The following is a 142506-nucleotide window of genomic DNA, read 5'->3' on the forward strand; positions in this document are numbered from 1 at the left end:
AGTGGGCTTGCGACTGCTTCAACCAGTAGGTGGCACAGAGTTGGCATTGCTGACTCCTGAGGCTGCGGCACTGGGACACTGGCACTGGGAACCCTGAGCCTCTAAAAAGTCCAACTACCTAGATGCTGCCATGCTGTGAAGAAGCCCAAGGCATAGAAGGGCCATGAGTGGACACGCCAGTGGGTGGTCCTCCTCTTGAAGTCATCCAGCCCTGCTTCCAGAACACGCCTTCAGATGATTCCAGCTCCTAGCCATCAAATCTTTCCAGCTGAGGCTCCAGACATTGTGGTGCAGAGACAAGCTGTCCCTTCTGTTTCCAGTCTGGATTCCTGACCCGCAAATTCCAGGAGTATAATCAATGGGTGCTTTTCAGGTGCAAGGTTCTGGAGTAAATTGTTATGCAGCAATAATAATAGGAACAATAGATTATTAAGTGATAATTATACACTTTAAGTACTTTGCATGTATTAGCTCACTGTTAACCCTCACAACTGCTTCATGAGATGGTAACTATTACCATTTGCTCCTGTTTTATGAATGAGGAAACTGAGCCAAAGGGAGGTGAAGTAAGGGGCTTGCATAATAAGATCTGTTGTGCTCAAGGACACACACCAGGATGTAGCTGGGCGGGGAGTCAAGCCCACTTATGAGGAAATCGGGCTCTTCTCCATCCCACTCTGTTGCCTTTCCGGGATGGAGAAGAGTCCAAGGAGGCCTCGTGGCCATTGTCACATGACAATTCCTCCTCCATCTGTGAGTATCCAGAATTGTCACCTGGATGTCTGTGAGTCCTTACTCAGCTATAGACCCCAAGAGTTCAAGCCAGAAATAGATAAGATGCCTTAATTCATGCTCTAACTGAAACCCATTGTTCTTATTCCTCATTGCACTTTCTTGTACTGATGAAGATGTTTTGCAATGACAGGAACATTCCAATCGCCAGGCCAGAAAAGCTCCAATAGCAAAGGAGTGTCTAGAAGACCACATCCCCTTCTCTGCCCATGATCATGTACTGAACACATACCAACCCCCACTCGTGATCACACACTCCCTGTCAGGTGTCTTGCAGTAGCCCCCTGGTCCTCTCCTTATAAAACCCAGGTGTCTGTCTTGTGGGAGGAGAGGTCAGGTGTTAAGGTTTGAACCTGTCACCAACCATCCCACCGGCTGCCTGCATCCCAAATAAATTTCTCCCTTTCTCTTTCCCAAACCCTGGCCTCTTTGAGTTACCGGCTCTCTCTCTCTCTCGAGGAGGAGTTAATCTGCATTCATTTGACAACAGTGTTGGCAGACATAGCCAGGAGCTATGTTTCTGATCTGTCCAGCCCCTAGAGGATCCCAGGTTGGAACAGTGGGTCAGGGCAGTTGCTTACCCCTCGGTTTCCTGAGTTAGTGTGGCTAAGACAGATTGGTGATATGGGGGCCTAGTACACCAAGGCCTGGGCTGTTCCATTTCCATGAGATAACCTACAGAAGCTGTATGTTAGAAAGGGCACGAAGTCCCTAGATGTTCTCGATCTCTGTGGCTCACTTTAAATTCATGAGGATATGCAGGATTGCTATTGGGCTCTGTCCCTTCTAGAGAATAGAGCATCCCTCTTCACAAGTGAGAATGGAAATGATCTAATGGGTCCTTTCAGTAAGCGTTTTCAAAAATGGCTTCCCAAGAAGGTGGGCAGGACTGACCAACTTGTTTCTAATACAGCAAAAGTGAAGGATGTCATCTCAGAGATTAGGTTATAAAAGATGGTGATTTCCATCTCGCCCACCCTCTTCTGATCTGTCACTCACCCTCTCTGGCAAAGCCACCTGCCACGTTGTGTGCTGCCCCATGGAGAGACCCAAAAGGCAAGAACAGAGTGTGGCCTTCAGGAAGTGCCACTCTTTAAATGGTCATACAAACATACAAAAAAGGAAAGTCCGTGACGATGCCAAAAAGAGATGTCAGAACTCATCAAAGTTGGGTTTCTCTCCTCTGAGAAGTCAAGGATGGCCTCCCTGAGGAAGTGACCCTTGAGCTGAGCCTGCAAAAATGTCTGGATGGGTCGAGGCAACAAAGGGAGGGAAGAGCACTTCTCTTTTGGGAAATAGCAGATGCAAAGGCCCTAACAAAAGAAGGAACCTGGTAAGAATGAGAGACTATGAGAAGGCAAAGGTGTTTGAAGATCAGAGAGCAAATGGGAGCTTGGCCAGAGATGAGCCTAGAAGAGAGACAGAAGGAGGACCTGTAGGACCTCGTGGGTCTTTAATTCTAAGCGCAATGGGGAGCCATTGAAAGGTTTTAAACTAGGTTTTCCTATGATAGAAGCAAGAACCACTCTGGCCACAGCGAGCCTGGGACTTGTAAATATGTTTGCACAGAGGATTTTCCAAAGGAGGGGTTCAGACAAATTTGGTAACCACGGAGATGGCTATGTGGTCACTAACAATTATGATAATGAAGGCACAAACTTGGGAAAGTAGGTGTTGTAAATAGAACTGGTTCTGGGTGAGCTCTGAGTAGTCTGGGCTGAGGAAAGCTGCTGGAAACCACATTGTGCCCACACAAAGGGTCTGATGCCTGAGAAGGTGGGATGGCCTGGGTATGAATGGAATGCAGAGGCTGCAGAGCTGAGGGCTGGTGTCATAGCAACCCCTGGACGAAAGGGCCTTTCTTCAGTATTTCAAACAGGGTCCCAATGACGGGTTGGGGGGGGGGGGTGGCGGAATGAGCATATGAAGAGTGCCATCCATCCCCCAGGCACCCTCACAAGCAACATCTTAATATTTCACCTTACTAAACAATTCTAACGGTAAAACTAAAATCTGAACCTTAAAGATATGATGCTCGTTTCTCCATCACACAGTGCATCAGGGACTTGAGGCTGCCTCCCCAGTGGCGACGCCTGGCTTCCTTCCTCCTTGCTTCCAGAGCAGGTGTCTGTCTGTACAGGCCCAAAATGCCAGATTCTCACTTTTCCAGCTGCCTCGGCGGCTAAAGCAAAGACGCATGGACCATTTGTGGCCAATGTCCTGTGGAGGAAGCCTGGTGGGTGGGAGACGAGGGACTTCCAGCAAGGGGTTTTCTCCCAAATCAAGAGAAGTGTATAGGATGTAGCCCCCTCCTCTTTGGCCAGATGATTTTGTGTTCTCCTTACACGTGTGGAACTTTGGTGGCCGTCTTGCGACCATAAGATGACAAGCGTAGGGGCCAAAGCTGAGGCTGATGAAGGGGATGAATACAGACATAAAGATAAAAAGACGGAAAGACCTTGGGTCCTGAAAATCATAAAGTGACTGAAGAACACTCGGGACCCCTTACTTCTTATAGTTTTGTTCTGTTGGATAATAAATGAGATTATTATTTATCCTAAATAAGCTTTTTAATTGACAAAACTGCTATTTGCCGCTTAAAATATCAAAACCGTGGCAGTCCACTAATTGTCCTATTATAATTCCTCCACTATTTCCTTTTAGTGATATTTTCCCGAAGCTGTAGCTGAGTTCATGACTGCCCTGCTAAAGAATAGGTTTTCCAGGGGCGCCTGGGTGGCTCAGTGTGTTAAAACCTCTGCCTTGGCTCAGGTTATGATCTCAGGGTCCTGGGATCAAGCCCACATTGGGCTCTTTGCTCAGCACGGAGCCTGCTTCCCCCTCTCTCTCTGCCTGCCTCTCTGCCTACTTGGGATCTCTCTGTCAAACAAATAAGTCATTAAATCTTAAAAAAAAAGAAAAAAAAAAAAAAAAGACTTAAAAAAAAAAAGAATAGGGTTTCCAGCTTCCTTCTTAGCTTCATGGGCCGTGTGACTGAGTTCCGGCCAATACGATGTGAGTGGAAGTGACCTGTGGAACTCTGGATCGAGTTCTTAGCCGACTGTCGCAAATCTCATCCCTCTTCTTGCCAGCGAGGGGGCGGGGGCAACTGGACTAGATTCCGAGAAGGGAACAACCAAGTTGAGGATGCCAAGTCCATACTTTTACGTAAGAAAGAAAGATCTCTCATAATTAAGCCACTATCTGAGGTCACTTTTCATAGCAGCTTATCCTGCAGCCTAACTAATGCGGTTCAGTGGTGGTACAAGTCAGGGTTCTTGCTGTAAGCCACACAAACCGCCTCGCTCCTGTCTCTGAGCACTGGCAGCCAAGAATGGGGGAAGGGTGGGTCATCTACAGTGCGTTGTGGCTCTGGTGTCCCCTGGGGCACCGCCCTGTAGGGAGGCCCGTCCCCCTGAAGACTGGTTGGATGCTGGGAGCCTACTTTTAATGGCTGTTGTATTAAGCCCTCCATAAAGAATAACAGCGTTCATCTATGGAATACTTCTCATATGCCTGGCGTAGTTCTATGTGTTTTACCCCTGGTTCCTCATTTAATCCTCACAAAACCTCCCTGATGGATATTAATTACAATCTTATTTTTAGATGAGAAACTAAAGCACAGAGACGTGCTCTTCCCCAAACATGTCAGGCACACTTCTCCCCAGGGCCTTTGCACTTGCTAGACCTTCTGCCTGGAATACTCTTCTTCCAGGCACCCACTCACCCACCCAACCACGCTCAAACGTCACCTGTCCACAGAAGCCTTCTCTTTTCGCAGAAGCCTTCTTAACCACCTCATGTAAGACTGTACCACTACCCACACCCCGCCGCCACTCTAACACCCATAGGGTGACCATATAATTTACCCCCCAAACTAGCACGCTCTTTAGAGTCCATTAGTAAACTATTTCCAGAAGGAGACAAAGAACTGGGAGGCGAGGCCCCCAAGGCCAACCATCAGACTCAACCCTGCAGGAGAGAGCCCAGGAGGGCCAAGAAGTGTTTCTGACCGAGAGTTGCCGAGGACTTACGGAGATAGCCGAGGATGTGGGAGGCGGGGCCATTTCCACAGGCGGAAGTGCCGGCATTGGAGTGGCCGAAGAGGTCCGAAGGCTTACGGAGCGAACCGAACATCGCCGGGAGTTTCCGGGGAGAGCCGAGGGGCCCCGAGCGGCGGCGCCGGGGCTCCGTCATGGCGGCCGCCGGGGGTGCTGCTCTCGGGAAGAACGAGGACCCGGCGCCGGAGGCCGAGGCGCTGGCCGCAGCTCGGGAGCGGAGCAGCCGGTTCTTGAGCGGCCTGGAGCTGGTGAAGCAGGGCGCCGAGGCGCGCGTGTTCCGCGGCCACTTCCAAGGCCGCGCGGCCGTGGTGAAGCACCGCTTCCCCAAGGGCTACCGGCATCCGGCGCTGGAGGCGCGGCTCGGCCGGCGGCGAACCGTGCAGGAGGCCCGGGCGCTGCTCCGCTGCCGCCGCGCAGGTGAGGCGGCCCGGCCCGGAGGCCTGGGGGGCCTGGAGGCCTGGGGGCCCCGGGGACACGGGCGAGGGTCTCCCCCGAGCGCCGCGCCCCGTTTTGCCTCAGTTTCCTTTTTTATCCTCTGCGTGAACTTCTGCTGCGAAATGCCGTCCTTTCATCTCTCTCGTTAGTCATTCGTTCGTTCTTGAGGACCTGCGTTTCCTAGCAGGGGGAACCGTTTGTGCTGGAGCCGTGGCTCCTGGTTCAGTTCCTAGGTCTGCTGCCCCTGACGGGGGGGGGAGCATGCCCCGAGCCTTGGTTTCCCCGTTTGTACCCTCTCAGGGTTCGAGCATTATCTCCCCATTCAGGATTATTTTTTAAGAGATTTTATTTGACAGAGAGAGAGAGAGAGAGAGAAGAGCACAAGCAGGCAGAGGGAGAGGGAGAGGCAGGCTCTCCGCCGAGCAGGGAACCCCACGCGGGACTCGATCTTGAGATCCTGGGATCCCCAGCCCGTGGGAAGGCAGCTGCTTAACCGACTGAGCCACCCAGGCGCCCTCATTCATTACTTCTTAGATGTAATTACAGATTCTTGCGGTGGAGCGAGGCTCTCTGCGTTCAGATACCGACAGCACTGCTTCTTGCAGGTTTTCAACAAATTATTTAACCTCGCCCTCGGTTTCCTCAGCTGTACATGGGAGTCACAGTATGTTTGGATGTATGGCTGGTACCTAGAGCTCGGCCCTTTTTAGGTTTCATTAAATCGTTTGTTACTGTTTCGTTAAAACCGTTGTACTCCGTCACAGTACGCCTTGTTCTCAGATGGGAAACTGAGGCTCAGAGAGGGAAGGTAACTGCCCAAGGTTACACAGCTCGTGAGTGACCCAGTCAGGCTGTCAGGCTCTCAGCCCATAAGCTCTGACTCAGAAACACTGGCTTTTGACTTTTACATATCCTTTCTTTCTTTCATTAATATTCTTGAGGCCGCTGCTTTACACCAGAACATTGTTAGGTAGTGGGAGAGCTGGAGGAAATTCGGTAAGGACAAACAGACATATCTCTGCCCTTGGGTGGATTGAATGAAGTTATTTGTGTGTTCCTGTTTTCTGTGTTCACCCTCTCTAGAATGATCCCTCCATTAAGGAGGGATCATAGCTGCTTTGGTTCCTGCTGTATCCTCACTGATAAGTCTTCAGTATCTAGAATAGTGTGCTGGGCCTGATTGTCAAATAAATACTGAATCTTTGAATGTGATGAATTCTTTGAATTCTTGGAAGGATCATTCTCATGTTCTAGAATCAGAAATAAGCTAAGAGAATTGCTGTGACTTTTAGGTTATACAACTAATCAGGAAGGGAGGCAGGATTTGAACCCATCCTTTCTAACTGCAAAGGTGAATCTTTCAGCCAACATTGTTTGGCCCGTTTGTGTCCTTTTGAGGTAGAACGCACTCTGACTAAGCTTACCCTTCTGGCTCTTTGTTTTATTTTGTTTTGTTTTGTTTGGGGGATAAGTATGACAGATGAAATCCAATCATAAAGAGTGGAAAGGAGGAAGGCACTTTGGCACCACTAAACTAAGCTGTGGGGTGGCTTAAGGCACAATCCTGCAGGGCACGAACAGGGGAAACTTCTTACTTACGTTGTACTGTTCTGCAGCTTTCCTAAATCTTTTGTTTGTTTGTTTGTTTTTCCTGAAATAAGCAAATGTGCACGGTAAAAGTCTGGCTCAATCCTTGAAAATTAAACTTAACATTAAGAAAGAATCTAATCCAATAACCATTTCTGTCTTGACTGCAGGGATATGTGCTCCCGTTGTCTTTTTCGTAGACTATGCATCCAACTGCTTATACATGGAAGAAATCGAAGGCTCAGTGACTGTTCGAGATTATATTCAGTCTACTATGGAGACTGAAAAAACTCCTCAAAGCCTCCTTGGCTTAGCCAGGACAGTCGGGCAGGTTTTGGCTCGAATGCACGATGAAGACCTCATTCATGGTGATCTCACCACTTCGAACATGCTCCTGAAACCCCCCGTGGAGCAGCTGAACATCGTGCTTATAGACTTTGGACTCAGTTTCGTTTCAGCCCTTCCTGAAGATAAGGGGGTTGATCTCTACGTGCTAGAGAAAGCCTTCCTCAGTACCCACCCCAATACGGAGACTGTGTTTGAAGCCTTTCTGAAGAGCTACTCCACCTTCTCCAAAAAGTCCAGGCCAGTGCTAAAAAAATTAGATGAAGTGCGCCTGAGAGGAAGAAAGAGGTCCATGGTCGGGTAGAAGAGCCTGCTTGACAAGTGTGGACACTTGGGCCATTTATGTCAAAGTGAACTTGAAGGAGTGCTCTGAGTATGATGAGATTAGACTTAAATAAAGCTGTTGAGATGTTTTTAAGCGTTGTCTGTGATCATGCTTGTTAAGTGTCATTATCATCGGCAGTTGACTGTTCTCAACAGCTTACTGTGTACAGAAGACATGCTCTAGGCAGAATTGGGTATCTGGAAGAGATCTAGGACAGGCTTCCTCCAGCGGTGCCACGTGTATGCTGGGTACGTAGGCATGGCATTGCAGAACATCCAACCACACAGGGACAACGTTATTTGCTTTTCAGTCCTTCGGGTGGGATGAGGACAAAGCCCCAGCTGGTGATGGATGTCTCTCTCAGCCCTCCAATCCAGCATTTTCTGTTGAGTACATGGGATAGTCCTCTGGAAACCAATGTAGTGGGATGCCGCCCGCATTTTAAAAATGAAATAGATTCATAGACTAGAGAGTATCAGAGTGCATGACGTGTAAGTACTGTTTTAAAAAATTTGTTTCACAAGATGATACTGGAGAGGGAGACAGACCTAAGAGACTAAGTCTCAGGAAGCAAACTGAGGGTTGCTGGAGGGGAGCAGGGGTAGGAGGGATGGGGTGGCAGGTGATGCACACTGGGGGGGGCATGTGCTATGGTGAGTGCTGTGCATTGTGTAAGACTGATGAATCACAGACCTGTATCCCTGAAACAAATACTACTTTAGGTGTTAATTAAAATTATTTCAAAGGTATATAGACAAGGTATATAATGACTTTTGATGTAAATATGTTTCTTTTTTGAGGGTCATAGTACAGAAAGAGGAAAAATACTGCTTAACTTGTCAGTCTTGTTAAAAAAAGGCAGGTTCATAGCTTTCAGGCAGCTGAAATTTATGTAACTATACAGCATTGTTTTTAGTTTCGTTCTGTATTTTTATGGTTACCTCCTAATGAAGACCAGTGATCGATATAAAGTTCCTTTTAGTTTATATAGGGAAAGAAGCGAGTTGATTTATATCACAGGTAATAGGTACACAGAACAAAAGATGTGGCGTGGCTTGGGAAGGACTGAAGTTTGGTACAGCCTGGTTCAAGGGAAGCGGCAGGAAAACTGAGCGAAGATGCAAAATGCCACCAACTAGCTGATGCTTAAAACCCTGGCAGGTAGGGGGCGCCTGGGTGGCTCAGTGGGGTAAGCCTCTGCCTTTGGCTCAGGTCATGATCCCAGGGTCCTGGGATGGAGCCCTGCATCGGGCTCTCTGCTCAGCAGGGAGCCTGCTTCCCCCTCTATCTCTGCCTGCCTCTCTGCCTACTTGTGATCTCTATCTTATAAATAAGATCTTAAAAAAAACAAAAAACAACCCTGCCAGGTCTCTGTTTCTTCCCCAAGGTGTGTGGCTGTGGGGAAGTCCAGTAAAATACCTTTCCTCCTTGTCAACTCTTGCTAGCAAATAGACTTTGAGTGCCTTCTGCGGGGCCAGTGTCCTGTGGGATTCTGGGGTGCGCAGGGAGTGAGCATTCCCATGGGTCCTGGACTGTGTTTCCTTCACCTTGGTAGCCCTGTGCTGAGGAAGATACCCAGGGGTGAGTGAAAACTTCCCTTCCTGGGTAGTGGTGACTAGTAGAGACGAGCGTTCATGTCACTGCCTGTTTACTGCTCATCAATACTGTGCCAGGAGTGTTCATACTGGATCTCAAACAACTCTTAAGTCGGGTATTATCCCCAGTGTGTGGATGAAGAGATGGGCTCAGGAAGGGGAGAACTTGTCTAAGACGTCACAGTAGCAGAGAGTACTTGGGCCCATGTGCTCTTCACTGATAATTTAAGAAATGAAATGCTGGAGATGATATTATTACGATTTTTATATTATATGTTATATTTATTGCTTATATTTTTATCTTTATATTATAATAGGCACTATATATCTAATATATAATAATTGGCACTATGTAACATTTTCATTATACAACATAACATTATATAACATTTTCAACAAACTTAAGGGGCCCTCGGGGCTGGGAGTAATTTTTTCGATTATTTCAGTCAATGCGAGGGCTCATTCCCTTTGCCTCACGAGTACTGTAAGGCTAATAAGCCTCATATCTGCTCCGGGAGGAGAACACATGTGCAGCTGTAATTGGCCCACACGTTCCTAGGGCTCAGTGTGTGCCAGGCCCTGGAGCTACAGAGGGGACATGCAGCTGGCTTTTACTCCCCTAGGGAACAAACTGATGTCGGAAGGGTGGCCGTTTTGCAGCGAGCAGAGCAGAGGAGGAACAGGAAGTGAGATCGGAGACGTGGGGAAGACCAGAACGCGCAGGGCCTGGTAAGCAGCGTGGGTTTTATTCTCAGGGCAACCTGGAGGATTTAAAAGGGAGACATCTCACTTATGTTTTGAAAGGATTACATTGATAGGAAAAGGGCTTAGGGGGCAAAAGGGGAATCGAGAAACGAGGGAGAAGGCTTCACAGCTAGCTGGCCAGGTCAGTGACATCGGTGGTCTGGGGTGGATGCCTCAGAGCGTGGGCTGCAAACTGCTTGGCCCCCTTGGCGCATGTGACGTTGTGGCCAGTGGCCGTGGAGGCAGCCTGAGCAGTAGAGGAGTTAAAGTGATCTTTGCAAGCACTGAGGGAAAGGGGGCTACTGGAGAAATCATACATGTTCTGGGAGAAGGTCTGTCTGTGTTCTCAGCCCAGGCCCATGATGGGAAATAAGGAATTATCAGTCATTCCGAGGTGAGCAGTGGATTCTGTCCCTGGTTTAGGATCTCACAAAGGGCCCAGCAACCCTCAGCAATTCCAGATTCCTCAAAGTCCTCATGCAGACAGCCGGCACTTTGTGCCCTGCACCGGCAGGCATGTTCTTGCTGGTTCGAGGATCCGGGAGCAGCACCAGTGAAGGCACGTGGGTATCATCTCGGCCGTGACCGAGAAAGTGAGTCCTGATCCTGATCCTGGTTCCAAGGCAGTTTCTTTACAAAACCAGGCAACCGGCTTGTGGGCCACAGTTAGCTGAGTTGTTCTTTTAAATATTACATTAAAATATATGTCTTGATGACTGAGTTTTTAGGTGCCCCCTTAAATGTGTGCCCTAGTGAGAGCCTCACTTATCTCATCCTGGTCCTAACCTGGCTGCCCCTGGCTGTGAGAACCCAGCTGACAAGGGCACTAGAACTTTCCACCTGTGTCCTGAATTCAGGGCGCTGCCCCCTCCAAAGGACGGCATTGGCCTTCTTCGAGCCCAGAGGAGTGTCTCTGTTTGCCAGCAGAGGTCGCCAGGGACCGTCATGGTTGGTGGGAAGAAGCTTCCCTCCGCTTCCATCCTCGGGAGGGAGGGAGGAGAGAGAAAGAGGGACCGAGAAGGGAGGGGACAGGAGCGGGGACGGAGCAGGATGGAAGGGGAGGGAAGCTTCTCCACAGCGACAAGGTCAGTCACTGGCTTCCCCTTCCTCTCCTGTGCTCTCCTCCTCTCTCCCTACCTGGAACTTGGCTCATTTACCCACTCAGCACCTTAGCTGGGAAGCCCTAGACAGCGGGCCGCGTGCCAATCACTCAGGCTGCTTGCGGGTGTCTAGTTCCGTTCGGCCTTAATTTTGGTATCCATTCTCTCGCTTCTCCACTCACTCATTCACTGGGTACATACAGAGCACCTTGGCTGCGTCCGGCTCTGTGCTGGATCCTGAAGAAGCTACAGTGATGAGGAAGCCCAGCTCCCCTCCGGAGCCCCTTCCCCTCTCCGGGTGCTGCTGTCATCCGTGGTCTCCCCGCTGCTCCCCCTGCTTCTGCCCTGCCCCCCTCCCATATTCTTCGCCACTCAGCAGCCAGAAGCACCTTTGCAAAGCTGGTTTATGCCACTTCCCTAAGCAGAGACCCGATGGCTTCCGATCCCATGCCTCCATGGGAGCCCCGCACCGCACCTCTCGGAGCCTCAGTGTTCTCATCTGTAAGAAGGGCTGACAGTGATGCCTGCCCATGGAGTGAGCGTTGTCACGGGTCTGAATGCCCAGGAAGCAGCCTCTGAGATGCAGTGTAGCCCTTGGGAGGTTTACTAAGGTGTGCGCTTGGGGGTCATCCTTCACAGAAGGGAAGGGAAGAAGGTCTAGGAGGGCAGGGGGAGAAGGGCCACCAGGAAACGGACCCAATCACGGCCTCAGCTGAGCCCACGGGGAGCTCCTGGCCTACAGTGGCCGTGCAGAGATGCCCCAAATTGTGCTGAGATGAACGGGCCCTCCTAATCTCCCATTACACAGTCATTGGCGGGCCAGCCCTGGAAGGACAGGAGTGTGGGTGAGGCCATTCTCTGCCTGGCACATCGCAACCACTAGCAATTGTTGTTATTATTATAGAACCTATTAACGCTATTTTTAGAACCAACAAACAGGCAGTGATAATAAAGCATCATTTGCTCCCCACTTAGAAGCCCAAGATACTCATGTGCCCTTCCCCCACACTGCCCGCCCCAACCCCAGTATTTCCAAAGCCAAAGGCCTGGGCCTGAGCTGAGCATCTGCGTTTCTGACCAGTCCCAGGTGATGCTGTTCCGACAGCCCTAATGAAAATCAAGGTGTCCTTGAGAAGGAGGGGATAGAGGCTGAGAGGGCGGAAATAGCAGTTACTGTACCCATTTTATGGATGAGGAAGTTGAGTCTCAGAGAGGCTGAGCGACTTGCCCAGTCATCAGCTTATAAATGATAGAGATTGTGCCAGACAGTGCCAGGCTCTAGTGGCTTTTGCTAGGCAACCCTCTTTATTCCCTTCGGACAGAGCCTCTGTCCAGGCGTTTATTTGATGCGAATGGCCTCATCGCAGGGAAGGTTGGACTGGTCCCTGTGTAGAACGGCGCCTGGAAGGTAGGAGGTGCTCTGTAAACATTGGCTGAGTTGAACTGAATCCCCTCGCACATGCGAGCAACAGCCTGCTTGTGAAAGAAAATCATGGAGCCCTCCTCCCACTACCGCAAACACACACACACACACACACACCACCTACCCACAGTCTTCCCTGCTGGAGGCAAAGCGGACTATGGTCCTGGCCTGTAGCTTGGAACAAAAAACATTGAGAACCCTGGGGGTTTGGTGCCGATCAAAGGCCTCCTCATGTTTGTAAACCTCCATTCTCCTGCCTGGGTTACAGAAGGTTAGAGGATGGCCCAGAACCCACAGTTAGATGCAATCCCTGGTCAGGGGACTCTGGGCCTGCCCCCTCCCCCATAGAGAGGAAAGGCCCTGAGAGGCTGAGTGACTCAAACCCAGCCAGGGAACTAAAAGGGGTAACTAATCCCAACCCCAGCCTGAGGCCCACCTGCCAGGACTGGCTTCAAATCCAATATTGCTCTTGGAGCTCTAGTGGCCTGACCAAAATGTCACACTGAGAGATGCTGACAGTGGTACAGGGCTCAGCCCGGGGGGCAGGACGGAAGGCACTGAGTTCTCCCCTTCTGTGCAGGGGGAGTGGAAAACTACTCTCCCCTTCCCAGGCTTTATTTTTCTTCCTAGCACTAAGCCCTATGGGATATGGGATATATCCCACTCATTTATCTTATTATAGAGCTAATAAAATGAAAGCTCTACGAGACCCGAGACTTTTGTCTTGGTTGGTCACTGCGAAAGCCCTAGCACCCAGAATGATACCAGATAATGGTAGGTGCTCAATTAATACTCATGAATGAGTGATATGATTTTGGTTGATGTTCATAATAAAGTCCAATGATTTAAGGCATGTTCCATCTTTCAGGACTGATTGGATGTCTGCTATGTTCCCAGTACTGTTCCAGGCCCTGGGAGTATGGCAGGGAATAGTTGGGACTCCTTGTTCTCATGGAGTTTAATCAAGTGGGGAATCACTTCAAACAATGACCCACGCTGCGAAGGAAAGCCCTCGGGGGATTTTATACAGAGTGCGTGATGCCGAGTTGAGGAAGGTCATGTTCCAGTGGATTAGGTAGTTGGGGAGGGTCCTTGAAAGAGGTGATGTTTGAGTTGAGACTTGAGTGAGAGAAGGAAGAGGCAGGCCACTGAGATGGGATGGTGGGCGGGTGTGTGTGTTGGGGGTGGGGGTGGGAAGAACATCCAGGCAGAGGGAGTGGTCCATGCCAAGAACTCAGCGTGTTCAGGGAGCAGGAAGAAAGTCACAAAGAGGGAGGGATACGGCAATCGAGGGGAAATCAGCTAGGACTTAGGGTCAAAGAACTAGGCAGGGCTTGGTCATTCACATAAGTGCTCGGCACAGTGCTTGGCACATAGAAAGCCCTTAAAACCTGGGCCGGTAGGGGCGCCTGGGTGTCTCAGTCAGTGAAACATCTGCCTTTGGCTCCGGTCGTGATCTCGGGGTCCTGGGGTCGAGCCCCACATCAGGCCCCCTGCTCAGCGGCGAGTCTGCTTCTCCCTCTGTCCCTCTACCCCTCGTGCTCTCTCTCGCTGTCTCTCAAATAAATAAATAAATCTTTAGAAAGGAAAACCTGGGCTGGTGACTATAATCAGTATCATATAACCAGTATGTATGCACACTTTACATAAGTTGTTATTTTGCTTTAAAAATAGGGAGGGGCACCTGGGTGGCTCAGTCAGTTAAGCGTTCAACTCTTGGTTTTGGCTCAGGACGTGATCTCAGGGTTGTGAAATCAAGCCCTGTTTCAGGTTCCATACTCAGCACGGAGTCTGCTTTAGAGTCTTGTCTTCCTCTGCCTCTCACCCTTCCCCTGCTCGCGCATGCTCTCTCTCTCAAGTAATAAATAAAATGTTTAAAAATAATAGTGATTATAAAAATGGGGAAGAGGAAGGGTGGTGTGTATCACGGGAATTTTAGCTCCATCGTGCACTAGCTGTGTGACCTTGGGCAAATTGTCTTAATCTCCCTGAGCTTCAGTTTTCTCATCTGTCTAACAGGCAAGCCTAGGAGTGTATGAAAATAAATAGCCAAACCATCCATCAACTATGGAAGTTCTTTAAGAATTCCTTCCCACATCCTACTTCTCTCTCAGTGTGAAGGGGGAAGAAACAAAGAAAGGGAGTTAATGGGTCCAGCCTGGGTGGCACCAGCTTCCTGTAGGACGCAAAGATGCTAAGTCATCCAACTAGGGGCCTCGTGTTGTGTGGACAGCCCTTCCTATAAGGAGCTCTTCTTGAAAGATTCAGCCCATGCAAGTCCTGGCTGATCTCCACCACTGACTTCCTCTGAGTTTGACTCCTTCTCCTACTTCACCCCTAAGTGCTCACTCTGGGTGAGAAAAATAATAGTGGTGGTCATAGTTCTCCATTGCCATGTAACAAATTGCTCCAAAGCTTAATGACATATAACAACTATTTGTTATGCTCACGATCCTGTGGGTCAGACATTTGGACCGGGCAGCTTGGGGCTGTTTGGTTTCTGTTCCACCATGTCTGGGACATCAGCTAGAGGACCCAAAGGCTAGGGGCTGGAATCATCTGAAGGCTCATTTGCTCTTAGGCTGGTTAGTTGTTGCCGGTGGCTTGTTAAAAGCCTTGCTTTCTGTGGGTTTTGTGCCTGGTTTAGTCTGAAATTCAAATATGGTGGTTGGGTTCCACAGATGAGAGTCCCAAGAGTGAGGGAACCAAGCAGAAGGCGTACCGCCTTTATGGCTGAGCCCTCGAGATCCCAGAACATCAGGAGTCCTGCAGTGTTCTGTTGGTTGGTACGGCACAAGCCCTCCCTCGCTTTTAAGAGGTGGGAACAGGCCTCCCCCCCCCCCAAACCCGCTCTCTGCGGGAAGAGTGTCAGTCCACATTTAAGAGGAGCATATGGAAGCCTATGTATGATGGAAGGTAGATATTGATCCTATCCTGGGAAAATAAAATCTGCCACGAGTGGAATGACCATAATTGTTGTCAATTGCTTAGCACTTAACTATGTGCAAGTACTGGGCTCCGGCCTCACTCATGAATTCTCCCAGCATCCCTGTGAGCTACATGCTCTTCTTGTGTCCATTTCAGATAAGGAAACAGGCCCATTGGAGTTCAAGGTCTTGTCTACAGTTGCACAAGAAGTCAAGCGGTCTGGCCAGAATTGGATTGTGGCTTTGTCTGTGCAGGGTGACAGACTCAAAAAGGTAATGAAAACAGATTATTGTACAAATTAAATGAGTTAAAACATGTAAAGTGCTGAAGACAGTGCCTCCCACATTGGAGTGCAGTATATGTGCTTGTTATTTTATTATTACTAACCCATTTGAGCCACAGGACTGAAATTTCTGCTCCAATACTAAATACTACCCTCTCAATCTCTTAGCTCCTTCCAGAACAAGGAAGCCAGTCCAGGGGCCCTGGGTGCAATATACCCTGATCCCAACTGCCTCCGCTCATGCTTTGGGGAATCTGTGCTTCTCTGATGTCAGTTGGCCCAAATCCCCAGGAATACCTTCTCCGGTTTGGAAAACTATCCACCCACACCCAGGCTTCGACTGTCCAAAGTGCTCCCTGCAGGGCCTCACTCTCCATCGGAGGTCACCCACCACTAACCTGGCTGGAACCTTTGATGAAGCCGGTTATTGGTCTGGCTCAAGGTCAGGTGCCCAGATTGAAAGGACGCTGGATAAAGTTTCATCACAGCTTATTTCCCATTGGGAAATAACTTGCCCTAGGGGTTTAAGGGAATCATGGCCAGCACGACCCACATGGGAAATCATAAAATAAGAACAGAGGGGCTTCCACCTCTGGATAGATGGAGTAGACATAATTTTCTCTATACTTCTTGCTGAGGCCAACTGAAAATCCTGTACAGTACTCATCGAACAGACTCTAGAAAGGGAAGAGATGACTTGGGACCCAAGGAACAACCCACTGATGAGTTTATTGGGTTTTCTTTTCGCCTACTGTATCTTTGACATGAAAGAAGCAGGCAACCGGAAATGCCAACAAGAGGCTCCAGAAAACCCTGACATAAGCCTGCACTCTACAGCAGAAGCACCAGGAAAAATCAGCCTAGCGAGACCATTTTCAGACAAGCCTTCTCTACTCCAGCTGAACACCACAGAAGAAAACTGTGACCTTGCCCCCATCAGCAGAGGCTGAGTGGGGAGACTTGACTTCTATCCTCACCAGGCTGTCACAGTGTGTCCCAGCTTCCTTCCAGGGGTGATGATAGCGCAAGTGCTGGATAGGGCTGGGACTTCTGTCCTCCTAGGCTAATATGAGGATCCTTGTCTCCTGTCACCCCTTACCAAGTTTGCTCTGCGAAAGGCTTTGTTGAAAGGATGAAAAGACAAACTATAGCCTGGGGGAAAATATTTGCAATCCACATCTTGTGTCTAGAATATAAAAATCACTCTCAAAACTCAACAGCGTAGAACAAACAGTCCAATTAGAAAGCGAGCAAACAGCAGGAAAAGATGATTCCGGAAGAGGATATGCAGATGGCAAATAAGCACATGAAAAACGTTCAACATCATCAGTCACCAGGAAAATAAATATTCAAGCCGCAGTGAGATACTGCTACACCTCTATCAGGATGGCTAAAATCAAAAATAGGGAGAACCCTAAATGCTGGCAAAGACGTGGAAAAATTGGATCACTTATTCGTTTTTAATGGAAATGTAAAACGTACAGACACTCTGGAGAACAGTTTGGCAGTTTCTTTAAAAACTAAGGATGCAACTACCCCATCTATCACTCAGCAGCTGTACTCCTGTGCTTTCACCCAGGAGGAAGCAATAAATAGATGCCTCCAGGCTCCTGCCTGCGGGTGACTCACCCACCCTGGAAGGAAGGAGGAACAAAATCAACAGCAAGGGCGACTCCCAGTGAGGGCTCGCTCAGTGCCAGGCGCTGTGCTGGGCATAAGTGCGCCATTCCAATGAAACTGCCCAACAGACCCCTGGTCTGGTAGAGCCCATCATCATCACCCCCACTTTGTGGATGAGTAAACTGACGCTCCAAGGCCTTCGCTCAAGGCCAGAACGTCGCTCAAGGCTAGAAGGCGCAGAGTCAGGTGATTCTAACAATCGCAGACCCAGGTGATTCTAACAATCCTCCCATTGTCATTACACATCCTTCCCCGGGGCAAGTCAGGAGCAGCGAGGAAAGGTTCAGCGGGTGGCCGCGGGTTAAACCCAAGGACTGGAGTCCGTTCCTCGTTCTTGTGCCTGACGCTCCCTAACTCTCCCGGCCTTCTCCACCCCCGCCCCCCAATCCCGGGGGCGTAGGCACCACCCTTTTCCTCCGGGAGGAGCAGGGAGAGGGCGGGTTCCCGAGCGCAGTCCCCTCCCCGGACCCTCCCCCTGGCTTTAAGCCGGCGCGGGGAACCAGGCGCGGGCAGTCCCGGGCCGGCCCGCTCCGCCGGCCGATCGCGCAGATGGCAGCGCTGGCGACAGTGGCCAAGAAGGTGTGGAGCGCGCGGCGGCTGCTGGTGCTGCTGTTCGCGCCGCTCGCGCTGCTGCCGGTGGTCTTCGCCCTCCCGCCCAAGGTAACGCCTCCTCCTCCCGGGAGCCCCCCCCCCCCACCGTTCTCCCACCTGAAGGGCCGCGCTGAGAGCAGGACCCTCTCTTCCCCCGCCTCCAAAGCGGGAAGCTGCTGAGGTCCCAGACCGCCCCTCGACCCTCAACCTTCTCCCCTGCACCCTGCCCCCTCTAACCCTTTCCCAGCGGCGTCTTGGAGCCCGGGATGTTCTCACTTAGTCTTGGAGGGACTTTATCCTCTTTGATGAGCTCTAACCCTGCGCTGGGCGCTGCGGGCAACATTTCACTTGATAATCACAAGCAACGCGTAACGAACGCCCACCGGGGCAAGTCACAGAACTCTGAACTTCATTTCGCTTAAATGTGAAAATGGTGGAAACGGGACTGTCAGCCCATTGGGCTGTGGTAGATATTAAATGAGGCAATATATGCAAATCGTTTAGAACTAAGCTGTACACGGTTAGTGCCTACGACACACTGGCTGGACGACACACTGGCCGGTTTTATTCCAGGCCCTCGGTCTAATGGGAACAGCCACGGTTTGAGGAACCGTCACCAGGAGCCAGGCCCGTGAAGCTTTGCCCTGTGGACATAATTTTATTCCATCCTTTCCAGGCTCCAGGATGGGGGAGGGGTGAGGGGGTGAAGGTTATTCATCTCATTTTCCAGAGAAGACAAGGGAGGCTCAGAGAGATGAAGTGACTTGCCCAGAATCACACAGCAAGCAGCTGAGTAGGGATGCAGTTCCTGGCTTGTCGGAATCCAGAATTTGAGCAGTTTCTACACTCTCAAAGTAAATCCCTCGACCAAAGGCTGCAGATCGAGGTCAGGAGTGTCCTGGTGAAAGTCAACACCAAAGGGGGCTGGGAGAAGATGGTGTCACGGGTCCCTATTGGGTCCCTCACGGGTGCCCAGTCCACCTGGGGCATCATGGGAGGGCATAGGACAAGGCTTCCACCTCCAGGAAGTTGCTCTACTACTTATCAACGTGATAGTCAATGTTCATAAAAAAGAAAAGCAGAGAGAGGGTGTAATGTAGCGGTACGTTATCCAGCACCCACCAGCAGAGACCAGGGGAACTGGGATCCAGAGAGGGCTGCCTGGAGGAAGGGTCCCTCGTTGGGCACAGGGAGTAAGAAGGTGATACCAGCTGGTGCCAAAGAGACCCAGGGCTAACGTACAAACAGGTTTTCTGGTGTGGAATGATCCAGGCTCTTAGACTTTTTTGACTTTGAAGAGAGAAACAAGAAATGCCAGAATAAGGGTAAGGTCACTTTTCAAAACCATCCCATCCCCAGCCGGGTGCTGACCTCAGGACCTTGGACCAACCTCCTTTCTTCTTTGGGTCTCACTTTCCTTGTCTGTGGTGTGGGCCATCATGGTGCTGGTGTTTGAGAATCGAGGTGAAGGGTTGAGCGAGGGAGTTGCCTTATTTTGTGGAGCATCACGGGTGGAGGCTGGGTGAGTTTGTGAGGTCCTGAGTGGAGCAAGAAAAGACAGAACTTACTGCGTCTCTCTCCTCAGCAGGGCCCTTCTCAAGCTTCTCTCTGCTCACCCTCTAGCAAGATCTGCTAGATCAGGGGCAGATCCAAGTGTTAGAGGGCCTGAAGCGTGTAGTATTTGAGGGGTGCTTTTCAAGAAAAAGTACACAGATTTACAAATAGAAAATTTATTTCAGGGCTTGGGAGGGGCTCTGAAGCTTAAGTTTCGTTAGTGTTACTGTGAATCCACTTCCACCCGAAACCCAGCGGGCCCCGGAAACGTGCCTCAAGCTTTCTGCGATGGTGGTGAGCCTGATGAATAAGCGGTTTTACTGAATGCTTAACTCTTACTATGTGCCAGGCACCATGTGAAGAACCTTGGCCTCATCCTGTATAATGTGCACAGAACCAGGGAGACAGCTGCCATGAGCCTTCCTACTGACCAGGGGAGGAAATGGATGTCAGGGAGGTTATGTGACTTGCCCAGGGTCACATAGCCGGTACGGAGTCAGGATGCAGGGATCCAACTTAGAATCATTGCACTTGATACTCTTTTCTTGGTTTTAACTAAGAACCTCTCCTGGTTCCCTGCAGATCCCCGTGCGGACCCTTTGTGTGGCCTTGGATGTCACTACCTTATTTAAGTGGCTGATGAGTATGGGCTCCCTCAGGTCTGGCTTCTTGGGGGATTTTTTTTTTTAAGATTTTATTTATTCATTTGACAAACAGGTCACAAGTAGGCAGAGAGAGAGGAGGAAGCAGGCTCCCCACTAAGCAGAGAGCCAGATGTGGGGCTTGATCCCAGGACCCTGGGATCATGACCCGAGCTGAAGGCAGAGGCTTTAACCCACTGAGCCACCCAGGTGCCCCCTTGGGGGATTTTTTTAAAAAGATTTTATTTATTTATTTGACAGAGAGATCATAAGTAGGCAGAGAGGGAGCCTGATTCGGGGCTCAATCCCAGGACCCTGAGATCATGACCTGAGCCAAAGGCAGAGGCTTAACCACTGAGCCACCCAGGTGCCCCTTCTTGGGGGATCTTAAACCTCCCTCAGAAATCTCTATCAGCATACTCAAAGCCTCACCCTGTGTTTTATTTATACACAAATTATATATAGATATATAATTATTATATTCTCGGATATTAACAATGGACATGTTTCTAAATCTGATTTACGATATGAATCACGGCATCCTTAGAGAACATTGAACAGAAAACGTTGCTGTTTTTATTGATCTGGGACATACATTTAAAGCAAGGAGTGGGTGTGCTCTGCAAATGAAGCTTCCAATTTTTTTGGTAATCTTAACCAGTATCAATCCTGTGATAACCTCCCAAACAAAGCCCGGTGAGCTAACAAAAATTTATGTTTGCCGTGCAAATGTAGCTTCAAGGCAGGTATCCTCAGTGTCCACTCCCACCCACAATATCAAATTGTCACTTCGAAGCCTCTCTCATACAGAAATTCTGGAACCACCGATTGAAGTTATTTCGTACGTATGGGTTCCCCAAAGCTTTCCAGGTGTCAGATCAGGAAAGACAATGGAGCTGCCTGGGCATTTGCCTTTTGTCCCTCACTGGGTCCTGGCTTTCCAGCTTGGTGATGTCTCTGATGTTCTAGGAATCTGTGTGATCAGCAGGGTTGGCCCTCGTGCACCTGTCCCCTGGCGACTGGTGAGCCAGTCTGTGGGGAGATCGGGGTTAATTCGAAGAGCAGATAGAAGTGGTGGAGGTGGGTGGAGGAGGACAATTCTTACATTATGTCCTCCTGGCTTGGAACAGAATGCTATCAGCAGAGATGAAAAGGAGTGGGATGTATTTCTAGAATGCAGTGATTGCAATTTCCAGTGCCACTGGAGATTCCAGCTCTTGCTACGAGGGTGCTGGACACCAGTAGGAAGTCCAGATGCTGCTGGAGGGATCATCTCCAAGTTTTCCAAGAATAGCCATCCTGGGAGATGGAAGTTAGGGGACTGGCCTTAGGCAGCTGGTAGAGATAGTGAGACTGTCAAAGCAGCTTGTAAATGAGCACCAGCTCCCTAACTGTTGGCAGGGAAGTCTTGCCCCCTTTCCCACCTTGCACCCACACCCACTGAAAGCAAATGTAACCAGACTGACCATGGGGCCAAGATGGGTACTTATAGATGACTCTAAGGATGCTTTGAAGAAGAGGGATTGGGGGGATAGTCTAGGTGGGAATGCTACAGGGTGTTGCACAGGCTGTGGACTGCACAAGGCGGCTTGAGTTGGGAAGAGGAGATTGAACCAAACTGCACGCCATCTGCCCAACTGTGTATCCTGTTGCAGTGCTGGATCTGCCTGAGAAAGAGCCCCTTTCCTGATTTGCTGCTAGCAGCAGACTGGTTCTGGGGTAGTGGATCTTTTAAGGGGACGGTAGTATACCTAGATGGTCAGAGGCCCACTTTTTTGCTTTTGCTTAATTCTTGGGTGGGTGGGATTTAGGTGGGTGATGAGGAAATTGATCATTTCATTCCTAGTTTTTAGTCTTTGGAATCAGAACTGGATTCTCATTTCACATACTTGCTCTGGGACCTTGGGTAAGGCATTTTACTTCTCTGATCTCCAGTTGCTTCACTGATAACATGATCATCTTTTTCCCTGGTTATCATTTGGGCCCTGTGAAATCATATATAGTGCCTGTGCCATAACTTCCTACTTTTAAATTCAGTGCCAAAGGTGTGCTTCACCTCTCTTGTGCTGTACCTGGGCGACGGAGACCCAGAGAAATCAAAGGATGGGTAGAGCATGGGCCATAGCACTGAGAAGGCCTGCATTTGGGTTTTGGCTCTGAAACTTTGAGATGGGCAGCTTTGCATTTCTGAGCCTCTGTTCCTTCATTTGTGAAGCGAGGACTCACACCTTTCCCAAGGGCTTTATGAGACTTAATTAGGAAAACATATGGAAATTGTCCTGTATGGTGCCAAACGTAGTGTGAGTTTATAATAATAATAATAATTCCTGTTAAAAATTGTTTTCCCATTTAGCCTATGTTGTCTTACATGGTTTTCAAATTTTAGTTTATTTACTTTTCACATCAGCCTTAGGAAAAGGGAATAATGATTATCCCCATTAATACAGATGAGGAGAAAAAAGCACAGAGAAGTTAGGTAATGTTCCTGAAGTCACACAGCTACTAAACATTGTGTTGGTCACTTCTTCTTGTCCTGGGTTTTGGAAGACAGGGTGGCCAGCGTTCTTGGAGACCCTGAGTCTTCCCTTAAAAGGGGCATCCCAGAAACCCCCCCAGATCCAGCCTTGTAGATCGAGTACCTTCCTAGTGTTTTAAACGTGTATTATCTCATTGAACCCAAAGAGCTCAGACAGGGAACCCCTAAAATGGACTGCAGTCTGTTTATTTTCCATCATCCAAATACTGCCCACAGCATTTTTACCAGATCCCCTTACTCTGCTCAATATTACTTAATTATATTCCTATCATGCCCTCCCCCCCCTTTTTTTTTTACATCATTATTGCCTTGCTACCCTCCCCTCCTTTTCAAAACACTTAAATACAATGACTTAATAAGAAAATTTAATACAAAGACCATGTATGAAAACCAGGATCACAAATGACTAATAGAAGAAAAGCAGCAATAAACAAATATCCAATGTTGGTTGATTCTGGCCACACACTGCTGCCTGCTTGAAGCCAAGGGCCTGAGGTCTTCCCTTTCTGTGTTGTCTAGGGAGGCAAATGCTCAAGAGAGGTGTAAAAGACAAGTTACTATCAAACTGAGGCTTTGATCTGGAAGGAATGGGGGGGGGTGGGGAAAGAACCCACAGTGTCTTCATGAAGCTCTCTGAAACGGTCCCCCGTCTGATAAAAAGGATTTATTCATAGACCTTTCCTTGTGGGATTTTGTGATCAAGAACAGGTTTATTGCAAAAATTGGCAAAAGCTACGTCTTAGATGCACATAAATTTTGTTTCTTTTGCAGTCTATCCTTTACACATTTTCTTTTTTTCCCTGGAGGGATCTTTGAAGCTAGCTGTGGGTGGAAAGGAGAGTTGCTTGTGGTGTTTGGTGGAATGAGCTACATTGAAATGGCCAATCCTAAGCCTCAGTTTACTCATCTGGAGATTGGTTCTAATCCTACTGAAGTGCGTTCGTATGCCTAAGGCACTTTGCCAAGTGCTGTCCTGTAGTAAGCACTCAGTAAATGTCAGCTGCTACTATTGGAGCCTGTCACAGTGCTTAGAACTGGAGGCTCATTCTAGATCAACTTCCATGAAGAGGGAACCAAGGTCCAGAGAAGGAAGTGAGTTGCCTGAGGCATGAGGGAGTGGCAGAGTGGGCAGGAGAGCGCCTTCACCCCTCTATCTTTGTCCACCGATACCCCATTTCAGGCTTCCAGCCATCGTGTTTTACCTAGTGATTTTTAATCCCTGAGCCTAACTTCTAGATAAAGGGTAAGGGAAATCCGAAGTCAAGCTCCCTTGCTTCTGCTCAGATCCCAGTTGGCCCTCATTGAAGATTATTAGCAGCAAATATTTATTGATCACTTACTGGGAGCTCTGCCCCCTTGCTCCCTCTGCTCTCATACTGACCTTGCCTCTTTCTTATGTATCTCAAATTTGCTCTCACCCCAGGATCTTTGCACTTGCTGTTCCCTCTGTCTGAACTGCTGTTTCCCCAGATATCTGCCAGGCTTGCTTTCTCACTTCATTCATCAATGCTTAAAGACCACCGTCCTCAAAGGCCTCCCTGACCACCCTATCTAACAGAGAGGTAAAAAAAATCTTTTACACTCTGTTCCCTTCCCTGCTTTACCTTTTGTCATGGTCTTTATCACTATCTGGCAGGTCAGGGTAAGCAGTCATAGGGTTGGCTGGTGCAAATAATTTCCATGAGCTCTAGGACAGAGGCTGTCCCTAGGTGTCTGGTACCTGGCTCTCAGTGATTGAGGCAGGAGGATGGATTGTGGCCTGGAGTGAAAGAGCCCAACAAAAGAGGTGGTTGGGGGTGTGGGCTCTGGATTGGTGGTTTACATTGGAAAAATACCTTGAGTTGTTTACTATCTCTAGGAACTAGCTAGCCCGGGTAGCGGCTGACCTTCCAGAGTTATCAAGGTCCCAGGATGTCAGAGTATCAAATTCAGAAATTAGAACACACGCTTGATTCGGTCTTCCATATTCTTCTCTCACCGTGATCGAGCCTCACAGGTCTTCTTTTGGTCCTTCAAGTCTACCAACCTTCTTCCGGCCTCAGGGCCTTTGCATTTGCTGTTCTCTCTGCCTGGGCTGCTCTTGCTGCTGATCTTCCACAGCTGGATCCTTCTGGTCATTGAAGTCTTAGCCCTAATTGTACCTCTTCTGAGGAGTCCTCCCTGACTACCCTTTCTTAAGAATACTTGTCCTCCTTACCCCACCAAATACTCTCTAAACCAGCCTCCTGTTTTATTTCCTTCATGGAATTCATCCCAATCTGAAATGGCCATTATTTGTTCACTGTCTGCCTCCCCAAGTAGGCAGTGGGCAATGTCGGGGCATCGCTTGCTCCCCACAGCCTCCTCCCTTCCTGTGCCTAGGACAGCGTCTGACACGTGATTGGTACTCAGTAAACAAGTGAGTGAATGAATTTGGACTTGAACTCGGCTGGCCCTGATTTAGAAGACACGCGCTTTCAAAAGCCCAGACTGCTTCCCCGTTGTGGAAGGTTTGAGCTGGAATCGTACTTCCAGCTCCCTCTTTTCCAGTTGGGAGGACTGAGGCCCAGAGAGGGCCTGGAGAGACTCCCCCAGACTCTCCCAGCCAGACGGTCCCAGAACCTTCATCTGTGCCCCTACATGCTCTCTGGCCAGGTCTGACCCATTGCCCACACAGGCCCCTTGGCCTCGGCGCCGCTCCTCTGAGGCCCAGCCAACTTTCCGCTTGCCTGGAGCTCCTGCCAGGTGTGTAAACAGGCCGATGTGATTCCTGGTGATGCAGCAGGGAGCGAGATCGTTTCCTGACCAGACTCAACAGGACAGCGCCCTCTGGCCCTCTGGACCGATGAGCAGGATTCCCCCCCCCCCTCCCCGCCCTGGCCAGACCTTGAACACACAAAGTCAGCACCTTAGCAAAGCCAGACCTGGCTGGGGCCTGGAACGAGTTGCACACATGCTCCCGAGCCCCTCTCTCCAGCTGAGATGCATTGGAGAAGAGACACACAAGGCCACAGCTCAAAGCACGTCCTGGCAAGTCACTTCCCTCCCCTGAGCCTTGATTTTCTCACCTGCAAAGTGGGCATCCTGAAACCTATCTGCTGGGAAGACTTGAAAGGGTCTGACTCATGGGAGATGCTCGATCAAGGAGCCTGGCTGTTGCTCTTATCTGCATACTGGGGGTACAAGGCTCTTGGCTCTGCTACTTGTCCCTGAAATTTACAGGTGAGGGGCAACCAGTGGGGAGGAGCCTGTGTTGTTGGGTGGAGGGAAGCACTGACACATGGGACAGAACAGCGATCCCCAGCTGATAAAGAAGTAGGAAAAAGCCCGAGGGGGCCACAGGCCCAGCGTCTGTCTTGTCCCTCTGTCCCTTTTGCTCCACTCTCCTGCGTGGGTCCTTACAAGCCGTCAGGGGCAAGATGGGGATTTGATTTCAAGCATATTAAGCTGTCTTACGGGAATGTGCTGGAGTCCCTGGGAGGCTGTAGGAAGTGAATTCAAGATTGTTGATGTCCTGGGCCACATGCCTTATTCATGCCCCCTTCTCTGCTCCCCGAGAGGCTCCTAAGAGCCATAGCCAACACCTCCCAGTGCGTATGATGTGCCAGGCACCATTCAAAGCACTCAGGCTTGCTAGCTCATTTTGCTCATCATGGCTCTGCGGGGCAGGTGCTGTTATTGTCCACATTCACAGATGGGAACACTGAGGCACAGAATGGTTTAGTCACTTGTCCGAATGCCCAAGGCTTGGAAGGGGCAGAGCTGGGATTCAGACCCTGGCGTTCTAGCTCTGGAGTCTGTGTTCTTAGCCACAGCGTGTGATGCAGGGGTGATAGATCTGTTCTATAGATGGAAAGGTCCAGGCTGGGAAGGGAAGCCACTTGCCCAGCACCTCAAGGTCATTGAATGAGTAGTGGGGCTGGCATTTGACCCTTGGTCTGCCTTATTGAAGGCGCGGCGCACACTCCTTCATGGTTCAGTGGAGGTGAAGGGGGAAGGAAGTGATGAGGTTGGGTATTGTCAGAGGCATCAGGAAAACCTGCCTAAAAGAGAGATAATGTCATCCTGACCCGAGTAGGAGTTTGGAAATCTCAGGGAGCTCGCTGAAGACAGGAACTAATGTGGGTGGTCAAGCATGATAGATGGGAGCTGGGGTTTGGCTGTCTGGGTTCAAATCCTGGCTTTTTAATATGCTGTGTCATCTTAGGCCAGTTACTTAACCTCTCTGTGCCTCTGTTTTCTCATCTATAAACAGATGTGCTAATAACTGATGATATTGGTAAAGGTCTTGATGTTGCCTAACTTCAGGGACAGATCACCTACTATGTTCTAGGCTCTGGGAAATGCTTTAAATCAGTGATTTTCGAGCATTTTGCTCCCCAGGAGACAATTGGCAAAGTCTGGACACATTACTGGTTGTCACGGGGCAATGGAGGTGGTGGGTGGAGGCCAAGGGTACTGCAAAGCACCCTACCGTGCAGGGGACAGTCCCCCGCGACAAAGACCTCAGGCCCCAAATGGTGGCTGTGCGGAGTTCCAGAAGCCTGCCTTGAACGAGTTCGATGTTTTGATCTCCCAACCAGCCTGGGAGGCAGGCACAGTCAAATCCGGTTTTCTGCCAGGGAAACAAACGGTCCATAAGAGGAGGTGTTTGCCTGTGGCCCAGGCCCTGGCTGGAGGGGCCCTCACGGGCTGGGGGGATTCGGAAATGGAGGGCCTGTCAGTCAAGACAGAATACCCTGGTCACCCAGCCCGGCTCAGAGGGCGGCTCCTGGCTGCCCTGGGTGGAGCTGACCCTTTGTCCCCTCTGGCCCTGGGGCTTGCAGCAGGCGACACCTTTCCCTTGGTTGGGAGAAACAAGAGAAGTCCTTGTTTGCTGCCACCCACAGCCCCGATTGTCCCCATGTCCCCATAAGTTCACAGGCTGCCTGCACCTTTCTCTCCTGCTCTCCCCCGCAGCTGGCTCCGGAGGCCTGGGTGGGCAGGGGAGAGTGAAGGAACATTCTGCCTGCCCCTCGCTCTCTGCGACCCCTTTTCTGTGAAGGGCTGGAACTTGGCAAAACTCCGTGGTGCCCGAGCGGGGTATTTGCCAGCAGAACCCAAACCTAGACTTGAAGGCAGTTTGCTGGGAAATGAGTCTGAGGGGCGCTGGTGTCTGGGACGAGAACATGGGGTGTCTTAGGCCCAGGGAGCCTGGCAGAGGCCTGGTGCGGCACCTGGCTCACGGGGCATCTCCCCACTCTTGTTGGGGGCTGGGGACTGAGACCTTTCTGAGAGTGCCTTCTCACCCCTGCTAAACCCACCTGTGTCCTCATCCTGGGAGGCCTGGCTCCATTTCCTGCTCCCGGCCTTTGGCCTCCAGACCTTGGCTTTCTGCTTCTGGAAAAGTGGTCTGTCCAGAATCCCTGGGCTGTTGTGCCCCTCCCCGAATCATTTTCTGAATTAGGAGGGAGCATCGTGAGAGTGGGAACGCAGACACCAGACTTCCTGGACTCATCTTGCTCTCCCCCTCTTCCTGGTTGTGTGATCTTGGGCAAGTGACTTAGCCTCTCTGTGCCTCAGTTCCTCCTCTGTAAAATGAGGACACTGATAGGACCTTCCTCATAAGGGTCTTGTGAAGATCGGCTCGTACCTTAAGCTGTGCCTGGAACATAAAAGGTGCTAGGGAAATGGTTGCTATTAGTGTTATTTTATTATAAGTAGTAGTAATATTTGCATTACAAATGAGCCTGCAGATCCAGGGGTCTGGAAATGCTTTACGGAGGATGAGGCTTGCTCCTGGGTCCTCTTGATCTTCTCCCCACTCACTATGTGGGTTTTCGGGTCTTCTAAGCCTCTGTTTCCTCCCTTATAGAACAGAATAAGCTCTTCTCCTAGGGGCTGCTGAGAAGATTAAATGAGATAATGCTTATCAGAGAAAGACCCCTTATTCTTGGCCCGAAGCCTGGAACCCCAGAGGCCTGAGAAGGGAGAGATGTGAGCAGCAGACGGTTGGAAGGGGCTTGGAAACCTCCCAGGTCAGCCTCAGCAGCAGGGGCCAGCTTCCCCCAACATGTGTCACAGGGGCTCGCAGGATGTCCAGAGCAGGGCCAGCAGGATCAGAGTGCGGGTGAGGTGATGGGAAACAGTCGAGAATTGAACATGGGAGGGGCAGGGAAGACTCCCAGTGCCTGAGGGAGATTAGGCAGAGCAGTGGGTGCATAGGATATGGCCTCAGCTGACCTAGGGTAGATGCCAGCCTGGCCAAGAACTTGCTCCGTGAGTGGGAGCAGAGCGTGTGCCCGACTCAGTTTCCTCAGTCTGATGGGTCTGCCTACCTCAGGGGGCCGTGGTCAGGAGCCAAGGAAGCCAAGGGCTTTATAAACAGTAAAGTGCCCTACAGATAGCGAAGTACAAGTAGGGACCCTGACCATCTTGTTCGTTCACCAATGTATCTTCTGACACCTGGCACACAGTAGGTGCTTCATAAATATGTCCAGAATGAATGTGGAATAAAAACGGCTATTTCCTGTGTGCCAGGTGCTGTCCGCAAGTGATTAGTACATTCAGTCCGAAACTATTAACTGAGCACCTACTCAACGCCAGCTACTATTCCAAAGATATATGGCAGTGAACCAAATAGTCACAAATCCTTATACTTATGGAACTGATATTCTAGAGAGGGAGACATTGGAAAAAACAAAAACAAAAACAGAACCCAACAGATAAACAAGTGAGGCCTATGGCAAATGATGATGGGAATAAAAGGGAAGGGGAGTGGGGAGCTGATAATGGAGGTAGTGCAACTGTAGCGTCAGGAGGTTTCATTGAGGAGGGAACACTTGAACAAATTCCTAAAGGAGAAGATAGCTGATCAAAGCTGAGCACATATAAAAGAAGAGCAAGGGAAGAGCAGGTGCAAAGGTACTGAGGTAGGTGAGTGGCAAGTGTTCATCAAATGATCTTCCCAGGGCCTTAAGACAACCCTTCCCAGGAGACAAACCGCTGGCCCCCTAATCATGGAGAAACTAAGTTCAAGGGCCTAGCTGGGATTTAGAGTCACACCCTCTCCCCAGTGCCTTTAAGGCCTGATTTCACATTCAGCCAGAGAAAGGGCTCCTGTTGGTACAGGCCCCCAAAGACATGGGAGGGGCTCTGAGGAGCAGGAGGAGGTAGAGAAGCCCTGAGGGGGGCTTTAGGTGTACCCCTGCCCCATGTTGGGAACTGAAGGGCCCTCTGGACAGATGGGGAGACTGAGGCCTGGGGAAGAAAAGGTCCTGTCCTGGGTTACACAGTGGGGAGTGGGTGGCTCTCTCTTTTCAGAACAACGTGTTCTGTCCTCCTTGGGCTGAGTCAGTCCGCTGGGGCCTCATGGGTCCAGCGGGGCTTGCACCCACCCCACCCGCCTGTCCTGGCTCATGAATGATTAGTGAGGCTTGGACAGCCGTAATGTGTGAGCTGCCCCAGGAACACTTTTAATGAATGGCTCTGAGAACTTGAACTTGTTAGAACATCTGCTAATGAGTCCAGGGGTCGAACCAATCCAGTCCCGAGGGATAGTAGGAGGATGAGGTGGCCTCAGAGATCTCCTGAGGAGAGCCCCCCGCCTCCACTTTTTCCTCTTTTACCCCTTGAGTCATGAGCCCAGATGGACACAGGTGACTCTTAACTGCTTCCTCAGGTATTTTCAGGCACTGGAGAAGGTAGGGAGGAGCCCTGGTAGGAAATCAAGAGACCGGACTTCTGGGCTGCCTCCACTGTTTCCCTCTGGGTCACCCTGGGCTAGTTTCCGGTTTAACTTTCTATGTCTCAGTCTCCTCCTCCAGAAAATGGGCACCTGCCCCTCAGCTCTGCTGCCCCTCAAGACTGAGCTGACCCATAGGGGATGTGAGAGGGCTTGTAAAGTACTGTTCTGTGGAGGGTCCTTTCATTTTCTTTAATAGAACCTTCCAGAGCATGTGTGTGGAGCAAAAGTCACAATCTGTGTAGGGAGCTCCGCCCCGCACCCGCCCAGGTGAGCACTCAGTACGGGCTGGATGTTACTTACGGTCATGGTTATTCTCATTGCCGAGCCCGGCCCAGGGCCCTGGGCTCAGACCACACAGTGGGAATCACACTTTATCCCTGGCTAGAAGCGTACGCATGGACGAAAGAGCCGCAGACCCTCTCTTTGTCTGTTTTCTCCTTTCTTGATGGGGTCATGTGCTAAGCAGGTGCATTACCACATGTCCGAGGCATACCTGGTCGCTGGCCGGGCGAGGGCCTCAGGAAAGGGTCACTTTATCTTTCCCATCCACCGCTCACACCAAGGCCACGTGACCTGGGACAAGTCCGTCGAGCTCTCTGAGCCTCGGCAGATGGGGGACAGCTGCAGTGCGGTCTCCTGGAGCTGTGGGTGGGGTTGAACCAGGGAATCCATGGGCAGCCACCTGGCCTGTCGCAGGGCTCCGTGCATATAGCCACGTTGAGTAGCTGTGGTGTCGCTCTGAGGCAATAAGGGAGAATTGATGGAGAGAGTGGGGACGGGAGGGGAGAGCGGGGACATGCCCCGAGCCTACAGGCTTTCACGGAAGGGCCGTGGCCACGTTCCCTTTGATGTCCCTCCCAGTTCTCACAGGCTGGCGTAACATGCCTCCTGGTGTGCTGGGGACCCAGCAGCTCAGAGGGATGCCTATCAGTCTGGAGCTCCCAGCTTGTTGGAGGGTAGCCCAGGATTTTCTGCTAGGACCGTGGCCTTCCCGGTAGCCCCGTGCCCCGGAGCGTCGGCTGGCTCTATTGGAAACCCCCCCCCTTTTTTTTTTTTTTGACAGACAGAGATCACAAGAAGGCAGAGATGCAGGCAGAGAGAGAGGGAGAAGCAGGCTCCCTGCTGAGCAGAGAGCCCGATGTAGGGCTCTATCCCAAGACCCTGGGATCATGACCTGAGCTGAAGGCAGAGGCTTTCACTGAGCCACCCAGGTGCCCCTGGACCCCTCTTTTTAAGTGGAGGCCTCATGCCCAGGTGCCTATGGGCATCTCAGGTTCTCTCCCCTCTTGCTTGGCCAGGCCCTTTCCTGGGCCCTGTCGTATGTGTGCACCACACTCCCTTCCCTTTGGGGTCCATATCCGTGTGCCCCCTAGAATCACGGCCTTCATCCTTACGTGGCAGACCTGAAGTACCTCACAGGTCCTCAGGATGAAATGTTCCATTTCAAAGGCCAAGAAAGTAAAAAGAAAAGCAAAGAGGGCATGGAAGCGTCTTGAAGCACAGAGCTTGTAGGTAGTGGGTAACGCTCCGTAAATCGCTGACTCCGCTGGGCATCGCTCCCGGCACTCTGGCTGCGTGAATGTACTTAATCCTTGTAGCAGTAACTCAGGGGTTGAAATTCTTGTCATCAGCATCAGCCCCATTTTCCAAATGAGACCGAGGTGTGGTGTTAAGTCACCCCCTCTAGGAAGCAGTGGAGGCAGGATTTGAACCCAGGCCCTCCGGCTCAGGATGCCAGCAGCATAACTCAGAGGGTCTTCTGGTTTTGGGGGTCAGGCCCAGATTTCAGCCCCCGTGTCCTAGCTCCCTGGCCACTGCTCGTTCTGCTGATCCCAACTGCTTCTGCCTCCCGGGGACTGGCCATCTTCCACATGTTGTCCCACCCTGGTGACAGTGACATCATTCCTCTCCTGTTATGGGTGAGAAAAACGGGGCTCTGAGAGGGGAGGCGGTCTGCTTGAGGTCTTTCCCACTAGCAGCGAGCGCCTGAGCCACGAAGCTTCCGGGCCCTGGTGGCTCCGGGGTTTCTGTTCGAGGCTTAGGCGCTGGACTGGAGGTCATGAGAGAATACAGAGAGGTTTAAGGCACAGCTTCTGCCTGGCTAGTGTTCAGGGCTTCCCACAGTCAGCCCTGCACAACCCTGGGTGGGGGGGCTTTCGTGGGCAGCTGGAGGGCACCGCCGTGGGCAGCTGGCCCCAGGCCTGCTCCCTGAAGGGCCGGCCAACCCCCTTTCTGCCTGGCATGGAGCCACCACCAGTGCCCGCTGAGAGCCTGGCCATGCCGCAGTGTCCCGACGAAAATGTCTGCTGTGACTCAGTGGGGAGATGGGGTAGAGAGGGGAAGGGGGCAGGGGAGGAGAGGACACAGTTTCTGCACAGCTCCTGCCCCTGGCCTCAGAGGACATTTGCTGAGTGAAGGGGGCAAGCGAGGGGGCAGTGGAAAAAAGTGGCCTTGTGTCTGTCTGGAAATCATTCCCCAGCTCAAAAATTAACCGCCTGACATGGCATTTTCTTCTTTCTCCCCCCTCATCTCTGTGCATTTTGTCTGCAGACTTTACTCCCTGTAGTAACAGACGAGCTAACCTGAGAAGCTGGAATTTCCTTGGTGGGAGGGATTATAAGCCTTCCTGTAAGAAATGCCTAGGTTAGAAATGCCTGTTTGAAATGCCTACTCATTGGCAGGAGGAGGTCAGGGTCAAGGACTGTGGTGACCAACCCTGACACCCCCGGTCTCACCCAGGGCCAGGACTAGCGGAAGCCTGGAGAGGCAGCCAGGGAGCAGAGTTGAAGCTGGGCTCACTGTCAGCGAGGGATACTTGCCTCACCCCTGTCCAACCCTGCTCCCATCTCCTCTGCCTGGTAAAGCTCCAGGCACAACAGTCTTTCAATGAAACAAGGTAAGTCAAGTCCTTACCTCTTACTCACTATGTGACCCCAGGCAAGCCACTTTCCTTCTCTGGACAACCCATTGTGTGAGGGGTTAGCATAGACTAGGGTTTCTATGGACGTTAATGCTACTGGGAACAAATAATCCTTTGTCGTGGGGCCGTCCTGTACACTGTGAGTGGTTTAGCAGCGTCCTGGCCTCTACCCACTAGACAACAGTAGTGGCCTTCCCATCATGACAACCCCAGGTGTCCCCAGACAACTGTTCTCCAGGGGACAAAATCACCCCCTGTGGAGAACCACTGGATTAAATTATCTCAGGTTCATTGTAGCTTTCGTATTTTGTTTTGTTTTGTTTTGTTTTAAAGAATTAAGAACAATCTTTTTGAAGCCTAACTTCCAGAAATTGAACTTGCATAAAACATAACGACAGCTCATAATTAATGGCGTATTCTCACATAACTCTCCCTGGGACACTGGTTACCGCACACGAGAAACATCACTCTGCAAGGCAAGTGCTGTGATGACGTGCCTCCTGCAGATGAGGAAACCAAGCCCAAGGCTAGCTGAATACCGGGATCACACAGCCTGGGTGTGGAAGGATTGCATTTCTAATTCAGGCCCTCCTTGTTCCAGCACCCAGGCTACTGCTCCTGTGCGTGCAAACACAGGCAAGCAAAAGGCAAGATAGCCCTTTCTGATACAAAATCCCTAGGTGGAAGGCACTCGTGGTTTAAGTTGATGAGATCCAGACTTCTCTATTCCATTCACCTTTCTGAAGCAGTCTGGAAACAGCGACAGAGAGCAGCAACAGGAGAGGCACGTGCCATCCTGAGGAAAGATGCCAGACCACAACGCCTCCCCAGGGGTGTGCAGATGGCGCAGACGCTGGTGGTGGGGTTTAGACCACATGACATGAGACCAGGAGTGACACAAGCCTCTGCCATTCCTGGGCTGGGCACAGATTCTCCCAAAGTATTTTTCTACTCTCTGAGCCCTTTGGAATGCTGGCCAAGCCCAAGGCGTGAGAGTCCCCGAGACACATGTGACAATACTGAGTTCGGATGAGCTGGATGAGGAGGCTCGAAGCCCCTTGGCCCAAAGCAGGTGTTCAGGTGGCAGGCAGAAGGGCAAGGAGGGATAATGACCCACTGTATGGTTGGACTGGTTCTTGGTCTCAGCCAAAGAGATGCAAAGCTCAAAGAGACACCAAAGCACTGTGATGTTCTTGTGTCTTCACACTTAGTCTCCATACTGAGCCCACTGGTTAGAGTGGAGACATAGTGAGACAGGGTTCTAGGAAAATCAGCCGTGCTGATGCTTAGACCTCTCTGCTGCCTCAACTTCCCCTCCCGTCCCTCTCCCTGCACTGGCCTTTCACAAAGAACTCGCCTGAGAAGGAAGGCCACTGTTCTGTGGTGAGGCGCCTGCATGGGACCTGTGAAAAGGCAGTATGAGAAATAAGAAGTCAGAGAACATCAACTACAAAGTAGACAAAGAATAAATACTGGAAGATCTGTGTTATCAACTAGGAGAAACTATTGGACAGACATTTCTCTGTGAAATATGAAAAAAATTCAAGAAATGATGGCCTTCCTAAAATAAATCTCAAGATGTGAAATAAAAGGGCCAAAGAAGAGACTGTGGAAAGCAGAAGGACATGAAAAAAAAAAAAAAACAAACAAACAAACAAAAAAACAGTGTTCTGGAAGCAGGTGGAAGAAACAAAGCTGCTCTATTAGAGAAGCCACATTAGAAGCAGCAAGATGGAGAAAGATAAAAAATATAATCAGAAAAAAACCATAAAATATAAAATAAAAACATAATCAGGGATGTTGTCTAGGACATGCCGTACAGGCTGACGGAGATAGAACAAAATGAGATGGGAAAGAAAGTAAGAAAGGATGAGGGGGAAATGATCAGCATGGATGGCAAAGGAGATCCAATTTCTGTATAATTGGTGTTGCTCAAGATGACATGAAGGAACAGAACAAATAGAACAGAAAACAGTACAGCTCTTCTTCCACTTCTGACAGGGTTACATCCCAACAAACCCAGGGTGAGCTGGAAATTTCGTGAGTCACCAGTGCATTTATGGCACCTAACCTACCGAACGTCACAGCTCAGCCTCACCGGCCTTAAACAGTGCTTGGGACGCTCACATTAGCCAGCAGTGGGGCGGAGTCCTCTAGCGCAGTGTTGCGGTGGAAAGCAGAATGGTTGCACGGGGTCACGATGGTTGCGTGTGCACGTGTGGTTGTGGGGCTGACAGCAAGTTGTGCCCGAGGCTGCTGCCCAGTATGGAGAGAGGGCATGAGAGGGCATCACACCGAATATCTCTAGCCTGGGAAAAGATCAAAATTCAAAATTCAAAGCACGGTTTCTGCCGTGTTGCTTTTGCGCCATTCTCATGGAGAAAAATCATTAAGTCAAACCATTGAAAGTTGGGGACTCTCTCCATTCAAATCTTTAATAGCAGAAGACTTCTTTGAAACTAAAGCAGAACATATGCAGATTTTCTGTCTCCCAGAAAAAAACTTACAGAGACCCATGAACACTGATATATATATATATATATATATATATATATATAGAATGTGGCATTAATAGACTGGAGGGTTAAACAATCCGTAAGCGGATTACATATCCAAAAGCAGATATGGAGGCAAAAACTTCAGGTGAGCCATGAGGAGGAAGAAAGCAGGCTGACCTCAAATGTCTGCTCTATGACCATGAACTATCTAGTAATCCTCAGAGAAGGAAAGTGCAATCCCGGAGTTGTACAGATAGATTGCTTGTATATTCAGAGAATGTCTTCGTTAAGGAAAAAATATTGTATTTGTAGTTGAAATTTGGAAAGTAGGGCATAATAATGAAGAAATCGATGTGTATTCATAATCTCGCTCCCGCAACAGCCTGCCTGTCAAGTGCGTGTTCCAAGCGCTCTTGAGCACACTTGTTCTAATGGGGTCCTTGGTGAGGTATCATCCCAGGGTCACTGTGTTCTTTTCCTTTTTTTTTTTTTTTAAAGATATTTTAGTTATTTATTTGACAGAGAGAGAGAGACACACACACACAGTGGGAGAGGGAGCACAAGTATGGGGAGCGGGAGAAGGAGAAGCAGGCTTCCCGCCGAGCAGGGAGCCCAATGCGGGGCTCGATCCCAGGACCCTGGGATCATGACCTTAGTGGAAGGCAGAGGCTTAACAACTGAGCCACCCGGATTCCCCTCATTCTCTTCTTCTCAGTTTGCAAGTGAACGGATCTCATGCTCAGAGGGTTCAGTCAGTGGCCTGCCTTCAGATTCTGAAACAGAGCCACCACACCCCGACTTCTGGGCCCTTAAGCCAAATGAGCAGTTCCATCCACCAGAACATTCTGTGATGATGAAGTGTTGTATCTGCTCTATCCAGAGACGGTAGACACTAGTCTCAAGGAGCTACTGAGCACTTGAAATGTGGCTCTCTTGACTGAGGACCTGGAATTCCAAATTTCATTCCATTTTAATGAATTTGCACATATATGGCTGTGTGTGACTGGGAGCTCTGTATGCGGACAGCCCAGTCCTGGAGATACCCTTGGTACTTTTTTTCTTCCCATTTCAGCATTGCTCAACCCCCTCCATATCAAGTTCATCCCAAATCTGGCCTCTGTGTCAACCTTGATAGGACAAGCAAGAGCTTCCAACACCTGTCTCCTTGGGCAGTAGCCTCCTTTAGGCTCATCCACTCCTGGAGGTTTCAGCCGAATGGTACCAGCTTCCAGTGGCAGAGGTGAGGGCCTGGGCAGCTGCGAGAAATTTCACTGGAAGCTCTGATTCCGTCGACCCTGGGTCCTCTCAGCAAGATCCCATCTCCTGAAGTGGAGCCTCGAGACAGAAGCAAGTGGCAAAGAGGCAAATTGCTGACTCTGAGATGATCTAGAAAATGAGTCTCGGCAGGACGAGACACCTGCCCTGACCTCTAAACTCACAAGTTAAAATTCAAAGGAACAGGGCCCTGGGATCATGTGACTCCATGCTTCTACCCTAATCTGCCCTTGAGAGATCAAGGGAAGTCTCCATTTGCTGACAGGCAGACTGACCCTCCTCCACAGGGCCAGGTGGCTGGTCTGAGTTCACCCAGGAGGCAGAGGTGAGTGAGGCAGATGTGCTGGGGGTTGGGGTCAAATCGTGGGTCCCCCCCAACCCTACCCCCTGGCCCACCATTTAAATGGTAACCAGGCCTGAGTGCAGGGAGATCTCAGCTCTCATGCTCTGTGTTGTCCTCAAGACATCACTGCCCCTCTGCAGACCTCAGTTTCTATACCTGTAAAATAAGAATTTAAAAATGGAGCAAAGATTTAAATAGAGCATCCCACAATCCCTAGTAATCTGTGAACAACCTGAATTAGATTCAGAATTGTGTATGTGTGAGCACTTTTCTGGACTTTTACACCGATTAAAACCATCATAACCCAATGACCATGGGTTTGGTAATGTTTGACGATGTGGGTTTTTTGCCGACTACTTTCTTCTTAATGAGCGAATCTTTCAAAACTGTGAGATGTTCCAATAAAAACACAGTGTCAAGATGCTTTTGAAAAATCAGAAATCAGGCATTATGGGGCTCATGTTCTCATGGCAACAACTAGAAGCTGAGCAGGAGTTGCTGTTCTTAGAGGGACCAATACCCTCCCCTTGTTCGCTGCAGTCCCCACTCCTCCCTATTGCATTCCTGACTCGGAGGCCCAGTCCCAACTGTGATTTATTATCAAGCCTAGGCATTTTCCTGCTACTAAAATAATGGCACTGCCCCAAGTGCCAATCAGATGGGAGATAGCGATGTGATCTTTTTCTTCAGCCAACCCGCTTCACTCATTAAATGGTCCCCTGTACTTGAGTTTGTGCTGCCTGATTTACATCATGTATTTATTCATTCAACAAATATCCACTGAGGCCCTGGAGACAGAGGTGAACAAATAAAGACAAGGGTCGTGTTTGTATGGAGCTTATGGTCTGGTAGGGGGAAGGAAATAATAAAGCAACAAACAAGAAATACTTGAGCTATTGAGAACTGCTTGACAAAAACAAGGCCAGACAATGGAAATCAGACCACAATTGATCGCACGGTCAGATCACATGGTCAGGTCACTCCCCAAAGAGGCGACCTTTGAGATGAGAGCCAAACAGCAAGCAGGAGCCAGCTGGACCAAGATCAGGGTCGAGGGGCAGGCAGAGGGGACAGCAGGTGCAAAGGCCTGGAGGTGGGAACTGGCTCAGCCTGCTCAATCTCTGAGACCCCACCACTTAGTGTACATGGGCCCCAGTTCCTTGCCTCCAAGCCTCCCAAGAGACTTTAGATCTCTGGGGGTCAGTTCTGTTCTCAAGGCCTGGCAGGGTTGGGGGGTGAGGGGCAGTAATACTTATTAATTCCCCACCAGATGTCTGGCATCCAGCTGGCAGTTCTGGATCCATTTGTCCACAGGAAGCCCAGCCAGGGCAGGGAAGCTATTTGGGGTCACCTTGGCCTGGCTCCCATCCCTAACTAACCCAGCAAGGTAATGAAACACACTCTTGACCCACTTACTGGCAAAGCCCCCCTGCCAGCCAAGGATCAACTTCCCAATTACTGCCATTTCCCTCGGGTCACCTCCCCAGCTGACATGGGCCATACGTGGAGTTTTCCCTCCTCAAAGGACTGATGTTGACATCTTGGCAAGAACACCAAGGGAGGGAAGAGAGAGAGAGAGTGGGAGTGAGTAGAGGGAAGAGAGAGTGAAACAGAGAGAGAACAGGGGAGGGAAGGAGAGGAAGAGGGAGAGTGAGAAAACAGGCCAAGGACTCAGAGCCTTTGAAAGTCAACCCCTTACAGCCAGAATTTATCAGTAACATCTTTCTCCCACCCCCATTATATATTGTGTCATACAAGGCACAAAAGGACTTATAGGGCATTACCCCCAAAGCAGAGACATTTGAATGTTCACAGCAGCTTTAGTCATAATTGCTCCAAACTGGAAACAATCCAAATGTCCATCAGCAGGAAGAGGCACAGACAAATGGTGGTACAGTCACAGGAGGGAATACTACTCAGCACAAACAAAGAACAAACTGTAGATATACACAACCACATGCATGAGTCTCGCAGGCATTGTCCCAAACAAAAAAGTACAAAAGTACATCTTGTATGCTTCCATTTAAGTTCAAAGACAGGCAAAACAAATTTCTAGTGATGGAAATCATAGCAATGTTTTAGAAGGGGCCTGAGATTTGACCTGGAAGGGGCAAAAGGGAACTTTCTGGGGTGATGTTCTCTTTCTTGATTGGGATGTGACATTGGTGGTATATTTGTCAAACCTCAAACCGTGTACTTATCAATGGATGCAACTGATTATATGTAAATTATAGCTCATAAAGCTAGTTTTTTGAAAGGTCATGTTTATTTTTCTCTCCTGCTGTTGCTCTAACATGTATTTAATGGGGGACATCCTTCCTCTATAACTTAGATGAAGTAGTGATAGTACCTGTCACTGAATGAGTTAATACACGAGAAACTGGTGGTTTGGGCTGTCATTGTGCCTGTATTTCTTTTGCATAGAGATGCGAGGCAGGAGAGACAAGGAAACTGGTTTTCCAGATGACTTTGCATGTCCCAGCAATGCTCAACCATTATTATTCCTTTTGATGCCCTCATCAGGATAAGCCAGTCACAGGGTTACCCTGACCTCATGAATGAATTGGGAAGTATTCCCTCTTTCTCCGTTCTCTGAAAGAGCTTGTGTAGAATATGTATTATTTATTCCTTAAATGTTTGGTAGAATTACCATTGAAGTTAGCAGGCCTTAGAGGTTCTTTTTTTGCAGGATGGTTTTTGATGATTGATTCTATTTCTTTTTTTTTTTTTTTAAGATTTTATTTGTTTATTTAAGAGAGAGACAGTGAGAGAGAGCACGAAAGGGAAGAAGGTCAGAGGGAGAAGCAGACTGCCCATGGAGCTGGGAGCCTGATGTGGGACTTGGTCCCAGGACTCCAGGAACATGACCTGAGCCGAAGGCAGTTGCTTAACCAACAGAGCCATCCAGGCACCCTGATTCTGTTTCTTTAATAGATACTGAAATATTCAGCTTTTCTTTATTTTTCTGATAGTTGAATAAGTTATGTTTTCCGAGGAGTCTTTCTGTTTCCTCTAAGTCATCAAATTTATTGGTGTCAAGTTGTTTGTACAGCCTCTTTACTGTCCTTTTGAAACTGTAAGATTAGATCAGTTTACGAGGGTGGGACCCCATGATGAGAGTATAGCCTTTGGAGAAAGCAAGCTTTCCCCATGTATCCACTGAGGAAGGACCAGGTGAGAAGGACATAGTGAGAAGATGGGATTTGTAAGCTGGGAAGAGAGCTGTCACCAGAACCCAAATCTGCTGGTACCTTGATCTTCAATTTCCCAGTTTCTGGGATTATGGGGAGTAAATGTCTGTTGTTTCAACTACTAAGCCCACGGTTTTTGGTGATAGCAGCCTAAGCTAAGACAGACCTCTATCTTCTAAACCAGGATAACTGTTGGTCTGGCAGGTAGTATATAGAAAACAAGATAGATGTGGCATATCTTCCTGAACCAGCAGCAAGATTTGGCAGAAAATAATTGTGTATTTTTAGAAGAAAGTTGCATTATGGAACATGATACACAAGCATGAGTTGAAGAATATCAAGTTTACAACAGAATGTGACCCAGATTCTTTGGGGGGGGGGATGTTTTGCATGGATGTTCTGTCCGGATGCTTGCAACAGGGTACTGGAGTGTGTATCCTAGCTCTCAAGATCTGATTATCAAGTTTTCATAAATTTTGCTAGCCAGTTGTAAACAGAGATGTTTAAAATGAAATTATACAAATGTTCAATATATTAAAACAAAGGTAATAGATACTCAGAGTTTACCAGTTGCTTATTATTTTATGACTATCTAGGATCTTGAGATTATCTGTATCTGCTCTATTTACTTCAGTATGTATGGAGGAAATGCTGTGCAGGGGTGTGTACTGCCCATCTCGTGCCAACTCTGTGTTCAGTGATGCCACCCGATAGCTTGAAATCAACCACGTGGAGGTATTTACACCTAGTTGGCAAGGTTGGCAAACACTGCAAATCAGGGCTTAGCTTATTGTTTGGTTGCTTGTCTAGATTTTTTTTTTTTTTTTTTGAGATAAAGGGTTGAGGAAGGGGCAGAGGGAGAAAGACAATCTTAAGCAGGCTCCACATCCAGTGCGATCCCGATGTGGGACTCCGTCTTGCAACCCTGAGATCATAACCTGAGTCAAAATCAAGAGTTGGACACTTAACCGACTGAGCCACCCAGGAGCCCCTTGCTTGTTTAAATTTAAGAAAGTGATAGAAAATGTTAACAGTGCAGATTAAACATAAAATGTGTTGTGTCTACAGCAGTTACATTGTGAATAGCCCCCCAAAATGAGGGCATATTTTTCCAGTATTTGAAAACTATCATTTGATTCAGTAAAGAAGTCGCTCACATCATTGGTGAACAAGTGAATTTCTGACATACTTTCCTTGCTTCCTTCTTGTCTTAGTCATTAATGTAAATAAAAATATAAACTGGCATTCATAGTAAAACTAAATTCATTTGTCAATGGACATGAGTGATTTCTTAGCTAAACAAAATACTCATCAAGAATTTCTACACACAGGGGCACTTGGGTGGCTCAGTCAGTTAAGAGGTTAAGCTTATCTTTGCCTTTGGCGCAGGTCACGATCCGGGGTTCCTGGGATCAAGTTCCACATCGAGCTCCCTGCTCAGCAGGGAGCCTGCTTCTCCTTCTACCCCTCCCCCTGCTTTTGCTCTCTCTCTAACAAATAAATAAAATCTTAAAAAAAAAAAGAATTTCTACACATACACACACACACATACACAGAGCTTTCCAGTTGTTAAACATTCACCAACATACTCTGCTTGCGGGAGACTTGGTAGGCAGAGTCTGCGAGGGTCACTTGAGTTTGGGAAGAACTAGCCACAGAGGACTGTTCTATTATTGGCATGGTCAGATTTCCTGGCTAAAGGGCAGTGGCTACGTCTCACTCATTTTCCTGGTCTCAACTCCCAGCCAGGTTGTTGAGAAAACAGGATGTGTTTTTGGGCTACACAGATCTGTGTGGGTATATCCCACAATCCCACAGTCGCCCGGCTCAGTAACTGGCAACCTCATTCTTCCCCCCTCCTGAGACCAACACTTGGAATCCCTCCTGGTTGCTCTCTCTGCCTTACACGTCCCAACAGATCCTCAGCAAAGCCATCAGGCTCTCCTTTGGAAATAGACCCCGAATTAGACCACCTCTCACTACCTCCACCACTCCCTCGGACCCTAGTCACTGGTAATCTCTGCTTAGATTGTTGCCAAAGTCATCGGTCCCCCGATCCTGCCCTTATCCCTCTGTTAAATCGATTAACTCTTCCTAGTGTCTGCATGTAGCTAATGCCTGACAGTGTAGCTGAGGGTGTGTTGTATTAGGACGGTGCTTGTTAGGATGGAATTCAGTTCAATGTCCTGCGCACACTAAGTCAACCAAACCTACTAAAGTCAGATTCAAGGAACAGTCTGTGTCTCCTGGAACATGCAAGGTCATGGCCTTGAGAGAACATAAGAAAACAAGGTCAGGACAGTAAGTATTTTATTCTAACAGTGACCATATGATTAATAATAAGATGTTATTGATGATGGATCCAATGAAACACCGTTGTATCAGAAATGAAGGCATCATCATCGCTGTACTCTTGTTTCTAGAACATTTCCATCATCCCAAAACGTTCCCTTGAACTCCTTTGCAGCTCCTCTTCCCCAACACACACACACCTCCTGCTCGAGCCCTGGAAAACACTGAGCTGTTCTGTTCTGGATCTTTACATTGCATTGTCAATGTATCATAGGTTCTGGTATTCTGCTGGTGACAGCTGGGTGGGGTTCGATGAAGAGCGATGGTTCTGGAGGCAGATTGACTTGTTCTGCACAGTCATTGTCTTTCTAGTGACCTCCTTGCATCTCAGCTGACTACTCCATAAAATGGGGACACTCACTCCTCTGGGATTTTGTGAGGATTACACAGTTCCCGGTATTTAATAGCCCCATACATACCACTTTTTATCATTAGTGTCTACACAGCGTGCGCTCTGTGTTGAACATTGTGTTAAGTGCTGCATACGGATGTGGCAGCCGCTGCTGGTGGTCTCCCCGTGTCTCCATTGGCACTCATCATCCTACACCTGCCAGTAGTCTCCTGCAGAACCTCAGATGCTCAGCACCAGGATGTTGGCTCACTGTACTCGGGGCAGGCCAGAAGTTCGGAGGGGGGGTTAATGCTCCCAGGAGCAGCCTTCAGCCAGTAATGGCCAAGAGTTGGCAGGTAAAAAGCTAGCTTCCTTGTTTCCCAGGAGATCAATTCTAGAGTCCCCCATCAGGATTGAGCCCCAACTGCCCACAAGGATAAACTCATGAATACACTGTCTGTATTGGCTTCCTTCTGTTTTCCTTCTCAGCTGCCCTTCCAGAACTTTCTGCAATCCTCTATCAAGTAAACTATTTTCCATCTCGTGCTCATCGCAGGGTCTACTTGTAAACCAAGGGCACATTTCATGTAGTCCTCAAACAGTCCTATAAAATGGTCAGTGTCGCTTCGCCATTGCAGAGTCGAGCAAAATGCGGGTCAGACAGGTGAATGTCATCTCAAGGTCAAAGCTTTGGGCACTCACCCTTTCCCCAGCTTCCTTGTGGAACATGCCTTGAAGAGCGCTGCCCCAGGATCTCTTCTCCCACTGTCACCCAGAGCTCCACTGACCCTTCTGAGCTGCATCTCCCCCCCCTCCTCCCACAGGAAGGCCGCTGCCTATTTGTCATCCTGCTAATGGCCATATATTGGTGCACTGAGGCCCTGCCTCTCTCGGTGACAGCCCTGCTGCCCATCATCCTCTTTCCCTTCTTCGGCATCCTGCCCTCCAACAAGGTCTGCCCCCAGTACTTCCTGGACACCAACTTCCTCTTCCTCAGCGGGCTGATCATGGCCAGCGCCATTGAGGAGTGGAACCTGCACCGAAGGATCGCCCTCAAGGTCCTCATGCTCGTTGGGGTCCAGCCAGCCAGGTAAGGCCAGGTCATGGGTCCAGCCCAAAGGTGAGGAGACAGAGGGGATGCATCTCTTGGAGCCCAAACTCACTCTTCCTGGTCCTGTCCCCCAGGCCCACAAGCTCATCATGTCCCTCCTTCCATTTACTCATTCTTTCCCTGGATATGTTGTGAGCCCCTTCTGTGTGCCAGACACAGTGCCAGCCTCTTGGGCAGTTATCAAAAGTGCATAAGAATCACCTGGGGAGCCAGGTACAATTCTTATCCCAGGCCTAGTCCCCAGGAACTAGTGTCCAGTAGTTCTAGAGAGGGCCACTTCACACGGTGACTCAGACTGCTGGGGCCAAACCCCACCTTTCCTGCTGGGAGAAATGACTTAACTTCTCTCTCTTTGCCTATAAAATGAAGCTGTTATAGCTTGGACCTGTAAAGTGCGAGAAATCCTGGTCGTTATTATTCTAGTTTGCTATTTAATATCCCAGGCGGGTGGGGAGTGGGTGGCAAGATGGCCCTGAAGAGATAGGGAGGCTGGGGCCATTCCTGCAGGGCCTCGGGCTCCCTGAGGATTTGAACTTTCATTCTAAGAGGATTAAGTGGCCTTTAAAATAGGGTTTCACTTAATCCTTTTAGAACGAAAGTTCAAATCCTCAGGGAGCCCGAGGCCCTGCAGAGGATTAAGTGGCCTTTAAAATAGGGTTTCACAGGGATGCCTGGGTGGCTCAGTTGGTTGGACGACTGCCTTCGGCTCAGGTCATGATCCCAGAGTCCTGGGATCAGGTCCCGCATCGGGCTCCCAGCTCCATGCGGAGTCTGCTTCTCCCTCTGATCTTCTCCTTGCTCATGTTCTCTCTCACTGTCTCTCTCTTAAGTAAATAAAATCTTTAAAAAAAAAAAAATAGGGTTTCACTGTTCTTTACATCTCTCTCTTTTTTTTTTTCTTTGCCATTTGTTGCCATCAAGGACTTGGGGTGGAGGGCAAGGGAGAGAAAATTTCAGGGTTGGGGTATCTTTGGACTATTTTACCTTGGGTACCTGTGGCCAGTTCACTTAAATGTGTGGGATCTGTTTCCTTAGACCTGAAATAAGACCAGTGAGTGAATCTGGTCTCCACTAGGTCACTGGCTTATCCTCTTTTGTCTGTGAAACCAGTGGGCTGGATTCCCCAGGGGTGGCAAAGTGGGACCAGAGGACCTTCTGGGCCCCCGTTCTGGATGCACCTCTAACTCCCTCTGTTCCCAGGCTCATTCTGGGGATGATGGTGACCACCTCCTTCTTGTCCATGTGGCTGAGCAACACAGCTTCCACTGCCATGATGCTGCCCATTGCCAGCGCCATCCTGAAAAGCCTCTTCAGCCAGAATGAGGCTGAGAAGGACCTCAACTGGCAGAGTGACGAGAGCTCAGGTAATGCTGTGCAAAGGGACTGGGGCAGCCCCACCAATGTGGAGCAGTGGGAGCAGGACGTCCAAAGGATTCAGAAGAGGTGAAGGGAATACACATTAGCATCTCCCATGTGCCTAGTGCTTAAATAATAATAACTGAGAATTAGTTAAGTCAAATCTTGATACCTTGGTTTTTAAAAGATTTGCGTTTATTGAGTGTTGACTATGTACTGAGTGATGAGTTCAACACTTTGCCTGCATTATCTCTTTGACCTCTCAGAACAGCCTTATGAAGTAGATATTATACTTTCACTGGGTTTTAGAGCATTTGAAGAGATGTTCAATGTCACTAATACCAGAGAAAGGCAAATTGAAACGAGATTTACTTCAGTGAGCTTGGCAAAGATAAGAAAACTGGACAATGCCATATGTCGGCAGGCGTGGGGCCACGGGAACCCTTGTGTTCTGCCAGAGAGCGATGTACTGGGTCAGCCTTTTTTAAGGGAAATCTGCAAATATTTAATCAAATTAAATGTATGCATGCCCTAAAAAAAAAAAAAAATGTACACATCCACTGTAATTCAGCAGTTTGGCTCCTGGATACAAATGCCAAAGGCATTCTGACAGAGGTCCACGAGGGGATGGATGTGAAAGTGTTCACATGTATTCTCTGTGGTGTGGTAAGTAGCTGCATGAGAGCCACCACCAGCCAAGGGGAAGGTCAAGTGTGCACTGTTGAGCACCGTGCTGCTTTAGGAGCAAAGAATTAGAGGAACATAGTTCTAGAAATGGGTCTCACAAAACATAGTCATGATTGGGGGAAAAAATCCAGAGTGAGATCTAGAAGACAATACCATGATGTGAACTCAAAATTCACGCAAGTGACCATTTTGCAAGAACGTAAGCCAACGAAAATCTACAGATTAAACGCATGAGTGTGGTTGCTCTGCGAAGGATGGGAGTGGGAATGGGCACTAAAGGGACTAAAGAAAGAAAGAAAGGAAACAAAAGAGGGGCCTCGTACAAGTACAACGACAATGTGCGATCGGCTGAAGGATTTGCTTCTCCCGAGCCTCGGAAACTGTTCTAAACCAAACAAAATACAACTAACGTGCTTGGATGACTAAGCAAGGGCTCAGAGAGGGGAAGTGACTTCCCCAAGTCACACAGCAGACGAATGGCTGAGCCCAACTTTGCAGCATGTTCTCGTACCCATGGAACTGGCTGCGTCCATGGAAATGTAGACAAAAGAAGGAGGGTCTGTCTGCAGGTGGCTTGAAAAGTAAGGGTTCGTTTTCCTCAAACATCAAGAAGGCAGAGAAAGGCATTCCAGGATTGATTCAGAGGCAAGAAGATATCAGGACTTTTCACTGGCATCTCTGTGATTCCCCAACTTTACCTTGTGGTGGCAGAGCAGAGGCTGCCACATTCTGTCTGCTTTAAAACGTCTTTTTATTTATATAAATGCATTTACGTATGTAGGTTTGAGAAAGAGTGAGTGTTCACACATGTGAACCGGAGGAGGGACAGAGACAGGGAGGCAGAGTGTCAAGCAGGCTCTACCTCAACACGGAGCCCAAGTGGGACTCGATCTCATGACCCTGAGGATCACCACTTGAGCCAAAACCAAGAGTAGGAGATTTAACTGACTGAGCCACCCAGGCACCCCTATTTACATAAATGTATTTTAAAAGGAAGCTTTCGGTTGGTTCCTATGTGGGCAGAAATCTCTAGTTTATTCCCAATATTGAGTCTTTCTTTGTCCTTTTAGTAACAGAACCCCCACATGGGCGCATGGCTTTGGCAAGGAAAAGCTGAATTTCCCTGCTTCCCTTGCAATTAGATGTGGTCCTGTGACGAGGTGTGGTCAGTGGTATATGAGTAGGAGTCGGACTGGTGTGTGCCGCTTCTGGGTCCTGCCCTTCCTGCTGCCCTCTATGTGGGAGCCAGAGATGCTACCTTGGAAGCCACATGTTGAGGGATAGATGGCAGATCTGCCCCCAGGAGCTCTGGATCATTTATCCCAAATAACACAACAAACATGCTTTATGAAACCACGGGCTTTGAATGCAAGTTCTGCTTTTTTGAATATGTGTTAAAATGAGCATATATGTTAAAAAAAATCTAAATATCAATCCACGTACCGTCTAAGTTACTCTTGCATATTGGGGTACGCGTATTTGCCTACCATGCAGTCAGGGATCTTGCTGATTTTATTTTCATATCAGTCCTGAAAGCTAGACATGATGATAAGTACTTTACAGGTGAGGTTCAACGAGGAAAAGTGATATCACCAGAATCATTTACATCATTGGTAAAGCAGCAGAGCCAGGACCTATGCAAGGCCAAAGTCTTTCACATGGGAGGGAAGAGATGTTCTTTTTTGGGGGGTGGGGGTGGGGAAGAGATGTTCTAAAGCCGGGGTCAGAAAACGGTTTCTGTAAGTGACCAGACGGGAAATATTTTAGACTTTGTTGGCCACACCATCACCTCTGCTCAAACTGTGCCCTTGCAGAGAGAAAGCACGCACAAGGAGTTGTAAGTAACTGGGCACAGCTGTGCGCCTATGAGATGTAATTCATAGGTTCTGGAATTAAAATTGCATTTTTATATCATGAAGTATTCTGCCTCTACTGACCTTCTCCAGCCATTTAAAACCATAAAAACCATTCTCGGTTGGGTGGCCGTAGGCCAGATTGAGCCCACAGGCCAGAGTTGGCTTTGGTTGTTTTCCGACTGTTTCTCCAGAGTCTTGGGGCTTCCAGAGAACCCTGTCACTGTCCCTCTGGAGCGGTGACAAGCCACGAAGAATCTGCGCCTTCTCCCATGTCTACCCCAGCTTCCCCACCTGCCCCGTTTTATCCACTGGGCTTCCGTGTGGTCATCACAGATGTTTGCTGAGCACGTCCTTCACGCGGGCCTCGTCACAGGACCTTACATCCACAGGAGGAGCCAGCATTGACCTCACTAAGAAGACTGGAAACTGAGGAAGAAATTAGAAAAGGAAAAAAAAAAAAAGAGGATCAAGTAGCCGCCAAGGTCACTCCAAGGTCACAGTTTGAAAATAGCGGCTCTGGTGTGTTGAATCTAGCCTGGCTGAATTCAGAGCCCAACTTTTAACCTCTGGGATTCTGTGTTGTACCTAAGAGTCTTTTTCAAAGAGTCTAGAGGCCAAAAAAAAAAAAAAAAAAAAGGAAAAAAAAAACGTTTGAAGCCATTTCCCTCATTATAAAGATGAAAAATCTGAGCCCAGGAAGGGGAAGGGACTTGGCTATGGTCACACTCAGTATTGGGTGCACGGTGAAGTCCAGGGTCTTCTCCCAAATGCTGCGGAGTGTCAGGAGGTAGGAGGGCCTGGGAAGTTGGGGCAGACACCTACTTTTGCAAGCGGCGGGATCAGAGAGCAGGGATTGATCAATGATCAGCCCTAAGACCTAAAAACAAGGCTAATCCCAGTGCAAAAGAGAGATGTGTCCTTGCATGCAGTCTCTGTGCTCCGTCCTGATGGGAGGACGTGAAGACAGGTGTGGGGAGAGTGGGGACTGTTAGTGGGGAGGCTCCTGAGGGCTCTGAGTCCATAAGGGACAGCCACTTCAACAGTGATGACAATGTGAGCTCTCAGTCCCGAAGACCCACCGAATGCCAGGTGCAGTGCTCTATTTTTCACATCTGTCAGTTCATTTGATCTTCATAACGTGCTAGGAAGTAGGTGATCCCCATTTTACAGATGAGGACACTGAGGCTCTGGGAGGCAAAAGGATTTGCCCAAAGCAACGTGGTTAGTTGCTGAGCTCTGTCAGAGTCTAGAATCCAGGCTTGCAAGCACCATGCTAGAGCAGGACAGAGCCTGGGGCAGGGTAGGGCTCGCGGACAAGACCCAGACGGAGGTAGGGGAGGGCCCTCCGTCTTGGAGAGCAGTCCTGATGTTTCCCTTCGGTCTCTTCACCCAGCGGGGCTCCCTGCACTGCCTGAGGGACCGAGGGGCCATGGGTGGTGGCTTCTCCAACACCCCATGTGTGTTCTCGTTAAATCCTCCTACTGCAGCCCTGCAGGGGTGGCCTTGTCATCGTGCCCATTTTACAGAGGAGGAAACTGAGCCGTGCAGGTGCCCCCTCCCCTCATTTTATGTACAAGGAAGCGGAGTTTTAGAACAGTGGCATAACTGATGCATTCACTCATTGATTCATTAATTCCACATGTTGATTCAACACCTACCATGTGCCGGACAGTGTTCTGAGTGAACAAGACTCCCCACCCAGTGGAGGTTGTTCAAGGCTAGGGAATGATTGATGCAACCCCCGTGGAGGTGGGAGTCCATCGGGAAGACAGGTCATAAACAAATCCTCCTCGACTCGGGCTTGAAGGAAACTTAAGCTACACCAACATGTAGGGTGTTATCACCAGTGGGAGCTCCTCCAACCTCTGCAGGTGGTCAGCGGCCCAGAGGGCAACCATGGCTCCCGCTCCCTCTAGGTACTAACAGGGAAGGAGCAGCCCAGAGTGGAGAGGGGACAGGACTTCCTCCCCAAGGCACCTGCTGAGACAGGGAAAGAGCGGTGGCTGGTGTCCGGACCCTTCCTCCCAAACACACACCTGGGGTTACACAGGTGGGGTTTCTTATTATTTGCCCAGAGAGAGGACACGTGCCCCTGGTGGCCACGATGACCTCAGTCAGATGTTAGAAAGGACCTCTCACGGGCTTTGGGCTGCGGCTGAGGCATTTGTAGGGGACTGAGGAAGTTCGCTCTAGGTTGAATGATGTCAGAAATCAGGGGCAATTCTATGAGTAAAGAGGTAGCAGCCATTCAACTGGCAAGAGAGGGGGACATTTGGCAATTTATGGGTGGCGAGTGGCTTTGGGCTAAGACAAGATTATGATGTGTCCTTGCTATGTCTCAACTTTTCAGTCTCTCGCAGAGCAGCTCTGTCTGATGTTGGTGACGTGTAAAATCATATAGGTCCAGCAAGAGAATAACACAGCCTCTCAGGGTCCCACCGGTTCCAGATGTCACGGGGCTGCTTTCTTCTTTCTCAAGAGGAACCCACATTGACTAAATCCTTGCCACTGTTCAGAGGCCTGTTTAATTCTTTCAGTGGCGATTCTGGCAAATGTTGGCCCACCAAATCTAGCCGGCTGCCTGCTTTTTGTGCAGCCTGTGAGCTAAGCATAGTTTTTATATTTTTAAATGGTTGAATAAATCAAAAGAAGGATATGTTGTGACATGTGAAAATTATATGAATTCAGATCTCAGTGTCCAAGAATAAAGACTTAGCCACATGTATTCATTTCTCTATTGGCTCTGGCTGTTTTCATGGCAGAGTTGAGTAGGATGGAGACCCTAGGCCCCCAAAACTAAAATATTTACTATCTGGTCTCTTACAGAAGAAACTTGCCAGTCCCTGCTTTAAATGGTGTCTTAATGCATTCAGTCTGCTGTAACAAACATAGCATAGATTGGGCATTTGTATTTCATAGTTCTGGAGTGTGGGAAGTCCAAGATCAAGGTGCCAGCAAATTTGCTGTCTGGTGAGGAACTGTTCTCGGCTCATAGATGCCTTCTTGCTGTGTCCACCTATGTTAGGCAGGGTAAGGAAGCTTTGTGAGGCTTTTTATTTTTTTTTTTTTGGTAATACACATTTTTAAAAATTAACATATAAAGTATTATTAGCCCCAGGGGTACAGATCCGTGAATCTCCAGATTTAAACACTTCACAGCACTCACTATAGCACATACCCTCCCCAATATCCATAGCCCACCACCCTCTCCCCACCCCCTACCCCCGGCAACCCTCAGTTTGTTTTGTGAGATTAAGAGTCTCTTATGGTTTGTCTCCCTCCCGATCCCATCTTGTTTCATTTATTCTTCTCCTACCCCCCAAACCCCCCACGTTGCCTCTCAACTTCCTCATATCAGAGAGATCATATGATAATTGTCTTTCTCTGATTGACTTATTTCGCTCAGCATAATACCCTCTAGTTCCATCCACATCGTTGGAAATGGCAAGATTTCATTTCTTTTGATGGCTGCATAGTATTCCATTGGATATATATACCACATCTTCTTTATCCATTCATCCGTTGATGCACATCTAGGTTCTTTCCATAGTTTGGCTATTGTGGACGTTGCTGCTATTAACATTTGGGTGCACGTGCCCCTTCAGATCACTATGTTTGTATCTTTAGGGTGAATACCCAATAGTGCGATTGCTGGGTCGTAGGGTAGCTCTACTGTCAACTTTCTTCTGACTCCATGCTGTTTTCCAGAGTGGTTGCACCAGCTTGCATTCCCATCAACAGTGTAGGAGGGTTCCCCTTTCTCTGCGTCCTCGCCAGCATCTGTCCTTTCCTGACTTGTTAATTTTAGCCATTCTGACTGGCGTGAGGTGGTATCTCATTGTGGTTTTGATTTGTATTTCCCTGATGTGTGAGGCATCTTTTTATATAAGGGCACAAATCCCATTCATGAGGGACCTGCACTTCTGATCGATTCACCTCCCAAATTGCCCCACCTCCTAATACCATCACACTGGGGATTAAGTTTCCACATACAAGTTTTGGTTGGTGGGGGGGTGGGGGGTGGGGGAACGCCAGCATTCCTTCAGTAGCAAATGGGTTAACCCCTTGATCCTCCTGAAAACCCTAGGAGAATTGTTACTTCCATTTTCTGAATGAAGGAGCTGAGGTGCAACGAAATGAAGGGATTTATCTAACCCTGAGATTAGGAACACTTCCCTCCATCCCGTTACGTTACACTAAAGACATTATGCTCTTTCTTCCTAGCTGCTGTGCGCAGGAATGGCCTGCACCCTGTGCCCACGGAGATGCAATTTCTGGCCAGCCCAGAAGAGTGAGTTCCTGGTATCACTGATGGAGGAGTCAGTGCTTGTCCCAAGGAGATGACGAACAAGAATCCAGTGCTGCAAGCAATCCTCCCCCACCCCCAGATTTTTTTCTCCAAATGACCTAATGCCCAGGTGTCTACCACCCATCCCTTTGGCTTGGGCATGGACATACCCAGCCTCCTTAAAAAATGCACATGTGGATGGCAAGGGCAGGAGAGAGCATGAAGTCCCTCTGGTAAGGGACCTGAAAGGAGGGTCCAGAGGAACAGGAGTGCTCAAACTACACGACAGTCAGGGGGAGAAGGCGCGCAGACAGGCATCCAGAGCCTCTAAAGACAAAAGCATCCTAAGGGGACCATCACAGCCCTTCACACTTGAGTGGCTTAGGAAGAATCTTCACACTGATGCCTCGTTTAGTGGACGGTGTCCTTTGTATTTGGCAGCGTAGTTAAGATCTTGGGATTTGGGGGGGAGGGGAAAGATCTTGGGGTTTGGAACCGTGCAGACCTGACTTTGAACCTGGCTCTACCGCTTAGCAGCCGTGCGATTTGGACAAGTCACTTGATGTCTCTGAGCCTCTATTAGTTTCCCCCACTAACTGGACACGATATCGGAATCCACCACAGAGGGTGATTTTGAGGTGTGATGAGATGATGTTGAGCATTATGGGTCATGCCGGGCCCTACCTGCCCAGGTGGGAGTGCTTGTTACTTTGGGTGATGAAACAGCAAGTAAAGTCACCTGTCAAGGCATTGCTGGGCATCAGTTCTGTTTTATTCATTCAGCAAATACTTACACATAGCTTGCGATGAGCCAGGCACTGCCACGGGTGCAGCAACCCACAAAAATCCAGCCCTTGTGGAGTTTACGTCTCAGTGACAAGAAACAAACACAGAGTAAAATTCACTGCGTGTCCGATGGTTGGTGAGAACTATGCAGGAGAACAGAGCAGGAAAGAAGGCTGAGGAAGGGGCCTGTAGGGTGTGAGAAGGCAGTTTTAAAATGAGAGGTCAGGAAAGGCCTCTCTAAGAAGGTCCCCCTTAAGCAAACACCTGTAGGAGGTGAAGGGCCCGGGGGGATCTTTGGGAAGGATGTTTTCTGCACAGGATCCAGCAGGTGCAAAGGTCCTGAGAGTCCAGAGCAGCCAGGAAGCTGGTATGGCTGGAGTTGGGTGAATGGATGGGAGGAATCGGGGTCAGAGAAATTGCTTGTGTGGTACGAGGTGGTGGTGGAGGGACAGAGCACGAGGGACCTCAGAGGCCAATGAGGTAGCCTTGACTTTGAATGACATGGGATCCTGTGAAGGCTTTTAGCAGAGGAGGGACATGATCTTATGTCTGATTGTCTTATTCCACAGTCTTTGCTCCTTCCTGGCACTCTGTCTGGGTGCTTTTAGTCTGGTTTTGAGATATGGTGTCTGGGATTGGCTTAGCCACTCACTACTGCACAACACAGGACTCTATTTGGGCCATCTGGCCACACAGAGCTTGTGCTGAATCTAGCGGAAAAGACCCAGTCCTCGTTCTCTAGGAATCCATGTCCACTGAATGCAAACCCCAGCCATCGGGTGGAGATTCTATGTCCATTGGAATGAAAGTCTCCTCTCTGGGCCTCAACTAAACAAAGAGGGGCTTGCACTAGATGAGCCCTCAGGCCCCTTCTGCTCTCTCATCCTCATTGTGATGCTCAGTCTGGTTGGGGCCTCGGGTCTGGGGGAGCCCACATTTCCTGCCAGAGAAGTCAGGCAGTGACTTTCAGTCCTTCTCTTCCTTTTAGACTCCAAATCGTATCCCAGTTGCCTTCCAGATAAGGGGCTGCTCATGGAGCGATTAAGGCCAGAAGATATTTGAAGTATCTTTGATTCCCTAAAAAAATAAATAAAATAAAATAAAATAAAATAAAATAAAATAAAATAAAAAATTAATTAATTTGTTATACAGGGCCAATTCTTTATTTCATTCACTTACAAAAATTTTATAATTGCACAGTTTAAAAGAATACTCTTAAACAAAAAGAAAAATGTACCCAGCATCTCACTCCCAAAACAGTTAAGTCAATGCTATTCTAGACAGTTTCCGGATACCTCTCTGTGTACATAAATTCATTTGTAAAATAAAAACTTTGATAATGCTGTATATGCTCTTCTGTAACCTGCTGTCTCTCTTAATGGAATGTAGGGAACATTTTTTTCACCTCAGTAACTTTACAGCAATGTCATTAGCTTTTAATTATAGACTTAATTCTTAATTTCATTCTTCCCCCACACTCTTTAAACTGTCCCAGAAAGACCCAGAAAATACAAAGAAAAAAAAATCCATATTTCCACCCCCAAGAAAGGCACCAAAACAACTATGTGTGTACCATTCTGTTTTTCTTCATACTCATCTGTTCATAAAATATGTGAAAATTTTTTAAATAAAAATTTAGGTAGCACAGTTACTGACCCTTTTTCCCTTTACCTAATGGGCCTCTCTCATCTTAATGAACATCTGTCCAGATCATCATTTTGTTTTGTTTTGTTTTGTTTTTTTAAGATTTTATTTATTTATTTGATAGAGATCACAAGCAGACAGAGAGGCAGGGAGAGAGAGAGAGGAGGAAGCAGGCTCCCTGGATCCCAAGACCCTGGAATCATGACCTGAGCCGAAGGCAGAGGCTTTAACCCACTGAGCCACCCAGGTGCCCCTAGATCATCGTTTTTTAATAGCCATGTTGGTGTTCCCTCTAAAAAGAGGATCATTTTTATCCAGCCAAACCCTTTTTGATGGGATTCAGGTTGTTTTCGATATAAACCATAGTCAGTTGGATGCAAACTCACACACACGCCCGAGGCACCTGCCCAGAGTCCCTGAACTGAAAGTTTGCACATCTTTAGAGGCTTTCGATGCTGGCGCTGAGCTGCCTTCTAGGAAGACCCCTTAGTTCTCCCAACCCACCTGGTGTGTTTCCCCACGAGGCCAGGAATTCTGAATGTGTTCTGAACGGCTTCTCTCTGGGTTTATTTAAAGCAAAGACTGCCCTGAGGCCGAGGCTCCATTGGACCTTCTAGCAGACTGCGAGAAGGAGGAGGAATATCGCAGAAACATCTGGAAGGGCTTCCTCATCTCCATCCCCTACTCGGCCAGCATTGGGGGCACTGCCACCCTCACGGGCACGGCCCCCAACCTCATCCTGCTAGGCCAGCTCAAAAGGTAAAAGCAGGTGTGCTCCACCCAGCCCTGGGGTTCCTCCTCCTCCCACCCCTCCCCCTCTCCCTTGCACGCTGGGGAAACCTGTACTGGATACCTTCTCTTGGCCAGGCTCTGGGGCCCCAGCAGGGTACAAACCTAGCAAAGTTCCTGCCCCGGTGAAGTTCCATTTTGGTGGGGGAGACAAGCCATAAAGGAAAAGGGATATATAATATGTTGGTGTGATAAGTTACCAAATGAAACAAAACAGCGTCATGTGGAAAGGACAGGAGTGGGTGCTATTTTATATAGGCTGGTCAAGGATGTGGGACCTCTCTAATAGGGTGGCATCTGAGACCTAGAAGCTGTGCGAGCACAGGAGGGAAGAGCATTCCGGACAGGGGATAGCCTGTTCAACGGTGAGCAGCACAGAGACCAGAGAGGCTGGGGTGCCGAAGGCAAAGGGAAGTGTGGGAGGAGATAAGGTAAGGTGTCAGGACCCCAGCTCTCCCTGCCAGTGCGGAGAGATGGGGAGGCAGTAGAGAGCTGGGAGCAGAGGATGCCATGATGTGACATCTTCTCTAAAAACGAACCCCAGATAGCGGCTTTGGTCTGTGGCTGTGAGGTCCCTGGAGAAGCTTTGCAACCAGGTGCCTAGGCCAGCTGTGGGGTGGGCTCTGCCAGGAGCTCCAGTCTCCCCAGTGTTGACGCTGTTCAAACAGTGTCTGAGAGTCTGTCCATCGGGGCGGGAGAATAAAAGGGAAAGATTCTCGGACAGCATGACTTGTCCATTCCATTATCCCAAACCTCATAGTTTGGAGATATAAACAATTCCAGTATTTCAAGATTCTGTTCCTAAGATGTTCAGTTGACAGGATTCTGAGAGGTGGGGATTCTAAGATTCCTTTGCAGTGAAAACGCACCATACGTGCACTTAGTCCACATGAACGTGGATGTAAGCACTGGGCAAACAAATGCAACAGAAGTATTTACTATGCAACATGGCCCCAGGTGCTGGCCAACTTCTTTACCTGTTAGTCAACTGAAGAATGGAGGACTTCCTAGGATGATGGAGGAAATCTGGTCATCCCCAGGGCTGGTTCACTATCACTTTTAATCAAAGTGATTTTCATGAGAAATTCTAAGTACACCTGAGTCTTATCTGCTGAGCCGATTTTGAAACCTTAACCTCCCACTGTATTCTCAGGTTCTAAAGTCTTTTGATTTTCCAAGTTAATGCAAAAAGCCAGTGATCCTCAGTTATGGGAGCATGTTAGAGTCAGCTGGGAGGGTGAAAAATCTGCCTGGGTTTCTGGGGCAGAGATCCTGATTCAGGAGACACGGATGGGGGCCAGGCATCAGTATTTCCCCAACTGACTTAAGCCCACTGCACACCTTTGCTGTTCTTTCATCTTTGTTGTGTTTTTTGCTGAAAGACTGAAAAACCAGAACCCCAGATGGTCCTGCTTGAGACGTGGGGACAACCTGGGTTTGGCCCCTTAGTGTCCTCCGTTAGAAGGCAGTGCCAGTAAAGGGCCAGTCGGCCAGGAGGGTGAAGCTGGAGCAGGGCTGAACAGGAAAGATGTGGACTCTGGGGCTTTCCGGGCAGATGCCAAGTTGGGGGAGGGATGGGGAGGAATGGGGCAGAGAGAGGGGTGGGCGCTGTTAGAGGGTTTTCAGGCTGTCTGCCCACCCTGATGCGAGCAGGACTTTGTTCCAACTCGAAAAGAAATTAAGGAAAAAATGCTCGAGGTGTAAGTAAAAATATCAGATGCAAAGGATTTTGAATCAATTACATGCAAATCATATGCAAATCACACGCAATATGTAATTCCCCAAGCTTGGACCTTCTGGTCTAGAAAGAGGGGGATTTAAAATGAATGCCAAGTAATATGGGGTTCTGATTCTCTCACCAGGAGTGTGGGAAGGTGGGGGGACGGCTGTCCTGAGTGCCTCCCTTGGCCTTCACTCCCCAAATACATTTTATTACTTTACTCTGATTATGTAGGGACATTGCAGAACATTCAGAAAAATGTAGGCAAAAAACTTGAAATGCCTTCAATCCTGCTAATATTCAGTACACACTAGTTTCTGTATATAAACCTCACCTCCGTGTTCTAGCTAAGAAATAGCTCCCCGTCTGTATACAGTATACATGGGCGTGGCTGACCTTGACTGGCTCTCATCTCCGCCCCCCACCCCCCACCCCTTCTCCAGTTTCTTCCCACAGTGTGATGTGGTGAATTTCGGCTCCTGGTTCATTTTCGCCTTCCCTCTCATGGTGCTGTTCCTGTTGGTGGGCTGGCTGTGGATCTCCTTCCTGTACGGGGGAATGACCCTGAGGTACCCCTCATGCTTACTTTGAGCTTTGAGCCTGACTAGAATTTTCTTCTCCAATGGAGTTTCCTCCTACTGAACCCAAGGATTGCCCTGATAATTTCATGTTACCTTCTCATGCGGTGACTAGAGTCGAGTTACCTCCCAGGGATGTGAGGGTTATGGGTGGTGGGACCTCCCTGCGATCGGTTATGGGAGGTGGGCCCTCCGTTAATATCACCCATCACCGGTAATTACGGACAGCCCTGTCCTTTGAGTAAGATAAACATTCCTACCAGAGGAGAGGGAAACACTGTCTCCCATTGGATGGGGTGCTGCTACAGGAGATAACTGGGGGTGGCAGTGAGGACAAGCTATTAAATAACATCGATGCAGAGAGGGAGAAAAAGAATCCTTTATCAGCTCTCATAGAATGCAGCAAGTCTCAGTTGGGTGTAGAAGAGCCGTACTACCCCTCCAACTTTCCCAAATCAGCTGTTTAAACACCGAGCAAGCGTCAGTTCCAGAGATGTGAGCCCACAATGGTGTCTAATCAGAGTGTGATAATTACTTTGCTTCTCTGTTTTTATTTTTACGATTCGTTTTTTTTATGGCAAGTGATTCTTGTTTTCCATTTATGGGGCGATATGAAGTTTTCTGTTTACATACATTTCTTAAATTGAAATGATGCATCTATTTGGAGGAAAGTATGAAGCAAATATGAGCCAGGTATGTGGATATGGGGGTGTTTGTGAAGGTAGGTTACAAACACCTGGACTCGGGGACATCCTAACACAAGAGTGACAGCCCAGGGCTGTCATCCCCTCACCTCTCTCTGGGCCTTAATTTGCTCATCTGTAAAATGAAACCAGTCAGAGTTACTCTGGACCAAAGAGATGTGAAAATGTTTGAGACTAGAAAGGCTCTGATCATGGTGTTCCTTGATTCACATGCTTTCCAGAACTCCTCAGAGCAGAAACTCAGGGTTCAAAGCCCACATTCGCCCAGAGAAGCAAGTCCTGACCTTGGACTCAGACGGACCAGAATTCAAATCACGCTTCCACGTGATCTTGAGCAATTTGGTAACCTCCCTGAGGCTTCATGTCCTCCCTTGTAGGTTGGGGCTAAAAAGTAGCTACAGCTAAAGTAAATGCTGAACAAGACACGGTGTGTCAACTGCCCAGGACTGAGCCAGAAATGGAGCCTGTCTTTCCAGTCTACCTGTTTCAATCTAATAAGCTTCCGCAGAACTCAGCCACAAGAGGATGGAGGAAATGCAGGTGGAGGGAAGTTCAGTGACAGACGGGTTTCTGGGTAACAGAGACATTTCAGGCCAATGCTACGGCCCCGTCTTCACTCAGCAAATATCCGATGAGTACCCACCGTGTGCCTGCCACGGTTACGGGGGTTGAGCATGTACCAGTGGGCAAGGCAGAGACCGTCCCTGCCCTTGGGGAGCTCACACTCAAGGTGGGGAAGACAGACAGGGAGCAGCCAAGTGCAGCAGGAAAGCCTTCACAGCACAGTCACAAGTGCTGTGAAGGAAAAGACAGTGAGATTTGATACTGTACCTTGGAGGGCTCCCACCTAAAAGGGAGGTCAGGAGAGCTTCCTTGGGGAAGGGACTTTTGCAGTCAAATGCTCTACCACTGAGCTATACCCCCGGGAAGGGACTTTTGAACTGGGATCTGAAGAGTGAATAGACTTAAGTCAGTAAAGAGAGCAGAGGAAATGGATATGATGAAGAGCATTCTAAGCAGATAGAACAGTAAGTGCAAAGGTCCTGAGGCTGGAGGTAGCAAGGGTTGTTCTGCAACTGAAAGTTTCAAGTGACTGAGTTCAGGGGATAAGGGAGATTTGTGGGAGATGAGGCCAGGGAATGAGGCAGGAGTTTTCACTTGGGAATGATTTTGTCCCAGAGGACATTCAGCAGTATCTGTAGACATTGTGGTTGTCACAACCGAGGAACTACTACTGGCATCTAAAGAGTGAATGTCAGGGATGCTTCTAAACATTCTGTGATACACATTCAGCCTCCTGCAGCAAGGAATGATCCCAGCCCACAGCAGAGAAAGATCTGCCCCAATAGGTTAATAGTTCCAAGGTTGAAAAACCCTGGGCTAGATCACTGAGGGTCTTAGTGGAATTTCATCTTTATATACAAGAGTTATTGGGAGGATTTTTTAAAAAATATATTCTTTTGTTGTTGTCGTTCTTTTATTTTGGATAAGCAACACATACACTTGATTTAAAAATCAAAATGATGCAAAGAGGTACACAGTGAGAATTCTTCTTCCCAACCGTGCTTTCATTTACCCATTCACTCACTACTTCCCCCAAAACAGGTTTCCTAGGTAATCTTCCGGAGTTCCCTTAAATAAATACAGGCAGGTAGAGTATACTTTCTGGTGACTGGCCTCCCAGACAGATATGATTTCATATATTCACACATATTTTTGTAAGGTAAATTTCCACTGGGGGCAGAGAATAAACCCCTTTTCCTTTTAATAGATATTTGATAATCCTCCCTAGGACTTGTACGAATTTATTCTCCCATTTATAATGGATCTGAGTGTCTGCTTCCCTGCAGCAGTGGATTTTTGCCAATCTGCGAAAAGAAAAATAATTTGCATTTATTTTACTAAAAGTCACTTGGAGCAACTTTTCATACTGAGGGGCAAAATGAAATCTTCCCTATCTTCATAAAAGCCACTGGTGTTTTCTTTCTTATGGCTTGTTAAACTGTGTTTATATCCTTTGTACATTTTTCAAATGGAGTATTGATCTTAGTCTTATTGATTTCTAGTACTCTTTATATATATAAGATTAGTGCTTATTATCAATCCTTCTCATGGGGCTTCTGAATTTTCAAGTAGACTTAAAAAGATTTTCCCATTACAGGAGTTGTAAAAAAAAAAAAAAAAACAAATCACATATTTTTATCTAGGGTTTTTTTTGTTTTGTTTTGTTTTTCCACTGAGATCTTTTACCTGTTTGGAGTTTATCCTTAGGATATGATGTGAGGTTTGGATCCAGCTTCATTTTTTTGGTTCCCAATGGCTACATAGCTATCCAGTGCTATTTATGGACACACAAAAGTTTTAAAATGTGACAAGGTTTGATTTATCTGCTTGAGATTTTGATTCTAAGAAATAGTTGTCTAATCCAAGGTCAGAAAAATTCACCCCTGTGTTTTCTTCTAAGAATTTTATACCTCAAGCCCTTATATTTAGGTCTGATCCATTTTGAGTTAAAAAAAAAAAAATTATATGGTTTGAGGTAGGGGTTCCCATTCCTTCATTTGCATATAGCTATCCAGTTGACATAGCATCCTAGGTTAAAAGACTGTTCTTTCCTGCTTTGAATGATCTTGGTACCCTTGCCAAACCCCAACTGAACAGGGAAGTCTGGATTTATTTCTGGATTCCGAACTCCATCCTATTGATCTATATGTTCGACATACCGACTGAATAGCTCATCTTTTCCACACTAGTCTGAGACACCGACTTGATCATAGACTAAGTCTCCAGTCTATTTCTGGACCTCCTATTTTGTTCTATTAGTTTATTCAGGTACCTGTTTCACCCTCTAAAGAATTATAAGCCTGGGAGTCTTAGGATCAGACTCACATTTTTAAAATACCACCAAGGCGATTGGTGGGAAGAACAGATTTTCGAAAGGGAAGACAGAGTGAGGGAGACACTCAGCAGCAGACTGTAGAAGTCTCCAGAACAGAGATAATGAGGCTTGGCCAGTGGGTGGGGGTCTGGGGAAGGAGTTCAGGAGTTAGTCATATTTGTGGCCACCCCTCCTCACCTCCCTACTGTCTGTTTCAGGGGCTGGAGGAAGAAGAAATCTGAGATCAAAAGTGACGCAGAAGACAGGGCTCGCGCCGTGATTCGGGAGGAATTCCAGAACCTGGGGCCCATCAAGTGCGTGGTACAGGGGTTCCTGGAGTGGAGAGAGAGCCCAGCATAGATTTTCAGGAGATCTATCTCCTGGTCTGACCCCTGGACCCCTGGAGGCTGATGTCAGGGGGAATTTCAGGATGGTGGCCTAGAAGCCTGGAGATGGAGGGTAGGGGGGTAACTTACACAGTCAGTCTCTTGGCCTGGTGCTGGGGGAAACACCCTGAGGACCAGGAAGCCCCTTAGGGTAGAGTTGGTGGGGGAGGAACCTCCTGTCCTTCCAGCTAATGCACTCTTTCCCCCTTGGCACATGGGATACCCAGCACTACCTCGGGCAGCTCGCGGGACTTTTTCAGTGTACTGTTCCCATTTGGTGAAAATACTAGGAGTCAGGAGGTCTGCACCCAAGAGCTGGCCCTGCCACTAACTCCTCTATCTATGTAGACCTGGGCAAAGCACTAACCCTCTCTGGGCTCTGCTCCCCAGTCTGTGGAATGGGCACGTTGGGTAGATATTTACTCCAACATTTGGGGATTCTGTCTGTCTTCCCCCTCTCCCTGTCTGTCTGCCCCCTCTGTGCACCATCTTCCTCTGCATGTACAACTCTTCCCCTCTCTCTCGCCTACCTCTGTTTCTGCCTGGCTGCTTCCTTTTTTACCTGCTTTTCTGACTGCGCCTCTGCTTTGCTTTTTTCTTTCTCTCTGGTGATTCTCCTTAAGACCTTGGGAAATTCCAGGTGGGCATGATATAAATAACCTGGGGGGAAGGTGGTTACTGATGCTCCAGAAGGAGCCTGGGGGAGTGTGGCAACCCTTGGACAGGAATCCCTTACACCCCAGGATCCCCTTCCCTTCACTCTGGGGAGTGGATTACTTCTCGAAGCTTCTCAGAGGCAGGCCCCGGGGAAGGGTCACAGCCAGCAGGCAACTGCCCCAGGCCTTCTCATGCTGTGGCCCACCCAGAACCCACCATCAGCACAGCGCCTGCCTGTCTGTGCCACAGGTTTGCTGAACAGGCCGTGTTCACCCTTTTCTGCATGTTCGCCATCCTCCTCTTCTCCCGGGATCCGAAGTTCATCCCTGGCTGGGCCAGCTTCTTCACCCCTGGGTGAGACTCGAGGGACCAGTGGTGGGGGCGGTGTGTGTGGAGCCCAATAGGGAATATTTTGGGATGGGCCGTCTGGAGCTGGAGAGGCCGTGCAGCTGGAGGGGCTGGGTTGGGTATACACCCTTGGTCCCTATAAAGAGCTCCTTCCTTTACTCTCAAAAACGTTTAGGTTCAGATGATAAAACATTTTGGGTTCTCATGTGTTAGGAGCTTTGTGTTTGGGATCAGGCAAAACTAGGTTCATGCCAGCTCTTGCACTTGTAAATGGTGCACCCCTGAGCACATCATTCATTCATTCATCCATCTATCCATTCATTCATTCATTCATTCACTATTAGTTTTATCGTTCAATCGGTCAACATTTACTGAGCTCCTCTTATGTGCTCCACATTGTACTTGATGCTGGGGACACAGACAGAAGCCATTGGTTCAACAACAAAACCCTGCAGATTGGTAATGAGTGCAAAGAAAGAGCGAGCAAGAGGGATATAATAGGGAAGAACGGGCAGGGGCATACACTTCGGGTGATTCTGGGAGGAAGTAAAGCTGAGAACAGTAGAGAGAAGAACTGGAGATCTGCTCCAAGGTCTCCCGAGAGCAGGAAGCAGGAACTCAATTTAGCACCTTTGGAGAACCGAAAGAAGCCCAGTGTGACCGAGACTCTGCAGGGAGGGAGGAGAGTCAGCAAGACGTGGCCGAAAGGGCAGGAGAGACCCAGATCGTGGAGAGTCTTGTTGGACACGTAAAACATTTGCTCTTTTCTGTGTGGGAGGTTCGGTGCCTCTGTTTTCTCATCTGTTAAATGGTATTGTCTTTGGATTAGTCCAAGGATCAGCGGGTTAGTTCATGTCAAGTGATTAGAAGAGCACATGGGAAGAACTCAATAAAATATTAGCTCTACTTATTAAGGGATGGATTGGGGGAAATAGGTAGGAGCTCTAACACCATCTAGATGGCCCCCTGTCATCTAGGACAGGGCTGGTAACCTAAGACTCCTGGGCCAAATCTGGCCCAGCACTTGTTTTTGAACGGCTTTGACCTTTTTAAATGGCTAAAAATCAAAAGACAATATTTGTGACATGTGAAAATTATATGAAATTCACAAGTCCGTGTCTGCAAATAAAGTTTCATGGGAACTCAGCCACACCTGTTCATTTACGAATCATCCACAGCTGCTTTCCTATTGCAACATCAAAGTTGAGTCAGGACAGAGACCATAGGGCCTGTAAAGTCAAGAGCGTTCTCTGAGCCCTGGTCTAGGGGAAAGGCCTTGCTGGCATGCGTCAGACTGGTAGCATTGGACAGGCAGCCGTCAAGGCCTGTTTGAAAGTTAGAAATGATAGCACCTGCTATCCGGTAGATTTGGGGTCACGAGGGTCGGAGCACCTGCATGGATGGTGGTTGGTTGGAGAAGAACATTCTTTAGGAGGTTGGGCTGTGGGTGGTTATCAACAATTCGATTCTGGGCTTGCATTAGACTTGTCAAGTCAAATAGGTCTTTCAAATATTGCAAGGGAGAGTGTAGAAGACTCCCCATCCATCTGGGAGCTGGATAGAGGGGAGAAATGGAAGAAGCAAGCTGTGAGGTAGGCAGAAAACGGGGAGCAACAAGCGAGCAAAGACCCAGATCGGGGAGCCTTTTAAGAAAGAGCGAGTGGGTGACCGTGTCAGATTCTGGTATGCTAGAACATGATTAGATAGGAAATACGTCCTCTGGCTTCAGTGAGATCTGGTGGTCTCCAATAGCTCCATCCGGTAGAAATATAATGGGAGACACATACAGCTCTGTACTCTCAGAGTGTAGTGACTCTTGGAGCCTCAGGCTCCCCCCAGTAAAAGGGACAATGTAAGGTTCTGATCTCATGCAGGTTATTATGAGAAAGAAGCCACGTCATTTCATAGAGCCAAGAGGAGTGGCTCTTACTACCATTGTCTTTTTTTTCCAAAATGAAGATGGCTTTTTTTTTTTTTTTTCAAGTAAAAAGTGAGTGTTGTAAATATTCCAACAAGACAAAGTGAAAATCACCTAGAAATTTGGTCTCCAATTCTGATGACACATCTTTCCTGACTTAAAAATGCCTGTCCAGGAACTGTCCTACATCTCAATCCCACGGGTGGTTACCAGGCCTGTCTACATTAGCCAAAATGTAACCCATATCCTTTAAATGGGTGCATTTTATTGCATGTTAATTATATTTCGATAAAGCTAACTGTAAAAATACATGTCAACTAGCTAAAAAGAAACCTATCTAAACAGAAGATTTTTTAAACAGAAATATGATGACAGTAGACACTATTAATAATCTGCCTTTTTCTTTTTTGTTTAATTAGAAAAGTTATGCATACTCATAAAAAATTCAAATAATGCTGAATTGAAATAGTAAAAGTCACAATTGAAAGTTTGTTGTCTAACAGATTGATAGATACATACACACACACATATATACGTTACAAAAATTAGACAGTATAATAATAATCACGGACAACTTAACTATTCCTGACCTACTTCATTCTTTTTAAATGCTCCATAGTATTCTACAGAATGATAGCATCTTAATCTATTTAATCAATTCCTTTTGGATTGTGTCTGATCCTCCAAATAAAAACTTTTCTTTTGATTTACAAAATATCTTGGTTGTACTTCTATGTCAATGCATAAAGATTGATACTATCTTTTATCTTTAAAAAAACAGATGCAGGGTACCTTCATTCTTGATATACTGTTGTATAGATATTATTGTACACAAATTATTTACACATGTCTGTACTAAAAAGCTCCCCCTTTTTTCCTTCTGATCCGTATGGAATATCCCTACATATAGTCTGTGTACAAGAGCCCGGTTTTCCCGAGGATACCTTCCTAGAAGTACAATAACTGAATCGAGAGGCATTCACGTGTAAAGGATGGTAACATGTGGCCAGCTGCCCTCCAGAGGGTTAAACCAGTTTCTTTTCACACCGCCAGTATGTTTTCCAATGTCCCCATTAAGTACTATCATTGCACTTTCAAGTCTTGCCTGTTAGCAGACAAACGATATTCGGTTAGCCCGGGGTTTCTGTTTCTCTGATACGGTGATACTGACCATCTTTTCCAGTGTCTTGGCCTTTTGAATGCTCTTCTTCCCCAATGTGTGGGCTGAAAGGGCTTTTGTGGACATCTGGCTCTATGCTTCATTGAGCTGGGAGCCAGACAAATCTGGGTTCAGTGCCCGTCTCCTGCATGGGCCGTGGCCTGGCCTTGAGCAAGTTGCTTCTGCTCATTGAGACTCAGAATCCTCATCTGAGACGGAAGCTGCCTGCCCCAGAAGGCTGTTACTGAGACTTCTGTGAGCTTAATGTGTCCACAAGGCACACAGTGGATCTTTGAGAGAAGGTAATTAGATTTTGAGGGACTATGAGGCGGCCTCCATCTGTGTTGTGCTGGTGCAAATGGGCATCTCTGAGTAGTAAGCTGCCCATCCCAGGAGGAAGGCAAGCAGAAGTTGAACAAATGCAGACAGACTCTTAGAGCAGTCCTGGTTCTGGCCAACTGTGGGAGTTCCACAGATCCCATATTTGGTGGCACTCAGAATTCCTCCCTATGTGGTTCCGTGCGTCTTCCGAGGATAAGCCTTTGTCTCCAGTGACCTCAAAGAGCCTCAGGGAGCCGTGGGCCGAGAGGGCTTCAGCATCGGGCCTGTTGGATCCAGGCTGAGTGCTGGCAGGATAATATTCTGGTATTCTTCGGCCTCCAACAATGCCCCCTTCCTAGCAAGCACCTAATTCCCACCCACAAATCCCGCTGCCAAACCTGTGGCCCCGCTGCGATGCCGTGGGTCATGTGCTTTGGGGGCCTTGTCATTATAGGTTTCTTTCTGATGCTGTTACCGGAGTGGCCATTGTCATCATTTTGTTCGTCTTCCCGTCCCAAAGGCCCTCTTTCAAGTGGTGGTTTGACTTTAAAGGTAAGGTGTCAATGCTGGGGTCTCAGTGGGCTCAGTGAGGCTGTGACTCAGGGCCCACGCCTGGGACCCGAACCCCACTGCACTAACCACGTGGTCCCGCTTCTGCCCTTTTCTCTCTGAGGCCTTACCTGCTCTGGGCACTTGGGGCTGCCGGAGGGGACAGTCCAGGGCTGGAGTTAGCAACCAGAGTCGGCCAAATCCAGCTGGCTGTCTCTTGGTACAGCCCGTGAGCAAAGGATAGCTTTTACATTTTTTTTTTAAGATTTTGTTTATTTATTTGACAGAGATCATAAGTAGGCAGAGAGGCAGGCCCAGAGAGAGGGAGAGAAGCAGGCTCCCCGCTGAGCAGAGAGCCCGATGTGGGGCTCGATCCCAGGACCCTGGGATCATGACCTGAGCCGAAGGCAGAGGCTGTAACCCACTAAGCCACCCAGGTGCCCCGCTTTTACATTTTTTAATGGTTGAAAAGAATCAAAAGAAAAATATCTCATGACACAGGAACAGTCCACGAATCTCAGATTTCCATGTCCATAAATAAAGTGTATTTCTTCAATAAGAAATTTGTGGACATTTATTTATTTACATCAGTACCTACACGCTAGCCTCAGTTTTGCCCCTTGGCTCACAAAACCCAAAATATTTACCAGCTGATGCTTTTATAGAAATACCTTGTGGCCCCTGGGCCTGAGACAGGAGTTACAATTCTGACTCCAGTGCCTAAAGGGTCAGACGTGCAAATCTCCAGCCAGGTTGAACCTGATAGGAAGTGGTGGGGACTGAGGCACAAACAGCCTAGGGGCAGCGTCCCAGGTTGGTTTAAAAGGCTTACTGAGCCCTCCCAATCACACCTCTGCAGTCTGGCCTTCAATGGCCAGCTTGTGCCCCCACTGGGCTCCCAGCAGGTGTCTGTCAGGACAAGGCATGACCCCCTACCTCTGGAGACAGAGCCTGTGCTCCAGCTGGGGCGGTGGGATGAGCTCCACACCAGGAGTCAGAAATGGGACCCTCATCTCGAGTCACAGGCAGGTTAGCTCCGCAGTGGAGGAGGGGGTCTGAGCACGGGGCAGAACACGAGGGTCAGCAGAGAGACGGTATCACAGGGCTCCAGGAACGGTTTTCGCCATTGAGCGAATCCTGGGTCCAAGGAGCTGTGGGCAAAGACTCCGTAGCCCGGGCAGGATCTGTTTCTGTTCCTCTGTCTGGCCTCCTGCTGGCCTTCATTTCGCGCACCGGGGACCATGTCCCGGCCTCTCCATACTTTCTACCACTTCTAAGCTTTGGCCTCTTTATAGTTCCTGCTTTTTTTTAAGAACTTGGGCTCCCTTAGCGTGTCCTCTCTGTCGTAATGCCCACCTTCTCCCGGCTCACAGTGGCTGCCCGCTACCCCATCACTTCCGGCCAGCTCACACCCCCCCGTAGCCCACAGCCTTACTTGCCCTCTGTCCCTTGATCTTTCACTATACATCTATGCACCTGCTATCTCTCTGCTTCCCATGGGGACTGCTGAGAGGAAGAATCTGCTTGGTCTGGCGTGGTATTTGGGCAGCCCTCCCACCAGGCCAGCTCGTAGATGCCCGGCCAGCCTGGGGATCGGCTGCCCTTGATCGGGTCCTGTCCGTGGTTCCGTCACCTGGAAAGCCAGGGGCTTCCTCTCTGCCGGGGCTGTGGGGAGGGCCTGTGCTGTCCGTGTCCGGTATCCCAGCCGAGTTACTGACTTGCTGGGTGACCCTGGTGAGTTCCTAGGTTGTCTGTTCCTAGGTTGCTTTCCCACTTCGAGAATAAACATGTCCCTTAGACATTCTTCATTCCTGGCTTGAGTAGTTTCATGGAACTGAAGTTGCAAACTCAAATGCCCGCAGGGAGGGAAGAGTGTTGGGTGCGGCAGACTGGGCGCAGGAAAATGTGTTTTGTGACACACAACCCTCCCCACCCGGCTTTCCTTCTGCCTTGTGGGAACAGAACAATGTCTGTTCAAGGAAAACAGCAGCTGAGAGGGCTCGTGACTGGCCAGACCCTTCGCATCAGGGCAACCCTCTCGCATCGTCGGGTCTGTGGAAAACTTGCAAGCCAAAGCCTGTATAGAAAGGGCATCTGTGACTCAGTTTCCACCGAGTGTCACCATGCAGGAGAGCAAGGCTAGTTTTGCCAGATTTGCTGGTTTTTCAAGAGAAGCAAACAAACAAAAATTGTATGCAATCTCCCTGCTTTTAAGTGTTGGCCACGAATCTGAATTGAGAAACCCTGTGTGGGCCAGCAGCAGAACACGTCTAGGAGCTGGGTCTGGTCTGCCCATGGAGTGCAGCTCGCCACTTCAGCCGAGAGCTCTTTGGGCTAGAGTTTCGGGTGTTGCCTGGTGGATGGGAGAGGGCAGCCTCCGGGAGCATCCCCTGTCCCTTGACCATCTGTGAGCCCGCAGGACGGGGCTGAAATGATGCGTTCTCGTACTCAGCCAGCAGGACTCACACGGAACCTGGGACAGTGGCCAGTTCCCACGGAGAGAAAGTGACTTGATCAAGGTCACACAGCTAGCTAAAGAGAGACAGGGGTAGAACCCAGGCGTCCAGGCCAACCTTGATCTTCTTATTGTACTCTCTGTCTTCCGTTCTTCTCTGGGTAAAGTCACACTTGCATTTCTGTCCCTTTATGTCACTCAGCAAATATCGAGGCAATGCTTCCTCTTTGGTGGGCAGTGTGCCTGTGGTTGATGGTGGGGACGAGGACAGTGATGACTTTCATTTCCTCTCTGTCCACCAAGCTCTTCCTCCAGATGTCCTGTGGCTCACTTCCATCACTGTACACAGACTCCATCCAATGTCACCTCCCCAGAGAAGCCTTCCCTGACTACACTACCCAGAAAAGCATCCCTGCCTTGTCACTCTCCACCCTTCTACCCTATTTTCTTTCCTTCCCAACACATTATATTTCCTGGCATTATATATTTATTGGTTTCTCCCCTGCCTCCCTTATTGGAAACGTAAGTTCTCTAGGAGGAGGGATTGTGTCTGTTTTGGCCACTTCTGAATTCACAGAGCCTAGAGGAGTGCTTGACATGTGGTAGGTCCTCAATACATATTTGTGAAATGAATAACCAAGGGCTTGCTCTGGCCCACACCCAGAGCTGATTCCTTTGCCCCCAGGGGCCCGTGTCCTCTCCCCAGAGGGTCTCTGAGGAGCTACAATTGCTCCCTTTTACAGATAAGGGCACTGAGGCTCAGGGAAGTAGTCACTAGCTCACACCCCACAGCCGAACGGCAGAGCTTGGATTCGAATCTAGTTCAACTTCAGAGCCTGTGCTTTCCAGCCACTGCTTCAGACAGCTCGTTGGCACAAAGCAGGGCTAGAAGTATGAGATTCCCATAGTCAGACGCTCTGCTTTTAGGAAACAGCCGCCAGGGCGTGGTCGGATGGGAACACCGTGAAGACAATCAAGCGAAGGCACAATCCGTGCCTATCATGGGGCAGGTGGCCTCATCAGTGCTCACCACGTCACTCATTTAATCTGCGTGATGTTGAACCCATGCTTGGGGCCTTCTCCTACATGCGGCAAGTCCCTTTATTTTTTCAGAACTTGCCTGCCTTTAATGAATTAATGAAATAATACTTTCTTGCCTAAAGGCGGAGAGCTGAGCCATCCGACGTCTTCCAGCTTTCATCTTAGATAACGAAATTTGGAAAAGGCTGAGAAGGAGAAACAAAGTGTCAGTGGTTGTGTGACCAGGAATTGTCCTGGGGAGGAGGGCGCCCCTGGGCACGAGTTGGACCTGTCCTCTCGGCCTCCCTGATGGCCACCTGTGGGGACGGTTCCTTTTCAGGAACGTTCACCCTGCTGCAGGCATCGGGTGACACATCTTACATCACATTAGCAGTCAAGCGCTTTGGAGTACAGGCCGGGTGCCAGGCAGGGACGCAGGGATCTGGCTATGAGCCGAACAGGACTGTGTCCTCCACCACTAGCTCTCGTCGCCTCATCAGTGGTCCAGGGACCCTCCAGGGGCTGTTTCTGCGCCACACGTCGGCCGAGGATATGGGGGCAAGGTCACATTCAAGGGCAGGTCACGATCAAGGGCATGCAGTGAGCCAACATCCAAGCAGGGTCTGTCTCCAGGCCTATGCTCCCAAACACGGTGTAGCAAACCAGCCCTCGGGCTAAATGCACCCCCACCTTGGTCAGCAGGGTTCCCTGGGAGCCACGCCTGCTCACATGTGTCCTTTCTGTGGATGCTCCCACCCTACGTGGCCTCCAGGTTCCACAGAGGCTGGCAGGGCCTGGAGTGTCCACCCCCTCCCTCTTCATGGACATTTGCCGCATCTCGTTCTAACCCCTGCTCGCAGATACTGCTGCTTTTGAGGAAATAAAATCCTCCCACAATCCCATGAACCGAAGATACGCCGTGTTTCTCTTTTCCTGAATTTCCTTCCACTTTTTCCCTCCTGTCCACATTCAATGACAAAGCGAGCCTTTTCTATGATTAATGAGGATGAAAGCTGCACTGCCCCAGAAGGGGTTTTGGGACATTGAAAGGATGTCCTGCGCGGAGGTGGGGTGCCCGGTTCCAGGAGGTTCTCACGCTCTGGAAGCCATGACAATTATTTTCATTCTGAATGGAGCAGAGGCCCCTCGTGATGCTCGAGGGGTTTTTCCCTGAAGCTCCGACATCAGATGCTAGAGTCAGACTGTGGCTTCCGGGAGACCCACCCCTCAGGTGTCCCCACAAAGATGGGGCTGCAGGGGCTGGTGACCCTTCCCCAGAATGAGTGTCCTGGGTGTGTTTTGGGTCCTGCTCTGCCCCCCGGGGGGTACCCGTGTCCCCTCTTCAGGCTAAGTGTCTTCTCTCCACCCAGCTTCCAACGAAGAGACAGAGCCCTTGCTGACCTGGAAAAAGGTTCAGGACACGGTGCCTTGGAACATCATTCTTCTCCTGGGAGGGGGCTTCGCCATGGCCAAAGGCTGTGAGGTAAGAGCTGCAAGCCCGGGGAGGAGGACGCAGGTCCCCCTGTCCTGGCTGCCCAGGCCAGAGCACACAGACGGCCACCAGATTCCCCAGCTGCCATACTGGGATCATCATGGCTCCAACCTCTGTATCTGGTGCTGTGGACGAAAGGAGCAAGGTCTGATCCAGACGCTCCAGGAGCCCACGATGAGCACACTACTACCAACTACTCCTACTCTCATGGCTGGCAGTGTCCCCTGGGCACAGAGGAATAACCCCACCTTGCTCTCCCCCTGGGGCCAGGCACTGTTCCTCATGTTTTACATGCATTACCTCATTTAAACTTCCCAATAAGCCTATTGCAAGAATGCCACTGTTATCCCCATTCTACAGACTAAGAAACTGAGGCACAGAGAAGTAAAGCGATTTGCCTAAGGTCACACAGCTATGCACTTGAGATTCGAATCCAGGGAGTTTAATGCCATGGCCTATGCTCGTAACCACCATGATATAAATGTTAGAAGTTGTTCATATTAGTTAGTGTGATTATGAATATTGTTCTAGATGGCTCTGTGAGCTCAGAGGCAGGGCTGGTACTAGAGCGAGGGGAACAGAGCACAGAATTTCAGGAGGCTGTGGCTGTCGGCACAGTGCAGGTGCAGGGTCAGAGGGCCCTGCTCAGAGCAGGGGCAGCCTCGCTGTTACCCCTTCAAATGCTCACGCTGACCGTAGGGGCTGGGTAGTATTTGTGTCCCCATTTTACAGATAGGAAAACTGAGGCAAGGAGAAGTTAGTTAAGCAATTCCCTGAAGGTCGTATGATTGCACTCTGCTCAGGAGCTGGGGTTCCAACTCTAGTCGTCAGCTCTCAGAGTCCAGCCTCCTAATGGCTCATTTTCAAGAACTTCCCAAGTGCAGGCATCACGTGAAGCGCTTTGCAAATGGGGGTTCGATTCTTCTTGCCCAGTTGTGCGGTTGCGTCCACACTTCAAAGATGAGGGAACGGAGGTAACTCGAGGCTGAGTAGCTTGCCTATGTTTGTGAAACCAGGAGATTGTCAGAGCCGGGATTTGAACCCCTCCAATTCACGATGCTGGGCTCCACCTCTCCTTGTAAGCCAAGGCATTTAAAACCACAGCCGATTAAGGGCTAATCTGAAACGAAGGTGAAGGAAACCTGAGATTCCCTCTCAGATTGCTTCCTTTCTTTAATTCAGTTCTAATTTTCAGGTTCCAACGTGGATAGGATGTAAGATACCCACAAAGGGTATGCTAGTAAGAGGCCCAGGCTCGAGAGTCTGAGGGTCCGGATTCAAATCCCAGCTCTACCACTCCTCACTGGGGCTCTTGGGGCAAGTTTCTAAACCTCTCTGGGCACCAGCTTTCTCATCTATGAACTGGATCAATGTTTCTACTCTTCAGGCCTATTGAAAGTAATTAGAAGAACGTAAGAGCTGGCGTAACCCCTTGCACATGGGGTGCACGCAGAACTCCCCGCACTCTCTCTAAACACTTGTCCTGTGGCTCTTGGGGGTTCCCCCTCCAGGGAGCAGACTCTGCAATGCAGGCGAGTGAAGAGGGGTGTTAGGTGGTGCCCCTGAGGTTCCCGGCTGTGGACAGGGGGAGGGCAGGGGCGGAAGCACAACCATGAGCAGACTCCACAACACCTCCACCAACCCCACAGGGAGCGTGGAGCTGAGCTGGCCCTTCGGAGATGTCCGGCCTGGGCTGAGATGGCCAGGCCATACCCCAGCATCCCTGCTTGTGGCCACCCCATGAGTGAGTGTGACCTTGGGCAAGACAAGGTCTGAGACAGCCCCTTGGGCTGACAGTGGAGGCCTGCTCCTGTTCACGGGCCCTGGCTCCCTGCGCTGGGACAAGTGGGCCCTCAGAGTTCGGAGTGCTAAGCCGTTACATCAGGTCACCCACAAAGCCTTCACTGAAAGTGATCGGGATGGCACATTCAGGTTCTTGACACAATGACTCCTTTTTAGGACATATATTTTTATTTTACTCATTTTTCCCTCAACAAATAACACAAGTCCAATAGTATAGACTTCAAAGGGAACAAAAGGATGGTTGAGCAACAATACTGTCTTTGTCTCCATTTTAAGAATCCCAAGGACCAGAGAGGTTAATCGACTGATCCTAAGTAACACAGCTCATAGGTAGCAGAGCTGGGATTTGAACTCCTGCCCATCTGACTTGACTTTTCTCACTTTTGCCTTCTACTGGGGATGTATCAGGGAAGGCTTCCCAAGGGAAATGACCTACTATCCAGGTCCTGAAGAGGCCACGCGCGCAATGCAATGGTAAAAATCACGGGCTGTCGAACCAGACTGTCTGGGTTGGAGTTGTGGGTCTTGGACCTCTTTGCTATGTGGTTTGGTTTTCTCATCTGCAAAACAGGAATGCTCATGGTGTCAAGTCATAGACTTGTTACAGTTATGAAATGAGCCAATGCATATGGAGCACTTGGAACTCAGCCGATGTGGTTGGTTATTATAATTGAATCTGGAGGCAATGGGTGGGGGGACGGGAAATCAGAATCAGGGATGACACGGAGAGTCTTGCCTGAGCAGCTCGGTGGAGAAGGTGCCACTTATCCAGGTGGTGTGAACCTTGCCTGTACCTGAGGCAGGGGATAGAGGACATGGTTCTATACCCTATACCCCCAGAGGCTTCTTTGAGTTCAGGATGTGGTGGAAAAAGTCTCAGCTCTCAGTGGAGGCTGGGCAGCAGGACAGCTGGGCATGCTGGGAGGCTGGTCTGGCTCCTGGCCCAGCCCTGCACCGCCGCTGGGGTTTCTGTTCAACAAGGGCTTTGTCGTGCAGCTGCCCTCCTCACCCAACCCCTGCTGGTACCAGTCCCTCCCCAGGCCAGCACAGCCTGCCCCAGGAGGGACCAGAGCGCTCATGGCACACCCTGCTTCCTGGCCTCTGCCCAGTGCCCTCCCCAGGCGACTGCCAGGCCTCCTGGGGCTTCCAGGTCCTTGGATGGGGTCCAGCGTGAGCCTGAATGTGTGGACTCCCCAGTGCTGGTTCGGGAGGGCTGGAAGCTGTTCCCAGGGCTTTCTCTGAGCTTGGCAATTCACTTAAACCCACCTAGTGTCCTCTGTGCATTTTCTCTCCCTATAAAACTTCCCATGACTCCCCACATATTTAGACTTGAGTCTGAAGGCTTCCTTGGCCTATACACAGGGCCCAGCATGGCCTGGACCCTGCCTACCTCCTTGGTATCCGTGCCTACCTCTCTTCCCTCATTGGCTCCCCTCCAATCCTACTGGCCCCTTAATGTCAGCCACACTAAACGCATTTGCACCCCTGGACATTTGCATTTTTTTCCTTTCTGCCTAATGCTCTTTCCCAAGATCTTGAGTCCTGGTCCTTCAGGTCAGCACCAAGGTCACCAACTCAGGGGTCCTCCCTGGCACCATGTCTAAGTAGCTTCCCCTGTAGCCACTCTCCCATTATTTCCTACCTGTTTCCTTCCCCCAAATTTCCTGATCATTTGTTTGCTTCTTCATGTCTCTCTTACCAGAATGTAAGCTCTGTGAGGGCTTACATTACATCTGTCTTAGTCATTCCTATTCCGACATCAAGAAGAGTCCTGGTACGCAACATGCTCAGTGAACATTTGTTGGACATGACCTGTGAGATGGGCTGTTTGGAGTGTTGATGATGTGAGGCATGGAACGTGCCCAGCACAGGGCAGATACACACCAGTGCTAAAACCAGAGCCACCTTCAACCTCACTACTGTTATTGTTATTATAGTTTTCCTATCTCAGGGGTTGAAAAATTGGTCTTCTTCTGCACCTTCACATATATCTCATTTAATCATCCCCCAAATAAACTTATCTATGAATATGTATTCAGATTATAGGAGCTTGAGAGTAAGTGAGAAGGGAGCAAGGCCTGTAGGCAAGTAGAAACATGTCTATTTTCCCCATCTCTCACTTCTTGCTGGAGAGTCACCTCAGAGAGGATGGTGGTGGTGGTAGTGATGATGATGGTGGTGATGGTGGTGGTGGGGGGGGTGATGATGATGGTGATAATGATGGTGGTGGTGATGATGGTGATGGTGATGATGATGATGGTGGTGGTGATGATGGTGATGATGATGGTGGTGGTGGTGGTGGTGGTGATGGTGGTGATGATGGTGGTGGTGGTGGTAGTGGTTGTGATGATGGTGGTGATGGTGATGGTGATGATGGTGATGGTGGTGATCATAGTGGTGATGATGATGAAGGTGGTGATGGTGATGATGATGATGGTGATGATGAAGGTGATGATGGTGGTGATGACGATGATGGTGGTGATGATGATAATGGTGGTGGTGATGATGATGAGGCTGATGGTGATGGCCATGATGATGATGATTGCCATTTATTGGAAAGGTAGCCTAATGAAGTAAGAGCTAGATTATAAGCTCAAAATTCTAATCCTAGGACAAGTCATTTCATTTATTCCAGCCAGCCATCACCTCTTTTTGCCTCAGTTTCTTCAGCCATAAAATGGGAGATAATTTTACAACTCACCTCATGGAGTTGTTACAGGGATTAAATAAGTTATATTAGCAAAGTCTTTAGAATAGTGCCCAGTGCAGAGTAAACTCTGTATTAAGTGCTTGTCAGATAAGAATAGTGAATCCTATTCTGTGCTTACCATGTTTCGCATGCACTTGTTTCATCCTGACCACAACCCCCTAAAGAAACCAAGGAACAGAGATGTTCCTCAATTTGTCCAAAGTCACACAGCTTATAATCAGTACAGTATACACACAGCCAAGTCTACTGTGTTTGATGAGGCTCTTCAAGTTGTCAAGCCTCTCCCCTCCCATCCTGCAGTGGGGCCTCAGGCATTTCTTGACATCTTTGAGGGCCTTAAGAAACACAGTTTGACAACCAACACACTGGACATTTTCTGAGTGTTTTTCCAACTCTGGCATCTTGTGACTTGTAATGATGGCTGGCACATGTTGGGGGTTCACCACGTACTGGGGTGGTTTCCGACTGCTTTTGTAGACTTGCTCCTTTTCTCCAAATAATAACCTTCTGGAATAGGCACTGTTATATTTGCTTTTACAGATGAGGAAATTGAGGCACAGAGAGGTTAAGTTACTTGTCCAGGACGACACAGCTAGGAAGGATTAACGTGAGGAATAATCCTAAGCTGACTTTGGGGCCCTTTCTCTTCATCCTCTGGCCGCATGGCCTCTCACCTGGCCTGTTGCTGGTTCTAGAGTCCCTGGGACAATGTGGGACCATGTGTTTCCAAGGAAATGGAGCTTCTAATACCTAAGGGAATGGGAAAGGGCAGGGGAAGCCCTTGGGAGTCCCCAAGAGAACCCCAGGCATTGGGGGTTCTTTCCCCTGAAGCTGCCAGACCTCCCTGTGGTTGCAGAAGCTGAGCCAAGGACCCGAGTGTGCTGGGACGTTGGTTGGAAGCCTGCCACCCAGAGTTGGCTTCTCATTCATCCAAGTCATTAATATTCCTTCTCTCCAGCCTCTCTCCCTTAAATCACACACAACTGCCATCAGTCTCTTAGCCAGACCTATGGCCTATGGGAAAAACCAGTGGCCCCATTTTCCCCTTTAAGGGTTCCCTGGTTGGGGAAGGCCTGGGGCATTGACTCTGCCATGTGCCATCATTTCTAGGCTATCAGACAAAAAACAGCATCTAAATTTTACAAAGCATCTTCTAGGGAAAAATATCTTTAAGCATTTATTATTCATTCCTTGGAGATAACATTTAAGTCAATTCTGGAGACAAGTGTAGTATTTTTTTAAAGATTTTATTTATTTATTTGACAGAGAGAGACACAGTGAGAGAGGGAGCATAAGCAGGGGTAGTGGGAGAGGGAGGCAGCCTTCCCGCCGAGCAGGGAGGCTGATGCGAGACTCTATCCCAGGACCCTGGGATCATGACCTGAGGCGAAGGCAGAGGCTTTAACCCACTGAGCCACCCAGGTGCCCCCAAGTGTAGTATTTTATTTATGTAAAAACATAAAAACAGTATGCTGTGTTCTAGAATCCATTATGAAATTTTAAGTTCTAGATAAGCAGTAAATTTTCCATCAAATATAAAAGAAATGTATACAATTTCTTTGAAAAACCCAAGTGTATGATATCAAAGGATACTGGGTTGCTAAAAGCGCTATGGTAAGCACACACTTGATTTAAATACTCCTACACAGAGTAACTCCTGCAGAAGTCAGCGGAGAGGGCACGATGCTAATTCTGCAACACCGAGGGCAGGGGTGGAGTCCGGAGCCAGGGAGGGGACGATCTAACTTGTCCTTTCTCTATCCTGGAGGGTGTTGTCAGCTCTGGCCATCACCATTCTTCATGACAGACTGCTGTGTCCAGAGGATGGTGCCCAAGTGATAGGGAACTTTGCAGGACCATGTTTGCTTACAGAAGTACATAGCAGTGGGGAGCCCGGGTGGCCCAGTCAGTTAAGCGTCTGCCTTCAGCTCAGGTCATGATCCCAGGGCTGGGATCGAGCCCCATGCTGGGCTCCACGCTCAGCGGAGAGTCTGCTTCTCCCTGTGCCTCTCCACCTCCCTCTGCCCCCAACCCATGCTTGCGTTCTCTCTCTCTCTTGCTCGCTTTTTCTCTTTCTCAAATAAATACGTACAATCTTAAAAAAAAAAAAAGAAGAGAGAGAGAGAGAGAAGTACATGCCCTTGAATGTGAAAGACATCTCAGATTATGACTTTTGGGGACCGTAGGCAAGTCACAAGAACTCACCAGGCTCAGTTTCCTCGTCTGTGACACAGAGACAAATGTCTGCCTTCCAGGAAGGCTGGGAGGGGTTGATGAGGAAATGGCGTGCAGGTACCAAGCAAACCGTAAAGCCTCAGGGATGATGATTCTTGTGCTAAAATGAGTAATAATACAATATTATGTTATCATCGTAATGGATTGGCCTTATCATGACTCACATATATCTCTATTGTTGGTGATCATTTTGTTAGGGCTGCATTTAACATATATCTGATACAGGTTTTATAGATGGTAGATGGGATATCTTGTATATATCATTACATAATGATCAGACAACTCATGAATGTTTTTGCATACATGATCATGTTAATATTTTTGTCCTTCATCACCATCCACAGAGGGTCCTGTTTCCCCTCTCACTTCCGTTGGAGCTCAGGGGGGACTAGAGACAAATGGATTATCTGGGGGATCCAGGAGTTAGGTCCTAGAGCTGGAGTAGAAAGCAGCTCAAGAAGCAGAGAGGCTGGTGCCCGTTGGCAGGAAGATGTAGCCTTGGACCTGTCGCTGACCCTCTCTGAGTCTCAGTGGCCCTGGTAGTCACTGTTGTCACCACTTGGGTTCATCCTAACCTCCCTCCCAGACCCAGCCCCTGGGGATGATGGCTGTGGCTGCATGGGGGTGTAAACAGATGCTCCGTGTGCCCCGCAGGAGTCAGGGCTGTCTGCGTGGATCGGTGGGCAGCTGCACCCCCTGGAGAACATGCCCCCAGCCCTGGCTGTGCTGCTCATCACCGTCGTCATCGCCTTCTTCACCGAGTTTGCCAGCAACACGGCCACAATCATCATCTTCCTGCCGGTGCTGGCAGAGCTGGTGAGAGTCCTGGGGCGGGAGTCGGGGGTGGGGAGGGTAACTTCAGAAATCTGTCCCCTGCCACGAGAGCTCCATCCCAGCTACAGAGGCCTTTGTTCTCTTCCAAAATGCATGCAGGTGTCAGACCCTGATTCTTTTTTCTTCTTTAAGAAAGGCTCAGAGTAAATACTTTTGAAGCATACCAACTTTTCTTCTTTAGAGACTTTTCTAGGAAAATAAAATTTTCAAATGTGGGTTAAGACGAAGTAGGAAATCTGAGCAGAAAAATAACCACAGAAGAAATTCTAATGGTAGGCGAAGTTCTAAGCTCCCTCTCAAGAAGGGTTTCTCAGCACTATTGGCACTGGGGGCCAAAGAATGGTCTGTTGTGGAGGGGGGGCTGTCCTGTAGGTGGTGGACGGCTCAGCAGCATGCTTGCCTCTATCCATGAGGTAGCAGTAGCACTGACCTAAATCGTGACAATCAAAAATGTCTCCAGACATTGGCAAATGTCCCCTGGTAGGGGAAACAAAACCATCCCCCGTTGAGAACAGCTGTCCTAAAAATCACCAGCCAGTCCTCGGAAGGTCGGCTAGGAGAGAACTAGCAAGCCTGCAAAGACAGCTAGCTCCCACCTTACTCACAGTACTTCAGAGCACAGAATAATGGAGAAAATCATTCAATCCAGGAATAAGGTGAACAAAACCCAGACACCAAAACCAAAGAAGGACAGCCAAGGCAGTGGGGGAAAGTCACAACCCCATCTCCCACGTAAACAGAGATGCAAATAGCAAAATAAATCCAGGACCATGGGAGAAGAACGATGTGTCGTGATCAAATCGAGTTTGTGTTGGGAATTTCAAAACCGGTGAACGCTACAAGCAATCAGCAGAGTTTTCTATTTAAACAGATTAAAGAAGACCAAGCCATATGATTCTCTTAATAGACTCCAGAACTGATCTCATTAAATCAGTGTGGCAACTACATGCTTCGTGTGTCAACGGTGATAGACCAGGCACACGTCTCTGAGCCACCTTGTTTTGGGTTTTAGTTGGCTTATTTTTGCATGAACTTGTAATGGCACTTCACCCTTTTTCAGTGACTAGAGGATATTCTGGTATGAGTGGATAGCGGTGGGTCTATCGAGGCTCTCTACGGAGGGACACATAGGTCACTTCCAGCCTTTTCTGTGATCCCACAATGGCACCCTTGACCTTTCCTTGTCTGGGAACCTTTGATTCCATCTAGATCCATGCATAGACACGACCCCTGCATTGAAAAGCATGTGCTTCTCTAATTCTATTAGATGTGGGCAAATTGTCCTCCAGAGTGAGCTCGCCATTTCACACCCCCATCCGTAGACCCCCCGGGATCTGAGGGAGCCGATGATTGAGAGAGATGAGGGTGCTGTGGGGTGACGGGGAGGACCCTGCCAGGTCTGTCGAGGCAACTTTTGCTGGAGAAGACACTAGTGAATGACCCGGTGCTCTAAATGGTGCTTATCATCCAAACCAAAAACGTTTTGCACATCAGGGGGTGAATTTAGCCCTTTTTGAGAAAAATGTGTATGCTTTGGGTTATCAAAATTCCCTCGAGGGGCCAAAAAATACCCTATCTTAAATCCGATAGTAGAGAGGAGAGACCAACAGGCATTGTAGATGAAGACGTCCTTTGGGCAAGGTGAGGAGCCAGCCACGGAATGAGGCCAACACACAGACGCATTTGAGTCTTAGAAGTTGGGAAATGCTTATCAGTCGATGCTATCTCGACCTCTCTGTGCTTCCGAAAACTGGTGAGGCCCCCACTAAAGGTGGCCAGGGACTGGCTGTGGGGACTGTTCCACTGAGGGAAGGAGCAGGCAGGGGACTGGGTGTGTTAGAGCCGTGGTTCTTGGCACCAGGCTCAGCTAGAAACTTGTGAGGAATGCAGGCTCCTTGGGCTGTCCCAGACCTGCTGAATCAGAAACTCTAGGGGAAGTGGGGCCAGCAAGCTGGGTCTTAGCAAGTCCTCCCAGTCTGACGATGTGCTCTCAGGGTGGAGAAGGTTCTAGAAAAATCTTCCCCACCCAAGCTTGCAGCCCCCAGAATGTCACTAACCTGGGGGAATATCTTTTCCGTGTGTCCCTTGGTTTGGGTTCTCTTCTTGTCTGTCTCTGCTCTTGTCCGTGGATCTGCGTTTCTGGCTGCATGTCTGTCTGTGTGTGTCTAAACACGTCTCCTTGTCCGCTGTGATTGGTCTCGGCTGCTACGCCTTTGTCGTCACGTCTCTTTCCGTCTCTGTGGCTGTGGCTTTCGACCATCTCCATCTGTTGTGGTGGCTCCTCGCCGCTGCCCTGTCGTGGTCGTCCCCTCCCCCCACCGCACCCGGACCAGGCCATCCGTCTGAGAGTGCACCCCCTGTATTTGATGATCCCCGGCACGGTCGGCTGCTCCTACGCCTTCATGCTCCCAGTCTCGACGCCCCCCAACTCCATTGCCTTCGCCTCTGGACACCTGCTGGTCAAAGACATGGTGAGTCGGGGCTCGTCCTAGCAGAGGCCTGAGAGGGGGGTGGCCAGCAGGGGCTCGACAAGACGCCTTGGCGGGGACCCCGGCTCCCGCTCCTCCATCTGCCCCTCCAGTGTCTGAATAAGTCATCTGGAGTGGGACCAGGAATATCTAGGTTCATTTCAGCAAACACTCTGGGTCGATTCTTATGCTTAGACAATTTCAGGAAACACTGCCTGAATGAGGACTTTCCAGAGTTTGCTTCGGGGACAAGGGACTTCCTTCTCTCTCGGGGCAGTGCTCTCTTTTCTTACTTGTTCAGCCAACTGCTCCGTGCCTGGAATCTGTAGGAGAGAGGGGAAGCAGGCTGCACCCCCAGGGTGGTGGCTTGGCGGGGGTGGTGGGGGGATCCACCAGTGTGTTTCCTCTCCCCTCGCTCCCCTGCTGACCCCACTCCTCCCTCCCTCCCTCCTGCTTCCCGATGCCACTTCCCCTCCACTGGAGGCCTGGGGACACTCAGGGAATGCAAATCCTAAACTGGAAGAAGGGAGGAGGGTGATATGCTTAAACCGGTTCTGGGTCCGGTCTCTCCAGGCGCACAGACTCCGGCAGGACAAACCGGGAGGGGAAGGGAGGAGAGGGGCCAGGCCAGAGTGAGAGACAGAAAGAGGTCACAGAGCAAACAAGAGAGAAGGAGGAGGCTGGGGTGCCTGGAGCCCAGTTGGGAGGATGAGGCCAGAGGGCTGGGAGACGGGAGGGGCGCCGAGGGGCAGGGCACAGACCGAACCTTACACAGCCCACAATGGTGGACTCTAGAGGGATTTGAGCGGGGCCATTGATGCAGGCAGGTTGGGTCCAGGAACCCAGGGGAACGTCCCACAGGACCAGCCAAGGGACCCCTGGCTTCATGCAGGACAGAAATCAAACGTGAGCCAGAGAAAGTGAAAACAGAGTTTATTGAATAGCACAAGTAGCAGACAGAATCACAGACGGAGTGACAGAGAGACTCAGAGACGAGAGAACGAGTCTCATCATTGCTTGGGGTTGGGGTTTATGTTGGAACATCCTTGTGCCTTTAGGAATCCTCGGTTGGCTCCCATCAGAGGGAGAGTCAGGCACCCTAGATGCTCTTCTGCAAATCACTGGAGGTGCGGCCCGGAGGCCAGCATCCGCGGGGGCTTTGCTGGGAGCTGATGTCCTGGCATGTGTCTGGGATCTGGCTCTTCTTGGATGTTATCAGGTGTTTGGGGGCTAGGACAGAACTCAGAGAATGATTCACTTTCTTGCTTCCCCCTTGAAGTGGGAACAGACCTTCTTCAACTAATTCAGAGGCCAAGTATGGAACATGAGTAAACGGGCCCAGCAGGAAAACAGCCATGAGAGAGCCTTTCTAGAATGTTGTCACTTCTCCTTCCTGACTTTGAGGGGACGAGGTTTGACTCCTGCCCTTCTTCTTCTTCTCTTTTTTTTTTTAAAGATTTTATTTATACATTTGTCAGAGACAGAGGGAGAGCGAGCGAGCAAGCACAGGCAGACAGAGAGGCAGGCAGAGGCAGAGGGAGAAGCAGGCTCCCCGCCGAGCAAGGAGCCCAATGCGGGACTCAATCCCAGGACCCTGGGATCATGACCTGAGCTGAAGGCAGCCGCTTAACCAACTGAGCCACCCAGGTGTCCCGTGACTCCTGCCCTTCTGAGGTCATTCTGGCGGCGGGGTGGAGGGGGGCTGAGTGTGAAACAGAGAGGCTTAGGGAAAGCGGCCAGAGGGCAGGGATCAGACATAACAGCCATCCTGAGAACGAGGAGACCATGAGAGAAATGGAGAGACAAGGGGGCACAAAGGGGCGCACCTGTCAGAGCCGCCCACCTGTCTGGAGCCACGTGCCCACCTGCAGGCTCTGCTCCCAAGAGGGATGGCCTAGGCGGTCCACGTGATGAATGCGGGACAGAGCAGGCACTTGGAGCCAGGCTCCCAGGAGCCCAGCCCTCCTCCCAGCCACCCCAAAGATTTGGCCAGTCCCCTTCCAATTCTCCAGTGTTGCCAGGGCTTGAAGACCCTCCAAGAGCAGAGGCAGGACAACATAATGCCATTGACCTTGTCACTGGGTGTATTCCCTTTACCACTGATGCCCTTTCCGTGAGCCATCTGTGCAATATGGAGATAACCGTTCTCCTAAATCAACTTGGGTTTGTTTTTTTTTTTTAAGATTTTTATTTATTTATTTGACAGAGAGCACAAGTAGGGGGAGCAGTGGGCAGAGGGAGAGGGAGAAGCAGGCTCCTTGCTGAGCAGGGAGCCCGATGTGGGGCTCAGTCTCAGGACCCTGGAATCATGACCTGAGCCAAAGGCAGACACTTAACCGACTGAGCCACCCAGGTGCCCCTTAAAAACACTTAAAAACACTTTAAGTAAGACTATTTTAAGAGAAGAGTTTCTGACACACCTGGATATGGAAAACTGGTACTGTACACCATAGAAGGTAAGTCTAAAAATAAAGGCAAAGACAAAAAAGCAAAATAATTACATTCACCCTGAAAACGATTGCCTGGATGCCTTGCTTGCTCAAGAGGGCAATTGGCAAGGAAGAGAGAAGCGTTAAGGGCAGGATAGCACCTAAGGGAGCCTTTCTCTGGAAGGAATAGATTTTAAAGAGGGAGACTAAAAAGAGAGTGAATGACTCCCTCACCGCACAGTTCACAGTTGAGCAATACTAAGGTCGAATGACCGAAAAACCACAGATTTTCAGCGCCGGGTTGGAATGAATGGCAAAAGAGGTTAGCTCGGGGGGAAAAGCAAGCGGGCAGACTTGTTCTAGCTACTTAAAAAGGTCAAAATGTCCTTGAGACAAGTTCTTCCCAACAAAGAAGTATAGCCTTCAGTAGACGTGGAAGGTGGATAGGTGTGAGCATGTATGAGTGTGTGTGTGTGTGTGTGTGTGTGTGTGTGTTGTGTGTGAGTGTGTATGTGTGTTAGTGATCAAACCAGATTATTTTCAAGCTGCGTGATGTGGATTAGCCAACTTCTCTGAGCCCCATGTTCCTCTTCTGTAAAGCGGAAGTAGTAATGATCCCCCTTCAAGGGTGTCATAGGGATGGCCCCTGAGGGGCGGGCTAGGGTAGCGTCAAGGTGGTAGGGTCTTGGGCACCCAGCAGCCTGGATCCCTGTCCTGGCACCATCACTTCCCGGCTGGGAGATCTTGAGTGAATACGTTCCTGACTCTGAGCGTGGGTTTTCCCACCTGTACAATGGGCTCTGAGCTGATCCCTCTCTTCATCGGGGCTCTGTTTCAGGTACGGACAGGCCTCCTGATGAACCTCATGGGTGTCCTGCTGCTCAGCTTGGCCATGAATACTTGGGCACAGACCATCTTCCAGCTGGGCGTCTTCCCAGACTGGGCCGACATCCACTCAGCCAACATCACAGCACTGCCATCCGCCTTGGCCAACGACACATTTCGGACCCTTTGAGTCCCCCTTCAGGACGCTCTTCGAGCTGGGCCCTCTCAGAAGGCTTCTGCCATCACCTGCTGCTAGGACTCTACAAGGACGATCTTGGGCAGTTCTTTTCTGTGATCCAGTATGCAGCAAGCAAGGGTGACCTCCAGTGGTCCACTTGGGCCCACAGGCTCATTATCTAGGACACGGTCTCCTTCTCTTTCATGGAGGTCAGGGCCCAGACATCTCCCAGATCCGCTGCCAGAGAAATAAGCTCCTTTATCTCTGAGCTGTTATATGGCTAGAATGCAAGAGCGCCCTATCCCAGCAACAGGAAGCAAATCTGGAATATGGCATTTGTCTTAAACTGTTGGAATGGAGGGGGGCATTGATTCCTATGGGCACTGCTAACATCCCCCACGGCCTACCTTAGGTTACCCTCCGGAGAGGTCATCTTGCCTTTAAAGGTCACCTTCCTCGGAGAGGAAGGCTTTTGGGGGCGCAGTGTTCCAGGTGTTCACAGCCGTGGTGTGTCCTGCTCAGTTGGTGCCCATTCTGTGCCCGTTGTTTGAACGTGACCCCTGCCAGTACACCACTTTCAATCCTTGGAGACAGGGGAGGGACAGATGACCTCTTGAGGACAGGGAGGCTGCGCCAACCCCCCTCGCTGCGCTTCTGGGGGCCCCGGCACACCAGGGGCATTCTAGAAACCCCCAGCTGACATCTCTACCCAAGCTTTTTAGGATTTTTCTGTCTGAATCAGTTTCACTGTAATTCTGGGGTCAGGCCAAGCCCCGGCCCTACTGTCCTTCCAGAGAGGACTCTCCTACGTGTGGCCCACGGGGGCCTTTGTCGCTGCCCTTTGTCACTGCCCGCTACTCCTGATTCCAGCAGCTGGTCTTTCCTTTCTTATCCATCCCCAGAGGGGTAAAGGTGTTTAATTAGCAAAGGCCACGTTTTTCAGGAATGACAAAAAAAAAAAAAAAAAAAAAAAAGATACACTGGGGCCTCATCAAAGGCCAGGGTAAAATTTCTCAGGCAGGCAATATATCCTACCCTCTTCTGCAGAGAAGGTCAACCGAGATTCTCCTGAGCCAGGGGCTGGCGGGGGCTTTTCTAGATGATTTGATCCCTCCTCGTTTCCAACAGAAGCGCGTGGGTATCCCCAGTGAACGGCACAGTATCAGGCCCAGTGGGTGCTCAAGAAGTGAAGGGATTGGCCCAGCGCTAGCCTGGCACCAGACAGGTGCCCATGGGGCTTCTGGAAGCCTCGTGTCTCCCTTCCTACACATCTGAGGGACCATGATCCCCAAGCAGCAGCCAGAGACTCAGTACGGCACGAGTGAGTCATGGATGTTTCCCTGGGAGCAGCGGGGAGGAGAGAGGAGAGGCCCCCACGTTGGAGGATGGGCTCTACCTCTTCCCATGTGAGTACTTTAGTAATCAAGTCACAGTCGCAGCCCAGAGGGCTTGGGAGATGCACTCCTGGAGAACAGGGGACGGGAGAAGTCCATTTACAGAGAAACCCGTGGGACCTGTACCCAGATGAATCATGATTTCAAATACTTCTGATTGAAAATGTAATAAAATAAAGAGTGTTAATCAACACTGGGCCTATAGATTATTTGCTTTCTAGGCATAAGAGAGCTTTAGGGCCCCAAATTCCTGAGTTGGGGGTTCCATGGAATTGACCTCCCTGACTTTATTTCTTTACTGCTCTCCCCTCTCCACTCCAGCCATGTGCTTAAACCACCTTGCCTCAGGGCCTTTGCACATGCTGTTTCCTCTACCAAGAACACTTCGCTTGCAATTATGTGCTCATTTCCTCACTTTATTCAGGTCTGTGCTCAAATGTCATGTCCCCAGAGGCTCTTCCCTGACCATCTGGTGTAGAATCTTGCCCTCACTTCTCTCCATCTCCTTACTCTGCTCTATTTTTCTTCTAAGTGTTTAGCCAGGCCCCTAGATTATGTATTCTATTCTTTATTAACTTACGCTCCCTCTGGAATACCAGCTTGTCAGAATACAAACTTTATTTTGTTGAGTGCCATAACTCTGATACCTATAATGGTTTCTGGCCCATACCAGGTGGTCAGGAAATATTCGATAAATGAGTCTATACCAGAATTTATAAGAAAGCAATCTTGCCCTCTGATCCAGAGTCTGTCCTATTCATTTCTTTGCTCACTCCTTATTCATTCAACGATATTTATTTAAAACCTGACTGTGTGCTCATTCACTGTCCCCGTCCACATGGAACTTACGTGCTAGCTGAGGAAACAGGCAGCGGGCAGGTAAATGAAATGACTCTGGGTCATGATATGGGTTAAGAAAAAGATGAAACTGGACAATGTGACAAACTGACTCAGAAGCCACTTCAACCAGGGTGGTCAGGGAGGACTTCTCTGAGGAGGTGGCATTAGACTGAGACCAGAAGGAGTCAGTCACGTGCTCATGATGGCTTGGGAGGAAGGTAGGTGGCAGGGGTGGCATTTCATTGGAAATATACATGACATTCTGGTCTGGAATACAAGAGGTCAGAAAGAACAAACACAAAGCAAAACACCTGTTTGAGTTCCTGTGGCTATACAGAACACAGCAACTTATTGGCCTGTTTCTGCATTTTAAAACTTTTTTTTTGAGAGAGAGACTTTGAGCAGGGGATGGGATACAGAGGGAGAGGGAGAGGAGGGAGAGAGGCTCTTTAGCAGGCTCCATGCCCAGCTCAGAGCCCGATGGGGCTCGATCTCACGACCCTGAGATCATGACCTGACCTGAAATTGCGAGTCAGATGCCTTACCCACTGAGCCACCCCAGCGCGCCATGTTTCTGCATTTAGACAGAGCTCTGCAGGGATGGTTTTTTTCTCTGCTCTATGTGGTGTGGCCAGGGCCACTCAGCTGGGAGTTTCGCTGGAGCTTAAATGTCACAATGACCATGGAGCCTCCAGACCAGACCATGGAGCCTGTCAGCCCAGACCTCTGAGCCTGACAGTGGGCTTCTCAGAAGGCAAAAAACAGAAGCTACATGATTCCTGAAGGTCTGGGCTTGGGAGTTTAAGAATTCAACCCTGTCACACTCTATTGATCAAAGCAAGTCAAAAGTTGGCCTGGTCCAAGGGGAGGGAACTAGGTTCCACTCCTTCGTGAGGAGAGTAGCATCCGCATACAGAGAGGGGAGAAGGCTTGGCCATTGTCTTTGGAAGACTCCTACCGTGACACCTGCAAGCAGGGTGAGGGTGAGATATGGCTGTGCCATTTTGAAGCAGGGTGTTGAGATGGCCAGAGCTCAGTAAAAAGATGCTTGAACCCACCTGTAATCAGACAGATGCAAGTTCCACCAAGATGCCACAACACGCTAATCCGACCAATGGAAACTAAGCAAGGGGACAAGAAGTGATGGTGGAATGGGAGGAGACTATAACCCCCTACCATCAGCCTGGCAAGTGACACGGCAGTAATTCGGGGAACTTGCTACCTGCATTCCCTGTGGCCCCACTTTTCCTACTTCTGGGTTCATATCCCAGCAAAATTGTCCCATGGTCCCCACAGAGGTTATGTAGGAGGATATTCGGGCCTCTGCTGTTGGCAGTACCTAGGAGCTGGAGGCCACCTAGGTGACCTTCATGGCAGGGGGTGGGGTGATGGTGTTGAAGTGAAACATGGGGCAGCGCACTGTGGGAAACAGCAACCCGCAGAAGTAACGAACAACAGGTATGTGGAAGGTTTGGATACACAGGTACGTATTCTGGTGCATAGATCAGGAAATTACAGAGTCAAGTGGGCAGCAGGATGGAAGCACTGATGATAGATGAAAATCAAGGTGAATAAAAGCCACTGAAAGAGGAGTTCTGTGAGCCACTTTGGACTCCTGGCTCTACCCATAACAGACCTTAGCAGGTCCTTTAGGTTTTGGACTTTAGAGAGATAAGAAGAGTGCACAGTCAGGGTCTCAGAAGGCAATAGTAAGCACACAGACTAGTCAATCTGAGGATCTCTTAGTAATGGGTCTAGGTCCAAGGTGCAGGCAGAGGGCAAGGGAAACCATGAGGGAAACCATGTGGGAAACCATGCAAGTCCTCGGTGGTGGGAAGGAGGAGAACCTCCCAGCTGAGACTCTGAGGGACAGAAGCCCACATGGGGCTGGCACCTTTACTCCTGGGGCACAGACAGCCCTTGATGACTCGAAAGAGGGAAATTGCCCTGTGCCTTTCTCTACACCCTCCCTCAGCCCTCCTGCTGGCACACTCCATGACCAAACCCAAACTTATCAGTAAGGGTTCTCCAGAGAAACAGAATGAGCAGGATGGAATATATACATATATATACCCAGGCAAGAGTCCAAAGGCAATCTTCTGGCAGAATTCCCTCTTGCTCAGGGGAAGTCAATCTTGTGTTCTATCTGCACCCTCAACTGATTGGATGAGGCCCACCACATAATGAGGCGACAATCTGATTCACTCAAACTCCATTAATCTAAATGAAACTTTCATTCAAAAACACCCTCACAGAAACGTCCAGAATAATGTTTGACCAAATAGCCATGTTGACACAGAAAACTAACCATCGCACCCACGGAAGCCAGAAGCAGGAGAGTCCTTTGAGGCTGCCCAGCCAGGTCTAATCCCAGGGCTCAGGGGAGAAGAAGAGTCGAGACTGGGTCTAGAGGGGCAAAGTGAGGAAACATGGCAGGGAAGGTTTAGACCCAACTGGAGTTTGTAACCTAGTGGTCCCCAGGTCAGCATCCAGCACACAGTCAGGATTTTGGGGTCACCTTTCATGAGTTTTAAACTATTAATTGGGGGTGCCTGGATGGGTCAGTGGTTAAAGCCCTGCCTTCGGCTCAGGTCATGATCCCAGGGTCCTGGGATTGAGCCTCACATCGGGCTCTCTGCTCAGCAGGGAGCCTGCCTCTTCCTCCTCTCTCTCTCCCCCTGCCTCTCTGCCTACTTGTGATCTCTGTCAAATAAATAAAAATCTTTAATAAAAAAACTATTAATTTATTTCTAATATTTTTAAATTCAGAAAATTTCACATTAAAATCTCGATTTGTTGGGGTGCCTGGGTGGCCCAATGGGTTGAGCCTCTGCCTTCGGCTCAGGTCATGGTCTCAGGGTCCTGGGATGGAGTCCCGCATCAGGCTCTCTGCTCAGTGGGGAGCCTGCTTCCCCCTCTCTCTCTGCCTGCTTCTCTGCCTACTTGTGATCTCTCTCTCTGTCAAATAAATAAATAAAATCTTTTTTAAAAAATTAAAAAACACCAAAACCTTGATTTGTGCTTCTCTTGGAAAAGAAAAGTCTGGCAACAGGGGACCCTATCGTTACCTGGCAACAACTGTTTGTAGTTGAGTAGTGGTGGTGGGAAAACGCAAACTGGTAGGTGAACTCTCTTATTTGCCACAGTCTCCACCCCTCTTTAATGCCTTACGCTGACTCTATTCCGTTTTAAAAACACCAGATTTTTAAAACTGAGTACAAAAAAATGAAGGTACTATATCCCCTTAATAAATTTTATATTGATTATGTTTTGAGTGGATGTTTGGGATATATCAGGCTGAATAAAACTCTTAGTGAAAGTTGAAAAAAAATTTATAAAAATAAACTTCCTTTTTTATGCAGCTACTAGAAAACTTTTAATTATATAGCTCGTATTTAATATATATAGCTCGTATTCTGTGTCTACTGGGTAGCATTATCTTTTTGGCAAGATTTTAGCCACCTCTCCGTGTTCCCAGGCTGAGTGGAGGGTGGCAATATTCTGTGCCCACAGGCTGTAAAATTCAATGACTCCAACATTGGAGTCATTGGAGTCAAGCTGATCCTAGATCTGAAGGCTTACCACTTCCTCTTCCTAGGCTGTCTTATGGTTCTGAATCCTCCACCCAGAAATTCCCCTCAAAAAGCCGATGCTGTTTTGGATGATTCAGAAGACCCTTCCGGATGTGGTGGGATTTGAAGCCAGGCCAGCTTTGTGTAGGCAGAGGCAACTGCCTAAATGTGCTGAGAAAAGCCAAAAATATCTTCTGCCCTTTCCCTTCCTTGCCATCGAGCTCCCAAATCTTACACATTCACCAGAGGTTCAGGCCGGAGCTGCCAGGGGCTCCCTTAGGCAGAGCCGTCAGCCTGGAGGGGAGAAAGCAGAGCAGGGGTATTTATGTACTTACTGGGTGCTCTACCTAACTTATTTCACTGAATCCTCAAACAATCCTAAGAGGCAGGTATTAGTCTCTTCATGAGAGCAGAGCCCACACGAATTCAGAGAAGGACAGTGTCTCGTCCGAGGTCACACAGCATAGTAAGTGGCAAAGCTGGCATTCACGTACAGATGTACTACCCCCGGCCCAGAGCCCCCGAGGTTCAGAGGGGCAGCTAGCCCGCTCCCTAGCACCAGCCCTACCAAGGATTCCCGCAGAGACTAGAAGTTGGCAGTCCTCGTGCTGGCTTTGGCCCACAGACTTGTTCCGATTGGCCTGCTCAGAGGTCTTTTTTTTTTTTAAATGGGGGCTTTAAAAACTTGGCAAATTTTACATTAAAAAGGGAATGATTGGCATCCTTGGAAAAACTGGAAGGTCTGGTAATGTTGAACCTCTTTTCGAGGGGCTTCAACTCTCACCCGGAGCAGAGTAGAAGCTGTCCTTTTCGAGGGGGCCTACACATGGCACTTCATGCTGTTTCTGTCTGGTCTGCTCTGCTCCTTGCCTTAACTGGCTGGCCTCTGCAGGCGCCCAGGTTTCCTGCTCCCCATCTACTCTGGGTGCTCAGTTCTCTGCAGACTTGGTGTCTGACCTGGCTTCCTGGAGGGGTTTGGGATCTGGGAAAGGGATCAGGCCCTCTGAGGGTCACAGGTGTGTCTCATTGGATTGTGTGACTGTGAGAATGTCACTTCCCCTCTCTGGGCCGCAGAGTACCCTCCTTCAGGCCTGAGCAAGTGACCCAGGCAACATGTCCTTAAAAGGGAAAGGATGGGGAGTCTGGAACACCATCTAGGTGCCCTTCCTCGCTGAGCCATCCATCCTGCAGGGTGGAGGCCTGGGGGCACAGCAGAAGGCTCCCGGAGGAGGTAGCCTACTGGCAGTGAGAGAGCACAGAGATGCTGGGGTGGAGTGTCTGCTTCCAGATAGGGACGGGCTTTCCAACAGCCCAGAGGTGTACCTGCCAGGCGATGACTGCTGCAGAGCGCGCACGCAGGGACCTCACACTTATTAAGCGCCAGCTGTTTGCAGTGCCAGATGCATGGGAAGGTAACACGAGCCTTGTGAACCCTTCCCTCCACACCAGTAGAGCCCAGCGGCTGACCAGTCCACTCTGGGGTAAGACTGTTGGCTATAAATTATGTCTCTACTTAATTCTCTGGTTCTCAGTTTTCTGCACTGAAGAGTGGAAATAGCAATACCTACCACAAACGGTTGTTGGAAATAAGCATTCAGGGAATTCAAATAGAGCTGTTGAGAAGCATGTCTGATACTGGCCAAGTGTGCCATAAGTGTTAACTGTTATTATCATTCCTCTCTTTTAAAAGGAGGAAACTGATGGGGTCACCTCCTCAAGGTCACACAGGTAAGGAGGGACAGAGCTAATGACAGAAAGCCAGCTAGAGGGGGGACCAGAGCCACTATGCTTAAAAGAGCGGAGGTCCAATGATCTCCTGTGCGTTCCCACCGCTCAGAGTTGGGGATCAGGCTCCTCTTGGGGCACACAACTGTGGAAGCGGAGAGTAAGGGGAAGCCAAGCAGAGTTCTAGCCCTGACTCTACCACTAATAAGCAGGAGGGCTTTTCTGAGCCTCAGTTTCTTCCTCTATAAAATGGGAACATTCTCCCTTCCTGCTCTCAGGATCACAGATTAACTGCTTGGAAAAGGCTCTTTCCTCCCACACTTCCACCCACCCCTGCCTGCCGGAAGGCGATGAGGCACTTGCCCAACCCCTTGGGAGGTGGGCCCGGGGGGGGGGGCAGGGCAAAGCCACCAGGAGGGCTTAATTAAGGGCCAAAAAAGCAGAAGCAACAGGGTTTTCCCCAAGTTCTAGAGAATACAGTTTGCCTCACTTCCTCTCCACCTGCCAGCACTGCTCGAGCCTGCCTGCTCTGATCCAGATCCACGGCCATTCAGGAAACATGAGGGACCTGTGGGAGACAGCTGAGCACCTCGCCAGGACCGGGTAGGTCTGCAGACCCCGGACCCTGGGACCACAGGCAAGAAAGCGATCAGGGGTCAGGCACCATGGGTATGAGCCTAGCCTCAAACTCTGCCATTCCCCAGCTGTGTGACCTTGGATAAACACCATCTCTTTGAGCCTCAGTTTCCCCATCTGTGAATGAGAGTAGTAACAATGCCTACAAGATAGTTGAATTGAGGGACACCTGGGTGGCTCAGTCATTAAGCATCTGCCTTCAGCTCAGGTCACGATCCCAAGGTCTGGGGACCGAGCCCCACATCAGGCTCCCTGCTCTGCAGGGGAGGCCACTTCTCCCTCTCCCTCTGCCTGCCGCTCCCCCTGCTTGTGCTCTCTCTCTCTCTAACAAATACATAAAATCCTTAAAAAAAAAAAAAAAAGAATTGAATGAGAAAATGCACACACAGGGCTAGCCATCATGTTGGGTTCAGAGTAAGCACTCAGCCGATGGCAGCGGCTTTCCCTGTCATTCCCAACACCCCCCCCCCCAAGCCTTGGCCTCCGGTATGGCTTACAGATGGCTTCCCTTCCCCTATCCGTTGTATTCTTTGCTATTCTTTTAACGGCTACCGTGTCCCAAATACTCATTATACAATAGGTAAGAGGTTTCTGTCCTAAACAAAAATGCCCTCAGGGGCCAGAAAGGCCATAATTCATCATCTCTAACCACAAATGGGTCCTTGGTGCTGCCCAGCTCGGATGGCATTGCCCTGGTTCATTAACTCTCCCAACCTCCTGCACAACTATTCTCCAACCTCTCCTCCCTCTTCAAGGTTCTACTGCCTCCTCCAGCTCGCTCTCCATCTGCCGACCTCGCTTTCCTGTCGCCCTGAGCAAACAGAAGCCATCCTACCACAGCCTACAAGTATTGAGGGAGCTACATGCCGGACTCTCTTCCAGGCACTTAGGCTACATCAGCGAGCAAAAGAGACCACGTCCCTCCCCTTGAGGTATTGACGCTTTCATGACAGATAACCACTGACCTGCTCCTCATTCTGTCTCAGACACAGAGTGACCCACCGAGAGGCTTCTTCTATTCCCCCCTGTTACAGACAGGAGTTACATGTCTTACAGAAGTAAGAAAACTGAGGTACAGAGAGATTAAGCAACTTGACCAAGGTCGCACAGATGGTGAGTGGTGAAGCAGAGATTTGAACCCAGGCGGTCTGGAGGCCGTGCCTTCACTACGGTTCTGTCGTGCGTCAGAAGAACTGAGACGTAGGCACCCACACTTTGCCCGTCACACCCCTCCCCTTTTGCGCTGCCCATCTTCCCCGCTGCCACTGCCTGGAAGATCACTCCAGGGGGCCTCCCCTTCATCCGCGCCCCCTTCTTGATTGGCTTTCCCACCTGCAAATTTAGGGTCCCACCCGACCAGCGGCCATGGCACCCCGTCTGCACACCTTTACTGCAAACGTGACTTGGCTCGTTCATGTTTCACATTCTACTCCTTCCTATCTCTCCCAGTCCCCCACTAGTTAGGTTTTGGCCAGAGGTGCCACCAAGCTGCCCTTGGGACCTCCCCGTGGGTAAATCCAATAGTCATTGCTTGGTCCTCAGCTCGTTCACCTTCAGCAGCCTTTGACATACGTGGCCGCTCCCCTCTTGCTGGAACATTGTACTGGCCCGGCTTCCCCAGCCTCCCAGCCTGGGGCGAGGGCTCTGCCCTCCAGTGTCTCTCCTTCCTGCCAACACAGCGTCCCAAGGAGTCTCCTCCTGCCCCATGGCTTTAACCGTCATCTATAAATCAATGATTTTACATGTCATTCATTTCCCATCGACCTCCCACTTCCTCTCACTCCCGCAGCCAATCAGACTGCCCGTCATTGGCTCCTCCAACAGAATGTATCCAGAACCCAACCTCTTCTCACTAATTCCTCTGCCATCCCGCTTTCACGCAGGCTCTAGGAGGACAGGGATTCTCGTTCCCCATCGTTCCTGTGTCTCCAGTGGTGAGGATATAGTAGTTGTTTAATAAAGACAAGGACAACAGTGTAGAAAAGTTCCTGAGTGTTCAGCAGATCCACTCCCCACGCCTCCGAATCAGAGAGGAGACCCAGGTCCACAAAAAAGGAATGTCCAGGGTCACACAGGAAGCCAGCCAAGACTGTGCATTCATGGGAAATGGTGTCTCTATCTCCCAAATTTTGTCTCTTTCTTATTCTCCCTCATCTGTACTTCTCTCTCTCTCCACAATTCTTTCATTCTCTGGGGCGATATGGACACAGGCAGCCCGGACATCCATCCTCACATCCCCCGGAACTGGGCTCTTCCCTAATGAGCCCAGGGAGGCTGATCCTGGGGCAGCTTCTGACTAGCTCAGCTTGGGTCCTGTGGGTTTGGGGTGAGCTGCTGGGTCTGACCCACGGGGGAAGAGTGCCAACCACTGGGGCTCAAGCAGCCCATTAGCAAAGGAAGGGTTTTGAGGATCAGGGGCATTGAGCCAACATCCAACCCCTCATCCTCCTGAAAGTGCCCCCCCCCATCTCCTTGTGTGCAGGTGCAAGTCCTGGCACTTGCTGCTCTCCAAGGCCCTCCACCCCCTGCAGGCCGCCTGGGTCGCCTTCTCTCAGCCCGTCCCAACCAGCTGTGGCCACCTGCTGACCCAGCTCCTGCTGTGCAGTTCCCTGGCTGTCGCTGCCGCGGGTCTGACCCACCACTGGCTGGTGTCCTCGATGCTTTACCCTCCAGGACCCTCCGCCACAGTGGCCATCGTCTGGGGCCTCCTGGTCTTCCTAGTGCTGGGCCTGGTGCCCCCGGCTCGCTGCCTGTTTGCACTCAGCATCCCTACCCTGGGCACGGAGCAGGGCCGCCGCCTGCTCCTCTCCTGGAGCACAGCCACCCTGGGTGTCGCCGTGGTGCCCAACGTCTTAGCCAACATGGGCGCAGCGGGACAGGTGCTGAGATGCGTCACCGAGGGCTCCCTGGAGAGTCTGCTCAATACCACTCAGCAGCTTCACGCAGCGTCCAGGGCTCTGGGCCCTGTCAGGCACGCGGGCAGCCACGGCTTGACCCTGCAGGCCCAGGGCAACGGCTCCGTGTTCCGGCTTCATATGCTCAGGGTCACTCGGCAGGTGCTGGAGGACTTCTCCAGCCTGGAGTCCCTGGCCCGGGCAGCCGTGCTCGGAACCCAGCAGGTGGTCGCCGGGCTCTTTATGCTGGGCCTCCTGGTGGACTCGGGCTGGTATCTCCATCGCTACCTGACCAATCTGCGGTTTGACAACATCTACGTGACCCGGCAGCTGGCTTGGCAGCTGGCGGAGACCCAGGCCACGTACTTGGTGGCCTCCCCACCAACCTGGCTGCTCTGGGCCGCCCGGCCGAGGCTGTCCCAGGGGGAGCTGCTGAGTTGTCTCCTGAGGCTGGGGCTGCTCTCGCTGTTCCTGATGGTCACAGCTGTGATGGTGGCCACAGACCACGTGGCCTTTCTGCTGGCTCAGGCAGCCGTGGACTGGGCTCAGAAGCTGCCTGCCGTGCCCATCACGCTCACAGTCAAGTATGATGTAAGTGCAGTGCCAGTGCCCGTGCCAGGGGTAGAGTCATTTCCTTGTAGGAAGGGGCGGGGTGTGTTAATTGCTTGATTTGCAATTTAATATTATTTGCCTCCAAGCCCCAGTCCTTGGAGAAGCTAGGGGAACCCTGGGGCATTGGCAGACAGACTCATTTCGTTCCCAGTACTGCTCAGTGTAATGGGTCCCAATCTCACCCCTATGGCAGATGAGGACCCAGATACCCAATGGCTTGGAAAGAGTTTGACCCCCCAGGTCACTCTTTTCCTAAGTGGCAAGGTGTCCTAGCTTCATTTTCCCCACTTATATGAACTGGATGGACCCTCCTCAGCCTGCCACCCTATTGTGAGTCTTAACATGTGGTCCCCTGTGAAAGCACCCAGGAGAGGTCTAGTCACTTCACCACGCTGAACAACTCGCGGCTGAATGCATCAGAGGGGAGGAGGGCTTACAAAAGATCTAGATCAGGAGTTTGCCAACTGTGGCCCCTGCGCCAAACCCCGCCGGCTTCCTGGTTTCGTAAACTGAGTTTTCTTAGAACACAGCCGTGTCTTTTGTCTACATAGAGGCCTGTGGCTGTGTCAGAGAAGTTGACGGAAGCTGATAGGTGTATCAGGGACTGTATGATCTCTGAAGTGAAACGGATTCTTCAACTTTTAAGTTCGTTTCTTTTTTCTGATTTTAAAAGAAAATAAAATACTTCCATGAGCCCCCTTGAGCAGAGCCCGGTGGAGAAGCGGGTCTTGGCCAGAACCTAGGATCCAACCGAAAAGGTCTGGCTCCAAAGTCTGAATGGTCAACCTCTGACCTCCCTGCCTCCCCACACCTGCTACTGTACGCCCCGAGGGAAGAGCAGAGCCTAATTCTTAGAAGCAGGATATTGGGACCTGCCTTGGTTGGGACAGAACCCCTGGCCTGGCCACATCATTGTGTGACGTTAGGCTGCCCATCTTTTCAGTGAGGCATTCTGGGCTCAACCTCAGAGGAGCGTGCCTATTTGATGAGAAAGACATCTGAACTATTCGCTAAGGGCTTAGCAAAGAGAAAATACCCACAATACCCATTTGTTTTCTCTAAAGCGTTCTGTTCCGAACGTGATAATAAAAATAGCATTTGCACCGTGCTTTTTGCTTGCCAGAAAGTCTGCTTCAGGTTCCTGATGTCGCTTGCTGCTCATCAGTGCCCAGAAGGCCGGAGGCTGGGCTACTTCTGTGCCCGTTTTGCAGAGGGGGCAGGCGGCCACAGGGGGTGGGGGACAGGGAATGGCCACAGTGTCCGTCTGTTGACCTGGCCTTTTTCTCCTCTTTGAAGGCCAGATACACAGTCCTGGGTTTCGTCTTCTTCCTCTTCAACCAGCCACCTCCGGAGAGCCCCTACCTCTCCGCTCACAGCTCCTTCCAGTGGGAGCTCCGCTTCACCTCCCCGGGCTGCCCGCTGCTGCCCGCCCAGAGCCCCCACACTACTGCCTGCCTGACTGCCGGGGCCCTGCAGCTGGCGGCGGGAGCCACCGTCCTGCTGGAGACCTACGCCCGGCGCCTGCGGCACACGATCGCCGCCTCCTTCTTCTCCGCCCAGGAGGCAAGGAGGGTCCGCCACCTGCACACCCGGCTCCAGCGCAGATATGAGAGGCACGGAGGCCAGCGGCCGCCCCTGGGGCCTCCCTCCCACTCTCGGACCCCGGTCTACCAGCAAGAACCCAGCTTGGATAGACAGGCCGACCACACGCTGGCCACTGGAAGGAACCAAGAGCACGCGGCAGAGGGTTGAGAGTCTGGAAGCCGCACAGACCTTGGTCCTCCTGCTGCCTTCTGTGTGACCTCGGGTAGACGACTTCACCTCTCTGAGCGCCCGTTTCTACACCTGCATAGTGACTGACCTAATAACCACCCACGTGACCTACTTTCCATGTGCGGCTGTGGAAAGGAAGGAATGTAATACTGGGCACAGCAGGCTTGAAGAAGCAGTAAAGGCCTCTGCACAGTGAAGACCAGCAAGTGCAGAGACAGCCCGAGGTTCCTCCCTCCCCCCAGGAAGCTGGGGGTCAGCCTGCGCTCTCTTCTGCACACACTGCTTTCCCTAGTGTATGGAAACTCTACTTAGTGAATGTATCTAAATGCTCCTGGAACTTACTCATACATCCCCCAAATCCCCGTCTAAACTTTTCTTGATTTTATAAACGGAGTATTGATTAAATCCTAAATTCGATTATGTTACTCTTTTGTTTCAAATTCCGCTGGGGCTTTCCCATCCAGAGTTGCCAAGGATTAGCAAATAAAAATACATGACACCCGACTCCATTTGAATTTCAGATGAATAATAAATACGGATTTAGTCTAAGTATACCCTTGGGACATTCTTATACTAAACAAACTTATTCTAAACCTGTATTTGTCGCTTATCTGAAATTCAAATGGGACGAAGCCATCCATATTTTATCCAGCAACTGCCTCCCCATCGGAATTCTAGTAAAACCACAGCTCTCTGCCCTGTGGGCTTGGTATTCCCTGTTGTCCCCTCCAGATCATTCTCTGCCCTTCTCTAGCCCGGGAATTCTTACCTCCATGAACTGTATCACCCTGGCTCCCCTGGCCTCTGAGTTCTAGCTGGGCTCAGCCGATGGGAGGTACTGGCTAGCGATCCAAAGTGTGAGAGGAGGGACGCCTGGGTGGCTCAGTGGGTTAGGCCACTGCCTTCGGCTTAGGTCATGATCTCAGGGTCCTGGGATTGAGTCCCGTATAGGGCTCCTTGCTTGGCAGGGAGCCTGCTTCTCCCTCTGCCGGCTGTGCCTGCCGCTCCTCCTGCTTGTGTGTGCATTCTCTCTCTCTCTCTGACAAAGAAAATCTTCAAAGTGGGAGAGGAGAGAGATGTCTGGATATTTGCTCCGGCAGCCCCTCTGGGCTACTTGGCAGAGGCCACACTCCATCATGGGCAACCGCAGCTGCTGTCTGGCTGGGTGCCCCGCCCCCCACGGTGGCTGTAGATGTCCCTGGGTTCTGGAACGGTACAGCTTCCACAGGTGCTCGTCTCTGAGATCCTCACCATCCTTCCCTTTACCAAGCCTCCACCTCTGCACCTTCATTAAACTCTCTTTCATTTCCCCTTTAGGACTACCATCTCTTTCCTGCAGGACCCGGATGGACAATGATACGCTGTGGATCACAAATCCCAGCTCAAGCCAACCTCTCCCTCCCTCACTATGCCTGGGCTGCATGGGCTTAAACTCCCCAGAAGCTCCGGGCTGGTTTGCACCTCAGGACACTGCTCTTGCTGTCTGCACATCCTGGAACACATTTCTTTCAAGTCTTGGCATGGAAAGCTTCTTTGCATCCTTCCCCCGAAGGGATTAACTCAACTGTCTCCTCCTCAGAGAAGCGTTCCCTGACCACTCCATCTCATATGGTCCCATCCAAGACAGTTTCATTCCATCACAGGAGTGGACAAGCTACAATCTGTGAGCCAAATCTGGCCTGCTGCCTGGTTTTGTGAGCAGAATTTTATTGGAACGTTGCCTCACACCCATTAGTTTAAGTATTGGCTCTGGCTGCTTCCGCTGATGGCAGATTTGAGTCGTTGAGACAGGGACTGTGAGGCCCCCTAAAATCTGAAATATTTACTATCTGGCTCTTTAACTAAAATGTTTGCTGACCCCAATCTATCATATCAAATTGTTATCTCGCCTCTGTAAATACTCTTATCCATATCCTTTATTAGCTTACGTATGCATTTCTAGATTTTAGCTATCTCTTTGTTACTTGCTATCAGATTCATATATCGTCCCACAAGAGTGTGAACTCCATACTCTGTGTCTGTTTCTCCACAGTATTTCCAGTACCTGAAGCAGTGCCTGGTACCGAGTAAACCCTCAGTGAAAATTCGATTGAAGTCCAGGTCCCTGGAGGTAGGACTGAGTGCTCTCTGTCCTCGGCTCCTTCCTAAAGATCTGGGGCTTGCAGAAGGGAATGGTTAGGTACTGGAAGCAGCCTGCTGTGGGCCAGATTGGTGGCCAAAGGGAAAGCCACAGAGCAGGAGGAGATATATTCCCAGGCAAGTGTTTCAACTTAAGCAGCCCGTGCCTGTGAGTCACGAGCCGCAGGGAGCTGACCCACACACCCACCGCCTCTCCGCCCACTCCGCAAAGGGTGTTTGTGCCCCTCCCTGAGGGCCATCATTGGCCTCACCTGACACCCAATCCCACTCCAGCTCCTGTTCCCACAAAGCTGCCCTATGGCTTGTTTAGATGGTGAGTCACCCACACATTTTCTTAAATTGCACAAGTAACACGTGAATCCTCGTCCTTATAAAAATTAGAGCAGAGAAGATAATAATAGCTAGTGCTTGTTGGGTGCATGTGATGTGCTGGGAGGGCGCTGGGGGCGGGGCAGAGATGCCCACAACTGGCTCTCGGGAGCTGGTGCAGGCAGGCTCTATGCACCATTAGATGTGCCCCAAACTCCATGGAAAGCTCTATGTACATCATGTTATTGAAACCTCACAGAAGCGGGAATCTGGGTGTGGCGGTCGGTTAAGCACCTGACTCTTGGTTTCAGCTCAGGTCATGATCTCAGGTTCTGGGATCGAGCCGGGCATTGGAGTCTGCTTGAGAGTCTCTCTCTCTCTTTCCCCCTCTGCCCCTCCCTGTGCTTGTACTCTATTTCTCACTATATGAGAAATAAACAAATCTTTAAAAAAAAAATAAAACTCACAAAAGTCTATGAGATAGATGGTATTATGCTTCTCCTTTTAGAGTGACAAAATGGAGATTCAGAGAGGTTAAGTGTTTTGCCTGAGGTCACACAGCCAATCAGCTGCAGAGCCAGAACTTAAATCCAGGTGGTCTGGCTTCCAGAGCCTATGGTCTTAACAAGTAAGAGTAATGTCTCCTTTGACCACTGCACACGTATCTGCCTCCCTAGCCCACAGACACAACCGCTGTTATCTGCCGGTGGGCGCCATTTGGATATCTGTCTGCACATGTAAGTATGTGTAAATAGAACACAGACATGTGTAAGGCTGTGTGTTGTTCTGGGTGAGGCAATGTGAAATGTACAGTTCCGCTGCCTGTCTCTTCATTCAGCAATATGTCTCTGCACTACCTCGTTCTCTCTAATTGTTGGACGGCATTGATAGGTCATGAATTGTTTAGCATTTCCCCCCTCTGGTAGGTAGATGTTCAGGTGGTTTCCGATTTTTGTTATGGTAAACAATGCTGCCGTGGACATCCTTGGCCATGCCTCTTGGTGTACATTAGACGGCTTCCTTGTCTAGATGTAGAATTTCCCGAATTATGTGGGAACTTACTTATTAACTTATTTATGAGGTTGAAGCCTTTAGGTGCATGCTAGCTGGTTTGACAGACAGACATCCAAGATGGCCCCCAATGACTCCCAGTGGATCCTGACATTCACACCCTGGTGTGAGTCTCCCCTTGAACGTCCTCGCAGCTCAGAGATTATGGGAAAAGTGGTGGGATGTCATTTCTGTGATCAGGTTCCTGAAACCACTGCTCCCATCTTGGTAACAGGCTCTCTTACCATCTCAGATTGCATGCTTGGATGAAGCAAGCTGCCATGTTGGAGATACCCACATAGAAGGATCGGAGGGTGACCTCTTATTACTATCTCACACCGTTCCGTGGGTTGACTGGGCTTCGCCGGGTGGTTCTCGTGTGCAGTCTCTTGTATCAGTGCAGGTGGACGGGGACCGGGGCTGGGGACCTTTGAAGGCTTGACTGCACTGGCCATGCACAACGGCCTCTCTACTCAGTGTTGGGGGCCACAGTGCTCCTTATGTGGTCTGGACAGAGCAGCTTGGACATCCCCCAGCAACCTGGGGCTCTGAGAAATGGGAAGCAGATGCCGCCAGGCCACTTAGGAGTCACCCCTGGAACTGGTCAGTATCACCTCCACCAAAGGACTCACAGAACCCGCCCAGACTCAAGGACCCCACCTCTTGACCAGAAGTGGTGCGGTCACATTGCAAAAGAGCACATGGGCCACCTCCCTGGAGCACTTGGAAAACACATTCTGCTGCGGGCAGCTTGAAGAGCCAAGAGGAGCCTTCGGCTTTCAAAGAGCAGGAGCCACTCTGATGTCAGCTGGGGAGGACCCGGTGGAGGACGCAGTCTACTGCTTGCATTCTTGGGATGCTACTCCAGGAAGCCGGGGAAGGAGCGATGCCAATAATCTCTATAGCGTGGCAATGTTGTTTGAGTCAGCCAGAGTGATACGCAAATCTCAGCTCTCTGGCTGAGGACTGGGTAACTTGGCGGCACCCCAGCCCCTCTCAGGGTCTCTGTCCCTTCACTCGCCATCTGGAGGAAGCCAGCTGTTGGAAGTGCTCCATGAAGCTGCCCGCCCACAGACCCAATGCCCAGTCCTCAGGGGGGCTTCCTCCTGCAGTGATGACCAGAGAGGGAAAGGGTTTCCTCCTGGTCATAGCATGGCCACCGTCTGGCAGCAGAGGGCTACCGGGTGCATTAATTTGAGGTATGTTTTGGGGGTAGAACTGAACTCCTGTAAGTATGGGGTGTCAGCAGTGAGGGAGAGACATAATTCCTGAATATTTGGTTTGAACAACTGGGTGGATGTTTTAGCAACCGGTGGCATTACTAAGATGCCTTTAGTAAGAAGAAGAAGACTAGAGATGAGGTAGAGTATGGGAAAATAAAAAATGCCACTTGAGATGTACTTAGTTCACTGCCAAGTACTGCGCTTTGCTGCTGGCAACTAAACAGCTCAGTTAGGCAGGAGAGAGAGCTGAGCTGGCAGGCTTAGAGGGAGAGAAGCCCATGGAGCCGCTTTGCAGTTAATATGGCTAAAAGGATTGCTCTGGACCATGCTCAGGGAGGACCGCCACTCCCTGGACTGGGGAGGAAGAACCCTGGGGCTTAACTGACATTTGGTTCCTTGGAAAGAGCTGAGTAAGGGACGGCTGGGATTGGGGTGGGGACAAGGAGAGTCTGGGGTTCTGCTTCCTGCTTGGTCCCTGACTGTCTGCATCACGTTGGAAATCCTTCCTCTCTGGACCTCAGTTTCCTCATCTATAAAATGGGACTAATAGTACCTGCCTAGCCAGGGCTGGGGGAAATAAAGGTAGTGAATATAGCAGGGTGTTCAGCTCTGAGTAGGCTGCTTTGCTATTGTTCTTGCTGGAGATCCCAGAGAACAGTATAGGGCAGAGAGGTCAGAGAGTATGTGCGTGGGATGTGTAAGAATGGGGACTCCATGGCCACACTCCTGGGCTAAACTGCTGGTAGCCCTCCCACCGTACTAACCTATGTATCCTTGAGCCAATCATTTCACTGCTCTAGGCCTCGGTGTTTTCATCTGTAAAGCTGGGAATCTAGTAATAATGTTCCCCAGAGGACGTTGCAGTATAAAATGAATTAGTATGTGTGAAGCACACAGAGCCTCCCCAGGCAAATAACTGCTTCATATACACTATCATCATTCATTACAAAGACTGATAATTGGGGACGTCCTGGACCCTGGCTGGTGCCCCCAAGATACAGCCCTGTCAAGTTCCCCATCATTCATTTCTTGGCCATTTATCAGATCTATAGACTGAGAGTTTGGGCTCATCCATAAGGGGGTTGCGGGAAGGAAACATGTTAACTATCTGTCATCACTGATACATTCCCCCCTGCCCAGTGGAGCACAGCTAAGCGCTTGGCATGGATTTTTTCCTTTGTCCCTCGTGTAAGCCTCCCAAGGACACTCTGAGATGGGTTCTATTATTATTAGCCCATCTCACAGATGAAAAATCATTTTTATAGAGCATAATCGATGGACTGGAAGCAGCAAACAACTCCACGGCTTCTGCTCTAATCAGGTACAGAGCTGGGCTCCCTAGAAAGCAGCTCTTATGCTTTTTATGAAGCTCAGTGGGTCCCACCTTCTCTAGAAGCTTTCTTTAGTGAAGAAACGAGTTCTTTCCTTCACTCAGCTGCTATGCTGTGTCTCCTCTGTTATCAGACTCGGAGCTAGAAAGATTCACAAGGCACAGTCTTGCCCCTGACTGGCAAGTGCCCCTGGCACAGTCTTAGGATGAGAGAGATCCTTCTGGGGGCGGGGCACACCCGCCAAGAACGTCCAATTTCCAGATCTTCTGCATGAGGAAGAAAAGACTGACAAAGGTTAGCAAGAGAATGTGAAAAGTAGCAAGGAGATGAGAGTTTAGGAGACAGGACCAACCCAAGCCTAGATGGAAAGATATCTTCCGTTTCCCCGCAGCTCTGGCCCTCGGCTCCGCTAGCCATTTTTCAACAGCAGGGCTGAGGTTTTTGCCAGTGAAAGCAAGATGGGATTTCAGGATTGAGTACAGAAGCCAGCGGCTGGCCGACTCCTCCCCCACTGCCCCTCGGAGCCGCCCCTGCAGAGGAGAGAAAGAGGCGTGCGAGCAGGGCGCCCATACCACTGCTGCCTTGAGCATCCCTTCCCCACCTCACCCTGCATCCCTCCACCCCGACCCCAAGTGCCCAGGGTGCCGTGCAAGAGCCGGTGGGAAAGAACGGGTGCTGGACCCGGTCAACCAAAATCAGCCAAGCGGTATCAGTGGAGATAACACGCTAACTCCGCGGAGGAGCCCGCCCGGGGTGGTCCCCGAGAGCAGAGCAAAGGGAAAGGCTAGCGAGGCGGAGACCCCACACCACACCGTGCTTCCTTGATCAGACGCCTCAGATCAGAGTCCTGAGCCCCGCGAACCTAGAGAGTGGAGGTAAGACCTGAGAGGCGACAGCAGTCGGTCCGAAGGGGGCGGCATCTGGGCTCCCCGTGCACTCCCGGAGCGCCACGCTCCAGTCTGCAACGCGCCCCTGCAGTAAACCTCACCCGGGGTAAGATCGCGCCAACTTAGACTGAAAAGGCGTCTTGGAAACTGAGCAGCACGAGCCTGTCTCCCGGTTCCTGCTCCTGATTCCTCCAAGTCCCCAGCGTCCTGAGCGGCGACAGTGAGACCCTGCACGGAGCTGGAGAAACCTGTTCGGCAGGAGGCAGCTGCCGGACTCCCAACTTCCCGCACGGAGAGCGTCTCCAGATCCCCGGAGGGCACCTTTGCAGCGGGGTAATTCCCCCAGCTCGCCACTGCCTTCGGGGTGCAGCGCCGAGCCGCGAGCATGGAGAACCGCACCGAGCACCCTGAGCGCGCAAACGCTTCGGGCCTGGGCACCATGCCCCGGCCTCCGCTGGCTGTCCAGGTGGTGACCTTGACCCTGGTGCCCCTCGTGTGCGCCGTCGGTGTGGCGGGCAACGCCATGGTGGTTCTGGTGGTGCTCCGGAGCCGCCAAATGGTCACACCCACCAACTGTTACTTGGTGAGCCTGGCTGCCGCCGACCTGCTGGTGCTCCTGGCGGCCGGAGTGCCCACCGTCGCGGAGGCGGCGTCCACGCGGGTTTGGATCTTCGGCCACGCAGGCTGCCTGGTCATCACCTACCTGCAGTACGTGGGCATCAACGCGTCCACAGGCTCCATCACCGCGTTCACCGTGGAGCGCTACCTCGCCATCTGCCACCCGCTGCGCGCCCAAACTCTGTGCACAGTGGCAAGGGCCAAGCGCATCGCCGCATCGGTGTGGCTGGGCACCACCGCCTACTGCGTCCTCTGGCTCTTCCTGGTGGACACAAGCGAGACGGTGTACGCTGACGGCGTGCAGGTGCAGTGTGGCTACCGCATGTCACGCTCTCTATACCTGCCCATCTACTTCCTGGACTTCGCGCTCTTCTATGCGCTGCCCTTGGGCCTGGCCACCGCATTCTACCTACTCATAGTGCGCATCCTCTTTGTGGGGCCGCTGCCGCCTGAACACCGGGGGCACTCGGGCTCTGCGCAGCAGGGTCGCCCATCTGGCCACCAGCGCTATTCCTCCAGGGGCAAGAGAGGCGCCCTCAACTCCCGGAAGCAGGTGGGGACCTCAGTCTTCATTGGGACCGCTATGCCCTGCCAGCAGATGGACAGAGGGAAGCTTGGGCCCTTTTGGAGTCAAACTCCTCAAGTGTTAATCCCTGTCCTGCCACTTACCAGGCTTGATTTTGGAGCTGCTACTTTGCCTTTCTGAGCCTCAGTTTCCTCCTCCGCTCTATGGGGTAACGACAGCTCCCACCACATTGGGCTGTCCTGAGAAATGGGATTAACCATGTGAAGCCTTTAGCCTCTGTGAAGCCACATCACGAACTAAATGTTCAGTTAAGACTGGTTATTAAACATTCAGGACCAGTGGCTACACCCAGGGTGGTACTTTCCTAATGATCAGGAGACTGAGACTCAGAGAGGGGAAGTGACTTTCCCAAGCCTTTACCCCATCTGACCCTAAAACTGCCTGCCTGGTCTCTGAGAGCCAGCCAGCCTAAGAGGGGGATGGGTTGGGGTGCGGTCAAGAGAGACCCAGCCCTTAGGGAGCACTTTCTGTGCGGTGTGCCTGGTCCTTTGATCATTCCTGCTATTGAACCCATCCGGGAGGTCTCATGCCTATCTTAATGGATAAAGAAACAGGCTCAGAGGGGACAAGGGAGTGAAAAGTGGAGGGAAGTGTCCAGGACTCCTTATATCCTCCACCCGCACTCCAGCAGTGTGGTCTTGCAAGGGGGTTCAAGGAATGCAGGTGGAAGGCTCCCAGAGCCCAGCTGGTCTTTATCCTCAGCCTGCCGCCCACACCTTCAGCGGGCGGGGGAGGGAGGAGGGCACCTCGCCCCTGCTGAGTCACTGCTGAGCCCAGCGAGGACCATCTGCATCCTCTCCCTTCCTCCTGGGGTGGGTGCACTGTCCGGGGGCTCTTCCAACTGCCTCAAACAGCTCCTGCTTGCAAGCATGTTAGGGCAAGGTGGGTTTTAGAGGAAAGGGGACTGGACCCAGGCTGAGCCAGTATGGAACGGGAACTCTGGCTGTAGGCCCAGCATCACCTTCGGCTCCAGACAAGTGCCCCTCCCGCCTTTCCCAAGTCTTTACCCCATCTGACCCTAAAACTGCCTGCCTGGTCACCACTTATTTACTTCTCTGTTTACCACTCTCCAGCTCAGCCTAAAAGGGCTGGGTTCAAGCCCCTACTTGGACTGTGCTTTAGGTGAAACTTCTGCTAGTGAAAATAGTCTTCCGGGTCTGGGTCCTTCTAGAGCCCAGCTTTGTTAACATCTTGCTGTGTGGTCTTGGGTAAGTCACTTCACCTCTCTGAGCCTTGATTTTCGACTCTGTCAAGTCATTGTCATCATATGCCCATCCACTTCCGTGGATGGTAGTAGATATTATGAAACTGGCACATAATAAGTATTCAGTGTAGGGTTACCAATTATTACTGTTTTTTTGGAGCATCAGTGTCTTTTTTTGACAGTGGGCAGTCTAAAGACATCATTCTTTGATGCCCAAGAGAGCCCTTGCAGAATGCTGTGTACAACAGCAACAGGCAAGAGGCACTGAATAAAAGCAGAATGTCTAGGAGAATAATGTGGAAAATACTACTGCTGATAGTAGTAGTCAATGATTATCAAGAATCTGCTCTGTGCCAGGCACTGGTCTTACACAAGTCAGTATATTGAGTGTCTGTAACTACTCCAAGATGTATGTGCGGTTATCATCTCAGTTTGACAGATGAGGAAACTGAGTCACGGAGGAGTTGTTCCAGGTGACAGGAACAGTAAGTGCCAGAACCAAGGTCTGAACCTAAGGCAGACTGGCTGCAAAGCCCGCCCCCTGCTATCTAGTAGGAATCCCCCAAATGAACCTAAAATGGAATAGAGTTAAATCTGAATTTAGTGAAATCAGGAGTCAAGACTGATTTGGGAATTCCTAAGGTTTCTGGTTCCTGGAGAATATTACAGCACTGAAGCTTATTGATTGAGGCAGGCCGAGGCCTCTTTGGAGGGGTCACTTATACTCCTGGACTCTGAGAAGCAATCTTAGGCAGGAGCATTCCAAGCTAGCTTCCTCCTTGATGAGAAAGTCATCTCTCCAGTATTCCTGAGAGCCGATTCCATGTATCCCGGGGTTTCTAGGCAGAAACAGTGCGGTGCCCAGAGTGCTGGAGCAATTTAAGCTCTAGTAAGTGACCTTTTGCCACCCAAGATTTGGTCTCTGGAAGAGTCACTGAGGACTCCAGGGGTGGGTGTGGGCAGGCCTGGGTGTGTTACTGTCTCCCATTGACTGGTGCTTCCTGGTGATCTTTTCATTCTGGAATTTAGAGCATCTTTTGAAACCTCTTCCCTGGGGTACCACCTCTAGGAGGCTTTGCTTCAGCTCCACTGTTAGGGAAGTGCTGGCCAAGAATGAAGGGGGGGGGTGCTGAGACGTGGGGGAGGGGGACATGACTGGCTGGCGGTCAAAGGCAAAGCCAGGAAGGAGAGTCTAGAGGGGGAGTGGGGAGTGGGGGGCATTGAAAGCATCACCAGCGAGTTCATGGTCAGGGATGTTGTGGAGAAGGGGTTGAGCTGGACAGAGAGGTATGTCCCAGCTAAACAGCTGGTTAGCAGTAGAACCAGGACCGTAACCTGGCTGTTCCTGGCTCTGAACTCCGTGCACTTGTCATGGTAATAGTAGAGGTTGTGTTTGCAGCTCCAATCCCACTTAGTGCCTGCCAGGCCCCGTTCTGCTTTCTTTATCTGTATTCACTCCTTTAATCCTCAAGTTCCCTCACCATAAAGGCAGTGGATTCGAGAATTTGCTGCTACTAAAAATGGTGAAGCCGTCCAAGGGCTTCAGGGGTGGATGGGGGGTTTTGGGGGGGTGTCCCTTACTGAAAATGGCTTGAGTGGGGTCAGGAAGGAGGCACAGAAGTGTCCTAGCTGGGGATGGAACAGGCATCATGGGGGGGGGGCTGGGCGGGGGATGCATGAGGGCACCTATTGCAAAGGCCCAGATGCTCTTTTGGCCTCTCCCCCTCCCAAGCCCGCAGAGAGGCTGGGAACCCAGGATTCTCCCGGGGCACCCACGCGTCCCTCTATTTCCTGTCTTACCTGGTAGGTCACCAAGATGCTGGCTGTGGTGGTGCTGGTTTTCGCTCTGCTGTGGCTGCCTTACCGCACCCTGGTGGTGGTGAATTCCTTCCTGAGCCCGCCCTACCTCAACCCCGGCTTCCTGCTCTTCTGCCGCCTTTGCGTCTACCTGAACAGCGCGGTCAACCCCGTCATCTACGCCCTTATGTCCCAGCGCTTCCGGGAGGCCTTCCACGGACTGTTTCAGTGCCAGCGGGCCAGGCCCCAGCTCCCGCCCCAGGAGGCCACCCCTGTGTACTACAGTGTCATCAAAGATTGTTCCCAGATCAGACTCGGCTCTTAGAAGCAACCAGGGAGCACGATGTCCAGACCTGGAGGGGAATCCTGGCCCCTGAGGGCAAGGCCCACTATTTTATCTTTACTGAAGAGGGAGTGGTGTCCAGGGCTATTTAGTAAAGGTGCGCAGGTTGTGCACTGCACAACACTAGGGGGTCACCATTCACATCACAGCCTAGATCTATATATTTGGTAAAACAATTTTCCAGCTTAATAAATATACAAATCCAAGAGGGAGACACCTCTTTATATTTTACACAAAAGCACCCTGTGGCCTAAGGGCCGCCTGGGTGGATGCACATTTGCAGATTGAGTAGCGCAGGGGCATTCACCAGGGATCTCTTGGGAATCTGGATGCACTCTTCCTAAAGATTCGGGGAGTGTTTTTTTGTTTTGTTTTGTTTTGTTTTGTCTTGCCAGCATCAGCACCAGATGGTGCCTCCCCCGGATGCTGATGGTGACATGTGACTCTGTTGAGACCCTGCTACATAGAGGGCAGCCTGCGGGGCATTTCAGATACTACAGAGGTGATGTTAACAGGGCCCCCACTCTCAGGAGCTCCCATTCTAACGGGGGAGGGATGGACGATACGTCCAGCCCAGCACTGGGATCCTGGCTGATGCAACCGATGAGGAAGGCAGGTGGGTGCTGGATGCACTTGCCTTTTCTAAACTAGACGTGAGCCCTCTGGACCTGTGACCTGGGTCCAGGCTTCTAGGACCACCCAACCTCATAATGCAGGGAGGGAGGACCGTAAAAAGACTCCTGGAACCAGCCTTACCTGCGGGCAGGGTCTCCACGTTTTCATTGAAAAGAATCTAGGACATTCCCCCCCACCACCACAAAAAAAATCTTCTATTTTTTTTCTCTACAAGTGTTACCAATCCACCGTTGGTGCTTATTTGAAGTGGTTAAGCACTGTCTTTCCCAGATATGCACATTTCCTTGGGAGAAGGAGTTAACCTGAAACTTCAGTGTGGATGGGAAGTTCTTAAAAGCCTTTCCTCTAAGAAGAAGGATTTAGGGCGCCTGGCTGGGTTCAGTTGGTTAAGCATCTGCCTTCCGCTAGGTCATGACCTCAGGGTCCTGGGATCAAGTTCCTAAGATTGAGTCCTGCATCAGACTCCCTGCTTCTCCCTCTCCTTCTGCCACTCCCCAGCTCCTTCCGCTTCTGCTCCTGCTCTCTAGCTCTCAAATAAATAAATAAATAAAATCTTCTAAAAAAAGAGAGAGAGAAGGCGTTAAGACACCCGAACAAAGAACAAAGAAGGTAGCATTGACAGATAGGGAGACAGGGCAGAAATGGAAACTAGGGTGGGACGGACAGGGGGTTTTCTAGGTAGCCCCAACTGCTCTAGGACCTTGGCAAAGAATTGCTAGGGCAAGGTGGTCCCTTTGGAGTCTCCACTTGTCAGACTCAGGAGAAATTCAGACATCTCACAGAATGGGTTAAGGTAAGATTGATTGTGTTGGTAGTCAAGTTCAAGTTGAGGGTCAGGGAGAGAAGAAAATGCACAGGTGCCCCATCCCACTGTTATCTCACAGAAAGGAACGAGGACACGAGTGATTTACTGGACTGTGGTGTAGGCTGTGTTCTAGGGGTGGGATCCCACACCTGTCACTCTCCCTTTTTATGGGGGAGCATGTGAAAGCAGCCTCATCAATGAAGGGAAGCAACAAACTGCCTGGGCACCAGGCAGAAGGGGTTGGGGATGCCTGTGCTTCGCAGGGGTTGTCTGGGCACTGCACCTGCCTTTGGGGACACTGGGAACCATGCAAAGGCATAGCCTCTTCTGCTGTGGAGAGAGCCCCCAGTCTCACAGAAACTAAGAAGGAGGCACTCCCCCTCCATGACACAGAGGGCTCAATGCCCAGGCAACCACGTGAGAACTTCTGGACAACCCTGTACATTACAGGACTTTACTTTGAACCTCATTTATACAATGGCATGGGTGCGTATGACAGCTGCAGAAATTGCACTAGACATTTTATTATCATTCATTCACTTTGATTCCTTGATTTCTGAACATCCTTTCTGGACATGGGAAATCACGCATGTGTAAATCTTGCTAGAAGGCAGGATGCCGGGGCGCCTGGGTGACTCAGTGGGTTAAAGTCACTGCCTTCGCCTCAGGTCATGATCGCAGGGTCCTGGGATGGAGCCCCACATCGGGCTCTCTGCTCAGCAGGGAGCCTGCTTCCTCCTTTCTCTTTTTGCGTGCTTCTCTGCCTACGTGTGATCTCTGTCAAATAAATAAATAAAATCTTGCTAGAAGGCAGGATGCCTTCTCCCACTAAGGAAATCTGAAAAGCCAGACACTTGCTTTTCTTTTCCCCTGCTGCCTGGGATGCACGTGGGCCAGGTGAATCAGATTCAGTTAATCAGACACCCAGGACTTGAATCTTCAGCAACTGATACAAATGCACGGGGGAGGGGGAAAGGGGAGAGTATTTTATTTACGCTAGCAACAGCAAGGGTGGTATCCATTGTTCAGCGGCAGTGGAAGCAGCATGACATCCGCTGTCTGGGGGGAAGTGGTAGCAGTGGCATCCCCCCAAGATGTAGTTCATTCCTGCCACCCAGTCTGCCCTATTTCCCTCCTGTATTCTAACTTGGCTCACGGAATCTCCCGAAATCCTCATTAAAACGTCCATCTTTTTGGTTATGCTGGTCTGAGTCAGTGTCTGTTGCTTGCAATCCAGAAAGCCTGGCTGATCCGGAGGCTTTCAGCCCGGCTGGTCTCTGGGCTCTGACAAGCTAAGCCACAAGGATTCCCCAATTCTGAGACTCTTCTCCAGCTGTGCACCACCATTTCTACCTCGATGATACACCCACTAGGGCCAATCTGAATCATCATCCTCCTCCCCCCAGATCACGTCCTCTCCACTCCTGAGCCCAAACCTCTGAGTCATCCCACTTCTGCCCCCTTGTCCCTCCCTATCCGTGCACTTACTGATGGGAGAAAGCCTCCTTTCAACTCTCCTATCTCTTGCTGGACCATTGTCTCCCCCTCCCGCTGACCTGCCTTCAGCCTCTCCAGCTCGCCCCCGTTTCTCCAGAGACTAATCACATCCGAGGGCACCCTTGGGGTGGTCACTATGTACGTGAACTTTGGAGTCAAACTAGATCTGGAGTCGGTAGTCACCCCACCGCTCCCTAAATTGTGACCTTAGCCGAGTTATTCCTTAGAACGACAACTGGTCCGTGTTTGCCCAGGACTGCCCCCGCTTTTAGTATTTAAAGTCCCAGGTCCTGGCAAAAACCCTATTTATATTTGTATTTATATGTTATTAATATTATATCTTTCTATTTGTGTAGGTTTGTTTTCGCATCTGTGAAATAGGACGTACAGTACAGTCGGATTTAAACTGCAACATTGTTGTGGTGATTGTTCGGAAGCATGGAAAGTGCTTGCACTTCCCGAGCCTAAAATAAATACTCTTTACTTAAAAGTATCTTCCACACAGCATTCCACTCCTTTCCTTTGGAATTCTATAGCTCTTTGCAATGCTATAGCTAGTTGTGGCTAATAAAAATTGTGATCTTCCTCACCAGATTCTGAATAAGCAGATCTTATGAAGGCAGGGACAGCATCAGGCTTTTCACTGTTGTTTCCCAGAGCCTAGAACACTGCCTGGCACACAGAAGGCCTCCAGAAGTCATTGCTGGGTGAATAAATGCTGGATAAGGAACAAAGACCAGCTTTCATTTTAACACTCAAGACCCTTTCCTGTGATTTGGCTTCCAGTCTGAGGAAAGCCTGAGGAGTGGATTGTGACTTATTGGGTTTCTTTGTTGGCAACACAAAGTATTTCTGAATAGCTACATTCAAAAGGAATTTGCTGGAGTTGGTAAGAACCAGAACCAAGATAACTCCAGAGATCTACATAACAGCAATTAATGGGCAATGGCTTCAGGTCTTCCATATCAGAAAGACTCTGCTCCACTGAGGCCAGGAATGGGACAGGCAACTCACTAGACCATCGTTCAATGGCTGCCGTTGACGGTTGTATAGGTTTGGCACTGATCAATTTCAGCAGGTACAACTCAGAAATCTAAGTGTATGATTTATCTGGAGTTGTGCAGTGTGCCTATGCAAGTGTATGTGGCATACCTTAATAGAAGTGTGGTAGTTCCACGGAGGAAAATTGAAGTACTGTTCTGAGAAGAAGGTAGTATGGATGTATGGAGGACCAAGAAAACCAACAGATGTCCTCGAAGATGAGACAACCAGGATAACACGCAGCAAGGAAGTTCACTCTGGTAGTCAGTGACAGCGGTCATTGCTAATTAGCAGTCCTTGCTAATATTGCCACCTCGTGGCCATAGAGGAACCTGCATGATCCAATATCTGCTTCCTGGACCAACTTTGGGACATACTGTCTTCCTCTCCCCCAGCCCCCCTCCATCCTGCTCTCTCTCCTTCCCCCTTCCCTACCCTCCCAATCTCTCAGCTTTCCTCTGGGTCCCTTGGATCCTCTTCCCTTTTCTTCTCCTCCTCCCCCTCGACTATCCTGGCTAATTCATCATCTCTGGGGACTAGACCCTAAGCTCTATACTGGCTGAGTCCCCAGAGCTGAGGACACGAGAAGCTATAGAACTCAGACGCTATCCCCTTCTCATCACTTTCCCTGTTTTCCTTCTCCTTGCAATATTTTCTCCTTTCTTTTTTAAATCATTCATGCAACAAATCTTTCATAGCTAGAGCACCACCCACATGCCAGAATCAGGTCAAGATGCCACGATGCCAGAAATTCAGTTCATGGATTTCTACTCTCCCAAGACCTACTGGTGTCATATTGCCCACATAAGTCTCAAGAGAGATGCCCATACACACATCAAAGTAAACACGAGGTCATATTTCATATCATTCTACTAGAGCTGTCAGGAAAACTGCTGGGTGGTCATTATATCCCACTAAAAGATATTGAAGTTTTTAACCTCCAGTATCTGTCAATACAACCTTATTGGAAACAGGGCTTTTAACAGATGACTAAGCTAAGATGAGGTCACTTGGGTGAACCTTAATCAAATATGACTATGTCTTTACAAAAAAAAAAAAAAAGAAGTGGGAGAATTTGGACCCAGAGACAGACACGTGAAGGGGGAAGGTCATAGAAAACACAGGAAGAATGCCATCTACAAGCCAAGACACAGCTTGGAGAGAAGCGTGGAAGAGATCTCCCTCACAGCGCCCAGGGAAAATACCAACACTGCCAACACCTTGATTTCAGACTTCTAGCTTCCAGAACTGAGAGACAATACATTTCTGTTGTTGAAGGTACTCTGTGGTAGTACCTTTTTTACACAAGCTTAGCACACTAATACAGACACCAAGGTGTCTGAAAGAATGATTTGAGGACAGACAGAAGTTACTGAGACATTAAGGAAATTTTTGAAAGCAAAAACACTTAATGTCACAAATCAAAATTCCTTATCAACCTGTACGTATAAGTGGTGAACATATAATATATTCAATTCCAGCGCTTATGTCAATGAAGATCTACTTTTATGTGTGTGTGTATTCTATTCTCTCTCACATATTTGACTTTCAAATTAGTAGGCCAAGAATGCCTTTACATTTCCTTTCCATTTTGTCTATCTTTCATACCCCAAATAGAAAAATCATCCATTTTACTTAGACATAGAAAACTTATATAGGGGGTGCCTGGGTGGCTCAGTCATTAAGTGTCTGCCTTTGGCTCAGGTCATGATGCCAGGGTTCTGGGATTGAGCCCAGAGTCAGGCTCTCTGCTCAGCGGGGAGCCTGCTTCTCCCTCTCCCACTTCCCCTGCTTGTGTTCCCTGTCTCACTGTGTCTCTCTCTGTCAAATAAATAAAATCTTTTTTTTAAAAAAGGAAAAATTATATGTCTGCAAAACGGAAAGTCCCTCTTCCTCCTAAATAATCTCATATCCATGGATTACATTGTTAATTTTGGAGCATATCTTTCTAAATTTTATCTAAATTAATACCTACTTAAATGTGCATCTCTAAACATGTCTCTATAAAAGATAAAATTATGCTTTATATATGTGATTGCCTATTTTATTTAAAAGCATATCATACATCTTTTTATTACTATACTCCCCACTGATAAATTTCCTTTTTTGGGTAGGTAATGTTTGAATTCCACAATGCTTTCACACATTCAACGTGTTTATACAGAACTACCCAAATACGTAAAGGCTTTCCTGTAGTGGTTACATTCTTTCTTTCTTTTCTTTCTTTCTTTCTTTTTTTTTTTTTTTTTTTTTTTGATAATTTATTTATTATATAGATCTACCCAAATAGGTAAAGGCTTTCCTGTACTGGTTAGATTCTTTTTTTTTTTTAATTAATTTATTTATTTGACAGAGACACAGCGAGACAGGGAACACAAGCGGGGGTGTGGGAGGGGGAGAGGCAGGCTTCCTGCCAAGCAGAGACCCGATATGGGTCTCCATCCTTGGACACTGGGATCATGACCCGAGCTGAAGGCACACAAGATAAAGGGCTCTGGTGCTGGTAAGAGAAGTTTGGGACGAAGATAGATTTGGGGGATCATTAACATGTGGGTGAACATTTCATAGTCTGTAATCTTCGCTTCTCAGCTATAGTCTTGGATGAAGTTAACAGGCAACTTTTCTTTGTGTATCAGGGGTTCACAGCGATCCATCAAAGCAGACGCTCCTCGAAGAAGTCCTCATCCAGCGGCAGGGGCCCCGGCGCCTTATGGGGAATGTAGTTCAAAAAGGCGGCACCGCCCCTGGGAGAACCCTGGGAAGGGCGGCCCGGAGGCTGCGTCTGCGCACGTGCCGCGCTCTACCTGGGCGCTCAGTTCGGTTCTCAAGGTTCTTCTGGGGGCGCGTCCTGCAGTCTGCAGTTGCTCGGGGTCCGCGCCCGCCGGTACTTGGTGCAAAGTGGAAGCGCAGCGGGGGCAACCTCGAGTTAGAGGAAGGACTGGCAGGGGGCTCCGGGCCCTCGGGGGTCGGAAGGAGGGTGGGGGGGTGGAGCTGGTCCCTGAGAAGAGGAGCGAGAGCCAGGCTGGTCTTCAGACCCGCCGCCCTGAGGGCAGGCGCTCTCTGCAGCCTTTTTTTGCCTGCAGAAGGTGCTTTGTGAGGGTGTAAGATTTGTGCGTCCCAATGGCTCAAGTCTGATTGCAGAACTTTCGTGGATGCACTTGGACGTGCCGCCTGCCGGGCGGGGTCGAAAGGTGCTAGAGGGCAGCAGGGAAGGGAACAAATATTCCTTATGAGAAATAAACACTATTATTATTACGTTAGTTATTTTACACTAAGTATTTGTTGGGAGGATGCGAGCTGCAGTTGAGGGGCCAGGGTGCCGAACTGACTGGACGAGAGAGTGCAGTGAGGGACTTGAGGGTCGGGGCAGAGATGTCCACAGCATTGCATTAGGCTTTAAGGGCGTGATGTTTGGGTCCAGATCAGGTCCTGTCACAAAATGGCACTGCATCCCTGGGCACGTTATTTAGACTAATCCTGTTTTCTCTGCTTGTAAAATGAGCATAGTAATCCTATTTGCCACGCAAGGGTTGTTCCGAGGTAAAATGAGCGGAAGGTCAAGTCGAATATGTAGTATGTTCTGGATAAGTATTCTCTGCTATCCTTTTGCAAAGATTTTTAGACGTTTCACTCAATCTTCCCAACCAGCTTGTGGGGTCAGCATTACTTCCGCTGTTGGAGCACATTTAAAATCCTCATTTGCAGAAAGCTAAGTGAATAGGTTGAGTTTTCAAACTAGGTCTGTTTTACTCCTGGTCTCACGATCTTTGTAATATGCCATCCCCTCTACCTGCTCGCATTGGGTTTTCTCTGGCACAGTGACTTGTCCCATATGTGCCTTAGGAAGCAATTATGCTATATATTTTTGACAGACCTTTTGACTTGCTTTCCTTAGGTCACAAGGCATAATTGAGGTTTCTAGGCTCTTCCTGCTCCTGAAGTAGTCTCTCCCTTTTCAGCAGCCCTGATCAGATTCTAGAAAACGTCCAGTTCACCAGGCACTTGAACTTTTGGGACTCCAAGCATAGGTTCCAGCTAATGGAAATATGGCTTCAAGGCTCAGGTTGAAACAAAACCATCCCAGTGAGTAAAAAGCAGCAGTTACCAGGAACAGAAATCCCACCTGGAAGAACATATCCCTGAATGAAAATCTCTCCCTAGGATTTCAGTGTGGAAGCAGAAGAGTCCTTGAAAGGAACTGGCCAGAATTTTCCTCTCCAGGGTGAGCAAAGTCTGGGTGATAACACCATAGTCAGACACCATATGGATATTGTAGCTCAGCAAAGCTTTGAACTTGAAAGTCCAACTTTCAAAAGAACGACCATGAGCTTGCAATTGAAGAGAAACGGTAGAGTGCAAATGGGACAGGAAAAGACCCTTCCCAGATTTGTGGCACTGTGGGTTGGAGGGAAGGGGCATCAGCCATAGCTAAGGAGATGATTTCTCATCACTTTCCAAGTACATATGTGCCATTGCCTATAGTGGCTACTCCTTCTGTCTATTCTGAGCTACTCAAACCACGTCTACCACAGCACCTGGAATTCATCAAAGTTCCCCCTTCTAGAATCACACAGCAGAGGTCAGAAGGAAGTTTTTGTTTTGTTTTGTTTTGTGTTTAAACAGTTGTAACTTTGCCTTATTTGAAAATTAGGACTCAGGAGGTAAATATCTTCGCCAGTTAATGCAGTTTGCTGGTGATAAACAAGAATTGAATTCGCGTGTTGGTTTCCAGGTCAGGGCTCTGTCATCTGTCACATTTAAGTTAAAACAAGTTTCTTAGCAAAAGATCCTCTGGTGGAACTGCATCTGAGGGAGGCCAGACAAAAAGGCAAACATCTTAAAGCACTTGCAGTCCTCTCTGAGCTTCTCCTGGATTCTCTGCTCTCAAGTGGCTAAAAAATATTAGTAGGAAAATAGGTAAATGATATAATTTTAGCATTTCCCATACCAATGAGTATTGAAATCCTAATATTACTTTTAACCCTGGAATAGTGTTCCAAACTTTGTATATATTGAAGTTTACTGATCCAATATATTACTGTGCTCAGATTATTTTTATTTTTTTCCAAGGCCTAAGTTTCCATTAAAAAAAAATTGTTTATATTCACTCAGTAAGAAAAGTTCTCAGTGATCGTTTCAGAATTATAAATGGACGAATGGATATTCCCTCACTCGATTGGTCTAAAAACCATTTTCTTTTTTTTTTTAAGATTTTATTCATTTATTTGACAGACAGAGATCACAAGTAGGCAGAGAGGCAGGCAGAGAGAGGGGAAGGGAAGCAGGGTCTCTGCTGCGCAGAGAGCCTGATGCGGGGCTCGATCCCCGGACCCTGGGATCAAGCCGAAGGCAGAGGCTTTAACCCACTGAGCCACCCAGGTGCCCCTAAAACCATTTTCTTGATAGGTAATCTTAAGAACTGTTGAGTTAGCAGACTTCTCATGATTCTATTCCTCTTTTTCCTTACCCAGCTCTGATAGCCCCACTCCTGGCCCTTTCTCAAGAGGGAAAACGAACAAATCCCAGGTAAGTTTTTTAGGTATTGACTTCCCACATTTTACAATGGATTTCAAAGACATTTATAGTAATGTGTGCATTCAAATGAAATAGTAGAAATATGTCAAATAAAGCATCAGAGAAAAGAGTATCAGATCACTGCTGGAAAAAAAGTTGGCATAAATATACAGAACTCATGTGTTCCTACAGATTTACTCAGAAAGGTCCAGACAATATGATATAGGTCTTACTTTAGCTATTTAAGCTTTTCTGTCATTTATATCTAAACATTTTCCTAGGTGACCTTTGACTAAATGACACAGGAGCCAGTCTTGCCAAGAACATCTGTGAAAGAAATACAGTGGGTTTCCCTGACTTCGATACCCAGGCAAAGCTCAATGATTGGAGGGGAGCAATTCATTGTCTTCTGAGTAGACACCGTCTAGATGATCCTCCATAATCCAGGGATAAATAGATTGCCCGTTTCTCGAATAGTGTCCTCTAACTATTATTCTCAGCTCTACTTTCAAAACAGGTTGTAGAGGGAATAATTCGGTGTTCTGTCCTGTGGGTAAAACTTCCTCACTTGCTGGTCTCATTTGAGCTCACTTCATGCAATCTTGGGTCCGTCCCACCACCCCTGGGGATCTGTTTTGGAAAAAGTTAGCAGTAGCCTAAGTATTTCCAAACCTGGTGGGTGTTTTCCAGTCTGTTCTTTCCTGAACTTCCTGTTGACTTTGACAGCATGACCATCCCCTCCCTAACACGCGTCTCCGATGATTTCTGGTATCACCCACATGGTTCTCTTCTTGGCTCTTTTTATATCTTTTCTAGATTCTTCTTCCCTACACTATTAGGCCATTCTTCTTCCTGGGTTTTTTTTTCATCCCTGTTGTGGTTTTGACACGCAGCTCTTTATGCTCTGAAGTCTTTCTCCTCCTCCAAGAACCTCAGCTTGAGACTCACTGAGCTTCTCTGTAAGCTCGTCCAGAAGGCCACTGGAGGCCTCGTGTTCAAAATGGAAATACTGTTTCCAGTCTTTACAGTTTGCTTCTTCCTCTTCATTCCCTATCAGTGCCACTACTCCGTGGCCTGTTAGACCAGCCAGATAAAGAGGCCCAGCTCAAGCTCTCCTTTCCCTCACCTCCTATATCTATTTATCAAGTCTTGGAAATGTCTTGTTAATGTTTCTTGAAATTTTTTTTTTTAAGATTCTGTTTATTTATTAGAGGGAGAGAGAGAATGAGCAGAGGGGAGGGTAGAGGGAGAAGCAGGCTCCCTGCTGAGCAGGGAACCCCTACCCAACGTGGGACTCGATCTCAGGACCCCAGGATTATGACCTGAGCCAGAGGCAGATGCTTAACTGACTGAGCCGCCCAGGCGCCCCTTGAATCTGTTCTTTGTCCTCTATTCCCCCTTCCCCTGGCTCAGTTTCTCTCCCCTGGATTATCATAACTGTCTCCGCTTGCCCGCCTCCTTCCGCTCCCTACTTGAAGACTGTTGTTCACGCTGAGCGATCCCCCTGCAATGCCAGTCTAGTCCTGTCTCTTAATACAGAAATGACCGGTGGTTCCACACCACTCCCAGGCTCTCTTATTGGTTCCACACCACTCCCAGGCTCTCTTATTGGTATGACCAATAAGGCTATTTGTATCATGACCAGGTTTCTTATTTTTTTTTTTAATTCCTACCCCTGTGACCCTTCCATTCAACAGCTATATATTGATCAAGCCAGTACATGCCAAACACTATGCACAATGCTCTTGACATAGAAAAGAGATCCTGTGTTCTCGGGGAGCTCAGAAGCTGGTGGAGAAGACCTTACACAGACAGCACAAAGCATGGTGAGGGCTTCTCACCGCCGTCCGACCCAGGATACTTTCTGTAATGGCTCTTAGGACACGGACCTCATGTTCACCCACCTCCTTTATCTCTGCATCAGCACCCCACCCATGCTGGGCTGCCCCTCCTACAGACCTGGATGAAACAACACATGAGGTGGGGTACGTGGCTTCCGGGGGGACGACATCATGGAACCAGACAGACAGTGCCACCCGGAAGTGTGGGCACGTTAACTCACCTCGGGGTGGGCCTTGACTGAAGGCAAGTGGGGGAGGAAAGAAAGCGGACCACTAAGCCGTCTCCCCTTTCACTTCCCCACGGAGTATCCAAGTGGTCCCTGTGGAGAGCTCGCACGCGTTGGCTGCATGGTCCTGCCCAGAGACCTGCTGCCCGTCTGGGGCTTGTAGGGAAGTAGCGGGTGGAATGGAACCGCCTGTCACCCCTCATCGTTTACAGCCTTTCTTTCCACCCTCACTGCTCTGCCTGGAGCCCCCCTCCCCCCACCAAATAAGAGACAGCGCCTTAGTCAGCTCTGTTTCCTAGACATCCTAGCTAAAACCTGTCTTCCCTTCAACTTATTTTAGAAAGCATAAGTAATAGGACCTATTTACATAATTTTTAAAAGTCACTAAAATTCTCTGGTATAGAGGAAGGAAAGTGAATTAACTGAATTAATTAATTAATTTTAAAAGGAGTTAGTATGGGGCGCCTGGGTGGCTCAGTGGGTTAAGCCTCTGCCTTCGCCTCAGGTCATGATCCTAGGGTCCTGGGATCGAGCCCCGCATCGGGCTCTCTGCTCAGCGGGGAGCCTGCCTCCTCCTCTCTCTCTCTCTGCCTGCCTCTCTGCCTCCTTGTGATCTCTGTCTGTCAAATAAATAAATAAAATCTTTAAAAGAAAAAAGGAGTTAGTATGTATTTTAATATGGAACGCTCAGATACAACTATACTAAGTCAGAGAGGTAGTCTGACGTTTATACCTATAGGGAGAGTCACTGTGAATGTGACAGTTAAAAATTCCCACAGACATGGGTGTGACGTTTCGTGATTCAAGTCCTGTGAACAGGATGGCCATTAGTGATATTTTTCAAAAGAAGAGGAAATCCCTGAAGTTTCAACCAGAACTAAATACAGTGTTTCCTCCAGGTACCCAGGACTGTATTCCAGGAAAAATTTGAGTACATAAAAACATGTGTAAAAATCTCATATGTTCAAATGTAAAATGGAGGTCATATGCCTCAGATCGTTGTTGTTGTTGTTTTTTAAGGTTTTATTTATTTAGTTAGTTAGTTAGTTAGCGTGAGCGAGGGAGGGGCAGAGAGAGAGAGAGAATCAAGCAGACTTGGAACTCAATCCTGTAACCCTGAGATCATGACCTGAGCTGAAATCAGGAGTCGGACGCTCAGCCGGCTGAGTCACCCAGGCTCCCCTATGCTCAGATCATTATAAATCGATTTTCCATCGATAAAATGTTTAGGATCAGAGACAGTGGTACAAGACTTGGAGCGTTTCTTTCCTGTATGGCGCTGTCCAGCAGGAGGCCTAGCAACTTTTGTCCCCTCGTCCTCCAGCAAGTACCAACAGCCTCCCAGAGAACTTTTGCCAGCCACAGACATCTCCATGGGTGAGCAGAATGCCCCTCGTGGGAGGCATCACCCATGCCCAGAACCACTGCAGAGGGATGATAATTCGCATCCCCGAGCACGCCCCCAGTTCCACGCTCCTGTGTTAACCTGTTTCCACTACTTGGCGGGCTCCTTAACTCTCAACCCTTTTTATCCGCACAGTGACCTTCCCCGTCATGCAGCCCCGTCCTGCCCCTGGACGCTTGTCCCCTGGGCTATGTGCTCACAGAGCATTGTAGGGCGTCTCCCTCTGCCTGACCTGTAGGGTCTGGGCCCTTCCTGGGTGCCTATCTCACGGGTAACACTGCTAGCCTCGACAGGTGTAGACAGACACTCTCTGTCCAGTGTCTGTCGCCCCATGTGACTGAGAGCAGAGTCGGTCCTTATTTTGTGCGTGGTCTTTTTTGTGTGAATCTGGGAACGATCCTCTGCTCTGAATGGGTAATTATCCCCCTTACCCAGGGGCTTACAGAGGTGACCTGAGTCGCCAGGAAGATTGGGTTTCTTTTCCTTTTGTTAACACAGCATTCCATTTCTCACGGAGTGAACAGATTCAGTGCTCTTACTTTGGATATTACGCTGCTCAGTGCATCTGGGTCTGCATTAGTGAGTGAAGGACTTCCTAGCGAGGGCTCCCCGCGTGTCTGCCTCCCTCTCTCGCTGGCCTTTTGCTTCTAATTATTTTGCTAGTTATTCCATGTAGTCATGAAGACCCTCTATGTCCAATGTTATACCGATAATTATAAGATACTGCTTATCCTCAGGGAGTTTATAACTTCTTTGGAGGAAGTAATTCCTGGAAGAAATAATGTGGATAAACGTGACTACTTCTTGTTTATGTGTAGGAAACAAGTCCATGATGACAGGAGGAAAGGCGTGATTAAATTATCTGATCAGGGGGATCCTGGGTGGCTCAGTCGTTAAGTCTGCCCTTCGGCTCAGGTCATGATTACAGGGTCCTGGGACCGAGCCCCGCATCAGGCTCCCTGCTCAGCAGAGAGCCTGCTTCTCCCTCTCCCACTGCTTGTGTTCCCTCTCTCACTATGTCTCTCCGTCAAATAAATAAATAAAATCTTTAAAAAAATAATAAAAAATTTTTAAAAAATTTCTGATGGGGGGCACCTGGGTGGTTCAGTTGGTTAAATGTCTGACTCTTGATCTCAGCTTGGGTTTTGGTCTCAGGGTCATGAGTTCAAGCTCTGCACTTAAAAAAAAAAATGTCTGATACATGCATCCTTATAAAGATGTGTATCAAGCTAGAGAACAAAAGGCTGAAGTAATGCACAGCAATCCTAAGGCTTAAATAGTATATGAGTACCTACAGAAGCAGAGAAAAGACACTCCATTTCTTGCTGCTTTATTTTGAAATAGTTTTAGACTCACAAAAGAGTTAGAAAAATCATACACGAAGTATACATACCCTTCACTTTGCTTCTCCTGATCTTTGAAAACCACAGCACAGCAATCAAAACCAAGGAATTTACATTAATACACTGCTCCTTTCCCTCTCACTGAAATTTTGCCAGTTGTCCCAGGAATTTCCTTTTCAGCTCAGGGATCCTACTGAGGACCCCCCCCCCCACCACCTTGCATTTAGTTGTCACGTCTCCTTAGCCCCTTGCCATCTTGGACAGTCTTTCTATGTTTCTCCTGACTTTAACACTTCGCTGGCCAGTTGTTTTGTTGGGTTCACTCCAGCCTTTTCTTTTTCTTATTTATAACCTCTTTGTCTGACAGAGAGAAACTTGGCTGTCACAGTCTACATTATACTTACTTATTTGTTCATTCAAGTTTATACGTGAGGCTGTTAAAGAATCATTGATCCACGAGGTGCCTGGGTGGCTCAGTCAGTTAAGCAACTGCCTTTAGCTCAGGTCTTGATTGCAGGGTCCTAAGGTCGAGCCCCATATCAGGCTCCCTGCTCAGCGGAGAGCCTGCTTCTCCCTCTCCCTCTGCCTGCTGCTCTGCCTACTTGTGCTCTCTAACTCTCTGTCAAATGAATAAATAAAATCTATTTAAAAAAAAAAAAATCGCTGATCTGCACCCCATGTGGAAAATGAACAGAAAAAATAATAAATTAATTATTACTATTAATATTAATAAATATTAAATAATAGTACAATCAAAAATCCAAGTGTGACTTTGAACTCCCCCCAGAACTTAACTCCCAAGAGCCCACTGTTGATCCTAATGATTACTGATGACATAAACAGCTTATTAACACACACTTCATATATGTATTTTATACTGTATCCATGAATAAAGTAATTAAACTAGAGAAAAGAAAATGTTATTAAGAAACATAGGAAGACATAAGAGACTCTTAATCTCAAAAAAAAAAAAAAAAAAAAAGAGGCAGCATCTGCATCCTGCTCGGGGGCTCCTGTACAGGGATGTGATTCTGGAAAACTACAGGGAGCTGGTCTCACTAGGTGAGTACAGCTTCCCTGTCTAACTCCCAAGAACACGCGTTTGCTCTGTGTCCCAGAAACATGTTGAATTTAATTATTTAGCCTTGAGCCTCAGGAAGAAAGATGATTTAGGCAGTAGAAGTGTGTGTGTGTGTACCCCAGATTATTATTTTTTAATATTAACAATATTATTAATATATTTTTTAATATTAAATATATATTAATATTAATATTAATATTTGATTGTATTATTATTTTTCCCAACTACGGTGTCACCGCATAGAGTTCTTCAGCCGTACGCAATGTAGTCCGAAGCCTCTTGTCCAACGTGGCTTATTTTCTTTCTCATCCCCGTCACTGTAGTTACTTAATTTTATTACAGTTACTCTCATTGGTTACTGTTTATATGGGATTTTTTTTTTTAAATTTTTTAATTTTTTATAAACATATATTTTTATCCCCAGGGGTACAGGTCTGTGAATCACCAGGTTTACACACTTCACCAAATCGGCAAAGAAGAAGTCAAATTATCACTCTTCACAGATGATATGATACTATATGTGGAAAACCCAAAAGACTCCACTCCAAAACTGCTAGAACTTGTACAGGAATTCAGTAAAGTGTCAGGATATAAAATCAATGCACAGAAATCAGTTGCTTCCTTGACTCCTATCTGTCTTACTCAGGCCTTCCTCTTCCCTTCAGCCTATTAAACAGGATGGGGGGTTGAGTGGGAGCTTGGTTTTGTTTTGGTTTTTGGTTTTGCTTTCCCTTAAATCAACCACAGAGGAGATTTTGCCCTTGAAATGTCCTGAATTCGGGGAGGCTGGGCCTGAAGTCGAATCCCTCACCACAAACCAGGCGGAACTCTCATTTCATAGTCGGTGTGTAAGGGCTTACAAGTTACTGCTAGTTGTGCTCTTTCCTAGAAGTTGGTGATGTCTTAGAGAAAGACAAGGAAATCCAAAGCAGCATTTGAGGCAAATTTTATGCCTCAACAATAAAACACTAATTGTAGAAAGAAGTAATGTATTTGGGAAAACATTTAATCTGGGCATGAATATTGTTCCCTCAAGAAAAATATCCTACAAATATGATCCCTGTGGAACCAGCTTGAAAACTAATTCAGGGGTCCCCTGGGTAGCTCAGTGGGTTAAGCCTCTGCCTTCGGCTCAGGTCATGATCCCAGGGTCCTGGGATCAAGTTCCACATCAGGTTCTCTGCTCGTCAAGGCGCCTGCTTCCTCTCTCTCTCTGCCTGCCTCTCTGTCTACTTGTGATCTCTGTCTGTCAAATAAATAAATAAAATCTTTTTTTAAAAAATCTTTAAAAAAAGAACACTAATTCAGAAGTAATTGTTGTGATGAAAAGTTATTTTTTAAAAAATTTTAAGTGTTTATTTTTATTATTTACTTACTTATTTGAGACAGAGAGGGAGAGGCAATACAAGTGGTGGGGAGGGGCAGAGAGAGAGGCTAAGCAAGGAGCCCGACATGGAACTTGAACCCAGGTCCCCAAGATCACAACCCAAGTGGAAGGCAGACACCCAAGCAACTGAGCCACCCAGGTGCCCTTGAAAAGCTATTTTTAAAAGATTCCTGATGAACACAGTGGATATAGAAAACCACCACACTGTTCTAAGCATGAGAAAAGTCATTCTGGAATAAAAAACAAACAAACAAAAACAAAAAACCACACATATGATCGGGTTAGGAAAAACAGAAATCAAAATCAAAGACCTTATTCTACACCAGAGCATTCAGACTCTGAAACAACCTTTAGACTCTCATACATGTAGGAAAACCTTCGTCAGAAGGGCAGTTCATTAACAGAAGAGGGTGTGCGCAGAAAGGAAATCAAATGAATACAGCGGCTATAGCAAAACCTTTTCTAAGAAGCCCACCCTAGTTGAAATCAGAGAACTCATACAGGGGAGAAACCCGATGAATGCACTCAATGTGGAAAATTTCGATATACTAAATTGGGCCTCATTGCATATCAGATAACTCACAGAGGAGAGTGAGCTGACACGTGTAATGACTGTGGGACCTTTCTCTACCACGAGAAATCCCCTCACTCTACGTCAGAGAACTCAGAAGAGAAACACAGTGTTTAATAAATGTGGAACATTCCTGGTGAAGTCAGACCAGAGCAAACATAAGAAAACACATGCAAAGGAGAATATCTTTGAGTGTTACAAATATGGATATGCCGTCAGCAAAAACACCTTGTTGGACATCAGAAAGCTATGTGAAAGAGATTGTACGCATGTGTTGAATGTGGGAGAACCTGCTGTGGATGTCAGCCCTCGCTCACCATCAGAGAACACACACGGGGAGAAATCCTACAGATGTAATAAATGCAAGAGAACATTGTACCATAAACCAAACTTCCTTTTACATCAGAAGACTCATAAGGGGTAAATTCCAAAGAAACAATGACCCACAAAGCAAGACATCAAATAATTTACGGAATGCTAAAACCTTATAAAAATGCACAGAGGAGTGAAATCTTATCAACGCAATTAATGTGAGACATTTTTCTGCCATATATCAGCCCTTATTACAATATCAGAGAACTCACATGGGAGAGAAGTCAAGTGTATTTAATCCTCGTGGTGTAACATTTGGTGTGAGTTACAAAAACATGCTGCAATTCAGACTTTACGCCCAGTGTGCCTCCCTTTTAAAATAATGAAACATTTGGGTGCTTGGGTGGCTCAGTTGGTTAAGCAACTGCCTTGGGCTCAGGTCACAATCCTGGAGTCCCAGGATCGAGTCCCGCATTGGGCTCCCTGCTCGGCAGGGAGTCTGCTTCTCCTACTGACCTCTTTCTACTCATTCTCTCGCTCTCTCTCAAATAAATAGATAAATCTTTTTTAAAAAGAGTGATGAAACATTATTTAAGTGAAACTAGTCTTCTCCACACTGTTACTTGACAGGGTATGTGGCGAGGTGTGAGGATCTAAGCTTATCTCATTCCAAATCAACATCTTCAGTTGTTCCTACCATAATTAATTCACGATCTCTCAATTTACGGTGTTTTCAACGCCCAGATTAGACAGGTTGGTTTTGTCTTCCCTGACTCCTTTGCCTCTTAGTGACAGATTCTGATTCCTTTACGTGCAGAGACACAAACGGAGAGAACTTGCTGGTCCTCCAGCCTCCAGGCCCCACTCGGGGAGAATGCCAGAGGTAAGCATTTGATAAAGCCAAGCTCACAAAAGCCCTCGTGGGACCTTCATGATGGGAGATGGATGCAAGACAGCTAATAAGTGATCTTGAAGCTTCCTGCAGCCAAGTCAAGAAAGGAGCAATTGCAGTAGGGAAAAAAATTGCAGAGCTAAGCCGAGCTGAGTGGTAAAGAGAACGCTGATGGTGTTCAAATCCAAAAAGAGCTGGTCTCCCGGGGTGCTGGTCTACCTCCCTTCTCTGGTATCTGCCCACCTCTGTTCTATCAATGGTTTGAAGATGTCCACGGACGGGTTTCTGTTTCTTTCTTTCTTTTTTTTTTTTTTTTCTAATACATGTGTTCATGGAAATGTTCTTTAGAATTCGATTACCAAATTCTGAGAGGGAAAAAAAAAGGCCGCTGTAATGCCAATTAGAATTATGTTGGATGTATATACGCAGTTAGGGAGGATTGCTGTTAAATTAGTAGGAGATGTTTTTCCTTCAAATCCTCATTTCCATAAATGGGATTTTTCCCGAAGCCCATTCTGAGCGAGTCTGCCGCATTGTACATTCTGCCCCAGGGAAGATGAAGCAGTTTATCCAAGTGGTAAAATTGGAGTATAAAATTGGCATATGGGGCGCCTGGGTGGCTCAGTGGGTTAAGCCGCTGCCTTCGGCTCAGGTCATGATCTCAGGGTCCTGAGATCGAGGCCCGCATCGGGCTCTCTGCTCAGCAGGGAGCCTGCTTCCTCCTCTCTCTCTGCCTGCCTCTCTGCCTGCTTGCGATCTCTCTCTGTCAAATAAATAAATAAAATCTTTTAAAAAAAAAAAATAAATAAAATTGGCATATGTATACTCCCACAGATGGGCACGAATGTGTACATGTGTGTAAATTTACATGTGTGTATGCGTGTATGTGTGTGTTGCTCTTTTTCTTGAGACTTTTTTCTTGAAACTTACTCATAGTTCTTTCAAAGCCTTGGTTGCTATTGAGAATGGATTTTATTATCTTTCACTTTAAAACTATATTCTTGGGGTGCCCGAGATGTCCCTGGAGATGTACAGGGATGGAAGTCTAGGGAGTCTAGCTCCTCCAAGCCAACATGACACATTACAAAGTCATCACACAACCCTGTCCTCTTCAGGTTAGGGTTGGTGGACGCTTCCCCCTGTTGCTGGCCCTGTGTGCCCCCAGCCATCCTTGTCAGCTTCCCCCAGCTCTGCCCACACTTGTAAAGAATCTCTTCATCCCATTTTCTTTCATTCCTTTTGAATGCATGGCTTCCTCACAGGACTGATTCCCTATTTGGTGCCAGAAGTGGCCCCAGGAAACAGATTGTCAGTACAGAAATAGTAGGATCCTGTAGTGTGTCAGCACCCAACCCTTAGAGACCCAGAAGATGGTGTTCATAACGTGCCTTAGGGCAGAGTGGTCATCAGAGGATTTTGGCCTGCTGGTGATGGCTAATGGATCATGGAGACCCAAGAATGGGCAGGCAGCCTTCTAAGGTCTAGCAGCTTCCATATAAATGGAAAACATCTGGGTCTGCTGGACAGAAACCTGATGAGTGATTATAGTGGAGACTCATGGCACCTTCCTCAGTTCCCAAACCTAAGTCCATTCCTAGACCCAAGTAGCTTCAAGGAGGACCGTTGAATAAGGGCCTGCAATGTACCCATAGGAGTACAGTGTGAGTCTTCCCCCAGGCCTTTCCAGAGGGAGCTCTGGTTATTTACCAGCGGTAGCCGTGCCCTGGAGAAATGGAAGTACTCAGACTGCCAAGGGCCATTAGATGTTGGCTCCAATATAATGCTAATTCTTTGAGTTCCCAAACACTGCCGTATGTCACAGTAGGGACTTCAGTAATGGTCAGGAGACAGATGGAGTTGGGGCCCAAGTTTACCTCGCAAAGGATTTATGTGCACCAGTTGAACCACAGCTCTGTCCTATGGTTATTTCCTCAAATGTATAGTAGAGACAGACTTAGGAGCTGGCAGATTTCCTGTCGATGAGGGTATTACAATAATACTCTTGTAGCCCATAATCATCTAGTTTGGTAGTTTTTAAATTGCTTTGAGACTTCCCCCCGCCAAATCCCCAAACTGTCTGAGAGGTAGCCACTGATTTTATGAAAATATCCAACATTGCTTGTCTCGTGTACACAGTTGACATTGTGCTGTGTGCTTCAGTTTTGCATTCTGTGGCACTTGAATGGTCTTCACAGAGACAATTCAATCTTTCATAAAGTTAAAACATCATCCAGTAGCAATTATTTTGCATTTACTCTCATGAGGACACCCTTGATTGGCTTTTGACCTTATCTCGATTGTATCTGCCAAGGTTTTATCCCCAGATAAGGTTGCATTTGCTGATACCAGTGTCGGAGAATAGAAAAGATACATATTGATTTCTGTTCCAATTCCTGGCATAGAGCTCTTAAATCCCTTAGAATTTTAGAGCTGACAGTGGGATCTTTTCTTTTAATGAGGGGACTCTTGGTGGGCTCCTGGTTGGGGAATAGTCACCAGAAAGACTAAGCCATGGGTAAAGCTTGGAATTTTCAGCCCAACCCCCCCTTCTCCAGCGAGGGGAGGGGGGCCGAAAACGGAGTTAATGATCCATCTGCCTACAGAGGGAAGCCTCCTTAAAAATCCCAGTCATATGGGCATTGGAGACCTTCCAGGTCTGGGGGTTCTGGGAGAGCGGGACCCCCCCCCAGAAAGGACATGGAAGCCCCATACCCCTTTCTCACATATACACCTCTTGTCCAGTAGGATGCCCATCTGTAACCTTTATGGTTTGGGGGGGGGGGAGGGTTTGGTAATAAACTGGTAAGCAGCAGGTAAACTTTTCCTGGGTTTTATGATCTGCTCTACCAAATTAATCAAACTCTAGAATTGGGCCACAGACCTCTGATTTATAGCTGATGGGTCAGCACAGGTGACACCTGGATTTGTGATTGGCATGGAGGGGTCAGTCTTGTGGGACTGAGCCTATAACCCTTTAGGATCTGACACTATCTTCAGGTAAATAGCATCAGAATTGAATTAAATTATAGGACACCGGGCTCGCATCACAGAATTGCGTGGTGTGGAACCCTCCCCTCCCCCACGGCTGGTGTCATAAGTGTCGTGAGTGTGGTAGTTGTGGGAACATAATGGAGAAACCCCCTGCACATGGGGGTAGTACTTAAACCCAAGTCAGCCCACAAACCTAGATTATATCCTCAAATGCATGACAATGAAAACTCAATGTAAATAAGGATTTAGTGACTGAAAACAAAAACATAGCATTATATATATATGCTATATTAGTGTTCTGATTACATTTTAAACTAAATATAAGCATTTATATCTTCTCTCTCCCTTTTTTATCATAACTCTAGTTACTTAAATGATGTAAATATCCTGTGGTTTTGGTATTAAAATCCAATTGGAAATAAACAGAAAAAAAGAAAAAACTTGTGCTTGGAACTCTGTAATGTCTTGAATAGGGAACTTTTGCATAATGGCTGGTGTTTTATTTTTTCCTTTTCAGATAATTGCAGAATTGTGGCTTATAATTAGTGGTAGACCCTAGGAAACATGGCAACAGACCCAAAGAATATATGTTAAGAATTTTTTTTATTGAGATATAGGTTTCTATTGAGTCTAGTGATGGCAGATTTGGAGTACTAGACTTATCAGAACAAGCTGTTCTAGTCTGTTCTATTAAGCGTCTTTCTTTTCTCTTCTTCTAATACAGATTTTAGAATTAGCAATTTGACCCTTGGAAGGAGCCATGTTGGAAATCTTAATAGATTTGGAAACCATGAAGTAGTTCCTGTTTAATTTCAACTCTAACCTAGAATTTTAAGAACCAAAATTAAGAGTAAGGAGTCCAGTGCACAATTTTTTTTCTCTTTATCTTAATAACTACTTCTATTTCCATAGTTCCATTGATAACATTTCTTCTGTACTCATTCTAAAACTTAATTCAGTTGCATTCCCAGCTTATATAACTTAACCTATAAAACTATAAAGGGTCTTATTTGCAAAAAGGTAATCTCTATATAGGTCACTTTCTTAGAGATAAACACGTGAGACAAGAAGGGGACACGTCTAGGGATCACAATGGTTTAGCTCTGTGGCAGCCACCATAATAGCTGGGAAGGAGAGAGAAGTGAGCATGATTCCCCCAAAGAAGAAACTGAATGTTGTCTTCCCATCACTTTCTGTGGATTGGGGCCAGTCCTTAAACAGACTTGTTAGACCACACCTGTCCCACTTGGCTGAACGTGGCAAATTTGCCACCAATGGTGATAGGAACAGATTCAGAGAAGTGTAATTAGATTTCTGACCCAAGGCCTGAAGGGATTCAACGTTACACACCAGTGTTTGCATATACGAGAAGACTTGGCATTTATTCAGTGAAGCATACAGGAAATCAACTTCTTGCAAACACTACAAGGAATAAATTCTGTGCGTCCTGAATCTAAATAGAATTGGTGCATTCATCCCCTTCCTTTTGGTTTTCTAGATACATCTAAGGCTGGTGCTGACTGTTCAGGGAAGCTGGGTGTTCTAGAGTCCTGTCCATTTGGACTAACAGCAGAAGCCATCACCCCACTCCCCCACCCCACAACCCGTGTCCTCCAGGTTTCTCCTGTCTAGCCTCTTAACTCTTCATCCTTTAGCTTCTTTAATCATGATGAGTTTTTTGTTGTTCACGGTCCCCTAGCAAATTTTCTTCTTTTCTAATAGTTCTAATTCCAAAGAGAAGGCTTTTGTTTTCCTTATTTTTGCTTGGATTCCCGTTGCCTCATCTCCCTACAAAATTTGACATCTCTAGAGACCTGCCTCCGTTGAAAATCGGCTTTTTATTCATCCAGTGAAAATAGAATACGAAGAGACGACAACACAATTGTTCTTTTCGGTCTGTCTCTTAGCCTACTTCTCACGATAGGAACAGCCTTATCCAATTTCAAGTTCCAGTTGAACGCATTTAGTCATTTTTGCTCAAAGAATCCAGTCAATGTAACATATAAAAGACATTTCTAATCACATCTCCCTGTTTCCTCGCCATATACCTATCTCTGTTTCGCAAATATTTTACACAGAATTGGGCTTTGACTAAAAACCTTTCCACATTTATCTCTTTGGTTAGAATTAGAAATTGAACCCAAAGGTAAGTGCTTTCTGAACGCCTTTCTGCATCTTCTGGATTTTTAAGGTTTCTTTTTATCATGAGTTTTCTGATGTCGAGTAAGTTTTGAGTTTAAACTAAAAGCCTTTCCACATTGATCACATACAAAAGGTTTCTCTCCGGTATGGATTTTCTTGTGTTTATTAAGATTTGAATTATTGTTAAACACCTTCTGACATTCATCGCACTGATAGACTTTCTCCTTGGTGTGAATGTTTTTATGTCGTTGAAAGTCTGAGCAATAGCGAAAGGTCTTTTGGCATTCGTCACACGTAAAAGGCTTCTCTTCGGAATGAATTTTCTGATGTTTGCTAAGGTTTGAGTGATATTTAAAAGTTTTTTTACAAACATCACACTGGTATGGCCTCTCTCCGGTATGAGTCCTTCGATGTTCAGTTAGATCTGAGAAACGGACAAAGGTCTTTTTGCAACTGCTGCACATGTAATGTTTCTCTCCAGTATGGACGTGTTGATGACGTTGAAGATCTATGTGCTGGGTAAAGGTCTTTTTACACTCATTACATGAAAAGGGCCTCTCTCCAGTATGAATTTTCTGATGTTTTTTAAGATTTGAGCTGCTTTTGTAGGATTTTCCACATTCATTACATGTATACGGTCTCTCTCCAGTATGAACTCTTTGATGTAGGATAAATTTCGAGTATGGACTGAAGTCCTTTTTACAATCATTACACGTGTAATATTTCTTCCTCACATGAATCTTTTGGTGTTGCATCTTTTCTGAGAAAGTGTCAAAGGCCCTTCCACAAGACTTACAGGTAAAGAGTTTCTTTTGAGTGGGAGGCTTGTGATGGAGAATCAGGGCCGGTCTCCGGCCGGCGTGAAATCTCTGGTGTGTCTGAAAGGAGGAGAGGAACCTGAAGGCCTTCTGACACACGCCACATCTATATGGCTTCAGTCCGCTGTGCACGTTCTGGTGTTGAATAAACTTCGAAGCGCTGGTAAAGGTTTTGCCACACTGGTTACACTCCAAGTATTTATCTAGAATATAAATGCTTTGGAGTGTTGTAAATGATGGGCCATGCCTAAAGGCCTTTGGGGTTCGACCCGGTCTGTGGGCTTTCTCTACCTTGTGAATTCTCTGATGTCCAGTGAGATGGGAGATATGGTTGAAAGCCATGCTGCAGTCCTCACATTCATAACGCTGGACAAAAATACAAATTTTCTTATATTTAGCGTGGTGAGGGGTTTGTCTGATGATACTCTCAGATTCGTTAAGGGCAGCATAATTCACCAATGCTGGCTGACATGCTAGTAGGAAAACAATAGGAGGAAGATAAAATTAAATCCAGGCATGACCACAAACATCAAGACCATTAGTATATGGGGTACAGGAGGACATCTCAGTGACTGGGGACTTCAGAGAGGTAGGACAGGACGTGGGGGTGGAGGAATGAGAGACATGTACCAGTCCAAGACGTTAAGTGATCAACATGCGGCCCATGAAATATTTCTGTAAACTTGAAATGCTTATATTTGTGACTGTAAAGAAAAATCAAGAGTTAAAAAGTAGTTAAAATTTTAATTACCAAAACAGAATAAGCTTGAAGAATCTAAAAAGCATCACATGAATTTCTAAACAGGGACCAAAGATTGATTTTCATTAAGGTTCTTTAAAATAGCTCTGTAGAGATCTAGCAAGTTGTGAAAGTGATTATACTTTAAATGTTTTCCTTTAAACAATAAAATTGGGGGTCTTTGTGTCAGTAAATAAAAATCTGTTTTATCAGTTTTACTGATACATATCAGTATATATATATTCCTTTATTTTTTTAAAGATTTTTATTTATTTATTTGAGAGAGAGACAGTGAGAGAGAGCATGAGAGGCAAGAAGGTCAGAGGGAGAAGCAGACTCCCCATGGAGCTGGGAGCCCGATGCGGGACTCGATCCCGGGACTCCAGGACCGTGACCTGAACCAAAGGCAGTTACTTAACCAACTGAGCCACCCAGGTGCCCCCAGTATATATATTCTTATATATCAGTAATACTGATATATATATATTATATATATAATATATTTTACTGTGTGAATTTACTGTCGTTATTGACTGGGCCAGTGTTCTACTTGGATATTTGGGTTATTCTACTTGTATTTTGGTTATAACCAAGAATACCAAGAATAGCTTATATATATATATATATGTCTTGCTAATTTTTTGAAATCTATTCTAGGCATAGATTCTTTAAAGTAAGAAGAGTCCCATTTTGTGATACACACACACACACACACCATACTCAAGCTTTATACTGGTTGAGCACATCATTGTATTTTGATAACCCCCTGTTCTGTCCAGCTTACCTTTTTTGTCAAACTTTGGGGTTATAAGTACTAACCTTTTTTTTTTATAATAAAGAAATCTAAATTAAGATCAGTTAATAGCTAGGAAAAAAATTGAGCATTTCTATAGAACATAGCAAGTATTATATAGGTTAATAAGTTCAAAACTTTTTACCATTGATAAGACAGAGAACTAGCATGGGTTTCTGTTATCCTGCTCATTCTAGATCTTGAGAGGCTACTGAAGTGATTGGAAATGTATGAATACAAAGAAATAGTTCAAAAATAGATGAGTAACATTTTCTAAAGGGTAAATGTCATTATAACATAAGACAGAATCAAGCGGTAATTTAAAAAAAACAAAGTAGAAATAATTGCTTTGAAGATACAATGTTTAAATAAACTTAATAGGGGTGACTATTAAGTATTTGCCTTCAGCTCTCAAGTCATGATCCCACGATCCTGCGATTGAGCCCTGCATCGGGCTCCCTGCTCAGTGGGAAGCCTGCTTCTCCCTCTCCCACTCCCCCTGCTTGTGTTCCCTCTCTCGCTGTCTTGCTCTATCAAATAAATAAATAAAATCTTTAAATAATAAAACAAACAAACTTAATAGTTCACGTTTATAGCAAAACCATACAGTCAAAACCAAAATTGCCCAACCAAAGACAACACAATAACATGGAGAGCCTGGTTGGAGCACTCAGAGGAGATGAGCTGAAGAAATGGAATACAGAACTCAAAAACTGGAGGAGGATCGAAAGGGAAGTCTCACCATCCCTTAATAAAAGTCTTGGTTGGGGAGGGGGTGAGGTGCACGGCTGGAATCTCTGGGAGAAGGAGAAGGAAAGACCAGAAAAAAATAATTAAAAAGAAAAATGACCAAAACCTTTCCAAACAAAATGAAAACTATAAACCCACTGATCCAAGAAGCCCTGCAAACCCAAACACAAGAAACATGAAGGGAAGTGCACCAAGGTACATGACAATCAAACTGCTCAAGATCAGCAATGAAGAGAAAACTATTTTTTAAGAAAAGTTGAAAAAGATGTTCTGCACATTGAACAAAGATAAGAAGGGCCTCAGACTTCCCACTGGGAACACTTCAAGCAAAAAAAAAAATTTTATAGGGGCACCTGGGTGGCTCAGCGGGTTAAGCCTCTGCCTTTGGCTCAGGTTATGATCTCAGGGTCCTGGGATCGAGCCCCACATCAGGCTCTCTGCTCAGCAGGGAGCCTGCTTCCCCTCTCTCTCTCTGCCTGCCTTTCTGCCTACTTGTGATCTCTCTCTCTCTCTCTGTGTCAAATAAATAAAATCTTTAAAAAATTATATAGATGCAAAAATTAATATCCTAGGAGGAAAACAAACCCTATCAACCAGAATTTTTTTTAAGATGTTATTTATTTGAGAGAATGTGAGCAGGGGGCAGAGGGAGAAGAAGCAGACTCCCTGCTGAGTCTTGGTGAGTCTCACATGGGGCTCCATACTGAACAGGGAATTTCACATGGGGCTGGATCCCAGGGCCCCGAGATCATGACCAGAGCCAAAGGCAGATGCTTGACTGACTGAGCCACCCAGGTGCCCCTCAACCAGAATTCTTAGGCCCAGCAAAAACCTTTCAAAAATGTAGACAAAAAAAAAAAGAAGAAAAATTCCAGAAATGCAGAAGCTGAAAGAATTCATTTCCAGTGAACTACACAACAAGTTAAAAGTTTAAATTTTAAAAATTTTAAAGAAAAGGATACCAGCTGGACATTTGGATCTACACAAAGAAACAAAGAACATCAGAAATTGTAACTACGTGATAAATATGTAAGTTTTTTTTTTAAAATTATTAAGTCTCTCTAAAAAAGTGTGGCTGATTAACACAAACAACAGCATATTGTGGGGCTTATGACAAACTAAAAGTAAAATGTGTCCCAACAGCATAAAGGCTGATGGAGATAAATGGAAGTAGAACTCTTGTATTAAAAATGGATACCATAAACTCAAACCCTAGTGCAACTACTAACATAGAGCAGGGAGTTATAGCTAATGGGTCAACAAAGATGATAAAGTAGAATTCTGAAAAAATACTCAACTCAGAAGAGGGCAATATGGGGCGCCTGGGTGGCTCAGTGGGTTAAGCCTCTGCCTTCAGCTCAGGTCATGATCCCAGGGTCCTGGGATCAAGCCCCACATCGGGCTCTCTGCTCCGTGGGGAAGCCTGCTTCCTCCTCTCTCTCTCTGCCTGCCTTTCTGCCTACTTGTGATCTCCGTCTGTCAAATAAATAAATAAAATCTTTAAAAAAAAAAAAAAGAAGAAGAAGAGGGCAATAAAGGAGACAAAGGGGAATAAAGAGCAGAAGCGAGAAATCAGTAACAAGATATGTTGAAACCTAACCATATCAGTAATCACATTAAATGAGGCACCTGGGTGGCTCAGTCAGTTAAGCGTCTGCCTTCAGCTTGGGTCATGATCCCAGGGTCCGAGGATCGAGCCCCATGTCCTGGCTCCCCCCTTGGCTGTGGAGTCTGCTTCTCCCTCGCCCTCTGCCCCTCCCTGCCCTCTGCCCCTCCCCCCCTGCACATTCTCTCTCTCAACAAAATCTTTAAAAAAAAATTTTTTTTTAAATCGCATTAAATGTAAATGGCAATTGGTGTGCCTGGGTGGCTCAGTCAGTCAGCATCCCACTCTTGATTTCACCTGAGATCATGATCTCCAGGTGGTGAGATCAAGGCCCATGTTGGGCTCTGAGCTCAGTGGGGTATCTACTTGGGATTCTCTCTTCCTCTCCCTCTGCTCCTCCCCACCACCACCTCTCCACAGTGTGTGTGTGCGCACACAAGCTCAAGCTCACGCTCTAATAAACAAATCTTAAAAAAAAAAAAAAACTGTAAGTGGCAATAAACCAGGTTTCTCAAACTGGGCATTACTGACAATTTACAGCAGATAATTCTTCTTGTACAGACTGTCTTGAGCACATAGTATATTTAATAGCATTTCTGGCCTCTACCCCCTAAAGGCCAGTAGCACACTCCCATCCCCAGTTGTCACCACCAAAGATGTCACCAGACTTCTCCAGCTATCATGAAGGGACAAAATCTTCCCTCCCCTCTCATTCAAATCCACTGGGATAAACACCCCAATTAAAAAAGTAGAGATTATCAAGATTGGATAAAGAAAACTGAATTATATATTCTCTAAAAAAACTCACTTTAAATATTTAATAGCACAAATAGGTTAAAAGGAAAAGGATGGAAAGTATGTGCACCGTGCTACCAGTCCAAAGAAAGCCTGAGTGGCTGGCTATACTGATAGCAGACAAAACCCATCTTGGAGCAATAAAAATGTCCAGGAATAAAAATATTTCATAATGATAAAGTAGTCAATGAAAAGCAAAGCAACCTTAAATGTTGATGTACCTACGGAGTTTCAAAATACAGGATGCAAAAAGAATTTCAAGGGGAAGTCGACAAACTCAAAATTATAGTTAGAGATTTCAATACGCTGTCTCAATAATTGATTAAGGGAGTAAGCAGAATACCAGCAAATATATGATAGGTTTGGACAACACTGTCAATGAACTAGATCTAATTGCTGTTTATGGAACACCCCACTCAACAGAATATACATTCTCAAGTGCACAAGGAAATATTTCCCGAGTTGGACCACATGCTGGCCATAAAAACAAGTCTCAATAAACTTGAAAAGACTCAAGCTATGCATAGTACGTTCTCTCACTACAATAGAATTAAACTAGAAATTCCCCAGTACTTTCAAACTAAGTAATACACTTCTAAATACTCAAACAAATGAAAAGAGAAATTAAGTATTTGAACTGAAGGAAAATGAAGACACGGTATAGAAGAATTTGTGAGATACCTCTAAAGCAGTATTTGGGTAGAATTCATAGGATTAAGTACCTATATTAGAAGGTCTCAAATCCATGACTTCAGCTTCTGCTTTAAGAAAATTTGAAAAAGAGGGGGACCTGGGTGACTCAGTCTGTTGGGTGGCTGCCTTCAGCTTGGGTCATGATCTCAGGGTCCTGGGATCGAGCCCCTCATCAGGCTTCCTGCTCAGTGGAGAACCTGCTTCTCCCTCTCCCTGTCGCTCTGCCTTCTTGTGCTCTGTCAAATAAATAAGTAAGTAAATAAATCAAAGAAGAAATCAATGAAATAGAAAACAAGAAACCAATACAGACAAAAACAGTAAAACAAAAAGAAGGGGCATGTGACTCTTTTTTTTTTTTTTTAAGATTTGATTTATTTATTTGACAGACAGAGATCACAAGTAGGCAGAGAGGCTGGGGGGTGGGTGGGAAGCAGGCTCCCTGCTGAGCAAAGAGCCCGATTCGGGGCTTGATTCCAGGACCCTGGGATCATGACCTGAGCTGAAGGCAGAGGCTTTAACCCACTGAGCCACCCAGGTGCCCCATGGTGCATGCGACTCTTGATCTGAGCCATAGGTGTAGAGATTTCTTAATATTTTTTAAAAAGAAAAGAAAATTGACCAACTTAACCATACTCATCAGACAAAAAAAAAAAAAAAAGACACAAATTACTAATGTCAGGAATGAAAGAGGTGATCTAACTGCAGATTCTACAGCCACTAGAAGGGTAGTAAGGGAATAACAAGAACATGGATATAGACAACTGATTTTTTAATTAATATATAATGTCTTTTTTGCCCTGGGGGTACAGGTCTGTGAATCATCATGCTTACACATTCCATAGCACTCACCATTAGCACATACCCTCCCCAATGTCCATAACCCAGCCACCCTCTATCCCTCCCCCTCTACCCCCCTAGCAACTCTGTTTGTTTCATGAGATTAAGAGTAGACAACTGACTTTTTGACAAAGATGCAAAGGCAATGCAGGTTTCTCACCCTAAGCAAAAAAAATATCACTGAAACTGCAAGAAAGGCATCCTTCAAGTAGAAATAAAAATTCTGCAGGATTTTGAATAGATGGTAAAAGTAGAAAAAAGTATGCTTTGTGATTAAATATGCTGTAAGAAAGTAGACTTCATTTCAGTGTTTCCCTCTGAGTATTATGTACATAAAAATTTTGGAGCCAAAGACAAAGACATCCAATCATAGCCATTCAGTGACCATAATGTAACCATAATAGTGTAAATGCTGTTTATGGTTTTCATCTTTGAAGGGAGTGTGGTTATGACAGAATAGGATGCAGATGTTATCAGGGATGATAATGTAAAATTAAACTTGATGAATAGCAGTGTTTGAAGGATGAGGTGGAGAGAAGATAAGATGGAAAGGAAGGGATGTCCTTATACAGTGGCAAGAGAAGAGATGCTATCTGTTGTTGAGGGGGAAAATTGTTTTATTACTTGAAGAGTGTCCATAAAGCTGCTAAAAAAAAAAAAAAAGTAATACAGTGATGTTGAAGAGGGAGATGGGTGGAGAGAATTGCATGAAGTCAACAGAGGGGTCTAGAAATGGAGAGTCCAGGAGTGAGGGCTCACAGAGAATTATTAGACAGACACCTGATATATGTAGTATACCAGAGGCTTTTTAGCTTTTCCAGAATTTTGGAAGATGGATTGAGAACCTTTAGATAAGAACTGAAAAAAGCTGAAGGGGTTATGAATCCCTGGAAAAACTACTAAGTTGTTCAAGACTGCTTGCCTCAACCGTGAGGGAGGCTAGTCATATAAAGTCAGGCACAGTTATGTAAACACTGAATACCCATGTAACAAGAAGTGATCATACAGCATGTTGTGGGGATAGGAGAGGAATGTATGTACAATGGGCGGAGTCAATCAAGATCTAAACTAGGTAAGGAAAAAACAGTAAAAATAGATCTTAAAAAAAAAATTACTCAGCTTTTTTTTCCCCCCAAGATTTTAAAGTAATCTCTATACCCAAGGTGGGGCTCGAACTCATGCCCCCAAGATCAGGAGTCTTGTGCTCCACTAACTGAGCCAGCAGGCATCCCTCTCAGCTGTTTCTTACTGGAGTTAAGTGGTTTTTCTGGGAAGAGTAAATCAGGGGTAGATAGAGAAAAGGAAGACCACAGAGTGAGCCTAAGAGCATTGTTTGATTCTTTGAGTTACGCATAGGTGTTTCTTTGATCCAATAATTTCAATAAATCCATATTTTAAAAGATTTAAAAAACACTATTTACAATAGCATCAAAAAGAT

At 48.4% G+C, this 142506-nt stretch overlaps 4 protein-coding genes across 6 annotated transcripts; all 4 read left to right on the plus strand.

Moving 5' to 3' along the window:
- The first annotated feature begins 4920 nt into the window (after positions 1 to 4920).
- TP53RK (TP53 regulating kinase) lies at positions 4921 to 7638 on the plus strand. Its single transcript, XM_045082133.1, has 2 exons — positions 4921 to 5270; positions 7046 to 7638. Exons 1-2 carry the CDS (start codon positions 4988 to 4990, stop codon positions 7522 to 7524), a joined length of 762 nt encoding a protein of 253 aa, XP_044938068.1. The 5' UTR covers positions 4921 to 4987; the 3' UTR covers positions 7525 to 7638.
- A 10150-nt stretch (positions 7639 to 17788) lies between these two features.
- On the plus strand, positions 17789 to 87006 carry SLC13A3 (solute carrier family 13 member 3). Of its 3 annotated transcripts, none has more exons than XM_004746279.3 (13): positions 17789 to 17958; positions 44060 to 44325; positions 45547 to 45710; positions 52470 to 52536; positions 55540 to 55722; positions 57916 to 58041; positions 61851 to 61946; positions 62925 to 63029; positions 66876 to 66973; positions 71816 to 71928; positions 79340 to 79501; positions 81853 to 81990; positions 85255 to 87006. In XM_004746279.3, the coding sequence occupies exons 1-13, from the start codon at positions 17848 to 17850 to the stop codon at positions 85429 to 85431; spliced, it is 1806 nt and encodes a 601-aa protein (XP_004746336.1). In that variant the 5' UTR covers positions 17789 to 17847; the 3' UTR covers positions 85432 to 87006. The 3 variants fall into 3 exon arrangements, with proteins under 3 accessions (XP_004746336.1, XP_004746338.1, XP_004746339.1); XM_004746281.3 differs by lacking the exon at positions 17789 to 17958 and adding an exon at positions 25717 to 25821; XM_004746282.3 differs by lacking the exon at positions 17789 to 17958 and adding an exon at positions 32987 to 33221.
- LOC101672775 (osteoclast stimulatory transmembrane protein) lies at positions 86701 to 99277 on the plus strand. Its single transcript, XM_045082216.1, is given in 4 exon segments — positions 86701 to 86740; positions 96002 to 97071; positions 98389 to 98949; positions 98951 to 99277. Coding segments are annotated over 4 exon segments (1782 nt in total). The 3' UTR covers positions 99062 to 99277.
- A 6966-nt stretch (positions 99278 to 106243) lies between these two features.
- Positions 106244 to 111153, plus strand: LOC101673047 (thyrotropin-releasing hormone receptor-like). The gene is made up of 2 exons (XM_004746284.2): positions 106244 to 106975; positions 110020 to 111153. The coding sequence occupies exons 1-2, from the start codon at positions 106244 to 106246 to the stop codon at positions 110332 to 110334; spliced, it is 1047 nt and encodes a 348-aa protein (XP_004746341.1). The 3' UTR covers positions 110335 to 111153.
- Positions 111154 to 142506: the final 31353 nt, after the last annotated feature.

Source organism: Mustela putorius, unplaced genomic scaffold (assembly GCF_011764305.1).
Source record: "Mustela putorius furo isolate JIRA1106 unplaced genomic scaffold, ASM1176430v1.1 tig00000592_pilon_pilon_pilon, whole genome shotgun sequence".
NCBI classification, from domain to species: domain Eukaryota; kingdom Metazoa; phylum Chordata; class Mammalia; order Carnivora; family Mustelidae; genus Mustela; species Mustela putorius.

Coding starts and splice junctions, on each gene's coding strand:
- SLC13A3 (XM_004746279.3), top strand. CDS start 17,848: ATGGCAGCGCTGGCGACAGTGGCCAAGAAGGTGTGGAGCGCGCGGCGG. Junction 71,929..79,339: donor CCATGGCCAAAGGCTGTGAG/GTAAGAGCTGCA, acceptor TGTGCCCCGCAG/GAGTCAGGGCTGTCTGCGTG. Junction 79,502..81,852: donor TGCCGGTGCTGGCAGAGCTG/GTGAGAGTCCTG, acceptor CACCCGGACCAG/GCCATCCGTCTGAGAGTGCA.
- LOC101673047 (XM_004746284.2), top strand. CDS start 106,244: ATGCCCCGGCCTCCGCTGGCTGTCCAGGTGGTGACCTTGACCCTGGTG. Junction 106,976..110,019: donor CCCTCAACTCCCGGAAGCAG/GTGGGGACCTCA, acceptor CTTACCTGGTAG/GTCACCAAGATGCTGGCTGT.
- TP53RK (XM_045082133.1), top strand. CDS start 4,988: ATGGCGGCCGCCGGGGGTGCTGCTCTCGGGAAGAACGAGGACCCGGCG. Junction 5,271..7,045: donor GCTCCGCTGCCGCCGCGCAG/GTGAGGCGGCCC, acceptor TCTTGACTGCAG/GGATATGTGCTCCCGTTGTC.